This window comes from Pithys albifrons, chromosome 9, assembly GCF_047495875.1.
Source record: "Pithys albifrons albifrons isolate INPA30051 chromosome 9, PitAlb_v1, whole genome shotgun sequence".
NCBI lineage: Eukaryota > Metazoa > Chordata > Aves > Passeriformes > Thamnophilidae > Pithys > Pithys albifrons.
The window spans coordinates 3,142,142-3,264,037 of record NC_092466.1 but is presented as its reverse complement, the minus strand read 5'-3'; the positions used below and the strand labels follow the sequence as shown (position 1 = coordinate 3,264,037).

The window sequence follows — 121,896 nt, the reverse complement described above, 5'->3', positions numbered from 1 at the left end:
TACACAATATACATTTACACAGACATAAAGAATTGATGGGCACAGAGCAGGGACACACTGGGCCAGGTTAAGCCATCTGCCCTGAATTCCTGGCCATCCTGCAGGACAAAGGGCTGATTTCCATGGAAAATACTCTTTTACACCCAACAAAGCAGATTCTGTGTCTCCCACTATGCCAGAGAAGACGTTTTGGAGCTCTGGGTGTCCATCCCTGACCCACGGGGTGTCTTGCTGTGCCCTCCACGGCCACTGAATTCCAGATGTCTTCTCTCCATGCCCAAATGTCTTGCTGTGACTCTAGAATGAGACTACAAGCAGGATTAAAGATATAAAGTAGAGCAGGTTTAAATGTGGATATCACAAAGGTGCAGGAAATGTTCCTGAGGGTACAACTTGAAGAACCAAAGCTGCTTTTCTCTGAAGTCAAGAAACCAGAGACTAATAAACCAAGGGGGTGAAATGCTCAGTTCCTACTGAACTCCAAGGGGATTTGGGCACTGATTCTGTAGGAGATGTCTCTAGTTGTTGCAGTGAGCTGGAACTGGATGGAAGGCTGAAAGAGAACCCTTTGGATTCACTCTGGCAGACCACGGGTGGGTGTGTGCATTTATCCCTCTGTGGTGGAGACCCAGGAGGCCACCAGAGAGAGAAAGACCCTCCTGCTTGAGGCAGGCCAGGTGTTTCTCCTGGAGAGCAGAAAGAGGGATCAAAGAACCCTCAGGAGAAGAGATCTACCACAGAGCTGAGCTGCAAAGCTCAGAGGATGATCCTTCTTGTAGTTCCTTTTACGAGTTCTACTCACTCATCTGTGGTCCAGCCTTGACTCTGGTTTCCAGTACAGCAATACTTGCTTGGTTAAAAAGATCTTTTTTGAGGAAGAACCCCAGCAGCTTCTTCCTCACAGCCATCATCACCTTCCCTTCCATGTCCTCTGCAAATGTGTTGAACTGCTGGATGAGTTTTTGGAGGTATCTATCTGGAATGCAACATATTTCATACAATCATTGAATCATAGAATGGATTGGGTTGGAAAGACCTCCGAGATCATCAAGTCCAACCCTTGGTGCAACTCCAGTCCCTTTACCAGATCATGGCACTCAGTGCCACGGCCAAGCTCAGCTGAAAAACCTCCAGGGATGGGGAATCCACCCCCTCTCTGGGCAGCCCATTCCAATCCCTGAGCACTCTCTCTGCAAAGAATTTCTTTCTGCTCTCCAACTTCAATTTCCCCTGGCAGAGCTTGAGCCCCCCTTGTCCTATTGCTGAGTGCCTGGGAGAAGAGACCAACCCCCACCTGGCCAGAACTTCCCTTCAGGACTTTGTTCAACAGGTCTCTCTGTCTTCTCTGGGAGCAAAAATCCACATTGTTATTCCTGTGTTTAGTGAAACACAAAAAGGCAAAAGAATCCAACAGAGAGCACAAAATATAAGCAGGTCCTTGTGTCCAGCACGGGTCACACAGCTGGAGGGTATCACAGTGGCCAAAGCCCAGCTCACAAACATCCCTCTTCCAAAAATCCTGACCTTCCATCTCAGCCTGGATTAGAAAAATAAAGCATAAATATCAAAGGCCAAATTCCAGCCTCACTCAAACACACTCAATGGGGTGTTGGTGCAACAAAGATTAACACTTGCAATGATTTTTTTTTTACTGTATTTTTTTACCAGAGGATTGGTGGGTACAAAAGCACGACTTCTCCAGCAGTTTCAAGAATTGTGTTATATTTAACAGCACCAAATAACAACAGAGCAGTTGGATCAATATTACCCTCATCCTTTATTCCATAAATAAACTCCACTTGGTTCGTAAGCCGCTTGTTTTTTTACTTCCAAAATGTACAAATAAAGATTTAAATATTTTTGGAGGAAACGTTACAGATGGTTTGAGTTGTGCAGTTTTGATGCAAACACAGTTCTTGGCACCACTTCTTAATATGCCCTTTCTATAAATACTTAATGCTCACAGAAGTGGAGTAAAATATACATTACAATGAAAAACGTGGAAGGAAAAAAAAAAGCCTTATAAACAAATTTTTAAATATTGCTCTTTAATGGGTAATGTTGTTAGGGAGGTTCATTGTAGGAGCAGGAGGAGAGTTCCTCAAAAAGCTGAAATATTGGTCCCTTTTGGTATGTTAAGTATGAAAGTGAAGCTGCTGCTGCTGCTGCCATGGTTCTGTGGCAATGCTGTTTCAACTGCTTTCTAAACATAACAAATCACAACATTCATTTTTCTTTATTACTTCAAGGGTTTAACTCGCAGGAAATCAATTAACAGAATAACTTCAGAGCCAATCAGGTCTCCCCATCTTACAAACCCTCTCCTGGTGCTACAGAGAACACTTTGATAAAGAGATTAACATAAATAACACCGTCGTAATTCAATATTTGCATTAAAAATTCTTGAAATTATTTCCTCTGGGTGAGCTGAGCAATAGGTGATGCTCTGAGACATCTGTGTTGCTTTGTTGGACTGTTTTTCATTACTTGAAAGTTGCCTTAAAATTTCAATTGAAATACAAACGACCTTTCTTGATATAACGAGCCAAAGATAAGAAAAAGACCTCCAGGTAATTGAGATAACAGTTAATTTTATGGCTTATCTACCCGTCAAAGGCATTCAAGATCCAATTAGGATGATGGGCAAGAGGCTCCTTTGTCACTCTGTGTTTCTGTGCAGGAGCTGGTCCAGTAATTGCTGGGAAAAAATCATGCAAGGCAGCCTTAAAATGCTGTTAAAAAACATGAGGTGGTAGAAATCTTCAGGTGAGAAGGGAGTGGCATTCCCAGACTTCAGATCTACTGGTGACATTGCCCAAAACATGAAGGAACCACTGCAAGTTTTTCCATGTTGGTCAGGAAGGGTGTTGGGAGGAGGAGGAGGAAGAGAGCGCTGAGTGAAGGAGAAGGTGGTCCTTGTGTGCAGCGTGGACCAGCATTGCCTGGGAATGCCTCCAATCTGCACCTCCAGAGTTCTACCATAAAAATCACTCATTTTTTTTAAAAAATCAGAAGTCTGAGGTGCCTCTTCCAAGGTGGGGCTTGGAGAGACTTGGTCTGGTGGGAAGTGTCCCTGCCCATGACCAACGAGATGGTCTTTAAGGTCCCTTCCAACCCCAACCATCCCACCATTCTGTGAAGGTTCAGGATGTCAATCCGAGCTGTTAATTCAGGTTTAAAGAATTAAGGACAAGCTTTAAACCCCACCCTTTGCCCTCAGGCTTTGCACAGTCTCTCACAGGGCTGCCAAACTCCCCTTGGCTTTCCCAGTTCATCCTCACCTTCTTGAACATCTCCACTCGCAGCCTGTTGCTCTGGATGATGATCCTTTTCTGCTTCTCTTCTTGTTTCTTTTTAACTTCAGGTAAATTGTCATAAATCCTGCAATGGATTCAGAAAATTAAGTTCATGTGTCATCTGTGAGACTCACAAGTAATTCATTTTTCCTACAGGAAATGTTTGCCCTCCCTGCAATACTTGTCATTAATGGGCACCTCTAAGGACCTGAATTAGATTTAATACACAGAAATCAGAAATTTTTAACAATTGTTTTATATTAAATGTGACTTGCTGAAAATTTCGTTGAAAATTCTAACTTTTGAATTAAAAAAAGATAAAGAAGGAGATGGGATCAGAGTATCTCAGTGCAGCAATGGAACTCTGCAGTAGCTTCTAACGAGCTCAGGGGACTTGGTTTCAATTTATAGCAACATAATTCAAACCAGAATTTGGCCTGCACACTATTTTTTTTTTAAATTTATGTCAAAAGATTAATGCCAAGCAATCATTTTCAAGTATTTTACTAAAATATGAGAAAACCATCATTATAAGACTATGACCTGCTAACATTTCCTCACTGTCATTAGGAACTCTTTTCACCAAGGAATGAAATTTCCATTCTAAAAACAACATGATCTTTCCATTTAAAAAACAACACGAGTTGCCTTTAAAAAAGTGACTTCTGGTCTGACCTTTTCCATTCAAATCAGTGATAACATTCCCAGGAGTCTGGAAGGAAAGCTGGACCTTCCTTCCCACCACTCCTGTTCTTTGCATGCACACAAAGTTCTGCTTTTCCCACACCATATTTTGCAGTTCCAGCTCCTTGAATCAGCCTCTTTGGGCAGGAGATTTTGAAGAAGAGGAATGGGACACATCTTGGGAATTCTGAAACCCAGGAGGAACTGCCCATGGTGGCATTGGCAGCTTCTCTTGCTGCCCACAATGCAATTAGAGATTCCACACCACATTCCTCATAATTTGTTGTAATTCCCATCCTTTGTGCCATGATCAGGGTGAAAAGAAACCCCCAAAGTGACTGCACTGCTTCCATTTTGGAAAGTCCAACATGAGGTACCTGTTGGGGACTTCATTTTCATGCCATGCTGTCTGAAACTGGTAGAAAAGTGGTGCTCAAAGGGCAGGGCTGCCCCAAATCTACCATGGAAGAAAATCATGAGCAAAGTGTAAACCAGAGTGATTTGTACCTTTTAGATCTCATATGCATCTCCTTCTCAGGAATGAACCTTTCCTTTGGTCTGAAGAGGTTATCTAGCAGAAGGAAAATGGAGTTAAGATTGGAGACATCTGATTTAGATGAGGGGATTGAGTCCATCAGCAGCAAATTTGCTGATGACACCAAGTTGGGAGGCAGGAGGGCTCTGCAGAGGGATCTGGAGAGACTGGAGAGATGGGCTGATTGCAATGGGATGGAGTTCAACAAGGCCAAGTGCAGGTCCTGCCCTTTGGCCACCCCAAGCCCTGCAGTGCTCCAGGCTGGGCACAGAGTGGCTGGAGAGCAGCCAGGCAGAGGGACCTGGGGGAACTGAGGGACAGGAAGCTCAACAGGAGCCACCAGTGTGCCCAGGTGGCCAAGAAGGCCAAGGGGATCCTGGCCTGGATCCAAAGTAGCGTGGCCAGCAGGCCCAGGGCAGTGACCCTTCCCCTGGACTCTGCCTTGGGGAGGCCACACCTTGAGTGTTGTGTTCAGTTCTGGGCCCCTCAGTTGAGGCAAGAGATTGAGGGGCTGGAGTGGGGCCAGAGAAGAGCAACGAGGCTGGAGAAGGGACTGGAGCACAAGTGCTGTGGGGAGAGGCTGAGGGAGCTGGGGGTGTTCAGCCTGGAGAAGAGGAGGCTCAGAGGTGACCTCAGCACTGTCTGGAACTGCCTGAAGGGAAGTTCTGGCCAGGTGGGGGTTGGTCTCTTCTCCCAGGCACTCAGCAATAGGACAAGGGGGCACGATGGGCTCAAGCTCTGCCAGGGGAAATTGAAGTTGGAGAGCAGAAAGAAATTCTTTGCAGAGAGAGTGCTCAGGCATTGGAATGGGCTGCCCAGAGAGGGGGTGGATTCCCCATTCCTGGAGGTTTTTCAACTGAGCTTGGCCATGGCACTGAGTGCCATGATCTGGTAAAGGGACTGGAGTTGGACCAAGGGTTGGACTCGATGATCTTGGAGGTCTTTTCCAACCCAATCGATTCTGTGATTCTATGATTCTATGATACTGAGATATTAAATGCCACCTTCCACATGGTCATGATATGCTGCTTCTGGGTGAAGTTCTGAAGGCTTAAGGCTGGATCCAAATCTCCACAGATCAACTGGAAGACATTGAACAGTTTCACCTGGAGCTGGGTTTGACCCTGAAGCTGCTTAGACCCACAGCAACCACCTTTCTTGCTGGGTTTGTGTGTTTTAATGGCACATGGGTTTTGTCATTGTCAGACAGAGCTGTGTCATCCCTGTGCACAGCCCAAGAACCAGCCCTGATTTCTGCTCTATCATAGAATAGAATCATAGAATGGATTGGGTTGGAAAAGACCTCTGAGATCAGCAAGTCCAACCCTTGATCCAACCCCACTGTGATCACCAGCCCAGGGCACTCCATGCCCTGGCCTGGTGATCACAGTAGGGTTGGATCAAGATGTGGTGGATTCTCACTCAGTGCCACATCCATGGAGTGGATTGGGTTGGAAAAAACTTCCGAGATCATCAAGTCCAACCCTTGGGCCAACTCCAGTCCCTTTACCAGATCATGGCACTCAGTGCCACGGCTAAGCTCAGTTGAAAAACCTCCAGGGATGGGGAATCCACCCCCTCTCTGGGCAGCCCATTCCAATCCCTGAGCACTCTCTCTGCAAAGAAGTTTTTTCTGCTCTCCAACTTCAATTTCCTGGCAGAGCTTGAGCCCATCATGCCCCCTTGTCCTATTGCTGAGTGCCTGGGAGAAGAGACCAACCCCCACCTGGCCAGAACTTCCCTTCAGGCAGTTCCAGACAGTGCTGAGGTCACCTCTGAGCCTCCTCTTCTCCAGGCTGAACACCCCCAGCTACCTCAGCCTCTCCCCACAGCACTTGTGCTCCAGTCCCTTCTCCAGCCTCGTTGCTCTTCTTAGTTGGGTTGGAAGAGACCTCTGAGATCATCAAGTCCAACTCATGATCCAACCCCACTGTGATCACCAGCCCAGAGCACTCTGTGTTGGATTCTCTGTCCCTGGAGGTGTTTCAGAGGACACTCAGTGCCACATCCAGTCCCTTCTCCAGCCTCATTGCTCTCTCTGGCCCTGCTCCAGCCCCTCAATCTCTTTCCTGAACTGAGGGGCCCAGGACTATCCAGTGCCCCACCTTCCCCATGCCCACCTGCAGCCAGTTGCCCCCTGGCCATGCCCTCAGCTGGTTTGTGGTGGGAACCTGGCCTGGAACCAGCACTTCTGATACAATTTACACCTGCTTTGCAGGGCTGTGGATAATTACACTGAGCATCAGAGGAGGAAAATTACATTACTCTTTCCTAATCACATATGAAGAGATCTGTGATAATTCCAATCAGCATTTCCCTGGATACAGGAAAATAATTACTGATCTTAGCAGTGAGTGTTTCTCAGGAATTGGTGACTTTAACACCTTCCCTGCAGAAAGGGATTTTGAATGGGAAGGGATGGTGTTTGTACAAGGTGGGAGGTCACAAAATCTCTAAGATCAATGTTGTGAGTTGTGAATGGATGTAAAATTCACAGGATCACAGAATCATGGAATGCTTTGGGTCGGAAGGGATCTTAAAGCCCATCCAGTGCCACCCCTGCCATGGGCAGGGACACCTCCCACCAGCCCAGGCTGCTCCAAGCCCTGTCCAACCTGGCCTGGGACACTCCCAGGGATGGAGCAGCCACAGCTTCTCTGCCCAACCTGTGCCAGGGCCTGCCCACCCTCCCAGCCAGGAATTCCTTCCCAATATCCCACCTATCCCTGCCCTCTGGCAGTGGGAAGCCATTCCCTGTGTCCTGTCCCTCCATGCCTTGTCCCCAGTCCCTCTCCAGCTCTCCTGGAGCCCCTTTAGGCTCTGGAAGGGGCTCTCAGGTGATCCTGGAGCCCCTTTAGGCTCTGGAAGGGGCTCTCAGGTGATCCTGGAGCCCCTTTAGGCACTGGAAGGGGCTCTCAGGTGATCCTGGAGCCCCTTTAGGCTCTGGAAGGGACTCTCAGGTCTCCCTGGAGCCCCTTTAGGCTCTGGAAGGGGCTCTCAGGTCTCCCTGGAGCCCCTTTAGGCTCTGGAAGGGACTCTCAGGTCTCCCTGGAGCCCCTTTAGGCTCTGGAAGGGGCTCTCAGGTCTCCCTGGAGCCTTCTCTTCTCCAGGCTGAACAATCCCATCTCTCAGCCTTTCCTCACAGAGATGTTCTATTGCTCTAATCAAAAATAAAAAGGAGTTTTGCAGCAGTTTCTGCTCTGAACTGGTGCAGTTTTCCAAGCACAGCTTGAGGAAGGAAAGGGGCTGTGAAGCCTCCTCTGCCTCAGGACTAACTTGTCTCCACTCAGCAGTTGTCTACACTTAATCATTCTATTAAACCTTCAGTACACATAAGCAATATGCCCAATTTGCTAAGAAAACATAATTTGTCTTTTATTTATTAGTGCTTTAATGTTGGTTTTAACATTCATTTACACGTTGATCAACTCGAATAAACACTTGGATGCTCCTGCTGTCCAAATAACCCAGAAACCTTCAGGAGCAGATTGCTGTGACCCAGAAGGTGCTGGCAGAGCTCAGGTCAGTGATGTTCTGGGAGCTGTGTGGATGCCAGCAGAGTGCAGAGCAGCCCCAGCCTCCCCTTCTGCTCAAGGTTCACCCCTCATTCTGACTCATCCCTTCCCACCAGGCACATCCTCTGACCCAGAGACTGGCACAGGATGAGGCTGAAAGCACAGAAACCTTCACTGTGGCTTCTCTGCAGTGCAGAGCAAAAACCAAGAGGCTTTTCATGCTGCACAGCAAATTCTGGCATCTTCTTGTCTCTGTGGGAATGTGGCCCCCAGTAGGAGATCCCTGATGTCCCTGCCTGTTCCCTGCATGTTCCCCTGTCCTTGGGCACAGAGGAGCAGCTGAGGGCACTGGAAATAAGAGCCCAGGAGAAAGAAGTGCCACAGGAGGGCAGGGCACAGCTTTGCCAGGGTGTGACACTGTCAGAGAGCAGAGCCTGGGCTTTATGTCACCTCCTGTGCACTCTGAGTGACAGCTGCTTTAGAGGGATGCATTTTGGTCCAGGAATTCTCAGCCAGAGGATTTCTGCAAGAAAAATAATTATTTTAGGGATCCTCCCCTCCTCTTTTTCCTAAATAAAAGCCATTAATCACAGAATCACTGAGTGGTTTGGGTTGGAAAGGACCTTAAAGCTCATCCTGTCCCCTGGGAAGGGACACCAGTCCAGGTTGCTCCAAGCCCCATCCAGCCTGGCCTTGGACACTCCCAGGGATGGGACATGATGACACATTAACATTTCCAGAACTGTGTGTGTAGCCACCAGTACTGGAAAAACCCACACAGGGATCTACAGCTCTGTGATATGTCCCATGTAATAAGGGTTTTTTTTAGCATAACAAGCTGATTTGTATTTCTCCTACAAGTCCCTGAGACAGCCTGGACTCTGTTGGAGTTGTGGGAAGCACCACAAGGCCTGGGAGCTGTGCAGGAACTGCTCCTCCCCAACAACCCTCTCCTGATGGCACAGCAAACATCTTGCAGGGCTTCAGATCCATCAATCCTGCCTGGAACAAGGGATGTGGCTGTGCAGGGCTTTGAGGGGATGGATTAAAAAGAGACTCTGGGAAAATCCTCCAAGAAAATAATAAATCCACCTTGGTTATAAAAATGCCCTTTGTGAAGGAGTGTGGAGTCAAAAGGTTAACGTCGTGGTTCAACATCTCTGCTGTCTCTTGGCTCCTCTCAGGTGTGAGGAAAAACTCCCATGCAAACATCAAGCAGAAATAAGGCTAATCCTTGATGGATTTTTGGATTAGAATTCAAAATTTCAGCGGAAAATAAATAAAAAATCGGTATAAATGGGAAAATAAAAATCACATGTGCATTTAAATGTTGTTAACAGTGAGGAAAAAGTGCATTTGAAGTGGAAGAGCAGCACATTCAGAGCTGTAATAACCTGCCAAGCACATCCTGCAGACCTGAATGAAGGTTCTTTCCTCCCAAGCAAAGATCAGATGGGGCATAAAGTGGGCAAGTCCCCAAGCTGATACTCTCCTAAATTGCATTTCAGAAGTTCCTTAGCAAAGCTCCTTATCAAATTTCATAGCCTTGTATCACTTTTGGAGACAACTGTTGTGACTGAGATAAAAGAAGGGATTTCAAAGCAGATATTCAGCATTTCCAGAGATCCCCCACAGTTAAATAAAGGTGGAGACAGAGAGGGCTGAGACACTTTGTTGGTGTTTTCCTGTGAAACCTCTGAGATTGTGGGGTTTGCACCAGCCCTGTGTGCTCCAGGGGTCTGGCACCTCCACAGGGGGGAAAGAAGCCACTTCCCAAGTTGTAAATGAAACTAAATGGGTCACAATTGGGATATATTTTAATTAATGCTAAACTGCCCCTCCAACAGGATGAGTAAATTCCCTACTTGGGAAATTTGAGACAGAGAACAGATGAAATGAGTGTGTTGGAACCAACCCCTGACTTCCTATTTACCACTAAATCACTGAAACACTTAAAAAAGGAAAACAGTGGCAAAACTTATCCAAATATATGGAATACACATATATTTTCTCCTAACATGAATGCAAATTCTCAAGAGTTTGTTAGGACTTCAAACATGTCTTTGAGGACGTGTTGCCAGTCCCTGGGAAGCAGGGATGGTTCTCTAATTTAACTGCTGTTTTTACTGACCTGAATAAAGAATTCACCAAAAGCCCATTTGCTCAGAGAAGTACTAAGGTGCAAAATATTTTGGAGGGCAAGACTGTCTGGGCTTGTGCTCATCTCAGAGAAATGCTGAAGATCCCAAGAGGTCCTTCCCCCAGGAGGAGCCACAGGAAGGTGGTTGATTCTCTGGATTTCCAGCTGTTCAGGTCCCACTCTGTGGCTGCTGAGACTTCTGACCCTCCTGATTATTTCAATCTTAATGATGGAACACATCATTAGTATCTCTAAAAAAGCCATAAAGTTGAGAGGTTTATGAAAACACTTTCATACTAAACAAATTCTGGGAATGATGCAGGAGATTTCAGTCCCCTCTGTGCAAATGATGCTTAAAAATTCATGCAATTTATCCAGAAAAAAAATTTAAAATCCATGAGAATCTCACCTGGCCTTCCTAAATATTTTTTATTTCATTGGAGCAGATGGTCTTGAAAGGCATAATTTCCCTGTTGTCACTGTGAGCCTCAGGGACTGTCACCCACTGCCACCCCTGCCAGTGCCCTGCAGTGTGTCCAGCTGACCCACAGACACTGCTCTGAGCCATGGGATGAGCAGGAATATCCTAAAACCAGGGCATTCCTCTCCCTAATTCCATTACCTGGCTGCAGCTTGGTGTTTATTCAGAGCTGGCAGCCCAGTGCCCAAAGAACCAGTGGCACAAGTGCTGGCTCTGAGTTTTGATGGGGGAAAGGGACCTGAGAAAGGGCACAACTGAAGGCACACACGGGCTGGTGGCTGCAAACATCTCATCAGCCACCCATGGCATGTGGAAACCACCTTAGAGGCTCCAGGCTGGGCACAGAGTGGCTGGAGAGCAGCCAGGCAGAGGGACCTGGGGGGACTGAGGGACAGGAAGCTCAACAGGAGCCACCAGTGTGCCCAGGTGGCCAAGAAGGCCAAGGGGATCCTGGCCTGGATCCAAAGTAGCATGGCCAGCAGGCCCAGGGCAGTGACCCTTCCCCTGGACTCTGCCTTGGGGAGGCCACACCTGGAGTGTTGTGTTCAGTTCTGGGCCCCTCAGTTGAGGAAAGAGACTGAGGGGCTGGAGCGGGGCCAGAGAAGAGCAACGAGGCTGGAGAAGGGACTGGATGTGGCACTGAGTGTCCTCTGAAACACCTCCAGGGACAGAGAATCCAACATGTCTTGATCCAACCCCACTGTGATCACCAGCCCAGGGCACTCTGTGCCCTGGGCTGGTGATCACAGTGGGGTTGGATCAAGGGTTGGACTTGGTGATCTCAGAGGTCTCTTCCAACCCAAGTGAGAAGAGCAACGAGGCTGGAGAAGGGACTGGAGCACAAGCCCTATGGGGAGAGGCTGGGGGAGCTGGGGGTGTTCAGCCTGGAGAAAAGGAGGCTCAGAGGTGACCTCAGCACTGTCTGGAACTCCCTGAAGGGAAGTTCTGGCCAGGTGGGGGTTGGTCTCTTCTCCCAGGCACTCAGCAACAGGACAAGGGGGCACGATGGGCTCAAGCTCTGCCAGGGAAGGTTTAGGTTGGATATCAGGAAGAAATGGTTTCCAGAGAGAGTGCTCAGGGATTGGAATGGGCTGCCCAGAGAGGGGGTGGATTCTCCATCCCTGGAGGTTCTTAAGATGAGACTGGATGTGGCACTGAGTGCCATGATCTGGTAACCACAGTGGGTTGGACCAAGGGTTGGACTTGATGATCTTGGAGGTCCCTTCCAACCCAGCTCATTGTTTGATTCCATGATTATTCTGAGTGCCACCTTCTCCTCTCTCAGGGGTCCAGACAGAACCTCCCTGGCCCAGAGCTGCCCAAGAAGCCTTGAAAACCCAAACAAACAGCCATGCTCACCCTCCAGGCTTCTGCAGTTTGCTTTCTGGAAAGTTTTAGCAGCACAACCGAGGAGATAGAAACTTGTTTCCAAAATATTCCTAAAGATAGAGGGATTTGGATGCAAACCCAAAGCACAACAGCAGGCACAGTGATAACATTCAACTTCTATTTCCACTTCCAACACACCACCCCCCTCTCAAAGGGCAGCACAACGGAAGGTACAAAAAGCCCCACGTGTGCCTGAGAAATTGTGTTAAACCTCTGAAAGTGGTTGTGTACACCGAGATCACAGGGCTGTTCATTCTGCAGATTTAAAGGCCTATAAACAGCTGGTAGTCCTGTCACTGTGGTAATTACATTACGGGTTTGGAGATTTAAATCCAGTTATTTGAACATTGTTTCTATTCACTTCGTCACAGTGGGATCTCTAATTTGCTCCACATAGTCAACAGCAGAGTAGTCTATCTTGGACTAATTAGCACTCTCCAATTTAGCAGTCCCCATTACCCAGCACAAAGGGTAGTGTGAGAGCTGCAGGTTCTGAGCCTTCAAAGAGCCCCAGTGAGGAGGAAATCTTGGGCAGGATAAACATTTCCATTTATCTGAGATTACTTTGGGCACTTTGGAAAACTCCGCTCGTGGATGACAATTAACAAATGGTAAATGACTTGGGGGTTTGAGGTAAATGGAAAGTGCACAGATCATAGAATCATAGAATGGATTGGGTTGGAAAAGACCTCCAAGATCATCAAGTCCAACCCTTGGTCCAACTCCAGTCCCTTTACCAGATCATGGCACTCAGTGCCACGGCCAAGCTCAGCTGAAAAACCTCCAGGGATGGGGAATCCACCCCCTCTCTGGGCAGCCCATTCCAATCCCTGAGCACTCTCTCTGCAAAGAATTTCTTTCTGCTCTCCAACTTCAATTTCCCCTGGCAGAGCTTGAGCCCATCGTGCCCCCTTGTCCTATTGCTGAGTGCCTGGGAGAAGAGACCAACCCCCACCTGGCCAGAACTTCCCTTCAGGCAGTTCCAGACAGTGCTGAGGTCACCTCTGAGCCTCCTCTTCTCCAGGCTGAACACCCCCAGCTCCCTCAGCCTCTCCCCACAGCACTTGTGCTCCAGTCCCTTCTCCAGCCTCGTTGCTCTTCTCTGGCCCCGCTCCAGCCCCTCAATCTCTTGCCTCAACTGAGGGGCCCAGAACTGAACACAACACTCAAGGTGTGGCCTCCCCAAGGCAGAGTCCAGGGGAAGGGTCACTGCCCTGGGCCTGCTGGCCACGCTAGTTTGGATCCAGGCCAGGATCCCACTGGCCTTCTTGGCCACCTGGGCACACTGTTGGCTTCTGTTGTGCTTCCTGTCCCTCAGTCCCCCCAGGTCCCTCTGCCTGGCTGCTCTCCAGCCACTCTGTGCCCAGCCTGGAGCGCTGCAGGGCTTGGGGTGGCCAAAGGGCAGGACCTGCACTTGGCCTTGTTGAACTCCATCCCATTGCAATCAGCCCATCTCTCCAGTCTCTCCAGATCCCTCTGCAGAGCCCTCCTGCCTTCCAGATGTTGGCATTTATATGGAAATGATGCTGAATGCCAATCATTTCTTTCTCTTACAAGAAACTAAAGTTGTAACAACGTTGTGGAAACATGGGGAAACCATGGCAAGAATGATTCTCCTTAGTTAAATTTACTTTTAATGACCGACCACTGAAAGGGGGAAACAGTCACATAGTTGACTAATTTATTAATATATTTCAATATTATGCTTTTATTAATCATTAAACAAGCATAAAGATTAAACTTGCATTATAATTTAAGGAGATATAGGTTTAACCTTTCATATTTGTTTTATTTTCTTATGTTTCATAAAGCATTTGTAGAGTGGTTTGGGGACTATCAAAGATAAAAAAAGAGGGAGATTGTCACGTAGTTGTCTAATTAATTAATATATTTCAGTATTATGCTTTTATTAATCATTAAACAAGCAGAAAGATTAAACTTGCATTATAATTTAAGGAGATATAGGTTTAACCTTTCATGTTTTTTTTTTGTTTCATAAAGCATTTGTAGAGTGGTTTTGGGGACTATCGAAGATAAAAAAATGAGTGAGATTTTTGCCACTTCTTCCAAGATAAGTGACAAAATCCTGGCCTGTGCCTTGGCCTGCTGAAAGAGCTTGCAGACCTCCCCCCCACTGCACAGCCCTGAGCTGAGGACACCAAATATTCCCTTTCCTGCATCCTCCAGGTGTCCCTCCTTGTTGTTAAATGTTTACACTCGATTTACTTTTCAGTAGCATCTCCAAACAGCCACAGATTTAAAACCAGGCTGTAAAGGAGAATGCCAATCAATCAAATAAATCTTGTTCTTTAGTCAACTCAGTTAATTAACATCCAGATGGCAATTAAAAAAAAAAAAGAAAAAAGAAAGAAAAAGAAAAGCAACTTGTTTAACATCTTGTGCTTTGATAATATTTACAGAGGTGCTACAGGGAGGGAGCAGCTCAGAACTGTTTCACTCTCTGGGTGTTGAGATTGTTCATCTCTGGGGTAATAAAACAACACAATCCATTTGAATTAGGAAGTCCCAGAGTTTGGATGCCTTGATTGAGCAGCCCTGGGCAGACAAGAGTTCCTTCCCAGCTCACTCACTGCCCTGGGCAGACAAGAGTTCCTTCCCAGCCCACTCACTGCCCTGGGCAGACAAGAGTTCCTTCCCAGCTCACTCACTGCCCTGGGCAGACGAGAGTTCCTTCCCAGCCCACTCACTGGGCTTCCTGAGTCAAGTGGCAAGTCCACACCTGAAGCTGCTGAGATCAGCCTGGGGCTCCTACTCCCAAATCCCACCTCTCTCCCCAGAGTGGTCACCCTGTGAGCTGGGAGAGGGATGGAATGCCATTTATTGGGGAACACAACTTGTGACAACAGCAAAAGGTCCCCAAGGAGGTGTCCTCCTGCTGCCCCAGACCATGGAAACTCCTCATTCCCCCTACCCTACCCTGATCCTTCCCGCTGGGAGCAGCTGGACAGCGCTGGAGCAGCGATGGGTGGAACAGGATGGCAGGTCTCCTCTTTGTTCCTCAGGCTCACATGGAAACACCACACATGGTGACATTTCAAAGGCTGCTACAGACCCACTGCTGGACCCAACCCAACTCACCACTGAGAGGGTCAGGGATGGTGTAGTGCCTCTTCCTGCTGGAGGTGGATGTGGAGGAGAGTTTGCGGACGAGCCCTCCTGGGTGGCCTGGAGGAGCTTCACCCTGCTGGGCTTTCCTCAGCTGGACCATCTGCTGCAGCCTCTTCAGCCTTGCCTGGGAGCGAGAGATGAACTGAGGGTTGTGGATTTCTAGGGCTTCCTAAAGGAGACAGAGAAAACACTTGATCTGAATGTAATTCAAAGGAAGAAAAAAGTGAGATAGGCATCAAAATGGGTTCAGTAGATGATTAAAATGATGAAAATGATTCACAGACTGGTTTGGGTTGGAAGGGATCTTAAAGACCACCCAGTGCCACCCCTGCCATGGGCAGGGACACCTCCCACCAGCCCAGGGTGCTCCAAGCCCTGTCCAACCTGGCCTGGGACACTCCCAGGGCTGGGGCAGCCACAGCTTCTCTGGGCACCTGTGCCAGGGCCTGCCCACCCTCCCAGCCAGGAATTCCTTCCCAATATCCCACCTATCCCTGCCCTCTGGCAGTGGGAAGCCATTCCACTTTGCCCTATCAAGTTGATACATTTCTATGTTTTGAATTACATATTTTTAGAAGTTACCCAAACTCCAGTTCTGGATATTTTGCCCATTTCCTTGTCTCACCCCATCACCAAAGCAGCTCGTCACTGACAGTTCACAAACTTCCCTGTTTATTTAGACTGTCATGCAGAGCCACTTAGGGCTGACCCAGAAAGGAAACACTTTCCAGTCAAAGGCTGCTTCAACATCTAGGAATGTCTTAGGACAGAAGACAGGGCACAGACTGGTCTGCAGCATGTGCTGGAGGTAAAGGCAGGAAAGACCTTGTGCTGCTGGTGGAGGGTACCATGTCCACACCCACAGCTCATGCTCATGGTGCTGGACATTTAGGAAAGTAGAAATCTGTAAAATCCCCAGATTTTAAGATGTTCTTCCACAGGAATGGCAGCTGGGACTCAAATCGAGGAGCTTGGACAACCAGCCAGCCAAGCAAGTCTTGGCAGCAGATACAAAGTGCCCAAACTTCACTGGAAAGGAGAGACATCCAGGGAATGAAGGGAATGTGAACTTCCCACCAACTTCTCAGGAAGCAAAAACCATCCATGGGGAGAAAAAAAAAGGGGGGGGAGGAGAGATAAAAAGGAAAAATAAGTGAGAAAGGGGGAAGGAAAGGAACCAAAGTGCTGCCTTACCCTCAGTGTCCGTGGGAATGCTGGAGCCTTCCCTGGCTGGGAGCTGATTCCTGGCCAGGGGAACTCCTGGTGTTCCTCCCAAGGCACCCCTGTGGGCAGTGCCACCCTCCTGGCTTGTGCCCACTCATCCTCTGCCTGCAGCTCCTTCCTTTTGTCACTTGAACCCCAGAATTCATAATCACCTTGGAGAGATTGAAAAGTTCATTAAGAGGGCATGGCTAATTTCTTATTGGGTTCTCCACCTCACTGGACACAGAGGGCAGTTTCTGAGACAAGAATGCCAAGGGGGTATTAATAGGTCTCAATTAGCAGAATAGACCAGATCTAATCCAAGGTGCTGCTCCCTGCCCTGGGACACCCAGAGGATCTTCCACATTCAGCCAGAGCTCACACTGAACTATAACTGCAATTAAACCCTTTGGACACTCAGATCTGTTTGCTGGACTTCCCTTCCCAAAAGCAAGACCCAGTTGCACCATGGAAAGCAAAGGATATTTATAAATCCAACCTGCAGTTTGAGTTCACTCCTTTTTATTGCACAAAATAACAGATTCAAATGGACCTTAATCACATTTATTTCCCTTTGACCACACTGAGGCTTTCAGAAACAAGACTGTGGGTTTTTTTCTTTGCTGATAACACACTTTGCTTTCTGTCATTTCTACACATTCCCAAGCCCATGGACAGACTCCAGGAAAAAAATAATCAACAAAAGGTTAATATGCCTTATGGTGCATTATTATGAAAGCTGTCAAGGAGATCATTTGCCACACTTAGAATTAAATTTTAATGCCCACTGAGTGATACTCCCTGCACAAATTGGGACCAAAAGAGGCTTTGTGCTCCAAACTCAGGGTTGACAAGATGCTCTTTCAGAGGACAGAGTGAATCCAGAGTAACAAAGGAACCTCAGAAAAGCTCCATCTGAACTATGTTGAAGCAGTTCCTCCTTGCCAAACAAATTGATTTCTAGAACTAAATATCTGGGAATAAAGCCCGTTACTGTTTTATTTCAATTCTGGGTTACAATAAACTTCAAATATTTTCCTCTTTATGACATATTGTACATATTATATTGTACTTAAAAAAACATATTAAAATGATCTGTGTTGGGTACATTTGCCTTATAAAACCCTGGGCTCTTCTTAGTAACATTTTGGAATAAAACTTGAAACCTGTGAACATGAAATGAAACTCCTTGATAAGCCACATTTACAGAGGGTTGGATTAACTTGGTCTTTGACAGATCTCAGTGGATCCTTCACTTTTGTGAAACCAAAGTCACTTCCAGTTAGGAAAATTTCCCTTCAGGCTCTGAAAGCAGAATTTGGGCTCCCCTGAGCTAAATGGGTGTTCCATTCAGCAGCTTTAGAGTCAATAATGAAAAGGTTTTGCCCACCTGCCTGCAAACAAATTGTGTTAAGACAAAACACTAAGGAAAAAAAAAACAAAAATAAAGCTGTATGGCCACTGCAGCATTTTAAGGAATAAATTCCTCCCAAACATATAGATATTAAAGCCAAGTTAATCTCAGTTGTCTCCTGCAAAAATACCTTCTGCATGAACACAGCTGGTTGTGTCATCTCCAGTTCAGCTGGGAGAGAAAATGTTGGAAGTGAGACATCCCAGCCACTGCTGAACTGGAGGAAATTCTGTTTGACATGCTGAAACCTCCTTGATAATCACAGTTCAGGCTGTTGTGTCAAAAAAAAAAAAAAAAAACCAAAAAAAGGGAAAGAGAAGTTACAGAGTAAGGCTGTAAAAATAACCTCACTCCTGGTGCTTCTCAACTCTGCAATTTTAATGCTTTTTCAAGATTCTCCTGAAGCTTCCCCACAAAGCAAGACTATCTTGCTCATTTTAATCTTGTTTGCTATTACCCATAGCAATGTATACAGTCAGATGAGCTGATTGATCTCTCCCCAGATGACTCATACTCAGCACTTAAAGCTGGACAAAAATGGCCTGACTTTCCATTATTTCACATTTTTCTTTGAGACTGATCTCATCTCGTTATTGAAACCATATTCCTCCCAACCACAGCAGGATTTGTACCTTACTTTTTAGGAGCTGGTGAAGGTTTTCTTTTGAGAGGCTCCTTGCTGATGCTTTTATATTGCACACACAGTTGGGGACAGGCACTTTTGGTTTCAGCACTCCCTGTGCTTGGATCTCTTTGGGTTTGGAGGTGTCTTTGGAGGGCTCTCTCCTTTTTGGTGAACCAGCAGCAGTGACTCCCTCTCTGGATGCTCCATCTGGAAGGAGGCAGCTCCTCTTTTTGCTTCCCAACAGCTTTTGTGTTCCTGTGAAAACAGAAAAAAACCACCCCAAATTCTCTAACATGGGAATATATTTTTTTTCCACAGCCCTCTGACCCACATGATTTTTATTTCCTGCACAACTGCTTTCAGGTGTGAAGTTTAGAAGTTGTAACTGATTGAGGTTTTATCAGGATTGCTGTGCAGCTGCTCTGCAACAAAGGGTTGTCTACAGAAATAACCACAGAGGGTGTAAATAATCACAGAGGGTGTAAATAATCACAGAGGGTGTAAATAATCACAGAGGACTTAAAAAAATCCCCTGCCCTTCTCAAAAATATATATACACAATCTGATGGGCAGAGGGGAAGAGTCAACACATCTCTGACAAAAAGGTGTGTTGTGTGTCTTTGCTTTGTTTCTTATTCGTTTCGGAGGAGGGACATGGAGCTGTTGGAGAGTCCAGAGGGGGCACCAGGATGGGCAGAGGATGGAGCAGCTCTGCTGGGAGGAAAGGCTGGGAGAGCTGGGATTGTCCATCCTGGAGAGGAGAAGCTTTGGGGGGACCTCAGTGTGACTTTCCAGTGCCTGAAGGGGCTCCAGGAGAGCTGGGATTGTCCAGCCTGGAGAGGAGAACCTTTGGGGGGACCTCAGTGTGACTTTCCAGTGCCTGAAGGGGCTCCAGGAGAGCTGGGATTGTCCAGTCTGGAGAGGAGAAGCTTTGGGGGGACCTCATTGTGACTTTCCAGTGCCTGAAGGGGCTCCAGGAGAGCTGGGATTGTCCAGACTGGAGAGGAGAAGCTTTGGGGGGACCTCAGTGTGACTTTCCAGTGCCTGAAGGGGCTCCAGGAGAGCTGGGATTGTCCAGCCTGGAGAGGAGAACCTTTGGGGGGACCTCAGTGTGACTTTCCAGTGCCTGAAGGAGCTCCAGGAGAGCTGGGATTGTCCAGCCTGGAGAGGAGAAGCTTTGGAGGGACCTCAGTGTGACTTTCCAGTGCCTGAAGGAGCTCCAGGAGAGCTGGGATTGTCCAGCCTGGAGAGGAGAAGCTTTGGGGGGACCTCAGTGTGACTTTCCAGTGCCTGAAGGGGCTCCAGGAGAGCTGGGATTGTCCAGCCTGGAGAGGAGAAGCTTTGGGGGGACCTCAGTGTGGCATCTTCCAGTTTGTGAAGGGAGTCAACCAAAAAGATGGAGAAGGAATCTTTCCAAAAGTCTGGAGGGACAGGACAAGGGGATTGGCTTCAAACTGAGTAGGTTGAGATGGGATATTGGGTAGAAATTCTTCCCTGTGAAAGTGGGCAGGCCCTGGCACAGGTGCCCAGAGAAGCTGCAGCTGCCCCATCCCTGGGAGTGTCCCAGGCCAGGTTGGACAGGGCTTGGAGCACCCTGGGCTGGTGGGAGGTGTCCCTGCCCATGGCAGGGGTGGGATGAGTTGGGCTTTAAGGTCCCTTCCAACTCAACCCATTCCATGATTCCAAATTGGTTAAACCAAGTGTCAGTTTTCCAAGGTGCATTTTAGGCAGAGTTTGGAAAGGAGAAGAGGTAGAGTAGCAAAATAAAAATAAAAATCAGGAAATCATATCCAGTTAATTAGGAACAGCATGGAAAGGGCATCAGGATCAGCAAGGGGGGAAAGGAGGAGCAGGTGGGAACTGCTCAGTGTCCCTGTAAACCCCTGCTGGCAGCAGCCCATGGCCATGCCCACACTGCTCTGCCCCTGCTTTGGGATCCTGGGCAAGAACTGCCCCTTGGCACTTCCACTCACAGCCTGACCTGAGACTTAGAAATTTATGTAAGTGGAAATGATCAACAGCTACTTAAAATCTCTGAAAAAACCCAACTGAGAGACTTGGGATGTACAAGGGGAAAAAAAAAAAAGAAATGGTTTCAGCACTAACCACAAACCCAAACAAAGCAGGCAGGGATTGTCCTGCTCCTGGACATGAGACATTGAATAAATGACTGGTGGGTTATGGCAAACACTTTTTTTAAAACAGAGTTAACATAATTCCTTTCTCTGCTGACTCACTCTCAGCAGCTGCCCCTCTCTAAACACTTCTTTGCCACATCTTGGTTGAGGACAGAGTATAGATTACAAATGTTTTTCTCCTCTGAGCCAATCCATGGAAAAGGGGAAAATGGCACTGGAGGTATCTGAAAAACCTGTAGATGTGGCACTTGGGGAGATGGGTGAGTGGTGGGCTTGGCAGTGCTGGGGGAACAGGTGCACTCCATGATTTCAGGGTCTTGTCCAACCTAAGTGATCCTGTGTTTCTACAAGTCTATGTTAGACACTTCTTTATCTCACAGTCATTCACTAAAATCAGATCTTGCAGTGTGGGAAGTTTTCAGTTCACTCTCCCAATCATCAATCCCCTCACAACAGGTGACAACTATTCCTTGCCACAAACTGATGGTCTCCTGTGCCTTTGAGTGCTCTGAGTGGCTCATGGCTCTTTTTGCCCACCCTGTATTTCTGAGGAAATCAGAGGCATTAAGATGCAGCATTTACTGTTTTTCCCTTACCCTGCAGATCAGAAAGTTTTGGGCAGGGAATCACAGAATTGTTTAGGTTGGCAAAGACCTCTGAGATCATCCACTCCAACCATAACATCTTAAGTTCCTTTCTGCAGCTGCTCATATAGGGAGGAGGAGTCAAGTTCTCAGGGGATCCTCTAGTGAGGGATCCCTCAAGATCAGCAAAGACAGGAAAAAATCCAGCCCTTTTTTCATTGCTGGGAGATGAATCCCATCCCAAACAACTCCACAGCCTTACAGGAAATCTGGGCAAGGCAAGGAGGTGCACACAGAGCTCCCAAATTCAGGGGTAGCACCCAAGCTCTCCCTCTCCTCTCTGATAGAACTTATTTTTCCCCTTGCTTTTCATACATTGCAAATATTTGCCTTATCTTCTGTCAAACCCAAGCTCTCTTCTCTGATGGAAATGGTTTTGCTGCAAATGCTCTCAGCAAACTGGACTCAATTCTGCACAGACATTCAGAGCTCTTGCACATACAGAGACCTGGTCCTTATTCCCAGACCAACCCCACACCTGCAGACACACACTGGGTTTCCACAAATGTCTGATGGCATATGGAGGGGAAAATACACTGGGACAGATTTATGGGGTCCTGGACATCAGAGTGTTTGTGGGAGGAGGTAGGAACAGGCAGAGGAGATGGAGAAAGCAGCAGGTGGCAGCAACTGCAGAGGAGGAAGTCCCTTCACTAAGGCAGCCAAGATGTAGGATGGATAGAGGGAAAAAAAGAGGAGAGCTGAGCCACAGGAAGAACTTGAATGGAAAACAGATAATCTCATTAAATCACCTTTTCATTTAAAAGAGTTTACTGGCCAGCAGGAAACAGAGAAGGAAGAAAGTGGAAAGGAGAAAGGAGTTTCTGCTCATCCACAGCAGCACCACAGCAGGAGGGAATTTGCCTTCATACCAAGAAACTGTGTGTGCAACACGTGTGTGTGTGTTGTGAAGCCAAACAGCCTCTTCACTGGCACTGCCAGACAGCTCAGAGCATGTTGTGTGCCCAGCAGGGGCTGCTTGCTGGGCTTTGGGACCCAAAACTCCAGCAGGAATCCTCAGGGTGGGGGTGTTCAGCCTGGAGAAGAGGAGGCTCAGAGGTGACCTCTGCACTGTCTGGAACTGCCTGAAGGGAAGTTCTGGCCAGGTGGGGGTTGGTCTCTTCTCCCAGGCACTCAGCAATAGGACAAGGGGGCACGATGGGCTCAAGCTCTGCCAGGGGAAATTGAAGTTGGAGAGCAGAAAAAACTTCTTTGCAGAGAGAGTGCTCAGGCATTGGAATGGGCTGTCCAGAGAGGGGGTGGATTCCCCATCCCTGGAGGTTTTTCAGCTGAGCTTGGCCGTGGCACTGAGTGCCATGATCTGGTAAAGGGACTGGAGTTGGACCAAGGGTTGGACTTGATGATCTCGGAGGTCTTTTCCAACCCAATCCATTCAGTGATTCTATGAAAAGGGGCTTTAAGGGAGAAGGATGAAACACTGGAGAGCAAAGGGAGCAAAGCAAAAGGCTCCAGGTCACATCTCTCTTAACTTCTTAGAATATTGATCTGAACAAAAGAAAGAGTATTCACACCCCATTTATTCCTACCTGCCAGCCCAGCTATTTATGGATATTGGCTCCCAAGTGTAAGCACAGGAACCTTCAAGAACCGGAGGAAGCTCCAGGAAAGGTTTTCCATGGAGTGCAAAAGGAGACAACCTTCCTCCTCCCTGCATCCCTGCCCTGCTAAAGAAATGCCACCAGTGGTGTTCCCACACAAGGTCTGGGCCACCCCTTCAAAAACAGGAATTAGAAGAAAAAGAAGAGAAATGCACCAACAAAACCAGGAATGGGGTCTCAAATTAGAAAAGTTGATGGATGCTTCTTAGCACTCTGTGCCAACAAAAGGATGCCTAAGAAAGAATTAAAAAGAGCACAATTCCTCATCAAATTCAGGTATAAAACCACCACAACCCTCCTGCATGAAAAGTGTCTTCCTTAGATCTTGTTCTAATACCACAACTAAATCTTAATCCTTATTACATTCACAGCATGGTGGGAATTTTTTTTTTGGTAATTGTTGTTTTAGTTAATTAAGGTGACAAAAAAGGTGCATCTCATTCTTGTTGAACACTGAAGGCAACCAGAATAATAACAGAGTGGATTTGCTCAATTCCTTCCTCCCAACTCCCTCCTGAATGAACCTTTGCATTCCAAAGGCACAGGCAGGTGCAGTGAACCCCCAGAAAACACAGCAGAGCAAACCAGGCGCCCCAAAGCAACTCCCTCATCCCCAGGGCAGCCCTTAATTATCTTCACTAATGAACACAGATGCAAATGATATTCAGGAAAGAAAAGGAACAAGGCAAAGGTAGTTAAAGGGAAGATCACAGTGTTTCCCTCTGCACATCCTGGACCTGTTTTTAATGGACTGTGGGGGGGATTAGGACTGTTACTCTCATTAAGACTATCTGGAATTGTATATCTAAATCCCAACTTGAAATATATAGGCCCCTCTGAGAATAGCTGGAATTGCAACTGGATGACTAGAAATAAGTGTTTTTTCTATTATCCCAGCTGAAGAAAGACTTGGAAACTAATGAACAAAGACATGCAAGTGTAATGCTCTGGGAGATACAGGAGAGGAAAACTCAAAGAAACAGAAAGCAGAATGACTCCATTAATAAAATTCAGTGAGTGTAGGTCCTGGTTACAATCACAGAATGGATTGGGTTGGAAAAGACCTCCAAGATCATCGAGTCCAACCCTTGGTCCAACTCCAGTCCCTTTACCAGATCATGGCACTCAGTGCCACGGCCAAGCTCAGCTGAAAAACCTCCAGGGATGGGGAATCCACCCCCTCTCTGGGCAGCCCATTCCAATGCCTGAGCACTCTCTCTGCAAAGAATTTCTTTCTGCTCTCCAACTTCAATTTCCCCTGGCAGAGCTTGAGCCCATCGTGCCCCCTTGTCCTATTGCTGAGTGCCTGGGAGAAGAGACCAACCCCCACCTGGCCACAACTTCCCTTCAGGCACTTCCAGACAGTGCTGAGGTCACCTCTGAGCCTCCTCTTCTCCAGGCTGAACACCCCCAGCTCCCTCAGCCTCTCCCCACAGCACTTGTGCTCCAGTCCCTTCTCCAGCCTCGTTGCTCTTCTCAGTTGGGTTGGAAAAGACCTCTGAGATCATCAAGTCCAACCCTTGGGCCAACTCCAGTCCCTTTACCAGATCATGGCACTCAGTGCCACGGCCAAGCTCAGCTGAAAAACCTCCAGGGATGGGGAATCCACCCCTTCTCTGGGCAGCCCATTCCAATGCCTGAGCTCTCTCTCTGCAAATAATTTCTTCCTGATTTCCACCTTAAACCTTCCCTGGCAGAGTTCAAGCCATGCCCTCTTGTCCTACTGCCTGGGAGAAGAGACCAACCCCCACCTGGCCAGAACTTCCCTTCAGGCAGTTCCAGACAGTGCTGAGGTCACCTCTGAGCCTCCTCTTCTCCAGGATAACCACCCCCAGCTCCCTCAGCCTCTCCCCACAGGGCTTGTGCTCCAGGGCTTGTGTAAAGGTTCAGCTGCTCATGGGAGAAAATTTAAGGAACAAAGTCATAATTACATTTGGAGGAAAGTCATTTTTGCCCCGTGCAAGAAGGAAGATGACAACAGCTCCATTTTTAAATAATGACTTAGTGAAAACCACACGATATTGGAGGAGTTAAAAATACCCTGTGAAACCAAGGGTAGGTTTTCAAAAGCTCCCTTAAAAAAAAAAAATCCTTGATCTCTGAATAAAATAAGTATATTGTCTTACTGTAAAGTATCTTTTTACATCCCCCTCCTCTGCCTTCGGGGGGTTTTGCTAACGGGAAGTGACCCTGCATTGCAGCAGGTTGAACTCGCCCTCCCTCCAGACACTCACGGGCCAGGCAAACATCCCCTTTGCCATTGTTTGTTCCTGGCTTTTTTTCTTTGCCCTTTTCACTTTCCACCGGGGATAATGCAGCTTTTCATCCTTGCATATAATGCTTTTCCTGGTGTTTGAGTGGGGATCTGGGACAAAGTGCTGCTTTGGAAGGGGACAGAGTTCGTTTTAGCTGAGGCAGCGCTGCCAATCCTGTGTGGCCACCGAGGATGGGTGGGAAGGAGACACACAGAGTTGGTCCTGCTGTGTCCTGGGTGATATCAGACATCCCCATGTAGGGATGGCCTTCCAGTCCAGACCACCTGCTGAGTTTTTAAATTTTAATTTAATAAAAACCCCATGGTCTGAGCTGCTGAGCGATGCTGGACCTCCGGGATGGGGCTGATGCTGCCAATACCCCAAGCAGAGAGGAGCAGAAAAACACTCCTCAAAGGTAAGAAACTTCCCCTTTCCTCCAGATTTGGACCCAGGAGTGGGATGTGCAGAGCCCACCCGTGCCTGGAGCGATGAGCCCTGATCCAAATCAAGGCTCCAGCCCCCTGATGACAAAGACTGATGACTCAATTCTTATCATGAATCAAGGATTGCCACAGGTAAGCCACAGGATCTCAGCCATGAGTAAACAGCCCCATCATCTCAGCAGCCCAGAAACACAGAGGGATGGAAACACTGGGAGCAATGACAGCATTATTAGTTATTTCAGAGTTTGTCAAGGGATGTGAGGTAGGACGGGTAATTTATTTTTCACTTCGCTGCCGAGGAAAAAGCATCACTTTTAATCAGTCAACAAGCTGCAGTTGGTGAGGAGTGCTGCAAAATTCACATGTTTTCACTCAAATTTCTGCTGACCAGCAACGAGCCCCATGTCCCAAAGTGCCTCCTGATGTTTGTCAAATGAGTCATTGACAGGAGGCAGCGTCAGCTGCTGCTCAGCATTAGCATCCATGGAAACTACCTGGATGCTGGGAATGTGGCTCTGCCCACGCTCCCTGTTCCACACGGGATGCCAAAGCAGGGCTGGATTTACCTTCCCACAAAAACCTGGGGCTGGATGCTGAGGAACAGGGCCATGTCCTCAGCTCCATCCCCAGAGCTGTCACGCTCCAAAGTCAAGGTAACTTTGTGGGTTTGAAGTGAGAAACTCAGACAGCCCATTAGTCCCAGTGAAGGTGCCACTGCACCTGCACTAATTCTTTTGCAAACAGCCCTGCCTGGTGGGGATAAAGCTTCCTTATCTCAGCTGTATCAGTAACACCTCAAGCTGAGAGTCCAGATTAAAAAATTATCTCTAACAAAAAAGGGATGTCTTTTTCCTACCTCTCTCTTTTGGGGTTTGCTTTAAACCATGTTGACAGCTGGGGACACATTTCTCTGAAGGGAAAGGTTTTCTTTTGGCAAAACTTAATATTTAACTGGAGAAAGTTGTAATCATTTAAAGAGAAAGCTTATCAAGTGTACCTGAGAGCTGTGAGGCTTCAAACCTCTAATCAGTCCAAAGCAGGAAGAGCATCTTGATGTCAAGAAACAGCTTGTTTACAGAAGGCTTTTGGCAAGATTAGTGTAGTCCCACACTTGGCTTCAGAGCAAACAATCCCACAACCAGCTCATCAACAGCCCCTCACAATAAGCCTCTCGGTGGTGATGCCCAATTTATTTTCTCTGAACACTTTGCAAATGATTAATTGATCTTCTCTCCTGGTGAATGCCATTTATTTCAGGGGACAAATGTGCTGTCAGGGGGAGGTTTGGTGGGAAGGGTTTGCAGTGGCTGCACCAGCACAGTGGGGCAGTTTAGTGGCCTCAAGTGGCACCAAGGCAGGGGCAGGTTGGACATCAGGGGATGTTTCTTCCCTGATGTCCATTGGTGGTTCAGTGGTAGAATTCTCACCTGCCAATGCACCATTTATCTGTCCTGGGTTGAGCTGGCAAAACACCAACTGTCCAAGACAGAGTGAAAAGGGTTCCTCCTCCCCCCAACCAGCCAAGGGGAAAAGAAGAGGGAGAGGAAAGAAAAACCCTCAAAACCAGGTCTATGCTGGAACTAACTACAAGGAGAAGATTAAGAGGAAACTACAATATAACACACACTTACACAAGTTATGTATAACAAGAAATAATTTCCCACTTCCCAGTAAACACAAATTCTACCATTTTAACTACAAATCATTCTAGAGAAGTCAATTCTTCAGAGACAGACTTAAGCAGAGAGAAAAGCTAAGAACAAACATTTTGCTTCCCTCAGATAACATGATGGTGAGCTGGTGCTCTGGGCTTGGGCCTCCCCATCCCTCCTGGGACAGCAGAGTGTCTTGCTGGGACCACAGCTGTGAAGCAACTGCCCAAGCCAAACCCACACACCAGCTCTTACCCCTTTTGAGATGATGCAAAATGGTATGGAGTACAATATTATTGGCCAGAAGAAGTCAGCTGTTACCTAGTTCAGTCCAGCTCAAGTCAGCTGACAATTCCCAGGCCTGGCTGAACTTTTAAAACCTAAATTTAGGCCCATCTGGCCAAACCCATAACAACTGAAAGACTGGCTGATTAGCAGGCATGGTGGTGTTGGGCCAAAGGTTGGACTTGATGATCTTGGAGGTCATTTCCAACCTTAATGATTCTGTGATCCTCTGAATGGCACCTGCAGGAGTTCATCTCTGACTCTGACAGTGTATTATTGCTGCAGAATATTGTAGTGGTCATCTAATAACCCACCTACACTGTTTGATTTGACTGCTTGCACCAGGGAGCTCCCAACATCCAGCTGGTTCACTACAGTGTCCGTATATTCTGCTCACATTTTCCCCCTTTGCTTCCCATGAGCTGGGACAGAATAAAGGAAAGAGTATTTCCTTTCCATTAAACCTTTCATAATTTGGAGGTTGGTCAAGCAGCTGGTAATTATTTTCTCATTTAGGATAATCAGTTTTAGGTTTTAGATTCGTGCCTTGAATCCTCCCAGTTTTTCTTGTCTCGCTTTTTTGGCCTTGCTGTGCCAGAGTCGTGTCTTTAACAAACTCCCAGGCAACTGGTCCTTCGAGTGAGAGGATGTCTGTTCATACTGTTAAGAACCATGGAAACAGTTATTGAAAAATACTTTGAAATTTGCTGCTGCACTTGTGAGACATTCCCTGTACCAGCCACAAACCGAAAATCCCGGAGTTAGAAATCCACGTTTCCAGGATGTCATGCTAGAAGCTCTCAGGCACTATTGTAGTGACTCAAGGAGTAACCTGATGCAGTGTGACTTTCAAAAAAAAAAAAAAAAGCTGCTCAGGATGATTCAGAACATTTAACTGGTGATTTGCAGGGTAAGAAATGTGTGGAGCACTTGGTATTCTCATCATGTCCAAGGCACCTGGTTGAGCTCTCTGATAATTTCCCTCAGCCAGGCTGAGCCAAGTATTCATTTCACAGACTGCAGAGAGTCCTTCCTGGTTTAAACCAAGTATGAACCAGGGCAAAATGAGGCCCTTTACTCCAGCCATGATGCAGGCTCTGAATCCACACAGCCCAGCTCTTTTAATCATTATTTTAATGATTCCAGTGCTCCATCTGCTGCTGCTTGCCCCGGGTGCTAACGAGGGACTTGCACCCTCCAGAGTCTTTCACTTCAAATTGTCTCACATTTTTACCAACTCTGACAGGTCACGACAGAAATGGCACAAAATCAGAGAATGGTGTAGGGTGGGAAAGATCTTCAGCATCATCAAATCCCAGACTATTCTGAGTTGGAAGGACCCACAAGGATCATTCAGTCCAACTCTTCAGTCAAGGGCTCACACAGGGGATTGAACCCATGACCTTGGTGTCACTACAGCCAAGTTTTAACCAACTGAGCTGATCCTGATGAATTCCCTGACCAAGAATCAAAAAAAAAAAAAAACCAGAAAAATCAAACAGAAGAATCAAACCCTTGCCTTTCACATGAGGAAACATGGAGAGCTGAACATCAACTTGGATCTTCAGATAATATGAAGATCTCTGAGAAAACAGCTCTAATTTATGTGTTTCACTCAGAGAAATGTGTTCCATAACATAATTATCAGGGCAGACATCCCTCTGTCTTCCAGGGAACAATGGCTTTTCTATCAATTTATCTATTTATCTATTTCATTGCTATGTCCCACAACGTAAAACTAAGCTTTTAGTCCCCAAAAGGCACCTCAAGGTGAGAAGATCCTTCAACTCCAGACAAAATATTTTATGATCCCGCCCTTAAACACACAAAGAAATAATAACATCCACAAAAAAAAAATCCCAAACAAAAGAAAACCCAAGAAAACCCAACCACCCCTGGCTGCTCATTGCCTTAAACCACAGAGGAATTGCTGAAGAACAATCAGCTCCATAGGAAAATAATCTCAGCCAGGGTCACTGTCACATCACAGTGACATCACTGAAAAGCAGCTGAAGGGCTCACACCACCTTGAGCATCATCCATCCCATCTGTTGCCTCTTATCCATGAGCCATGGCTCTTATCCAGAGCCATTTATCCATAGGAAATGCAGAAGGCCACACAGTTCTCCTGAGTCCTGTAGTTTAAATAAGTGGAATAATAAATACCCCTCCACACTGATCCCTTACTTTTCTTATACCCAAAGACATCATCACCCCTTCCTTGGTCACACCAGGTGATGGGGAAACTGGTAACTGAAACAAAGAGCAAAGCTCAAGAGCTTGGTACTCCATAAATGTCAAAAGGTGTTCCATAGAAGAAAAGGCATCCTCTTCATTCTAAAAATGAATAAATAACTCCAGAATAAAGAGAGGCAACTGCTGGTGCCCATCACACAGCTTGGGGCCTGTCTCAAAGGCTGGCAGCATCTCCCAGAGTCACAGAATCATAGAATGGATTGGGTTGGAAAAGACCTCCAAGATCATCAAGTCCAACCCTTGATCCAACCCCACTGTGATCACCAGCCCAGGGCACGGAGTGCCCTGGGCTGGTGATCACAGTGGGGTTGGATCAAGATGTGGTGGATTCTCACTCAGTGCCAAATCCATAGAATCACAGAATGGATTGGGTTGGAAAAGCCCTCCCAGATCATCGAGTCCAACCCTTGGGCCAACTCCAGTCCCTTTACCAGATCATGGCACTCAGTGCCACAGCCAAGCTCAGTTGAAAAACCTCCAGGGATGGGGAATCCACCCCCTCTCTGGGCAGCCCATTCCAATGCCTGAGCACTCTCTCTGCAAAGAATCACCCCCAACAGGGCTGCCAATTCCCCACTGCATTTTCGACACCTGGAAGGACCAAATCCTCCATTCCTGAGCAGGGGATGCACTGCAGGAAGGTCCTACTGCAGGAAGGTCCCACTGCAGGAAGGTCCCACTGCAGGAAGGTCCTACTGCAGGAAGGTCCCACTGCAGGAAGGTCACTCTGTGGGAAGGTCCCACTGCAGGAAGGACACTCTGTGGGAAGGTCACTCTGCAGGAAAGTCACTCTGCAGAAGGTCCCACTGCAGGAAGGTCCCTCTGCAGGAAGGTCACTCTGCAGAAGGTCCCACTGCAGGAAGGTCCCACTGCAGAAGGTCCCACTGCAGGAAAGTCACTCTGCAGAAGGTCCCACTGCAGGAAGGTCACTCTGCACTGTGACACAGCCCCAACGACACACAATGTCTAGACTAAGGCAAACTGACAGCCTCCTCCATTTTAAATTTATACCAGATGAAGGGAAACATCAAAGGAGCTCCTTTTAATGGGCTTTTTGGCTTGTGGTCCTTTGTTCTTAACAAGTCAGCACCAGCTGCTGTGTCTGTAGTGCCAAGGCAGTGAGGTCCCTGCCCAGACTCTTGGCTGATGTAAATCAGTGTCACCCCTCTGAAGGCAGAGGGTTGACATCAGCTGAAGGTTTGGCTCCTGGTGCTCAGCAGGTGCAAGCTCCAGTAAAATGTGCTGTGCCATATTTCATATTCCTGCTGTCCTCACCATCCCTGCTGCTGTGCACATTCACAGGCTGCAGAGCTAATTGGCATCAGCTGGAGCTACTCAAGTTTCTATACAATAAATTCCATATTGCAAGGAACAGCTTTCCTCTAATTGTATCTTGTTCATGTACATATATATATATATTTATACACACACACAGATCTTGTGCTCTGGCTTATTGCACTGTGACTTTCCCATCAACAGAAGATGAGGTGAGAACACCAGATAGGCCACATTCTTTCACCATAACACTCCAAATACTATTTAATAATTGAAAGAAAATACTGTTTATGGTCTTCAGATTTCCTAGTTAGCCCATCCTGATTACCAAGAGTATATATTAGTTTAAAGGTGACCTACAATATTTTCATCTCAAGTACCAGGGGCTCTTCAATGTGCACTTAAAGCAGAAATATATTTTTATTTTGCAGGTAACAGCATCTCAAAGTCCCACAGAACCAGCTGTTCTGATTTAACTCCAGTAGAAGTATTTATATACATACCTGAGCATTGCATAAAACAAATTAAATTAGCTCTTGAAACAAATTAAAGGCTAGTTATTTATCCCTTAGAAAACATGCTGCTGAATTCAGCACTTGTTCATAAAACCCTTGGTTGGGAAGGAAACAGAAGCCTGTAATCATCTGGGGCCATTCAACACCCCAAAAGCCCAGATCCCATCTCAGTTTTCCCCACTCACTGACTTGGGTTGTTTTAATTAAGTAAATTATGCTTTCAAGTCACCTGCCATTCTCTTTGGGAAAAGGTTGGAGCAACTACATTACTCTGATCTGTCTTGTTCACTGCTGTAAATGTTTTCTGCCCCCCCTGAGCAGTTCATTCCTGGGCTCTGCAGAAGGAAGAGCCAGTGCAGCTCCCCTGGCCACCCCTGAGCTGGGATGTCTCTCTGTGCCTGCAGCTGCTGCTGCCCAGTGAGCACAACCATCCCCATGTGTGGCACAACCACCCCCATGTCCAGCACATCCACCCCCATGTCCAGCACAACCACCCCCATGTCCAGCACAATTACCCCCATGTCCAGCACAACCACCCCCATGTCCAGCACATCCACCCTCATGTCCAGCACAACCATCTCCATCCAACACATCCATCCCATGTCCAGCACATCCACCCCCATGTCCAGCACATCCACCCCCGTGTCCAGCACATCCATCTCTATGTCCAACACATCCATCTCTATGTCCAGCACATCCAGCACAATCACCCCCATGTCCAGCACATCCACCCCATGTCCATCACCACTCCCATGTCCAGCACATCCACCCCATGTCCAGCACATCCACCCCCATGTCCAGCACATCCATCCCCATGTCCAGCACATCCACTCCCATGTGTGGCACATCCACCCCCATGTCCAGCACAACCATCCCCACAGGATGTCACTCACCTCCCACCCCTGACTCGCTCATGGAATCACAGAATCCTCAATGTTGGAAAAGACCTTTCAGGTCATTGAGTTCAACCATCACCCAGCACAGCCAAGGCCACCACTGACCATGTCCCCAAGTGCCACATCCACAGGGCTTTGAAAGCCCTCCAGGATGGAGGGATGCTCTGGATAGCTGTGCCAGGCCTGGACAATCTTTTTGGTGAAGAAATGTTTCCTAATATCCAACCTAAACCTGCCCCAGCTATTCCCTCTCCTCCTGTCCGAGGAGCAGAGCCCGACCCACCCCAGCTCCCCCCTCCTGGCAGGGATTGCAGAGCCAGAAGGCTCCCCCTGAGCCTCCTTTTCTCCAGGTGAGAGTCCCAGAACTGCCCCCAGGTTCTGAGGTGGGACCTCACCAGTGTCCAGCTCAGCGGGTTGGTCACTGCCCTGGTCCTGCCCCCACAGCAGTGCTGATACACACCTCAGAATCCTGATGTCCCTGCTTTGGGGTGGTTTGCATAGCAGAGCAATTCATGAGATGCCCTTTTGTCATCTCCTCCACCCTCCTTGACCATCTTTTTGCATCTCAGTGCAGAGCTGAGGGAGCCAGCACAGCACCCACCACCCAACCTGGGTTCACTCTGCACCTCGGTGGTTCTTGCTCACGAACTCTGAGCAGCAGTTTTGGGTATGACAACGAAAGAAGAACAGAAGTGTAGCTGTTAGCAGAAAGTATTTTGGTTTAGAAAAGAGCTGAGGTTTGGGAAGGTGCTCAGGCATCAAGATGTTTACACTTATCTAAGCTTAAACAGATAAATTTAGATGTTGGCATTTATAGTCTTCCATAGAAAAGTGATGATACTGTTTAATCAACAGGTCAAAAAGAATTTAAAATTTTCCCATTTCTGTCTCTTTGGCTCTTTTTAATAATTCAGCATAGAGCCCAGTAGGTAATAGATTGTAAAAGATGGATGGAAAACCAGATATTCGTGTGGAATATTATACTGCATGAAATGTAAGTGAGAAATTAGGCTTAAAAATGTTCCTGTCTTCAGCAGAAACAAGACTGATCCTTTCCTTTTTAACTTCCCTCGTATTTATGAGCCATCAGCTGCAGACAGAAAAGGAAATTGCAGCACTCCCTGAAAAGCAGCGTTAGCAGCTTCTGACAGCTCGTTAAAAGCCCTGACCCAAGGCAGGGTGGTGCCCATCCATCACCCCTGACAAGTGACAAGGACCCCGTGGAGCCCGGCAGGGACTCCCCTTGGCCATGGGCTGAGGTGGCTCCTGTGCCCTCCATGGGCCACTTCACACGCCCCTTCAGCCACCCAAGGGGTCCAAATTCTGGTCACTCACTGCAAATAAACACAGCTCTGTGTCCTCCCACAGCTCAGGTCTGACTTCACGTGGATTTTCCTGCCAGATAAAGGAGGTAGAGACCCAAAGCAACGGAGCCAGAAGAAGATAAAGTCCATAGTAGTGACATCATGAGATCATATTCCATCCTTGGGATGCTCTAGCACGAAACATGGCTTTGAACATTAACTGAGTCTGAGAGATTTGGATTTCTAAGTGTAATTATCATCCAGGAGCACAGCCCAAGATGGACATTTCATTAATAATCCCTAAATATCCTTTTCATATGTGGCACATGGTGGAAATACCTAACTCTGGAGATTACCTGGACCAGCCTCCTGCTGAAAGCAGAGCCTTAGATCAGGTTATCCAGGTCCATGCAAAGCCAAGTCCTGAATACTTGGGTTTGAACATGAAACAGTATGAGTAATCCTGTAAGTAGAGTTATCATTGCTTTAGTGAAGTCACACCAAAAATTAGGAAAAAGACACTCCAAAGAGGCCGTGACTCAACTGGCCCTTTAGGAAGAGCAAACCTGGCCCCAGTACCTGCAGAGCAGAGAAGGGTTTGGATGCTCATTCCAATTCTGATCCTAATAAAGCAGCCCATACAACCTGGGAACTACATTTACAGCTTTCATACAGAGAAGTGTAGCCTTGAAAGTAATTTTTCTTCCCTTTTTTTTTTTTTTTAACCATGGTGATGTTATTACCACTTGTATTTCTGCTGGCAGGAAGGGATTGCCTCCAGCTGCAAACCAATATAAACTCCAACTTTCTGGGTCATCAGAAATGTGATGGACAAAGTGCTCTCTGCAGTTCCCTCAGCCAATAAGATAACGGTGTTAAAGCACTAACACGGTGCCAAAAGTTGTTTGCTGCCCCTTCTTTGCCAGGTCTTCTTTCTTTGTAAACATTTCATTTCACAAACATTTCATTTCACAAACATTTCATTGCATAAACACACGGCAGATTAAAGATTAACGTGGATGGATTTGAGTTAGTCAACTCCAGAGGGAAAAGAAGGCTAAGATAATTTGGAATATGCAGTGGTATGAAATTTCTTCCCCAAAAGGGCAGTGGTGGAGTCCCCAATCCCTGGAGAAGGTTAAAAGCCGTGTGGCACTTGGGGACAGGGCTCAGTGGTGGGACTGGCAGTGCTGGGGAACAGCTGGACTTGAAGGCCTTTCCCAACCTTAATGATTCTATGATTAATCTCACAGTAATCACTTCTCTCCCTCATTTCACCCAGAACCAAAGGGGACTCACTTGTTGAAATCCCACCAACTGCCTTTCATCTTGAGCAGTGGGGACATCTCATGCTTTTAACCAGGTTTCTCCTGACTTGTCACATTAAATGGCTGTGCAAGAGCTCGTTACTCAGCGATCCTGGGGAGAAAGGCTCTGCTTGGAAACATTATTCTGGTTGTTTATACAAACTTCACACAGGAAAGTGGTAGGGAGCTGATAAACACCTTCTTATATGTTACAAAGGGTGTGAGCGAGAGAAATGTATATCTTTAAGTCCTACATTATTGCTCACACAAAAGGTGGAAGCAGTTAAAAAGGTAACACTTCCCATGTTTATTTACACCTGTATTCTTGGGTACACAAATGGTGGAAGTCCTTTTTCAGAAACGAGTATTTCGCAGCTTCTTACCTCAGTGATTTCCTCTTTTCCCTAAAACTCGGGAACCACCAGCAGTGTCCCATTTCACTTTCTGATTAGTTCTGGTGAAAGTGATTCTTCCATGGCCACCATGTCATCACCAAGCCCAGGGAAGGCTCAGTGTTATTTTACTCCTCGTTTCTGTGGTGTATCACCTTAGATGGTGCTGAACAAAGCCTTGAATACACAACACTCCCTATGGAACCTTCAGGAGGACATTGTTGACTGAAATTAGGGTGCAAACCATGAAATTTGCTGCTGCCATCCCAACCCTTTAGCATTGGCATCTTCCCTCTCCTGCTCCCTACTGTGCCATGTCCCCTCCAACACAGCCTGGGTTATGCTTAGGAACATAAAGGAGTGTTTTCTCTCAGGTGCTGCTCCTGCCCCTCTACAGGATGAGTCTCATTGGTGTCAGACACAGGAAAGGGAGAGGAGCAGCAACTTCAAGGAGTTTGTACCTCATCCAGCCCTCGAGACAAGAGGCAGCTTCTCATCTTTCTCTTTTTTTCCATCTGCACACTGGGAAGATGAAGGCACAAAGGAATCTTAGGAAGGGGCTTGTGTTCATACACTGACCCTTAGATCAAAAAGACCATGTAAGAAGAGGGTAATTGCAATTAAAGGTAGCCCAAGGTCGCAGGATAAGTTTTAATTATTGTGGGGGGTAAGTTTTAATTACTGTGCTTTTGCTAAAACCCAGATTTGCTCATTGACATTCTCCCCATCCACCTTCCCTTCCTGGAAAGTCAATAAACTCAGCTGTGGTTATCCAAGTGTGCTGGAAAACAGCTGCCCTGTGCAGCAGGAGCTCTGCCACTCTGGGCACCCAGCAATGCCCAGGCCACCTCTCCCTTCCCCAAGAGCAGGATTGCAAAGAAAATGTTCTGCTTGGAAAATGTTGGAGCCAAGTATGTTCATGATTTGCAAACCATTTACCTGGATCCATTAGTTATAAAACCCTGAGCTTGTTACTGTAGCCTCCTAAATAAAAGCTGAAAACAAGACCAGTTTTAATTGCAAGGAGCACAAACCCAAGCTCAGTGCAGTCATCTCCTTAATTTTACACCTTGAAATTCAGCCCCTATTCAAAGAAAGACCTGATTATTTTCAGGGGATAAGCACCTGCATGTTGCTGGGAGGAAAAAAAATAAATTACAGTAATAAATGGTTAAAACTAGAGGGAAAAAAATAAATTACAGTAATAAATGGTTAAAACTAGAGGTTCAGTGCAGCAAACACAGGCAGAGTTTTCCCTGCCAGCTGATGAGCAGCACAGCAAAGATTCATGGCAGTCCTGGAACTGCAAATGGGCTGTGCTCTGACTCACTGTGCCTTTGCAGAAACAAGGATTGCTGTTATCTGCTTCCACAAAACCACTGTGGTGGGTCTGCTCCAGCCTCAACCTCTGCTCCACCAGGCTGAGGTTTATGGGAATTACTTACCTGGAGCATCACTTGAATTAGGAAGTTGGAGGGAAAGCACAGAGTGAGAGCTGCCAGAATGCTCATCATCCTCCTTCTTTGTTGCTACTACGCGATTATGTCCTCTGGGTGTCTCCACAAACGCTGGAAGTTCTGAGATAAGGACACTTTGCAAAGGGTATTTGCTGCCCAAACAGTCTTCCTTTGTTTTGACTCCGTTAATTACCTTGTTTTCTGTGAAGTCTGCGCTCAAGTCTGACCTGAGTGGAGTCTTGTTTGCTCCTCGGAGCTCTGGTGGAGCTGTCTCCTCCATGGGCTCTCCATTAGCTATGCCATCTACTCCATCTGCTGTTAATCTGGACACACTGCACTTCATGCTGAAGGACAACGTGGATCTGTAGGTTTTTTGGCATTTAATTTGGTCAATGCAGACACTGAGCGACTTGTCCACGTAATAGATGTTGTTTGGACACGGCTGAGACACCTGGAGGTGGACACATGAGAGGAATGAAGGGGGTGCTTTCTCCTTCCCACCACTGCTTGGAGGACCCACGCTGGTCTCCTTGATCCCAGGGTCCAAAAGCTGCTTTGGGGGCTCTTTGCCTGATTTTGGGTAAGACTCAGGAGTCTTCACCAGCGAGGTGTGTTGGTGTGCATGGCATGGAGGAGCCCAGCGATGATGGAGGGCAGGAGGGGCCCTGCTGGAGGTGGGGGGCACAACCCTGGGCTCCTGCCCAGCCCCAGGGCCACGGGTTGGGGGCACAGAGCCCACAGCAACCCGTCTGGCTGTCACAGTGATGGAGGCAAAGCCTTGCTGCTGCCTTGGGCGCTGGTTTTCCTCTGGGACGTCAGAGCGGGACGGTGACTTGGTGTCTCCTAAAGATGCCTGAATCTCCAACCTGCTGCTGGGAAGCACCAGAAACGCTCTGCTGACCTTGACTGAGCCATGGTTAGCCAAAGATGCCTTGGTGTGACAAGCACTGGGCTGGGGCATCAAGGACTGCATGGGCAAAGCAGGTTGATGTCCTTTGGATTGATTCCCATCAATCATCTGGGAAACGATAACGGGTGAAATCAAAGTTGTGTTTTGGGAAGACAGAGACTCCTGCAAATGGAAATATTCAAATTACCAACATGCTCCATTATACTCTGTGCAAATAACTGTGTCTCATCTACCATTTATCACAGCAGGCAGTTCTGTTCAAGATCTCTTGTTAACTTTCTATTCGTATTAACTTTTTCGTCACTTAAGAACACACGCTCTCCAAATCAGCTCTGAATTATCCTGGAGGCTTCAACAAAAACCTTATCACTGGTGGCAAAAAATATTAAAATTTGAGCTGTGTGTTCCATAGCATTATTTTCAGTATCTGAGCCACTGCTGCAGTTGGGATTTGTGGCTGTTTAAAAATGTTTGTTGAAAAACAGACGTGTCAAAGGCAGTTGCCAGTTTCAGGCTCTAAACTTCCCTCTTATGATGAGCTGCTGGAATTTAAAATATATTTCAATGTAATAAAAATGCATTTTTAAATATGTTATGGATCATTAGCCTGAAGGTCCCCATGTGACACCACATGCTGCAGAGGACACGTGGGCAACCAGGGTCATGTCAGCTCTACAACCTCACCCATCGTAAGCATGAAAAAACTCCTCCATGATCCCTCCCACAAAAGGGATATAATCACCCATATAAGGGTTCTGGGTGTTATTTTAATTAATTAGTTCCCTCTTGCTAAAGATTGCTTGGTGACACCTACCCATGATGTAAAGGGACATATGTCCAAGACTGATTGACAGTGGCCCAGAGATTGACAGTGGCCCAGATTAATTTTTCCATCCATGACAGTAAAGATCTACCTTGATAGACCATCCATGACTTCCCTCCAGGTGACAAAGGAGATGCCTTTATGTCACAGCTCTCTGACAAAGATCAAACCTGAGATGAAAAGCTCCTGCTGTTATTGTCCACACAGCTGTCACATGCAATAAAGCATCTGGTCTCACCTCAGTGCTGCTGGAAACTGGCTGATTGGATGGCTCCTGCCCTGTTCTCCCAGCCCTCTCCATCCTAGAGAAAACCCCCAAACGTGCCCTGGACTGGCATGCAGGATCTGAGGATGAGCTCCACCCTGAGAGCTCATCCCGTGTTTGGGTGGTGTTGGCTCCTGCTGGGGGTGAGCTCACCCCAGGCCCATCTGGGCACCTCTCACCTGGTAATCAATGCCAGGACCCAACAAGGGGTTCACAAAATGCAGTATTCTTCTTCCTCCAGGAAGACCATGAGGGTGACAGCACTGTGACCTCCCAGGGGCCATCCTCATCCTCCTCATGGTCTTGGTGCCAGAGGTGGGACATTTCACCCAACCCCATGGGGAGATGACCTTTGAGGACCCTTCCAACCCAAAGCATTCTGTGATTCTGAGATCCTGTGAAACCATTCCTGTCTTCCTTTTCTCTGTGCAGGGACAGACCACCAAACTCAGGCTCCTTTGGAATTCTCTGGAAGGAGCTGAGTGGGAATCCAAAAGGGAAGAGGAGGATCAAGCGTTTATTAACGAGGTGAAATGCCAAATAAATTTCATCAACTCTTTAAACCGGCTGCCTGTGGTTTTGACAATTCAATAATTTCACAGCCCCAGGAAAGGCATTTTCTTCCTCCTCTGTTTCTTTCATGGTTTGTAACAACATTTGCCTCCTATTTTCTGCACTTCATTTACTTCGACCTCCAGGTTTCAGACCTTTGCAAGCCTTCCAAAACTCTCGACTTCCCCGAGATTTCTACAGGGCACCAAAGAGGAATGTTCCTTGGGAGACTTTATTTTGGAAGCATCTCTCATGCTCCAATAGTTTATTTGACATTTATTCCTTTTGTTGAGGGCTGCACAGATGGAGACATCCTGCAAGAGTCCAAAGGCATGTCAAAAATGCTGCTGATTGCCTACAAACTCCTGCACCAATATTTTCAATAATTTACTTTTCCTTTTTCTGCTTGACCATATGTATTATTCCCTCCTCCCAATCTCTGGCAAAGAAATGGATCTCTAAGGTTTGAGCAGCTGATCCTTTGCTCCTTGGGAGCTTTCAAGCTTCGCTGCACCCTGTGAGAAAAATCTGCACTTGCACAAAGTAATTGTGGTGAGCTGAAAACCTCAGGCTTTGCCTTGACAACATCTCAGGCAGAGTGTACTGATATTTGGGATGCCACTTGATTGAGTCTCCTGGGGTGTTTTTAACAACTTCTTTCCCCCAACAAAACACGTGATTTCCCCCCATCACCCAGAGCACACAGAATCACAACACTTGGCCATCATTTTATTTGGCTTTTCTGCTGCCTAAGCTAAGCCTGGCTAAACAAAACCAAGTCCAAACACACTGCTCAGTGTTCAGGGCTTGTTTTCTGAGCCCTCATGCATTCTGCTGACTGCTCTGCACAGGGAATTTATTTGTTTTACCTCGGGAGGGCTCGGTGTTGCCCACCCAGTGCTGTCCTGCTGAAGGCCTGGGCATGTCCTGTGACCATCAGTGCCCCAACACTGCTGTGCCAGCCCTGGGGAACAACACAGGACAGGAGCATCACTGTCAGTGTTCTGGAGGAATCACAGAATGGATTGAGTTGGAAAGGACCTCTGAGATCATTGAGTCCAACCCTTGGTCCAACTCCAGTCCCTTTACCAGATCATGGCACTCAGTGCCATGTCCAGTCTCCTCTGAAACATCTCCAGGGATGGGGAATCCACCCCCTCTCTGGGCAGCCCATTCCAATCCCTGAGCACTCTCTCTGCAAAGAAGTTTTTTCTGCTCTCCAACTTCAATTTCCCCTGGCAGAGCTTGAGCCCATCGTGCCCCCTTGTCCTATTGCTGAGTGCCTGGGAGAAGAGACCAACCCCCACCTGGCTGGGGTACCCTTCAGGTAGAGAAGTAGAGAGGAGATGAATTAGAAAATATGCTTTTAAAGGGAGTGCCAGCAGGAGGGAAGGAGCTCCTGGAAAGGATCTGGTTGTCTTGGGGTCTGTTTCTGCCCTTCCCCAAAGAGGCACTGGCAACACCCCATGGATGCTGTTGCAGGGATGTGGGCAGTCTCCTGATGTGCTCAGGGCTGATCCAAAGCCCCAGCAGCTCTGCTTTTGATTTCCAGGGCTTCAGGCACGAGTGTGGAGGGATTGGGAAGGTGGGAAATGCACATTTCCACCACCAGCCCTTCTGTGCTGCCTGCAGAACCCGAGCACAGAGGAGCCCAGGACACCTTGACCTCATTTGCACCAGGTCACCTTCACCTTCAAAGAGCTGCAGGCACTTTGAGCCACAGTCACCAATTCCATCCCATCAGAACATCCCTAGTTCAGGGAACTATTGCACCAGTGCAGCAGCTTCTTTGGTTATGTTGTGTTTCTGTGCAGCTTTTCCATGGAGCTCCTTTCCCTTTCACACAAGGTTGGGCCATTGCAGTGCTGCATCACCTCTGCTGTCAGTCCCTCTGCCAGAAGCTACACTGCTTTCTATGTCATATTAAGCATCCAAAATGAATTTTCAAAAACTCTGCACTTGGACTGAAATCTCAGGATGTTACTTACAGATCTGAATTGCTTTGATTTTTCTGTACCAACAGTTACTGGCTGTTGCTTTACACCAACATGTCACACCACTGGGAAGAGCTTCTGGTTTGTTTTCCTTTCCCCCAGACAGCCTGACACAGAAGGGTTTGTAAAGCACAATTTCAGTTTACATGCAACATTATATTTACAAAGGACTATAAAGGGATCTGGATAGACTTGAGAGATGGGCTGATTGTAATGAGATGAAGTTCAACAAGGCCAAGTGCAGGTCCTGCCCTTTGGCCACCCCAAGCCCTGCAGTGCTCCAGGCTGGGCACAGAGTGGCTGGAGAGCAGCCAGGCAGAGGGACCTGGGGGGACTGAGGGACAGGAAGCTCAACAGGAGCCACCAGTGTGCCCAGGTGGCCAAGAAGGCCAATGGGATCCTGGCCTGGATCCAAAGTAGCGTGGCCAGCAGGCCCAGGGCAGTGACCCTTCCCCTGGACTCTGCCTTGGGGAGGCCACACCTTGAGTGTTGTGTTCAGTTCTGGGCCCCTCAGTTGAGGCAAGAGATTGAGGGGCTGGAGCGGGGCCAGAGAAGAGCAACGAGACTGGAGAAGGGACTGGAGCACAAGTGCTGTGGGGAGAGGCTGAGGGAGCTGGGGGTGTTCAGCCTGGAGAAGAGGAGGCTCAGAGGTGACCTCAGCACTGTCTGGAACTGCCTGAAGGGAAGTTCTGGCCAGGTGGGGGTTGGTCTCTTCTCCCAGGCACTCAGCAATAGGACAAGGGGGCACGATGGGCTCAAGCTCTGCCAGGGGAAATTGAAGTTGGAGAGCAGAAAAAACTTCTTTGCAGAGAGAGTGCTCAGGGATTGGAATGGGCTGCCCAGAGAGGGGGTGGATTCCCCATCCCTGGAGGTTTTTCAGCTGAGCTTGGCCGTGGCACTGAGTGCCATGATCTGGTAAAGGGACTGGAGTTGGACCAAGGGTTGGACTTGATGATCTTGGAGGTCTTTTCCAACCCAATCCATTCTATGATTCTGTGATTCTAAATCAGCTGCACTTTCAGAAGTGTTTATTAAAGCACACCCACCATAACAGCCTCTGTCTCCTTGGCTAAGGGAGAAGAGATCCACAGATCTTCTTCAGCCCCACCACATCTCAAAACACTTACAGGATGTCTGATGAACCCTTTTTTTCAATATACTTGAACATTTTACTGGCTTAACTCCAAGATGCCAATGCCATCATGTATATCCACAGCTGGCAGGAAAAAAGAGGTTGGATTTTGTCACTGAGCAGCAGAAAGTCCTGAGCAAACAGCTTGACTCATTAGCCACAGTATGAAAAAAAAAAGTACCCAGAAAATAGCCAGAGCAGAGGGCCCACTGCATGATTTTTGGCACAGAAATAATGCAGAAACTGCTGGTACCACAGGTGGGTGAGGTGCCCTTGGACCCTGCCCCTCACCTTGTTGTGGGGCACAGAGAGGAGGACAAAACCAGTAAAGGAAAAAAATCCATCAGGATTCACAAGTAGTGGGAGAGGGACAACTGCTGGGGGAGCCTTGTGGGAAGGTTATTTCCCTGGTGGATGACATGGGAATACCTTCATGATGAAGAGCTGTTACATGTGCTGTCTTATAATAACTGAATAGAAAATAACTTGTGGAGAAAGATAAAGAAGAAATTCTTGGATTTAATTACAACAAGACCTTCAAAAAATCTGTAATTTTGATTAAAAAGCCCTATGTAATAAAGCAACAACTTCCACCAAGTCATCAATATTTTCCTCTAACGCTTTACAGTAAGAAAGCCACAGTTGTCTTGGATCAAGCAGGAAACTACAACAGGAGAACATCAACTTGTGAATGTCATCCAGTGCACAGGGAAATCCAGAAGGCTGGCCAGAGATAAATCAGATCCAGACAGGCTTGTTTTACCAGATGGCTTTCCATGAATTGCATTCAAATGCATTTCCAGCACAAAACACTGAGCACGACAGGGCCAAAGAAGAACAAGTTGTCAAAGCCCACCCTGCAGATTACACGTAACAGGTAAATCACTCCTAGCAAAGGAATCTCCTATGATTAGCAATAGAAACCCAATTTCCCCACAGATCCTTTGGAATAGATTGGATAATTCCTGCTGATCTAGCTTGACAAAGTAGCTCTTTCTGGAGCAGGAGAGACAGGAAGAATTAAGGTGGGAAGAAGAAGAAGAGGAGGAAATATTTATTTCCTTTGCTAAATCATCCACAGTGGAGTTTTGCATTGCCTTTTGTACCATATTCTGTGCAATGATATTCTTGTATTACTGTAGGAATCCCACTCAAACTTTTGGCAGGTCATTTGCTGTAGTTGCTGTGACAGATTAAATGGCATTGGTGGCAAAAGCTCCAGCATTTTTCCCTGATATCATTAAATCCATTCCTGGAAACTCCGTGTTTGTTAATTCACGTCCCCAGAACAAGCAAAGCAAAGACCCCAAACCCTTAAAAAGAGCTCGAATCTGTGTCTGAATTGAAGACACTGCAGGAGCACAAGGCTTGTGCTGAGATGTGTCACACAGCAGGTTTTCAAACCCTCCCTGCTGACAAAACACTTTGCTCTGTAACTCTCATTGCACAACCAAACACAAAGCTCAGTTTTTCCCTGGTGCGAAAGCACGAAAGAAACGACATTTCAAGCACTTTCCATCCCTGTGGGGAGCACAAGGAACTTATTTCTATCCAAGCTGGAATCCCAAGGATTTGTTTAACCCTCCCAGACCTGCCCTTCCCACCACCATCCAGGCTTAGGAATGGAAGATGCAATGAGGAACAACTGCTGGGACGTGACCTTCATCCTGTTCCACCTTTGCTCTCTTTCCTTTCCTCCCCTCCCAAACATTTTGTTGGACCAAATGATGCTCTCCTTGGCCAGGCATGTGGACATCCAGCTCCAGCCCAGGGTTCTCCTCATTATGGAGTGCAGCTGGAACCCATCCTCCTCCTGTCTCCAGTGCCTGCATCCTGCCTCGGGCCAACTGGCAGCTGCTCAGCTGATGATTCACAAAAGATGGGCTTGTAAATCAGCTTGCTAAAGCCCAGATCGATTGCAAAGGTGAAGGTGCTGCTGGATGGAAACTGTACTCCCACTATCTGGCACACCCAGGACAGCCCCTCGTGGAGCCAGCTGAGGGTTTGGACAGAACCTGAGCCATGCAGGAAAACTGTCCACGGGAGTGTAATGGTTTGCCCCATGGCTTCCTCAGTAACCATTGTATCTAAGGAAGTTACAAGTATTCCACACGGGTCTTCCACCTAGCAGGGGGGGCGAGTGGTTTTTGCTTTCTTTTTCTCTCGGCCGAGGAGCTGGTGGGAGGTGGTTGCAACCTGATCCCTCCAGTTGTTGGTGGTTCTCCTGTCCTGGGTGAGATTGTTTCATTTTTGCTCCCCTTCCTTGAGGGTTTTAGTTGTGTTTTGTCTGATTCATTTGTTTCTTTTGGTTTGGTTTTGTGTTCTCAATTTTCCAGGGACTCAGTCCCCTATTCCCCTTTTCCCTTTCCCTCTCCCCTGGGGGTGGGATCCTACGTACTGTGTATACAGTGTGATTGTAAATGTTAGAAAATATAATTTATTCTTTTTATTCAGTTCAGTTTCTTTTGAGTGTGTTTCTTTCAGTTTGTTTTTTTTTCCTTTCCTTTGCTGGGAAGGTTCTGGAAGGGGAAAGGGTGGCCAGTCCAGGGTTAGCAACAGCTAAGCCAAACCTGCGACAGGGAGATGTTGTACCAGTGATGAAGGTGTTTTCTTGATGCAGAGGGGATGTTGTTTGATGGCAAAGTGTGTGTGTGTGTGGCTCAGCTTCACGAACGCAGATTTGGGCAGGGCTGTCCCCACGTGGGTGTGCCCTTCCAGCCTGCGCAGTGGATTTTAGGTGAGGCTCAGCGTGCACAGAACTGGCCCCACCGTTTCAGTCCTGAGGTTCATCTGCCACGGCCGAGCGAGCTTGGACAGGGACAGTGAAGTTCCTCAGGACTAGAACCTACAGCATTTCCCAGGAGGTCTCCCATCCAAGTACTAATCCGGGGCTGACCCTGCTGAGCTTCCGAGATCTGACGGGATCGGATGTCAGGGAGGCATTTAACTGCCCTGATGGCAAAGCACCTACTAGAAGAACACTGAGGGGCTGGGCTGTGTCCAGGGCAGGGAATGGAGCTGGGGAAGGGGCTGGAGCAGCAGGAGAGGCTGAGGGAGCTGGGGGGGCTCAGCCTGGAGAAAAGGAGGCTCAGGGGGGACCTTCTGGCTCTGCAATCCCTGCCAGGAGTGGGGAGCCAGGACAGGGTCGGGCTCTGCTCCAGGGAACAGGGACAGGAGCAGAGGACACAGCCTCAGGCTGGGCCAGGGCAGGGGCAGGGTGGATATTGGGAAAATTTCTCCACCAGCAGGAATGTCAAGCATTGGAACAGGCTGCCTGGGGAGTAGGAGTATCACCATCCCTGGAAGTGTCCATAAAAACCTCTGGAGTGACACCTGGGGACATGGGTTAGTGATGGGCTTGGCAATGCTGGGATCAAGGTTGGACACGAACTTAGAAGGCTTTTCCAACCTCAACAATTCTGTGACTGACACCCAGGGTGACACTGGGCAGAGCTGGAATGACTTTAGACTGCTGGCTTTGGCCTCATCTCCAGTTTTTGTCATGAAAGTTGCATATTCCATTCATTTACTATTCATGTGCTGACAAATTTCAAGTGAGTGTCAGCACTTCTGGCCTGCTCTGCTCTGCTCCAAGCCCTGCTTGCTCTGCACTGTTCCTGTCCCCTGTCCCCTCTGAGCCACCAGTGTCACCACCCAGTGAACCCCTCCAGAGTCTCCAGGAACCTCCAGCACTTCCCTCAAAACACCATAAAACAGCAGGGCAGAACATGTACCCTGTATGAAAAGAGAAGAACTTCACCACTTTCCAAAACAATTCCCTTTTTTGTTGCTCCTTAGACCCACCACCTCTACAGCCTCTTAATCAGCACTGGTGAGTATCCAAAATGTTCCCATTCCCCACCTGGAACCTGGGAGTAAAGGACACAGCATGGCTTGGCTGCAGGGGCAGCCACCAGAGCAACCCCTCTGCTAATGCAATGACTGTGCCATCACTTAAACCTTCTTTTTAAAGCCTTTTCCACCTTCTGTGCATCATCCCTACTGGAGGAAGTAATTTCAACTTTGTTCTGTCTAAAACATTAGAGCTGCTTAAATTTTCTGGTGACTTTTTTTAATTCAAATACCTGAGGAAGCCTTGAGGAAAAAAGTGTCATCATTAAAGATTCATCATGTTCCCTTCTCAGAAAGGTCTGGGAGGGATCATCCTTCGCTCCTTCAGATCTGAAGTGAGTCATCCCCAAAAACCATCCATCCATTTCAGATCCATGTGAGATGAAAGCCAAGGCAGAGCGAACACCGGAACCAAACCCGTGTCTTCTGCTCTTCTTCATGTGTCACAGAGAAAGAATATCATAAAACTGCAGAGACTGTTGTCATCTAAGATAAAACTGAACAGTGAAGCTCAGGTTCACAGGCCTGGTATTAAAAGCAGGGACAGATGGATGCTGAAAATTCTACCTCTTGTCAGAATCTTGATGGTATTAAATCAGTTTATAGGGAATCTACTGGTAAATGTTGTTAGTGGAGAGAGTGATGCATCTCCAGAAAGCCTTGAACAAGCATAGGATGGTTTGGGTTGGGAGGGACCTTAAAGATCATCTTGTTCCACCTCCTGCCATGGGCAGGGACACCTTCCACCAGCCCAGGGTGCTCCAAGCCCTGTCCAACCTGGCCTGGGACACTCCCAGGGATGGGGCAGCCACAGCTGCTCTGGGCAACAAGCCTTGTTGTCCTTCAAGGACCTTATCCTGAGCCTTCAGAAGGGATGTTACATTCAAGGAAGATAGGAGGTGTTGCATAAACAACGATTCAAAGGTGGCATTCCAGCCAGGATGGGGCCAGGCAGGGCAGGGAGGGAGTTTATTCCTCACAGTCCCACAAAAACACACCTGATATTCATCTCTGCAGGATTTGACATTTAACAACTTTCCTGTAAGACCAGGCAGCAATTTCCACCAAGATGCTTTAAGGAGCACAGGGTGGCACCCTGAGAGCTCCAACTCTGCTAAAACCCACACAGTCTGTGCTCACCAAGAGAGGGTGACTCGGGGAGAGTCCCCCAGTCCTCTCAAAGCATCTCTGCTGAACTGATAAAAAGCATCCTGCACATCCTTACAATGGGGGTCAAACAGTGCAGGCTCAAAGGAGGAAAAAGCAGCTGCCAAGTCTTTATTTGAAAGCTTTCCTGTCATGAAAAAAAGCCAAACCAATACAAACAAGCACTTTGCCACAAAAGAAAGCACTTGAACACAGTGGCACAAAGATGACAGTGTTTCAGGGCGCCTTTGTTGGGAAGGCTTTCAAATCAGAATAAGCAAAACAGCCTGAAATCATTTCAGTCAGAACGGGATTCATTCTGTAAACAAAACAGAAAAGGGTTTTTCTTTTTTCTTTTTTTTTTTTTTCAGATGTCAGGATGGATCTTCTTCTGTTCCAAGTGGCATCGTGAGATTTGATAAGTGAATTATCTTTCCCTGCTCACACACCTTGGAGCTGGAGCTGCTGCCTGCAGAGATGATTACAGGATCCACCATGGAATGGACAAATGAGTCCTGCTCTGCTATCAAAAAGCCAGAAGTCATAAATCTCTCATTATCTGTGCCATTAGAAGCAAGGTGCTCATCAGGGGGCTGCAAAGAGCACAGGAATTATATCTTCAAACCCATGCACAGGAGGAAAAAAAATGGTGTTTTCATTATGCTTTGCTATTATTCTTTATCTTCAGTTAATAAAATAAAGGCAGGAATCACCCCCAGCATATCCATCACACACACAGAATTAAGAAAAATTCTTTACTTTCTCCCTTTTCTCTTTCTCCTCCTCCAAGTTTTATTTCTTGTTTTTTCCATTCTTTTTTTTTTTTGTAATTTTCAGTGGTGTGGGGAAAAACCCATTCCTACATTTCTCTGGGGAGCATAAGCTCAGCCTAACAAATCTCAGTCCTCAGAAGCAGTGACTAACTCACTGAAACTCCTAAACCTGGGTGGACATAACTCAGCCCAAGGGCTCCAATGGGAAGGCACAGGAGGACTGAAGTGGTTGGGTTGGGTTTCTCCAGTCTGAACAACTCCCTGATGGAGCTCTCTGGGACCTTTGCAAGGTGTGGTAGGAACGGGGAGCTCAGGAACAGGGAGTGGAGGGAGAACATCTGAGGCATCAAGAACTGGGTTGAACCATGAGGGATAATAATGTTCAACAGCCCAATCATCCTCTTTCATAGTTCTTTTTTTCAGTAGTTTCATTGTAGAAATGGAAGAGATGCCATAAATGTCACAGGTTCCTGTGTTGAGGAGTGGAAAACTTAGGGACAAGGAGCAAGCCATGAAGGTCCCCAACAGTGGTGAACAAGAGAGGACTCAAAGCTCCATGGTTCCTACTTTGGTGGGACTGGCTTCCACCCATCTCTCTACCCTGCCAAAAGCATTCCAGTATCATCCATAGTTCCACCAGGATTCTGGGAAAGAGGGACCTTTGTATAATTTGGACACGTTTTCCTAAGAGGATTCAGCAAAGCAGTGAGAGGTTGTGCAGGAACAGCAACAAACCCCAAATCCTCCTCAGAGAAAAGGAGAACTTGGGAAATTCTGGTTCCTGCATGAGGTGCCAAAGCAAGGAGCAGCACAGGGGAGGTGACACCTTTGCTTTCCTGCCAAAGTTCCTCTTTGGGGATCATCTTATTCTTCTGGAAAACTCCTGATACCAAAAGTTTGGTATTTGGCCCCTTCTGTGGGGCCAGGAATCACAGGGAGGGGTTTTGTCCTGGAGGTGACACTTGGGCCCATGTGGGACATGGATGTTGGTCAGAGATGGAGATGAGAAGTTGACCTGCTCTGAAGGTGTCACTGGTGGGACTCAGGAGGCAGGAGAGGAGCAAAACCAAGTGCAAGGCAAACACTGGAGCTCCTTCAAGTAACTTAACTCTTGGGTTGGACAAACTTGAGCAAAACACTTAGATATGAGCACTAGATGTGCCAGAAGTGTGTGCAGAAAAGAAACACCAGCTGGGAGAGAGAGAGAGAGAGAGAGAGAGAGAGAAAGAAAGGAGGTGGGTCCAAACAAAATCCAAATTTAAATTCTCCAGGTTCCAGATTTTCAGGCATTCTGAAGACAATTCCCAGTTCAGAGCCTTGCACTGAGATTCCTCAGGACCTGCTGTTGTTATTTGGCTTATTGAGCTCATGATGTCATTTCAAAAGAAATTTAATTAAATAGTTCATACAGAAAGAGCAGCTGAGAGGGTTCCTCCAACCCTTCCCAACACGTCATGAGACACCCACATTTCAGAGTCCACTTCTGGAGATTCAGGAATGTTTGAGACAGCCAGAAAATTCCTAAGTGAGTGTAAACATGACCAGCACAATAAGCACACAAAGGAAAAGCAGCTCTGCAGCCAGAAAGTGTCTTTATGAAGAGTTATTTGGTGCCATTATGTACATTTATGTAAAGGTCGTAACACGGCGAGAATTCGATGGCACAAATGGGTTCTGTGAATAGAAATTCCACCCCTGTTGCTCAGGACTGGTGGCAATTCCAAAATGCACAAGTTTGTAAGAGCTCAAGGTAATAGTTGGGCCTCCAGCAATTCAATATTTTTCCTACATTTACCTGCTTTGGAGAAGCTCAACTTTCAGACAAGAAACCGTGGAGAGGACAAGGGAAAACCTGAGCACCGTCAGTGCATTTTCTGGCTGGATGCACGTCCTGCTGCAGGGATTTTTTTGGGATGCTTTGGCTTAACAATGGTATTTATTGATGTATTCTTTTTTTTCTTTTTCCTTTTGATGCTCTTAATGCAGTGGTGACTCCAGAAAACCATGTGAGCTGTGGGGACAGAGGCTTTGGTGGAGACATCAAAGTGCTGCTTCCACCACATCTGGATCCCTCCCCTTTGGTTTCCAAGACAAAGCAACGAGATGTTCACACCAGCCAAGTCTGAATGATTTGTACAACAAAACTAAACTCAGGGGAGCACCAGCCACGCCACATTTAATGCAGATTTTTCCCTCTTACTCCTGTACAGTCAAAACAGTCAGTTTTGTGCAATATTTGGGATTATTGTTTCTTCCTGGGAAGTCTTTGCCATTAACTGCTGTGATTACAGACATCAGAAACTGCCTGATAACAGGCTAAAATCAAGGTTAAAAAAACCAACCCAACCTTCACAACAGCTGAGATTTAAATAACTGTGAAGCCTAAAAAGTTCCATTTCTAAGTCACAAGTTCCATTCACAAATAAATGGTTTTATGTTGCATAATTCAAGAATTCTGCACAGCCCTCCTGAATTTATTTCAGTTGCCTCAACTGGAGCACAAGCCCCATGGGGAGAGGCTGAGGGAGCTGGGGGTGTTCAGCCTGGAGAAGAGGAGGCTCAGAGGTGACCTCAGCACTGTCTGGAACTGCCTGAAGGGAAGTTCTGGCCAGGTGGGGGTTGGTCTCTTCTCCCAGGCACTCAGCAATAGGACAAGGGGGCACGATGGGCTCAAGCTCTGCCAGGGGAAATTGAAGTTGGAGAGCAGAAAAAACTTCTTTGCAGAGAGAGTGCTCAGGGATTGGAATGGGCTGCCCAGAGAGGGGGTGGATTCCCCATCCCTGGAGGTTTTTCAGCTGAGCTTGGCCGTGGCACTGAGTGCCATGATCTGGTAAAGGGACTGGAGTTGGACCAAGGGTTGGACTTGATGATCTTGGAGGTCTTTTCCAACCCAATCCATTCTATGATTCTAACTCGGAATCCACCAGCTCTTGACACAGCTCAAGTCACCAATTATTCCACCCCCTAAAACTTTGGGGTTGGTGAGTTATTACCTACATTTGCCTTTTGAAGGGAAAGCAAAAAACAAACCTCTATTCATGACGTGCTTTTGCTGCACATCCATGATTTGTTTGATCTCGGAATTACACCCTTTTGAATCCCCTCACAACAGGTTTAGAAACACAGATTAAACCAGAAATGTTGTCTCATGATCAGAGAGCAGGACATGGTGGATTTGGGAGTTTATCACCAGATTCAGCACCAGATAATTGGCAGTTGCCTCTTGTCTTTCCTTCTTTAATCACTCAGGTTTTCAGCTCAGAAACGGAGGGTGCAGAAAAGCTGGGAATTAATGATCAAATGTTCAAGCCCTCAAACCTTTCCCTTTGGGCATCGTTTAAATAGAGGGAAAGTGGAGTTTGCAGCTGCCTTTGGGCTGGGGGTGTCCCTGGGTGGGAAGGAGCCAGGCTGGCAGCTCTCAGCTCCCACAGCCCCACTTGGGCTTTTCCAAGGAGCCAGAACCTGCTGCCTGGCAACCACCCCAACCTGATTGTTTGTCTATCCCACTGCTTGTGCAAAACTGAAAGCTCAGAGCCCAAACTGTTGCATTCAGCAACGTCAGAGCTGTGACTGATGGAGAAGAAAACCCATTTTCCTGTAGTTGCTGCGAGTTTTCCTCGCTCTCCAGGGCTGCATTTGTAAAATCCACACACCCCCCCACACTTTGATGCAAGACCAACTGGAAGAATATTTCAATATGTGAGTAGTTGTTTTCACAGTATTTGTCTTTTTGGAGCTACTTCTATGAACAAAGTCATTCAAAAACCTTTAGATTTTAATGTGATGTCACTGAGACCAACACAGGAACAAACACAAAGGGCCACATTCTCCTGAGCATGACATAATTATGCCTGCAAAAAAAAAGCTGTCCTTGTGTTTTAGAAGTCCTGATTTTTTCCTAAGTAATATTTACTGCAAAAAATTAAAGAAAAAAACAAGCCCACACAACAAAACATCTGACAAACCTTTTGCACTGTGCTCTCTGCTTGGGTCAGATCTTAACCTGATTTCCAGGAGGAATGTGACTGATGTCCTACCCTTTTTTATGCCCAACCTGGGGCTTTTGAGCCTGTGGCCTCTTTGCAGCAACGTGACAGAAGGGTCGATGGCTGATCTGCAAGGAGCTCAGCAAGAAAATCAATGGCTTTGCAGAAACGAGAGGCTGCCCCTGGGAGGAGTTCCCTGGGTCTCCTGGGATTGATCCATGGGCACTCTCACCAGCTGGGCAGCACATCCCTGGTGGTGGGGCTGCTCCAGGTGGGAGAGGGGATGGGCAAGGAGATGTGGGGAGGAGGGAGGAGCCCCAGGGTGATATTTGTCCCAAAATCACAGTATGTGTCAAGTTGGAAGACACCATCCAGTCCAACCCTCAGCCCTGCCCAGGACCATCCCCAGGAGTCACACCCTGTGCCCCAGAGCATCATCCAAACCCTCCTGGAGCTCTGGCAGCCTTGGGGCTGTGCCCACTGCCCTGGGGAGCCTGGTCAGTGCCCACCACCCTCTGGGGGAAGAGCCTTTCCCTGAGATCCCACCTGACCCTGCCCTGGCACCGCTCCAGCCCTTCCCTGGGTGCTGTCCCTGCCCTGGCACAGCTCCAGCCATTCCCTGGGTGCCGCCCCTGCCCTGGCACAGCTCCAGCCATTCCCTGGGGGCTGTCCCTGCCCTGGCACAGCTCCAGCCATTCCCTGGGTGCTGTCCCTGCCCTGGCACAGCTCCAGCCATTCCCTGGGTGCTGTCCCTGCCCTGGCACAGCTCCTGCCATTCCCTGGGTGCTGACCCTGCCCTGGCACAGCTCCAGCCATTCCCTGGGTGCTGTCCCTGCCCTGGCACAGCTCCTGCCATTCCCTGGCTGCTGACCCTGCCCTGGCACCGCTCCAGCCCTTCCCTGGGTGCTGTCCCTGTCCTGGCACAGCTCCAGCCATTCCCTGGGTGCTCTCCCTGCCCTGGCACAGCTCCAGCCACTCCATGGGTGCTGTCCCTGCCCTGGCACAGCTTCAGCCATTCCCTGGGTGCTGTCCCTGCCCTGGCACAGCTTCAGCCATTCCCTGGGTGCTGTCCCTGCCCTGGCACAGCTCCAATCCCTGAGCACTCTCTCTGCAAAGAACTTTTTTCTGCTCTCCAACTTCAGTTTCCCCTGGCAGAGCTTGAGCCCATCGTGCCTCCTTGTCCTGTTGCTGAGTGTCGACTTCCTTGCAACGAGACAAGGAAAAGTTCCCCCACCTCCAAACCTTTTTCTTCCCAAACTTCTCCTTTTCTAACAAAGCTTCCACTTAGTGGTTATTTTACTGGGCAGAGCCAGATTAAGACCTTGTATAAACTAAATTCAAATTATTCACACTCAGATTCCTGGGATAAACTCCTCCTTTTGGGAGCCAACCCCAAGACCAGGCTGGGTCCAAACCAGCAGAGGAAGAAGCAGAGAGGAGAGGTTATGTGGTGTGCAGTGGTGCTGCAATAAAACTAAACTAAAAAATCAAAATAACCCATTTCCCTGCCTGAGGAGTTTCCATCCCTGTGCCTACAGCAGGTTATGATAACAGCCTGTGCTTTGTGGGAACAAATAAACAGCTTTATGTTCCTGACCTCAAGCACATGTAGCCATGAAATCAGAGTGCAATTGTAGTTATTTGCTGCTTTTATATATTCATTTCTCTTCCCTGGTGCTTAAAAGGGCTGGGTGAAGGCAGCTTGGACTAGATCAGGCTCCCAACACCTTCCTGCATTCCGGACTCCAAAGGCATTTTCCCTTCACAGAAGGTGAAAGTGTTGAGTCATTTCTTTTAAAGACATGATGGGGGTTATTGCTCCTCAGATGAAGGAGCTCCTCAAAGGCAGAGCTGTGGGAAAGCTGCAGCTTCCACATCCCCCAGGGTTTGGGGACTCTGCTCCCCCTTCCCTGCCTCCAACCAGGCAGCCCCAGCTGAGCCAAGATCAGAGAGTGGATTAACGAGGGCTCAGAGGGAGCACTGTGGGCAAGGAACAAGGAGAGATGGGATTGTCCACCTGGAGAAGCTCCAGGGAGACCTGAGAGCCTCTTCCAGTGCCCAAAGGGGTTTCAGGGAGACCTGACAGCCTCTTCCAGTGCCCAAAGGGGTTCCAGGGAGACCTGAGAGCCCCTTCCAGTGCCTAAAGGGGTTCCAGGGAGACCTGAGAGCCCCTTCCAGTGCCCAAAGGGGCTCCAGAGAGACCTGAGAGCCCCTTCCAGTGCCTAAAGGGGCTTTAGGGAGACCTGAGAGCCCCTTCCAGTGCCTAAAGGGGCTCCAGGGAAACCTGAGAGCCTCTTCCAGTGCCCAAAGGGGTTCCAGGGAGACCTGAGAGCCCCTTCCAGTGCCTAAAGGGGTTCCAGGGAGACCTGAGAGCCCCTTCCAGTGCCTAAAGGGGCTCCAGAGAGACCTGAGAGCCCCTTCCAGTGCCTAAAGGGGCTCCAGAGAGACCTGAGAGCCCCTTCCAGTGCCTAAACGGGCTCCAGGGAGACCTGAGAGCCCCTTCCAGTGCCTAAAGGGGCTTTAGGGAGACCTGAGAGCCCCTTCCAGTGCCTAAAGGGGCTCCAGGGAAACCTGAGAGCCTCTTCCAGTGCCCAAAGGGGTTCCAGGGAGACCTGAGAGCCACTTCCAGTGCCTAAAGGGGCTCCAGGGAAACCTGAGAACCTCTTCCAGTGCCCAAAGGGGTTCCAGGGAGACCTGAGAGCCACTTCCAGTGCCTAAAGGGGCTCCAGGAGAGCTGGAGAGGGACTGGGGTCAAGACATGGAGGGACAGGACACAGGGAATGGCTTCCCACTGCCAGAGGGCAGGGATAGGTGGGATATTGGGAAGGAATTGCTGGCTGGGAGGGTGGGCAGGCCCTGGCACAGGTTGGGCAGAGAAGCTGTGGCTGCCCCATCCCTGGGAGTGTCCCAGGCCAGGTTGGACAGGGCTTGGAGCAACCTGGGCTGGTGGGAGGTGTCCCTGCCCATGGCAGGGGGTGGGATGGGATGATCTTCAAGGCACAAATTGCACATCTGGGAGGGAGAAAACACTTTATTGTTTCCTTTAAACACTTGTATTTTGCATGATGGACTTTTTGCTGGTGCTCTTGGCTCCTGTTTGTGTTGTGGTTCATTCAGTGCTGCTTCCAGCTCTGGGGTCCTCAGAACAAGGACATGGAGCTGTTGGAGCAAGTCCAGAGGAGGCACAAAGATGATCACGAGGATAGAACATCTCTCCTATGAGGAAAGGAGGGTTCAAATCAACAGCCTGGCTGGGAGGGATTGGCATGTTGGGCAATCCATGGAATGGGGGAATAACCCTCATGGTACAGGAGGGGATGGATTGGCAGTTACAGCCTCAGAGACAAAGTACAACCTCATCAATGTGTGAGATTAGGACTAATTAGCCCCTATATGGGAAAGTCATCGCTTGGAAACTCAGCTCCATCTGGGGACCTTCTGTGATGATGCCTCAGGGAGAAGCGAGATGGGACCTCTGACTTACATCATTTGGAAGGGACTGGGACTTAATTAAATCTGCCAAGATGCAGTAACTGCATTAAAAGGGATTTTTAAATATGAAACATCTTCCCTTTGACTAAACAAAGTAGGTGTTTTACACCCTGGAACAGGCAGAGGATTAATGGAAAGACAGAGAGCCAAGTGCTGCTGTGCTGCTGCCAAAGGGAAGATGATCCAGGATTAGAGAGCACTGAAGAACATTTCATAAGAATTGGAGAATATTTGTAAGAATTGGAGAATATTTGTACAAAATGAAGAATATTTAATGGGGGATTTTTAAGGATAATATTTGATTTAATTGTGGTGAAAACCAAGCACATTGTGCCCATTTTAAATCCAAGAGAATCTGTTTGGGGTTTTTCCTACATCTCTTTCTCCAAAGGCATAACTTATAATAAACACTGATTGCTTCATGTAAATAAAAGCTAATTCTCTTGCAAAAATAATATGCAATTTACTTTCTCACTCATTACAAATAAAAACCAATCCAGACTTGCAGTGTCTCAAAGAGACACACAGAGCTATTATATTTCTGCTCCTGAGTTCCACAAAGCTCTTCCCATCTTCCATTTCCATAAAAAGTTTGGCTCTTTGCACTGGAGAAATGAAATATTTTAAGGGAGTTTCTCAGCAATGACTTCCTCATTTACATGATCTATCAACTCCCAAGGGAAAAAAAAAACCCTGGATGATATTAACATTTTCCTGCCATAACTCAATACTTTGCACTGTGTCAATGCAGAGCTGGATCATTAAAGCCTGGGAGTTAAATGGGAAAGTATTTTAAGGGCATGAACTAAGAGAGGACCAACAGAAATACACTGATGGCAAAGAGAGAAGAGTGCCTGGCACATGTAAGATCACCCACTTCATGATGCTGCTTAAAAAGGAATAATTCAAATGGCATCAAACCCATGACTAGGCAGAAAGAATTTGCCATCTACCCAAAAACTTCAATATCTTTTCTTCTAAAGTCTCAGAAGCAATTTGATCCTTGCATGTCTGATGGTGGTGGGGCTATATTTTTAATTTATTTGTTTCAATAAAAGAACAACTTTCAGCCTTTCCTGAGTCAACTCAGTGTTATTTATATTGAAATTATCCACTGTAGAACTGGGAACTCGATAATCTGATTTCAGCCAAACTTGGTGAAAGGATCAGACCAAACCTGTGACTGCATTGACCATAAAACACATCCCCAGGCAGGTACACAACTAAACCCACGTTATTAACATGATCACCAAGGCAATTCACTCAACAAAAAGGACCTCAGACAACCCAGACCCCACCACACCACCCCACTGGGGATGTGGGTTTGAGCTGATCATACAGAGACTGTTCAGTCACAGAATGGTCTGGATTGGGAGGGACCTCAAAGCCCACCCAGTGCCACCCCTTCCATGGGCAGCGACACCTCCCACCAGCCCAGGTGGCTCCAAGCCCTGTCCAACCTGGCCTGGGACACTCCCAGGGATGGGGCAGCCACAGCTTCTCTGGGCACCTGTGCCAGGGCCTGCCCACCCTCCCGGGCAGGAATTCCTTCCCAAAATCTGTTATAAATCAGCACATGGAATCCTGGAATGGTCTGGGTGGGAAGGGACCTCAAAGCCCACCCAGTGCCACCCCTTCCATGGGCAGGGAGACCTCCCACCAGCCCAGGCTGCTCCAAGCCCTGTCCAGCCTGGCTTGGGACACTCCCAGGGATGGGGCAGCCACAGCTTCTCTGCCCACCCTGTGCCAGGGCCTGCCCACCCTTATGTACAACACTCTCTCCATATTAATACTGGCCATGTATTTTTTCAGTGCAGCTTCAGTTTTTAAGTACAAGACCAATGATGAGACCAACCAAGGGGCAAAGCTTTGCTGGGGAGGGTGGTTAATAAATACAAATGTAATCACAGAATCAGAGAATGGTTTGGGTTGGAATGGACCTCAAAACCCACCTCATTCCAACCCCCTGCCATGGGCAGGGACACCTCCCACCAGCCCAGGCTGCTCCAAGCCCTGTCCAGCCTGGCCTGGGACACTCCCAGGGATGGGGCAGCCACAGCTTCTCTGGGCACCTGTGCCAGGGCCTGCCCACCCTCCCAGCCAGCAATTCCTTCCCAAAATCCAATATAAACCAGCACATGGAATCCTGGAATTGTTTGGGTTGGAAGGAACCTCAAACCCATTCATTGCCACCCCTGCCATGGGCAGGGACACCTCCCACCAGCCCAGGGTGCTCCAAGCCCTGTCCAACCTGGCCTGGGACACTCCCAGGGATGAGGCAGCCACAGCTTCTCTGGACTGTGTGTAGAGTCACTCAAACACCCCCATGGGCTGTGAGAATGTATCCCCATCACAGGCATTGATAAATTAGTATTTTCCTTAATTACACTTAAATATTTTCCTTTAATTACACCACAGAAATGGTTTCTCCTGTACATCGCTCGGTCTGATCCACGTGTCAGTCCTGTGGAAATCCATCCATGTATAATTCAGTTCCCCCAGCAGCAACATGGAAAAATTCTTTGCAAGACAAGAAAATATAACCAGTTACCCAGTTTTTAGTAGGAGAGCACAAAGAGCTTGATGGCCAGTCAATCACTGGGAGAAAAATCAACAGCAATCTAAAGGCTCCCAGTATTTCAAGCCTTCCAGTGACCTTTCCAGAGGATTTCAGCTTGAAAATACAATATGAGGAAAAGCTACGATTGCACAATTCATCTTCTATCCAAAGCCTTTGCTAAATGTCTCTCACTAGGACTGTAAAATAAACAGCAGTGGGGATCAAAGGGAGCGGGAAAAAAGGATGAAGGGAAAGGTGGGCTGGTGCTCAGCTGGGGGTCTGGGTCAAGCAACACGAGGGAGAACTCTCTGTCTCCAATTGTGGGTGCTGGAAATGCCCCTCAGCCTTCAGGGGGAGAGCAACCTCTCCTCAGGCAGCCACACAAACTGGGAAGGCAAGGAGGGTACAGGGGAAAACAAGCACTGGACTCTGCCTTGGGGAGGCCACACCTTGAGTGTTGTGTTCAGTTCTGGGCCCCTCAGTTGAGGCAAGAGATTGAGGGGCTGGAGCGGGGCCAGAGAAGAGCAACAAGGCTGGAGAAGGGACTGGATGTGGCTCTGAGTGTCCTCTTAAACACCTCCAGGGACAGAGAATCCACCATGTCTTGATCCAACCCTACTGTGATCACCAGCCCAGGGCACTCTGTGCACTCTGTGCCCTGGGCTGGTGATCACAGTGGGGTTGGATCAAGGGTTGGACTTGATGATCTCAGAGGTCTCTTCCAACCCAAGTGAGAAGAGCAACGAGGCTGGAGAAGGGACTGGAGCACAAGTGCTGTGGGGAGAGGCTGAGGGAGCTGGGGGTGTTCAGCCTGGAGAAGAGGAGGCTCAGAGGTGACCTCAGCACTGTCTGGAACTGCCTGAAGGGAAGTTCTGGCCAGGTGGGGGTTGGTCTCTTCTCCCAGGCACTCAGCAATAGGACAAGGGGGCAGGATGGGCTCAAGCTCTGCCAGGGAAAATTGAAGTTGGAGAGCAGAAAAAAATTCTTTACAGAGAGAGTGCTCAGGGATTGGAATGGGCTGCCCAGAGAGGGGGTGGATTCCCCATCCCTGGAGGTTTTTCAGCTGAGCTTGGCCGTGGCACTGAGTGCCATGATCTGGTAAAGGGACTGGAGTTGGACCAAGGGTTGGACTCGATGATCTTGGAGGTCTTTTCCAACCCAATCCATTCTGTGATTCTATGATAATAAAACACTCCCACTCTAATAGCAGAGGTGCTGTGCAGGAAAATGCAGTGGAGAGAAGGAAAATAGAGAATTTTCCTGGGAAAGCCCAGGGGGCTGCAAAGAAATCCTCCATCTCCATCTGGCTCCATCTACACCAGAATAGAACAGCACAGGCAATGCTTTTAAAGTGGACAGAGTTCCCTGGGATGGTTTTTTTCCTTGGGCTTTTATGGTCCCCCCCCCCCCCCCCCAACTAAAAGCTGAAGTTGGTTATAAAAGCCTCTGTATTTTTGGACAGAGGGGAGAGACTCAGGGTGAAAAGAAAATAACTGCAAAGAACAGGGAAAAGAAGGAAAGGTGCATTTGTACCTGGAGCATAAAAATAGCAACCAAAACAACAGTGTGTGAGTTCAAATAAAACTACAGGGCACAGAAGTGCTGAGTAACCCAGAATGGCTGTTAATTTGGAAAAAGGGATACTGATATCACAGGAATCTCAAAACTATGATGGGATTGAGACACACCAGTGGACACCAGGAAAAAAATAAACCCAGCATAGATTATGTGGAAATGACAGAAGAGCAAGTTGACAAAGCAGCAGAGCCAAGAACCAAGGAAAATACACAGTCAGCTGGGTAAAGAAAGAAAATACAGCCTCCAAATCTCCTTAAACTCCATTTCCATCCCAAACCAGCAGAAGTGTATTAAGAACCCAAATTTCCCCAGAAAGGGTCAAATATTGGCACTAAAGAAGCTGAGAGTTGTCAGCAAAAGTCAAAAGAGAGGTCACAGGGTAGGGATGGGCAAGAATAACAAACAGCTTCATATGATGCTTAGGAAGAGATGAGGGAATGCTGCAAGATAATTTTTCTGCCCAGCATGTCATGAAATTGTGAACCTGAATGACCAGAATGAGGATAAGGAGGAAACTGGACCCTTGCTCTGGCCCAGTGCTGTTATTATGCTCCCATCCCTATATAAAAAACATTGTGGGCATCCTTTAGAAATATTTAGGAAAATAAAACCTTAAGAAATAATGTAAAAGTGGATTTGGATGAGGTTGGTTTGTTGCCTTGGGAATTTGAGGTGGGATTTTTTTTTTGTTGTCGTTGTTGTTGTGTTTTGTTTGGGTTTTTAATTTGCTTTGTACAGATCAGATTTTTTACCTGATATTCAAAGTCAATGATGGTCAATCCCATACACAACTAAATGGGGTGTTGCAAGAATTTATGAGCAACTGCAGAGATCAAAAAACAGAATGACAGGATGGATTGGAAGGGACCTTAAAGCCCATCCAATTCCTACCATGGGCAGAGACACCTTCCACTATCCCAGGCTGCTCCAAGCCCTGTCCAGCCTGGCCTTGCACAACCCCCTTTTCACATATTGATAATTTTGATGAAAATTCTACCCTTCCCAAGGAGCAAATTGATCCAATAACTCTGTTACACAATTATTTCACTCTGTATAAATCATAGAAACCACAACAAGAGCAGTTCAGAGCTGCAGTTCTCTTTGATTTACATTTACGGAGGAATTGTATAAATTAACAAAACAGAAACAAGTTTGGAGGTTGCCCCTCACCCTTATTGATGCCAAACCAACTTGCACTGGGCTGAAGGAGAAACCTGTGCTGCAGAATAAAAGCTGAGCTGTTTATTGGAACACAAAGAAGCCCATCCAAGGCTTTGGCCCATCCCATATTACCAGATTTTTTTTTGCTGATATTCAAAGTCAATGATGGTCAATCCTGTACACAACTAAATGGGGTATTGCAAGAATTTATGAGTGACTGAAGAGATCAGAAACAGAATGACAGGTTGGGTTGGGTTGGAAGGGACATTAAAGCCCATACAATTCCTACAGAGGAATTGTATAAATTAATAAAACAGAAACAGGTTTGGAGGTTCCCCCTCACCCTTATTGATGCCAAACCAACTTGCACTGGGCTGAAGGAGAAACCTGTGCTGTAAAATAAAAGCTGAGCTGTTTATTGGAACACAAAGCAGCCCATCCAAGGCTTTGGCCCATCCCATATTACCAGATATTTTTTTTGCTGATATTCAAAGTCAATGATGGTAAATCCTGTACACAACTAAATGGGGTGTTGCAAGAATTTATGAGTGACTGAAGAGATCAAAAAACAGAATGACAGGTTGGGTTGGAAGGGACCTTAAAGCCCATCCAATTCCTGCCATGGGCAGAGACACCTTCCACTATCCCAGGCTGCTCCAAGCCCTGTCCAGCCTGGCCTTGCACAACCCCCTTTTCACATATTGACAATTTTGATGAAAATTCTACCCTTCCCAAGGAGCAAATTGATCCAATAACTCTGTTACACAATTATTTCACTCTGTATAAATCATAGAAACCACAACAAGAGGAGTTCAGAGCTGCAGTTCTCTTTGATTTACATTTATGGAGGAATTGTATAAATTAACAAAACAGAAACAAGTTTGGAGGTTCCCCCTCACCCTTATTGATGCCAAACCAACTTGCACTGGGCTGAAGGAGAAACCTGTGCTGTAGAATAAAAGCTGAGCTGTTTTTTGGAACACAAAGAAGCCCATCCAAGGCTTTGGCCCATCCCATATTACCAGATATTTTTTTTGCTGATATTCAAAGTCAATGATGGTCAATCCCATACACAACTAAATGGGGTGTTGCAAGAATTTATGAGTGACAAGAGATCAGAAACAGAATCACAGGTTGGGTTGGGTTGGAAGGGACATTAAAGCCCATCCAATTCCTACAGAGGAATTGTATAAATTAATAAAACAGAAACAAGTGTAGAGGTTCCCCCTCACCCTTATTGATGCCAAACCAACTTGCACTGGGCTGAAGGAGAAACCTGTGCTGCAGAATAAAAGCTGAGCTGTCTATTGGAACACAAAGCAGCCCATCCAAGGCTTTGGCCCATCCCATATTACCAGATATTTTTTTTGCTGATATTCAAAGTCAATGATGGTAAATCCTGTACACAACTAAATGGGGTGTTGCAAGAATTTATGAGTGACTGAAGAGATCAAAAAACAGAATGACAGGTTGGGTTGGAAGGGACCTTAAAGCCCATCCAAATCCTGCCATGGGCAGAGACACCTTCCACTATCCCAGGCTGCTCCAAGCCCTGTCCAGCCTGGCCTTGCACAACCCCCTTTTCACATATTGACAATTTTGATGAAAATTCTACCCTTCCCAAGGAGCAAATTGATCCAATAAGTCTGTTACACAATTATTTCACTCTGTATAAATCACAGAAACCACAACAAGAGCAGTTCAGAGCTGCAGTTCTCGTTCATTTATATTTTTGGAGGAATTGTGTAAATTAATAAAACAGAAACAAGTTTGGAGGTTCCCCCTCACCCTTATTGATGCCAAACCAACTTGCACTGGGCTGAAGGAGAAACCTGTGCTGTAAAATAAAAGCTGAGCTGTTTATAGGAACACAAAGCAGCCCATTCAAGGCTTTGGCCCATCCCATATTACCAGATTTTTTTTTGATGATATTCAAAGTCATAATGATGGTAAATCCTGTACACAACTAAATGGGGTATTGCAAGAATTTATGAGTGACAAGAGATCAGAAACAGAATCACAGGTTGGGTTGGATTAGAAGGGACATTAAAGCCCATCCAATTCCTACAGAGGAATTCTAGAAATTAACAAAACAGAAACAGGTTTGGAGGTTCCCCCTCACCCTTATTGATGCCAAACCAACTTGCACTGGGCTGAAGGAGAAACCTGTGCTGTAAAATAAAAGCTGAGCTGTTTTTTGGAACACAAAGAAGCCCATCCAAGGCTTTGACCCATCCCATATTACCAGATTTTTTTTTGCTGATATTCAAAGTCATAATGATGGTAAATCCTGTACACAACTAAATGGGGTATTGCAAGAATTTATGAGTGACTGAAGAGATCAGAAACAGAATCACAGGTTGGGTTGGGTTGGAAGGGTCATTAAAGCCCATCCAATTCCTACAGAGGAATTGTATAAATTAATAAAACAGAAACAAGTGTAGAGGTTCCCCCTCACCCTTATTGATGCCAAACCAACTTGCACTGGGCTGAAGGAGAAACCTGTGCTGTAAAATAAAAGCTGAGCTGTCTATTGGAACACAAAGAAGCCCATCCAAGGCTTTGGCCCATCCCATATTACCAGATTTTTTTTTGCTGATATTCAAAGTCATAATGATGGTAAATCCTGTACACAACTAAATGGGGTATTGCAAGAATTTATGAGTGACTGAAGAGATCAGAAACAGAATCACAGGTTGGGTTGGGTTGGAAGGGTCATTAAAGCCCATCCAATTCCTACAGAGGAATTGTATAAATTAATAAAACAGAAACAAGTGTAGAGGTTCCCCCTCACCCTTATTGATGCCAAACCAACTTGCACTGGGCTGAAGGAGAAACCTGTGCTGTAAAATAAAAGCTGAGCTGTTTATTGGAACACAAAGCAGCCCATCCAAGGCTTTGGCCCATCCCATATTACGGGATGAGGGTCTGGAGAGCAGGGTCAGAAGTTTAATATTCCCTCTTGATGTCAGGAAGCAATGACAGATTTATTGCCCAGATCTGTCAGCACCAGCAGTGAGGTCACAGTGCCCCAACACAGGGAAAATGTTCACCTGCCTCTAACCCCATTAGAGCTGCAGGATAAACACTCCCCTGCCCAGCCCTCTGCCTGCAGAAAACATGTATTTACCTTATCAAGCTGTAATTCTGCATCAACCTCCAGCTAATTGGAGGCTTCCTGTCATTAATTTAGATAATACCCATGCATCTCACACAAACAGCTCCCAGCAGCTTCTTTCATTTGACCTTGCTTTTGGCCTCCCTTTTTCCCTGTCACACAACCAGTAATTCAGAGCTCACAAACGACCTCCTGTGCCACACGGTCATGCCAGAACAATCAGTGGTTGGATTTCATCAAACAGATGGAATTCTATACCTCTGGCTCTGATGAATCAGGAGAGTTGGTGCCTCTGAGTTGCTCCAAGTTAAGCTTTGATTTGGAGCTGGAAAGAGTAAACTGGGGACACACTGAATTTTTGGGATGTATTTTTGTTACTTGAGTGGCTGAAATGAAAATAGAGCCACAGCATCCTTGGCAGAAAAACTGACTTATAAAGATTTTTGCCTCTTATCTTAATATTTAGAATCATGGAATGGATTGGGTTGGAAAAGACCTTCAAGATCATCGAGTCCAACCCTTGGTCCAACTCCAGCCCCTTTACCAGATCATGGCACTCAGTGCCACGGCCAAGCTCAGTTGAAAAACCTCCAGGGATGGGGAATCCACCCCCTCTCTGGGCAGCCCATTCCAATGCCTGAGCACTCTCTCTGCAAAGAATTTCTTTCTGCTCTCCAACTTCAATTTCCCCTGGCAGAGCTTGAGCCCATCGTGCCCCCTTGTCCTATTGCTGAGTGCCTGGGAGAAGAGACCAACCCCCACCTGGCCAGAACTTCCCTTCAGGCAGTTCCAGACAGTGCTGAGGTCACCTCTGAGCCTCCTCTTCTCCAGGCTGAACACCCCCAGCTCCCTCAGCCTCTCCCCACAGCACTTGTGCTCCAGTCCCTTCTCCAGCCTCGTTGCTCTTCTCTGGCCCCGCTCCAGCCCCTCAATCTCTTTCCTCAACTGAGGGGCCCAGAACTGAACACAACACTCAAGGTGTGGCCTCCCCAAGGCAGAGTCCAGGGGAAGGGTCACTGCCCTGGGCCTGCTGGCCACGCTAGTTTGGATCCAGGCCAGGATCCCATTGGCCTTCTTGGCCACCTGGGCACACTGGTGGCTCCTGTTGAGCTTCCTGTCCCTCAGTCCCCCCAGGTCCCTCTGCCTGGCTGCTCTCCAGCCACTCTGTGCCCAGCCTGGAGCGCTGCAGGGCTTGGGGTGGCCAAAGGGCAGGACCTGCACTTGGCCTTGTTGAACTCCATCCCATTGCAATCAGCCCATCTCTCCAGTCTCTCCAGATCCCTCTGCAGAGCCCTCCTGCCTTCCAGCAGGTCGACACTCCCTCCCAGCTTGGTGTCATCAGCAAATTTGCTGATGAGGGACTCAATCCCCTCATCTAAATCATCAATAAAGATGTTAAACAAGACTGGACCCAATACCCATGACAGAGTAATTCTGTATAAATTTTGAGATTACGACATTATATTATAATGATTATATTTTCTACCTGGTGTCACAGCAGATCAGAACGAGGCAGAGCTCAGGATAATGTTCCCACAAAGCTTTAAAGGTGGCAAATGATCCCAAAGTGAAAAATTAGCTCCATCACAGCAAATCACATGTTTTGTTCAACACTAAATTATTATTCACCATTTAAATTAAGCATTGCAAGGGAATGTCGTTCTGAACCTTTCCCATTTTCCTCATATTCACAATTTGGCTAATGAACCAAGAAACCAATTAGTGAAACATCTCAATTTATAGCAGGTTGAGGTGATCTTTAGCCAGGGCACAGTTAAAAATCCTGCACTGTGGAAAGAAGACTTTTCATCTTCTGAAACAGCACTGGGGAGTTAATGAGCCCTCTTGAAACAGCACCAATGATGCCATTTGGGGCTGCCCCATCCCTGGGAGTGTCCCAGGCCAGGTTGGACAGGGCTTGGAGCACCCTGGGCTGGTGGGAGGTGTCCCTGCCCAGGGCAGGGGTGGCACTGGGTGGGCTTTGAGGTTCCTTCCCACCCAAACCATTCCAGGATTCCATGTGCTGGTTTATAACAGATTTTGGGAAGGAATTCCTGGCTGGGAGGGTGGACAGGCCCTGGCACAGGTGCCCAGAGAAGCTGTGGCTGCCCCATCCCTGGGAGTGTCCCAGGCCAGGCTGGACAGGGCTTGGATGGAGCACCCTGGGCTGGTGGGAGGTGTCCCTGCCCAGGGCAGGGGTGGCACTGGGTGGGCTTTGAGGTTCCTTCCCACCCAAACCATTCCAGGATTCCATGTGCTGGTTTATAACAGATTTTGGGAAGGAATTCCTGGCTGGGAGGGTGGACAGGCCCTGGCACAGGTGCCCAGAGAAGCTGTGGCTGCCCCATCCCTGGGAGTGTCCCAGGCCAGGTTGGACAGAGCACCCTGGGCTGGTGGGAGGTGTCCCTGCCCATGGCAGGGTGTGGGATGAGATGATCTTGAAGGTCCCTTCCAACCCAAACCATTCCCTGTTTCCATCATTATTCACTGTTATGCTCAAACCCACTCCTTCATTAAAACTGTCTCAGTTAGCTCCTCTAATTATACATAAACGGCTTATTAAAGGGATAAAGAAACAGGAGAGGGACTCCAGACCTGAGATTTGGGTGTGGATTTTCCCAGTTCCCAGAACAATCCCATCAGCCAGGTGGGAATGTGGGGCACAGAAAACAGCAGAAGGTGAAAGTGTTGAGTCATTTCTTTTAAAGACCTGATGAGGGTTCATGGGATGCAGGAAAGCACAGAAAGGAAGAGGGAAGGCAATAAACTGCTCAAAGGAATTCTGTCCTCAAGGAGCTACTCGTGCATTTTGGATGACAAAGGTACTTAAATAAAGCACATTAAAACATAAGGGCCAGGAAGTGCAGCCCAGACATTCCCTCTGCTGTTGGCAGAGCAGAGAAGGGAACGAGCCTTGTTTGCTAACCCACATTCCTGCCATGGTTTCCATGCCACTGCCCCCTGTTTGTTGGCACTGTGTTACCAGCCTTGGTTAAACTGATTAAACAGGTTGTTTTGTCCTGGGGAGGATTTATGCAGAAGTCAAACACAGACATCAACTGCCTCTTGCTCTGTTTCACTCTGCCAGATCCTGACACCCCTGCCCAGGCCCCCAAACATCTCCTACCTCCCAACCTGCCCACACATCTCAAGCCTCGCTACCACCTTGGACATCCAGAAGTCCAATCCATTCCCACCAGCCCAAATGCCTTTCAGCCAACTGGGGTGTCCCAGAGCTGGGAGAGGAGCAGAGTTGTAGGAGCATGGAAAGAATCTCCACAAGATATGGAATTTTTTGAGGTGTTTCTCTCAGGGAAGCACTTCCACCCACCCAACATTCCAGTGGCTCTGTGGTGTGCACTTCACACTTCCCCAGGTTTAGAGGGACTCCATTCCAACAGGGGAGCACTTCCAGGGATGATCCTCTGCTGATGCCCTTTCTGTGCAATCCCAGTGGGAAGAGGAGAGAGGCAAGACAAGGGAAGCACTTCCATGGGAATGCCTGGCACATTTAATGAGAGCCAGGGTTGGACACGAGTCAGGAGTTGTGTACAGACACACATCACCACAAACAAGAAGTGCAAGAAATAATTGGAGCTACCCAGACATTATTGAGCTGCAATCAACTAATCACTTAGGAAGGAAACCGGGAGTCACCAACAGCTCAGTGTAAACATCTTTTTCAGCACATGAGAACAGGCACAAAGAAAACAAGGATTAGGCTGCAGAGGGAACAGAATCCATTATGGAAAGTACAGGAGCAATAACATTATCTCGTGGTATCCTAAAGGATTGTGTCTAGCACTGATTCATTCTATAAAGTTCTAAGAGCACCTAAGCTGATTGGGTGTATTTGTTATTTTTAGCCTTTACATTATAGGAACTCCTATAGCAACGATGTGGGAATGGGCAATAAACATGGGAAGCTTGTTTTTTAAATTCAGTGCACCAATAACAGCAATTTTGCTGAAAAAAAATTATTTAATTCAAATTCAACCTCTGAGACTTGGGCTCAATTCGATGCTGGGTGGGAGAAATCAAACCTTTCCCTTAGGATAGTAAAGAAAAAGGAGAAGGAGCTTGACTTTATTTACAGCAACAATAATCTTATGAGAAGCACGAGACAGTAATTGAGGCAGGAGTAGAAGTGGAAGTTTCCTGTGACAGGCTGTAATTGTCAGAGCTCCAGTTAAATGCAGCAGACACGGATTCAAGTCCTGTTTTGAATTTTGGACAGTACCTGGATCCAACCTGGTTCCTGGTCCTTCCACTTCAACACACAAACCATCAGCCACCAAACTCTATGGGCATTTCTCCACTTTATGCTGACAATATTTCATAGAGAAGTGCATAAAAAATTCCATCCCCTTGGCAACTGAGAAATTCCTGCTTGAAGGAAAGATGGTGCTCTGGGAATGTCAGAGGCAAACAAGGATTCTGTGGGTGTGAAATCGTGGCCAATTATGTTTGATTGCTGGTTGCACATGTTTTTGCTGAATGTGTTCAGTTTGCTGTGGAAATTGGCCTGAAGTCTTGCAGAATTCTGGAAACCCTGATTAAAATAAACTGTGTTCAAGGCACTTGCAGTGCAGAGACACTCTGGAGTCCAGGGACGAGCAGGACATGTCAGACACCAGAAGAACAAATTAAAGAAAGCAACTGGCTCAGGAAATATTATTGCTGGTTTCTGAAAACAAGGGAAAATGCAGTTGCTACCTGAGGAGCACAAAGGGGAGGAGAAAGATCAGGAGAACTAATAAAGGAGAATTTGGCTGTAAGAGGCAGAGCAGCTCACTGAAGGTCTGGACAGCAAAGGGACACAGGTGACTAAGGGTAAATCATTCCACAGTGACCTGCTGTGACGTCTGGGCTGGGAGGGTTGGAAAAACAGAGCCAGCAGGAGAGAAACAGCCCTTTCTCACCCTTCCTCAGCTGCTCCTCCAGAGCCAGGGCAGGACTTCATTTCCCAGCCTGGGAAACCCAGACAGCAGCACAGCTTGCCTTGGCAGCTCTCTCTGAGCTCATCCTCAGGGTTCTCCCTGCTGGCTCTTTCTGACCTTTCTACTTCCCAAGCTCCTGTAAGGAGCCACTGAGATGGTTCTTTGACTTCCCCCAAGCCCCTCGATCCTGCATTCAGCCCTTTTATCTTGGGGGCTTCCACAACCCTCCCAGTGCATCCCATTCAATCAGGAAGAGGTTTGCTGGGAATGATGAAGTTTTGGAATCAGACTTGCCCCCAACAGGCACTACAGAAATCACAGAATCCCAGAATGGGCTGGGAGGGACCTCAAAGCTCATCCAGTTGCCCCCCCCTGCCCTGGGCAGGGACAGCTCCCACTGTCCCAGTGCTCCAGGAGTTGTGGCCCTGCCCTGCTGATCCCTCACTCCCTTTTCCAGCCTCCCAGAGGGAGAGCAGCATTGACAGGGGGCCCTTCTCACAGCCCCCCATGAGCCCTGAGCAAGAAAACACCCCCTGGCTTTATGGAGAGGGCTCAGAAATTCCTTTCCAAGCCCTTTTATCTTTCCACCTGCGAGAGAAAAGGGACCTGCAGTGGTGTTTGGCTCCCTCCCCAGCATCCTCCTCCCACGGACCACAACCGAGCCAGCCCACATTTCCCACAGGAGAGGAGCACAGGAAAGCTGTTTCCAGGAACTCAGCTGCTGGTGGAAGGCTTTGTGTGCTGCTGAGGGAGGTTTTGGCTGTGGGCAGGATGGCAGCCCAGGAATCATCATCAACCACTCAAAGAGGAGGCGAGAGAGCGATGCAAACTCGGTCTGCTGCTCCACAGAGGATGCCAAAGAAGATGAAACCTTCCTTAACGATCTCCTGGTGCCTCGGGGAATGCAGGGAGCAAGGAGGCAGAATTGTGCTTCTATCAGGGATGACTCCCCAGGCCACAGCTGAGTGTTGTGTTTAAGGCAAAGCTTGAGCCCTTTGGATGAAGAACAGGTCATTTTCCCAGACATAAAAGTGTTTCTCCTTCGAGCAGAGCAGCATCTTTCTGCTACCTCACCCATAAACCTTTAGATTAAGCTGCTGCTCTAAAATGGTTATAGGTAATGTCATGGCAGTTTCCTTTAAAGAGTTCTATCTCACAGCTAAATGCTGGTTTGTATTTCAGAACCTCAGCTAAAAGATTCTACAGATTTTGGAGGGTGTTCAGGATTATTGTGCTGAATTTCTGCCTTTTTTCCTATCTGCATTTTTTTCACTCATAGAATCACAGAATGGATTGGGTTGGAAAAGACCTCCAAGATCATCAAGTCCAACCCTTGGTCCAACTCCAGTCCCTTTACCAGATCATGGCACTCAGGGCCACGGCCAAGCTCAGTTGAAAAACCTCCAGGGATGGGGAATCCACCCCCTCTCTGGGCAGCCCATTCCAATCCCTGAGCACTCTCTCTGCAAAGAATTTTTTTCTGCTCTCCAACTTCAATGTCCCCTGGCAGAGCTTGAGCCCATCGTGCCCCCTTGTCCTATTGCTGAGTGCCTGGGAGAAGAGACCAACCCCCACCTGGCCACAACTTCCCTTCAGGCAGTTCCAGACAGTGCTGAGGTCACCTCTGAGCCTCCTCTTCTCCAGGCTGAACACCCCCAGCTCCCTCAGCCTCTCCCCACAGCACTTGTGCTCCAGTCCCTTCTCCAGCCTCGTTGCTCTTCTCTTCTCAGTTGGGTTGGAAGAGACCTCTGAGATCATCAAGTCCAATCCTTGATCCAACCCCACTGTGATCACCAGCCCAGGGCACTCCATGCCAAGGGCTGGTGATCACAGTGGGCTTGGATCAAGACATGTTGGATTCTCTGTCCCTGGAGGTGTTTGAGGACACTCAGAGCCACATCCACTCCCTTCTCCAGCCTCGTTGCTCTTCTCTGGCCCCACTCCAGCCCCTCAATCTCTTTCCTCAACTGAGGGGCCCAGAACTGAACACAACACTCAAGGTGTGGCCTCTCCAACAAGGTGACTGCCCTTCCTGCCCGCTGTATCTCTGGCAGAATAAGCATTTCAGTTCACTAATTAAATATTGTACATCAAATATCAGTGATAATCCCAGGCAGTAACGTTATGGCTGCTGTGAGAACAGGTTGCAATCACATCAGACCTGCCATACATCACTGGGATAATGAGCTGGTACATCTGTGCTGCTAAATCCTTCCTTGGCAGTGATGAGCAGCAACAGAGCCTGGCAGGTATTCATGGCAAAGGGGGCACTGCAAAGGGGAAGGCAGGGAGCCCCTTCCATGTGCTGCCCTTCCCTGGACTTCCCTTCCCACCTGATTGAAATCCAATGTATCCCAGAATTTCAAGACCTAAACCAGTTTATGTTTTTATATATGCCTTTTTTTACCCCCCTCCCAAAGGATTCCAGAGCCCTTCACAAGCTACAATCATAGACTGAGTAAAATTAAAGCCTTTCTTCAGTTTATCTTTAATTCTGGTAGAACTAATTTAATTAAGAGACATCAATAATTTGCCTTCACTACCCACTGCAGTGGAGCTAAAGAGGGAAATCTTAGCTAAGCAAAATAGCAAAGTATCCACTGAGAGAGGAATCTGTGAGCTGCTCAGAATGCTGAACATGTAGCCAGAGTTCCTCCTCAAGTGCAGAGGAGTAAATAAAGAGATATTTTGTGAACCAGGTTCACCAACCCCTCTCAGGGCACGTTAAACCCAAGCCCCTGTTCATCGGGCTGTCATCTCCACCAGATGGGCAACACCTGCACTTCTCAATCACCCACCTGTCTTCTGAAGTCCATCATTCCCAAAAATAGTCATGAGAAGAAGCAAAAACTCTCGAGCATAATTACAAAAATGTAAGTATAATAGTAAATATAAAAAAAAAAATAGAGACAGACTCCATGAAGTTCCAGTGCCCATGGGCAGGTTCCCTCTGGCACTGCAGGGATGCAAACCCCAGGCTCACACCCATCTCCAGCTCAACATGAGTCAACAATGAGCCACCAGTGTGCCCAGGTGGCCAAGAAGGCCAATGGGATCCTGGCCTGGATCCAAAGTAGCGTGGCCAGCAGGCCCAGGGCAGTGACCCTTCCCCTGGACTCTGCCTTGGGGAGGCCACACCTTGAGTGTTGTGTTCAGTTCTGGGCCCCTCAGTTGAGGCAAGAGATTGAGGGGCTGGAGCGGGGCCAGAGAAGAGCAACGAGGCTGGAGAAGGGACTGGAGCACAAGTGCTGTGGGGAGAGGCTGAGGGAGCTGGGGGTGTTCAGCCTGGAGAAGAGGAGGCTCAGAGGTGACCTCAGCACTGTCTGGAACTGCCTGAAGGGAAGTTCTGGCCAGGTGGGGGTTGGTCTCTTCTCCCAGGCACTCAGCAATAGGACAAGGGAGCACGATGGGCTCAAGCTCTGCCAGGGGAAATTGAAGTTGGAGAGCAGAAAAAAATTCTTTGCAGAGAAAGTGCTCAGGGATTGGAATGGGCTGCCCAGAGAGGGGGTGGATTCCCCATCCCTGGAGGTTTTTCAACTGAGCTTGGCCGTGGCACTGAGTGCCATGATCTGGTAAAGGGACTGGAGTTGGACCAAGGGTTGGACTCGATGATCTTGGAGGTCTTTTCCAACCCAATCCATTCTATGATTCTATGATTCCAGTCACACTTTTAACCAAAGGTTAAAGAACAGTAAAACAAACCAAGCTGTCAGAGAAAATACATATTAGCATTTAGATTAACAGTTATCTCCATTTCCCATCGCCACACAACAGTGAAAATGGGTTTAAATATTTTTTTTCAGAAAGGTTAAGGGGTCCCTGAATTTAAAGAGCTGGGAAACATTGACCTGTGAGATAAATGGCACTGGCCCTGGCATGGGCTGTGGATCCTCAATACATCTGGACTCCAGCTGGAATTAAAATTCATATTTCAGCTGCAATTAAAAGACAGAAGTAGGTCATGAGCTGTTGTTCAAGGCAATATGCAGAGGGAAAAAAAGACTGAAAGAGGGGAAAAAAAAAAAAAGAGAAAAAACCTGAAGCAGGCAGCATTTACCTTAAAAAAATCCAGCCTGGATAAATTCTGAAATATAAGCTAAAAAACTGAGGATAAAATAGGGAAATAAGCGTTTGGGTTATTTAGCAAAGGTTGTCACCACATCATGATTGTAAGATGCCATCAACTCTTTTATTCTCCATGGGAAGAGCAGCCCCCAGAGCCCTCTCTGGTGTGACACACCGAGTGCCACAATGCACTTTGTACACCCACACCCAACTCCAGACACAGAAAGGGAGAAGGAAACCACATTCCTTCTCTAAAACTGGAGATCTTTCAGGCAGTTACCTGTGGTCTTTATTCAGTCACATGAGCAAAGAGAAGGTCAAACAAAACGTTAGCAAAGGGAGAGCCAGCCACAGAGTGTTGATTAAATCTTGTTTTCAGTGTAATCCACCCCTTAAGGTGGCCTGTTAACAACATCAGATTCCTCCAGGTTAACTACACACAACAAGACACTGCAGAGGAACTTTGCCTGTTGAAGCTTGATATTACTAGGGAAAAAAACTTAAAAATCATTTTAAATGCTGCTCCTCAGCACCCAAAAAAGCATCAGTTGGTTTCAGAAGACACAGCAGGCAGAAGAGTGTGGAGCTCCTCTCTGTGTGTGGCCATGGGCTGTGCCTTTTCCCATGGGAACTTCCCAGCCAAGCCATGCCAGGTATCTCCCCAACCCTCCCAGATATTTGTACTCAACCTGCAACTTTGGTTTAAGTGTTTGCAGCTCTAAGAGGCACCAGAAGTCCACATCAGTAGAGGCAGAAAGATAAATGCCACCCATGAAATTCCAACAGACTGGAAACACAATCCCAGAGGTGTTTTAGAGCACCCACAAGGACCCCCAAGATCACAGAGTCCAATCTTTGACCAAACACCACCAACCCTAACCCTGATAAAGAGAATTGAAAATGTCATGTCAGTGATCACAGAAAACACCTTTCACACGTGCTGTTTGTAGCACAAAAATACCCAGCCCAGGCTTTTCTACCCCACTGCACACAGGGGGTTTGATACCAGAGGAGATGAACCCTCCTGGAGCATGTTCTGGTCAAGTTTTAAGGACTTCTCCATACATTTGCATGAAGATATTATGCAGCCAGTGCCACCTTCTGCTGCTAAAAACACTTCTCTTTTTCCATCCTGGGCTAAACTACAGACACAAGGGAAATTGTATCCATGTTGTATTGACTCAATCCTTTGTCTTGCAAAGGATGGAAAAAATAACTGGCAATAGCGAATTTCCTCACTGTTTGTTCTGCACCATAATGTCCTCTGTCCCCTATAAATTCTGCTCTGATGGTCTTTAATCACCAGGAGAGGTTTGTATGAAGGCAGCAAAGCTGTATTTTCAGTGGTCTGTGGTACCTCCCTATCCAGGACCCAAAGTATTAATGACAACACACCATCAACAAGATCCAACACAACAGGAGCTGTTCATACCCTGCAGAGAGTGGAGGAAAGACAATCCATGAGGGGTCCCAAATAATCCCAAATAATTTACCTGCATCTCCCAGGTGCTCTCAGTGACTGTCAGGTGTGTGCCTGACGTGTTGCACCATCACAGGACTGTGATTCATGTGTGCTGCACATCACCCATGGAAACCTGAGCATGTCTGAGCCTGGGACCACACACAGAGAGGGTTGAGTGTGACTGTCCTCTGCTCACATCTCCTCCTCCAGAGACACAGAGGCAGAAATGGCTTGTGAAACAAGAGCAATGTTGTAGGAGAGAAAAACATTCTTGAAACACACCCTGGGGGGAGATCAGTGTGGGCTTGGGCTGATCACACACAGGGTGGCTGTTACTGACTCTGCTCCTCCAGGCCTGGCTGCTCTCAGGCTGGGACTTACAGCAAAGGAACATCTGAAGAACAAGTAAAACCCCTTGTTTTAGGAATGTACATGGCAGTTCTATCCGTGCTGTTGTCATACATTAAGTAGGACAGATATAGTCACACCAGCTCAGCTTTTCCACTCAGAATCACAGAATCCTTTAGGCTGGAAAAGACCTCCAAGATCAAGTCCAACCTGTGCTGGATCCCCACCTTGTTGCCCCAGCACTGAGTGGCACATCCAGTCCTTCCTTGGGCACCTCCAGGGATAGGGACTCCAAACCTCCCTGGGCAGCCCTACTGGCAGAAACCACCAGAAAGCAGCTAAAAAGCCTGTACCTAAGGTAGTTATGTTGGTTTAGTATTTTGTTAACTTTAAAGACCAAACTGTGTCATCCATGGTGTCTGGTGACACCTTCCCCTCTGACTGCTCCCTGGTCACACCCATGGCCCTACATGCAGCAAACGTGGCCATTCCCATCTCAAGGACATGCTGGACCATGGGGCACACCTTCTCCAGAGCCACTGTCCACATCATGCTGTGTTAGATGAAGTTTGCCACGTGGCTATGACCTGGGGGACCAGTCAAAGTCAGTGGTTGATGTTCAGCCTTGGCTTTGCCAAAGCCACACTCCCAGATCTTGCACCCTGGCTTTGCCAGTCCTGCTTTCTCTGCCACAGTTTCTCAGCTGCAAAACAACAGCCAGAATATTTTCTCTACCTGGTCTTAAAAACTTGCCTTTTATTTTGTGCAGTATTTGGGTTTAGATCTGAATGGTGGTATCGTTGCAAATCAAAGAATCATAAAATCAGTTCGATTGGAAGAGACCTCCGAGATCAGCAAGTCCAACCCTTGGTCCAACTCCAGTCCCTTTATCAGATCATGGCACTCAGTGCCACGGCCAAGCTCAGCTGAAAAACCTCCAGGGATGGGGAATCCACCCCCTCTCTGGGCAGCCCATTCCAATGCCTGAGCACTCTCTCTGCAAAGAATTTCTTCCTGATATCCAACCTAAACCTCCCGTGGCAGAGCTTGAGCTGTGCCCTCTTGTCCTACTGTTGGTTGCCTGAGAGAAGTTCCACCTGACACAATTAATGCACCTTTTGCAATGGAAGCACAAAGTAGGAGATCTGAACACGTGTCCACGTTGATGCAGCCAAGACCATCGACCACAGCAACACCCACAGCCAGGCAGAACCTCCACAGGGCAGTGCCAGTGTGTCACCAATCCCCAAAGCAGCAAAACACACCTCACATTCCTTTGGGAATGCTGCCAGCCCATGACAAAGCTGCCCTCACCATCCCTTGGAACCTGCACACCCAGAGCTTTGCTGTCCCCGAGATTCTAACACGTCCCCCACCTTGGGAAGGGAGACACGAGCATCTCCTGATCCTGGAATCACTAAGGTTGGAAAAGACCTTCAAGATCAGCAAGTCCAACCTTCAAACAAATGTCATGAACCCTTACAAAGAGAGGCATGAGAATGTCACAGCAGTGATCACAGAAAACACCCCTCACACACAGAACCCAGCCCAGGCTGCTCTACATCACTGCACATGTGATGTCTGAGACAATGAGCACATTTGGGCCATGTTTTAAAGACTTCTCCATAAATTGGCATGAGCAGCCACCTCTAAAGTTCACAAAAGGTTGTAAAATTTAAAATGGGCACTTGACCTCTGCCCATCCAGAGGGAATCTTTAAACAAAAATAGCTGCAGGTGGGAGTTTTTATATAACTCAACAAAGGAGAATGAATAGATTAAAAGGTCTCCAAATGGTGGTTGCAAAGCTCAAGTTGTGCAACCAATGCTTGGGGTTCTCCAAGGATTGGGAGTTGGGAATCATGCTGGAATCCTGCATGGAGCAAGAAAAAGGAAGTACAACCAAGGGCCCTCCAGTCTGTCCCTGGGGGCAGCTGCCAGTCTGCTCCTCCAGCCTCGTGGCACTGGGGTCACTTTATTGCCTCCTGTGCTCTGCTGTCCCTGTAGCCTCAGCACTAAACTGCTCCTGCATCCCATCCCTGTGCAAGCAGATCCTGAGAATCTTCTACACCTCATTTTCAAACAGAAACCACCAGAATCTTTGCCAGGTGACAAAGCTGAGGAAAGAAAATCAGCTCACTCTTGATACCTCAGTGCAACCAACAAAATGTACTTAATACAGACTTCACTTAAGTTTTTAGTACCATCTGGAACTGTATTTTTACTTCTATTTTGGTCCCTTTAGTGTGCACAGAGAGGGTGTTTCTACACAGGAAGCATCTTAACACAGTGAGGGTAACGTTGATATCAGCACAAACACAGCCCCAGAGCACCACGAGCAGTTCATGACTATTTATACTTCTCAACCCCACTGCACTGAAAGCTTTTAAGTAATTAGTTTCCCTCATTAACAGATGCACTGCCTGGGGAAGGGCACCCAGGTGCCCCCCAGCCCCATCCTGGGTTACAGGGCAGCAGGACCCGGGTTGGGAGGGCACAGGATGGAAAGGGCAAAACAAGCACCACATTTAAACAGAAATGGGTCACTCCCCCAGCAGAACCACAGGGATTATTTTGGCAACACCACAGACCATTACAGCAATAAAAACACCTCAGGGCATTGCCACAAACCCAATCTATTTAAATCATATGAACAATATTTATCAGCACCACTTTTAGAGAGACCAAAATACACTTTAAGAGATGGGTGTCACAGCAATTTTTTTGCTAAAGTTACAAAAATTGCCAAAAAATAGTGAAAGATTATATAGAACCTGGACTACAAAGTGATTGCAAAAACAGTCAACAGGGTGAGCAGTGCTGTCCCAAACAAACAAACCTGGGGGGTTGCACCTTCTCCCTGACACATCTCATACACTATTCCATCTTTCATACTTTCAGAGGCAAAACAGGCATTTGGTAAAGTTTAATTTAATATTATCCCTAATGCATTGAAACAGGTGACTGAAAGCTGCGTGGCTGGAACTGCCCTGCAGACAAAACCAGGTAAAACTGTGTTGTATGTATGTATGGCCAAACTTCGCTAACGCAGATTTGGGCAGGGCTGTCCCCACGTGGGTGTGCCCTTCCAGCCTGTGCAGTGGATTTTAGGTGAGGCTCAGCGTGCACAGAACTGGCCCCACCGTTTCAGTCCTGAGGTTCATCTGCCACGGCCGAGCGAGCTTGGACAGGGACAGTGAAGTTCCTCCGGACTAGAACCTACAGCATTTCCCAGGAGGTCTCCCATCCAAGTACTAATCCGGGGCTGACCCTGCTGAGCTTCCGAGATCTGACGGGATCGGATGTCAGGGAGGCATTTAACTGCCCGGTAGAAACCAGTACATAAAGCTGTTATATTTGCACATATCTATCTATCACTCTATCTATCACTCTATACATCTATACATCTATCCATCTATACATCTATCTAGTGGATCTAGGTGTGTGTGTGGCTCAGCTTCGCGAACGCAGATTTGGGCAGGGCTGTCCCCACGTGGGTGTGCCCTTCCAGCCTGCGCAGTGGATTTTAGGTGAGGCTCAGCGTGCACAGAACTGGCCCCACCGTTTCAGTCCTGAGGTTCATCTGCCACGGCCGAGCGAGCTTGGACAGGGACAGTGAAGTTCCTCCGGACTAGAACCTACAGCCCCCGGCATTGCCCAGGAGGTCTCCCATCCAAGTACTAACCCGGGGCTGACCCTGCTGAGCTTCCGAGATCTGACGGGATCGGATGTCAGGGAGGCATTTAACTGCCCAAAACTGTGTTGCCTCCCTGGAAAAGCTGGGCCTGGGGCTGCAGCACCCACTGATGGGAGGCTGTTAAAGCAACAGGAGCCCTTCCCTTAGTAAGGATCCCTCCCATGATTAAGGAGTGCAGGATTACACCCATTGTTTGCATATCTGTTGTTTATTTTCACCTCTCCCCTTTTTTTTTCACTAAAACACAGGGCATTTAATTGCTGTCAGCACCAGATATCATCATGCTGTACTTTTACCCCTTCGAAATTCTGGCTTGTTTTTGGATGCCAAATAAAATGCTTTTGTGAGCGAAACAAAAGGAAAAAAAAAAGCAGAAGCAGTAGAATCTGGACTGTGCAATTAAAAAGAAATAGAAAGAGATGGAGCTTGTTATCCACAATCAAGACTTATTCATGATTCAGTTCACGTTCATGCTCCTACCCGTGGCCTCTGCTCTGGGGAGCTGATTGTTTTGATATCAATTTTTAACTGGGCTGAGTTACCTGAGAGCTCTCAGGCACTGCTGGCAAATAACACAACTCAGACAACTGCAAGAAATATCATAGCTAAGTTTGCTTATAAAGATTAATAAAGCAAAAGGCTTTCAAGATTTCTGCCTTATAAAGAAGTGGTGAAACTTCCCTGAGTTCATCACACGCTTTACATACAAAATACATCTCCTTCCTACCCTTAGGAAAACCAAATTACCAAAACCTTCCCCCTATTTTATAACACAACACAACATTTAATTCATGGTAAGGATTTAATGCAGGTCTCACAACCCAGCCAGAAATGTGTTTAACTAAACAAAGAGCAATAATAAAAGTTACATTTCCAACTAACATTTTTTAAAAGAAAATAAAACTCTTTTTAGATTCTTGCATTTGACACTGAATAACATTAGTCTCAGTTTGGGAAAAGTCAGACTTGGGACATGAATATATTTTGGTTTAGTCCAGGATAATTTAAGAAGGCTCGATCAGAACTTAAGCGTCAGTTCTGTGGGTCGTTTACATATTTTCTAGAGCTAAAAATAAACGCATTTCCTGCCTATTTTTTAGGCTTCCCAGGTCACTTTAAAACCCGAAAGAACGCGGACTGTATTTAGAAACTCATGCGTGAAAAAAAAAGAGTTTCAGACACATGAGAAGTCGCCCCAAACGCACCGAAACCCGAGAAGTCGCCCAAACTCACCGAAACACGAGACGTCGCCCCAAACTCACCGAAACACGAGACGTCGCCCCAAACTCACCGAAACACGAGACGTCGCCCCAAACTCACCGAAACACGAGAAGTCGCCCCAAACTCACCGAAACACGAGAAGTCGCCCAAACTCACCGAAACACGAGAAGTCGCCCCAAACGCACCGAAACAGGAGACGTCGCCCCAAACGCACCGAAACACGAGAAGTCGCCCCAAACTCACCGAAACGCTCCGTTTTTCCTCCCGGAGGCGAAGCTGCTGCTCAGGTCGATGCGGGTGCGGCAGGAGCGGGGTCGGAACGGGCACCGCGGGGCATCCCCCGGGGGTGGCACAGCCACCACTTGTTGCGGTCGTGACAGCGACAGCCAGGACGTGCCAGCCGAGGCTGAGAGGGCATGAATAATTCACCCAATGGAGCGATTCATTCCTGGGGGAAAAAAAAAAAAAAAGAACAACCAACAACCAACTGGCTGAATGAACGAGGGCTCTCTGCGACGAGAAAGCTGCGCCTGATGAATTATTTGGGATGATCAGGGGGATTTGTGCCCCTAAAGGCAGGGAGATAAACTCAAGTGTGTCTCCTCCACCTGTTTGGCTGCAGCAACAGGAAGTATTCAGGCTGATCGGGGGGGGGATTTGTATCCCTAAAGAGTTATTTAGGCTCACTGGGGGGGATTTGTGTCCTAAAGGCAGGGGCAGGGTCGGGAGGATAAACTCAGGTGTGTCTCCTCCACCTCTTTGGCTGCAGCAACAGAAGTTATTTATGCTGATCTGGGGGGGGATTTGTGTCCCTAAAGGCAGGGGTAGGGTCGGGAAATAATTTCAAGTGTGTCTCCTCTTGTTTTGCTGCAGCCACAGGAGTTATTCAGGCTCATTGGGGGGATCTGTGTCCCTAAAGGCAGGGGTAGGGTCGGGAAATAATTTCAAGTGTGTCTCCTTCTCTTGTTTGGCTGCAGCAACAGGAGTTATTCAGGCTCATTGAGGGGATCTGTGTCCCTAAAGGCAGGGGTAGGTCGATAAATAAACCCAGGTGTGTCTCCTGCACCTGTCTGGATGCAGCAACAGGAGTTATTCAGGCTCATTGGCTGGGATTTGTGTCCTACAGGCAGGGTTAGGGTCAGGAAATAATTTCAAGTGTGTCTCCTTCTCTTGTTTGGCTGCAGCAACAGGAGTTATTCAGGCTGATTGGGGGGATCTGTGTCCCTTAAGACCGGGTTACGTTCGATAACTAAACCCAGGTGTGTCTCCTCCACCTGTTTGGATACAGCAACAGGAGTTATTTGGGGTGATGGGGGAATTTGTGTCCCTAAAGGCAGGGGTAGGGTCGGGAGGATAAATCCAGGTGTGCCTCCTGCACTTGTTTGGATGCAGAAACAGGAGTTATTCAGGCTCACTGGGGGGATTTGTGTCCCTTAAGACCGGGTTAGGTTCGATAAATAGATCCAGGTGTGCCTCCTGCACCTGTTTGGATACAGCAACAGGAGTTATTCAGGGTGGCCGGGGGGATTTGTGTCTGTAAGGGCAGGGTTAGAGTCAGGAGATAAATCCAAGTGTGTCTCCTCCACCCCTTTGGCTGCAGCAACAGAATTTATTTAGGCTGACTGAGGGGGGGATCTGTGTCCCTCAAGAGTTATTTGGGCTGATCAGGGGTATGTGTGTCCTAAAGGCAGAGGTAGGGTTGGGAAGATAAATTCAGGTGTGTCTCCTCCACCAGTTTGGCTGCAGCAACAGGAGTTATTCAGGCTCATTGCGGGGATTTGTGTCCCTTAAGACGGGGTTAGGATCGATAAATAAATCCAGGTGTGTTTCCTCAGCTGTCTGGATGCAGCAACAGGAGTTATTCAGGCTCCTTGGCTGGGATTTGTGTCCTAAAGGCAGGGTTAGGGTCGGGAAATAATTTCAAGTGTGCTTCCTTCTCTTGTTTGGCTGCAGCCACAGGAGTTCTTTAGGGTGATGGGGGGATTTGTGTCCCTAAAGGCAGGGGTAGGGTCAGGAGGATGAATCCAGGTGTGCTTCCTGCACCTGTTTGGATGCAGGAACAGGAGTTATTCAGGCTCACTGGGGGGATTTGTGTCCCTAAAGGCAGGGATAGGGTCAGGAGGATAAATTCAGGTGTGCCTCCTGCACCTGTTTGGATACAGGAACAGGAGTTATTTAGACTGACTGGGAGGTGTTTTTGTCCCTAAAGACAAGGTTGGGGTCGAGAGATAAATCCAGGTGTGCCTCCTGCACCTCTTTGGCTGCAGCCATAGGAGTTATTCAGGCTCATTGGGGGGATCTGTGTCCCTTAAGACAGGGGGCAGGGTCAGGAGAATAAATCCAGGTGTGCCTCCTGCACCTGTTTGGCTGCAGCAACAGGAGTTATTCAGACTCACTGGGGGAATTTGTGTCCTAAAGGCAGGGATAGGGTCAGGAGGATAAATTCAGGTGTGCCTCCTGCAGGAACAGGAGTTTTTTAGACTGACTGGGAGGTGTTTTTGTCCCTAAAGGCAAGGTTGAGGTCAGGAGATAAATCCAGGTGTGCCTCCTGCACCTGTTTGGCTGCAGCAACAGGAGTTATTCAGGCTCCTTGGGGGGGATTTGTATCCCTAAGGAGTTATTTAGGCTGACTGGGGGGATTTGTGTCCCTAAAGGGTTTGGGGTCAATAAATAAATCCAGGTGTGCCTCCTGCACCTGTTTGGATTCAGTAACATCCTGTGAATGTTGCATTTCTTGCCTTAAATATTCCCTGTGTCCAAGCACTGCCTGAGCCAAGTTAGGAGGAATCTCCCAAGTACACACAGACTCCTCTAATGACCTCTTGGACTTTTAAACAGCCCACACTTGACTTCCAAAATGTTCCTCTTCTAAGTGCAAGAAAAAAAAAAAACTGCAATGAAAGCCAGCAAATTTATAATTTACTTAAAAAAAAATCAGAAAATATATTCAGTGTTATTTATAAGTGTGTTTGAAGGTGATTTTTTTCAATGTGATATTTTAATTTTTATTGCACAAAAGACATTCAGGGTTATTTTTAAGTGGTTTTGAGGGTGATTTTTTTCTATGTGAGATTTTAATTTTTATTGTTTTTTTTTTAATACTCAGCACTATTGTTTTCCTGGTTTATCTGCAATAACTGAAAATAATGACAATAAAATAATCTTCCTTCTTGTTAGTTGATCACAAAACTAAGAGCTGAACAAGAGGTAGGATTTTTAATCAATTACCTGTGTAGGTATATATTATTGGGGTATATAAACAAAGTATAAATAAAATAGAAATAAATATAAATAAATATATATTTATATATAAATATAAATAAAATATAAATAAATAAAATATAAATAAGTATAAATAAAATATAAATAAAATATAAATAAATATATATTTTATAAAAATATAAATAAAATACAAATAAATATAAATAAATATAAATAAAATAGAAATAAGTATAAATAAAATATAAATAAAATATAAATAAATATATATTTATATAAAATATAAATAAAATATAAATAAATATGAATAAAATAGAAATAAGTATAAATAAAATACAAATAAAATAGAAATAAATATATATTTATATAAAAATATAAATAAAATATAAATAAATATGAATAAAATAGAAATAAGTATAAATAAAATAGAAATAAAATAGAAATAAATATATATTTATATAAAAATATAAATAAAATACAAATAAATATAAATAAAATATAAATAAATATAAATAAATATAAATAAAATATAAATAAAATAGAAATAAATATAAAAAATATAAATAAATAAAATATAAATAAGTATAAATAAAATATAAATAAAATATATAAATATAAATAAATATATATTTATATATAAATATAAAAAATATAAATAAATAAAATATAAATAAGTATAAATAAAATATAAATAAAATATACAAATATAAATAAATATATATTTATATATAAATATAAATAAAATATAAATAAATATAAACAAATATAAATAAAATATAAATAAAATATAAATAAATATAAATAAAATATACATAAATATTGGCATTATTGGGGTATATAAACAAAGACCTGCATCAGTTCCTCTGATCCTGCTAAAGGCAGCACTGGAATATTGTTTTAGTTTTGGTCTCCACATTCTAAACAGAATTGTAGAAAAACACTTCTCTGAAGTTATCTGAACTCAGTAAAGGGAAAAAAGTCTTCAAACATGTGATTCAAGCTGGTTTGCTGTCAGAAAGGATATTGAGAGTTAACTTGATTACAGAGCACCAAGGGCTTTGCAAGGAGAAAATACCTCAGATAAAAGGGCTTTTGAGGTACATTTTTCTTTTTTTAACATTGATTACCTGCTCCAAAAATGGCCTGAGTGCATCAGTGACCTCTACATTTCTGAGATACCTTTCTAGAAAATATGCTCCTGCCAAACAAACAGCAAAAATATTCCTGGAGTCAGAACCCAAACTGTAGAGAGCATAAGAATAAACTCCTTTAAATCCCTTTAGCATCGTATTGTGCTGATGGAGTCCATTGAAGTCTCCAGGTGTTCCCTCCTATCAGCTGCATGGAGTGATTTTAGTAATCTCTAAATCAAAAAAACCCTTGCAGTGATTCAAGATTTCACCCAGAGAACCAGGACATTGTGATGCAAAGGAGGCTGATGAATGTTTCATGGCAAACTGGAAAGGGTTTGCTGCTGAGCCCTTCTAGAACGACCCACTGGATGCATTTTCCTCCCACCTTTTCCTCATTATTCCAGTTAAGACAAGAAAGAAAAACAACTTGGGCGACAAGGACAGGAAATAATTTGATTTTGCCTGAGAACTTATAAGTAAAGCTTATTTCTGCCTCTGATATTCCGAGTCTAAACTGGTTTAGAGTGAGAAAAACCCAACTTTATTCGGTGTGTGATGTAGATGGGAGTGAATGACTTTCAAGGCTTTCATCACCAGTTTAAAGCTGCAGCAGGGCCAGGAGGGTCTGTGATTATCTCCCAGATTTTGGCACAAACCAGAATGTGCTGCTTCCTCCAGATTGCAGGTGCAGGAGGGTTTCGAGGTGCTGATTACAGAGATCAGTGCTGAGGTCACCCCCTCCTACGGTGGACTTGTAGCAACGGCCAAGAAAGATGTTTTCACCTGTGCTAAATGTGGGCAATGTCCTTTAGGAGAGGAGCAGCATTAAAGGAAAGGTTATGCTGAAAAGGAGGAGATATCCAGACAGATCTTGGCCAGCTCAGCCCTTGGAAGCGTTTCCCCGGCAGGATGTGCTGGGCTGGAATTTGCTCCTGGCTGTCCATACAATGCTATCTCTGGCTGCAGCTGGGCAAGGGGATTATGCAGGTCGATACAAGCAGAGCAGCTCCAGCAGGGCAGGGGGCACGTCCTGCAGTTCCTCCACAGCTCTCCAGGTGGATGGAGAACAGGGGTGAGCAGGAGGTACAGCAAGGACAGGGATGAGCTGCCTGGCGATGCTCTGCTGGTTTTGCCTGGAAAAAAAAAATTGATTGACAGAGTTGTAGCTCCGAGTCCCTGCTCAGACAATGTCACTTATGCAAGTCAGTGACAAATTATGCTTGACTGTGCTTGAAAGCTACAGAAATGTTGAGTAGCACAGGCAGGAAGATGGGGCTCCTATCCATTGCCATCAAAATATCATCTTTTAGTGCTGTTGACAGTTTAATAGCTACTTCTGTGTGTCAGGGAGCATCATGAAGTGCTGCCACTGTATTATTAACCCGGGCTGGAGCTTTGCTGCAAATGCAGAGTGAAAAAGCCACACAAAGGGAGCTTCTGGAACAGTTTTGAGATTAAAGGTGTGCTGTTCACAGCCTGAGTAGGATCTCTCTAATTTCATTTCAGGAGGACCAACAACACCTTAACCCCTGATTATGTTATCATCTCTTTTCTGGGATCATGGAGTTGTTATGGGTGGAAAAGAGCCCTAAAACCACTGAGTCCCACCACTAACCCAGCACTGCCAGTTCCACCACTAAACCATGTCCCCCAAGCACCACATCTACACTGAACCTTCCAAGGGCAAATTGATTCTATTCCATTTTAAACATCCAGATGATGAAATTCCTTTCAAATCAAGCATTTTTATCCTCTAAGCAGCTGAGATGGGATGTGGACGTGGGGCAGCTCCGTGGCCTCCCACTGACCTGTAGCACTCTCAGAGCTCCATCCTTTAGTAAATCTCCACTGCTCATAAAAAATGCCTTTGTGCAGAGTTGCATCCATGTATGTAATTGCTTGAAATCCTTCCTGGGACATCCTAAGCTGTTCCACACCTTAGAAATGGTTTGCATGGCCCCAGTCTGTCACAGTTCAAAGCAGATGTGTGTAATACCCCAGAGTTTTAGCGTATCATGGAGCTGGGGAGGGCCAGGGGGAGTGTGTGACTATGGAAAAGATTTGGGAATCAGGAGACTGAAGTGTGACTGTCTATTGGTACCCTGAAATGAGCTCTCATTGTAGTATCTGGTTTCTGTCAAGGTGCTGCAGAAATCAGTGAGATGAATCTCGGGGGGTTTGGGAGTCGCTCCTCTGCTCTGCCCAGGCTGACCCTCCCCTGGTGGCTCTTTCAGCATCTCCCAACACTTGGCTTTTCCTTCTGGTTGTTCCTTGGCACCACTGACAGGCCTTGTGTTCCCTGCTGAGAGACCTGTGTACAGTTACACCTGCCCCAGGTGGCTGAGCTGGTTTTGGGGTGAGTCTCTCCCCAGTGTGAGGCTGCACCTTCAGTCCTGGAGCAGAAGGACATTGAGGGGCTGGAGCATGTCCAGAGAAGGGAACAGAACTGGGGAAGGGGCTGGAGCAGCAGGAGGGAGCTGGGGGGGACTTGGCCTGGAGAAAAGGAGGCTCAGGGAGGACCTTCTACCACTCTACAACTCCCTGCCAGGAGAGTGGATTCAGGTAGGGGTTGGTCTGTTCTCCCAGGCAACAAGCAACAGGACAAGAGGAGACAGCCTCAGGCTGTGTCAGGGGATGTTCAGGTTGGATGTCAAGAAGAGTTTCTTCATGGAAAGTGTTGTCAGGCTTTGGAAGGAGCTGCAGTCACCTCCCTGGAGGTGTCCAAAGAAGGACTGGATGTGGCACTCAGGGCTGGGGGACAAGCTGGGCATTGGGCACAGGGTGGGCTCCATGATCTTGGAGGTCTCTTCCAACCTTAATGATTCTGTGATTCTGAGGCACCAATTGTGCCTCTTGTGGCACATGGCACCAGGAGGGCCAATACCTCAGGAGGACCAAGAAGAACACCACCAACCAACCCTGAGAGCTGTGGCAATGGGGTGGCAGAATTGCCCAAACCAGAGTTCTGCTGCCACATTATTCCCCATCTGGAGTTTTTTGAAGCACCAGAAAAACAAAGCATTATAAAAACCTCAAGCTGTGAAAAGAAAATCACAAGCCAGGAAATTCCAAGTTAATGCTGACTCCTTAACTCACCCCATTAACTGGGAGCTGTGCCCAAAGTCTGGGCAGCAGCCTGAGCTGAGCTCTTGCTGGTGTGTGTCCCTGGCTGAGGATCTGCACAGCTGAGGGGGCACAGACATGGGCACAGGAGGGGAAAAGGGCTGAATGAAGAGCCTGGAATGAGGAAAAAGAGGGGACAATCCAGAGACAGATCTCCTGAGAAATTCGTTGGAGAAAGGGAGGTGAAAGAAGAGATAAACTCATCCCAAAGAAAAAAAAAAGGAAAAATTAAGGACACTGACACAAATGAGGGACCCAAGAGAGATGACAGGAGTTAAAAGGTGGGCAGGGAAAGACAGACACCTACACAGGAAGTGTAGGGAATAACTGTGACCAAATAAAAACAGGGAGTGAGAGAAGAGTGACTTGGGCAGGGATGTGGGATCGATGTGGCACAAAGATCACCAAAAACTTCTTTGCAGAGAGAGTGCTCAGGGATTGGAATGGGCTGCCCAGAGAGGGGGTGGATTCCCCATCCCTGGAGGTTTTTCAACTGAGCTTGGCCGTGGCACTGAGTGCCATGATCTGGTAAAGGGACTGGAGTTGGACCAAGGGTTGGACTTGATGATCTCGGAGGTCTTTTCCAACCCAATCCATTCTGTGATTCTGTGATTCCATGAACTGTGAACAAGAAAAAGCAGGGAGTGAGAGGAGAGTGACTTGGGGGGGGGATGTGGGATCGATCTGGCACAAAGATGGGACTGCAGTGGGCATGGAAGGAGAACAGTGGTCTCTCAGAGAGGAAAAAATTCAGTTGAGTCTGTGAGAGACTGAGGAAGAAAAATGAAGAGGAAAAAAGCTCCTGTGTGGTGGCAGTGGGCAGAAGAGTCAGGGCACACCAGACTTGCTCCTCTTTTGCAGGCAGAGCAGGATTCCAGTCTCTGCTCCTCTCCTGCCCAAGGCACGCTGTGTATTGATCCTGCTGGCTGAGCCCTGGCCTTAATTCCTGCTTATTATTTCAGAAATTCAAATTACACACACCAGAAAGAGAGACTAAAACAATCATTAAGGCTGCAAATGGAATACCCCAGAGTAAGAAAGCTGAGGAGAGGAGGTTTTTGCTAACCTTGTAATACACACACTCACATATCTATATATATATATTGCTCTTCTGCTCAAGATCTTGGAGCATTTTGGCTCTTTGAAAAGACACACAGCTGGATGCTTACATTTAATTAAATAGTTTTTAGGATAATGACTCCAGCAGCTTCAGCATAATTCACAGTTAAAAGCAATCAAACCCCAAATTCAACACTGCTCTTACTCAAATCTCTGCCATCAGGAACAGCCTCTGTAGTTTTCCATGAAATGGGAGCCATAAAACTACATTCCAGAGTTTACAGTTGCAATAAGTGCAGATTTATGGGCAATAAGAAGTGTCTGTATGGACCTTCTTGTGGCTCTCCTTCAGCTCAGACATCCCCCAAAACGTCTTTAATTAGTTCAAGCACTTAATTTAACAAAACAAGCAGTTTAAACAAATATAAACTGCCATTCTCCAGCCACCACGTGCAAGAAACAACTCTTATTTTTGCAAGATTAATAAAGTCACAGGTGATTTTATAACAACCTAATTAAGGCCTGATTTAAACCTAAGAAAAAGGGTGGGTTTCTTGCCTCAGCAATGAATCAAGGGAAAGAAAATATTATGGTAATAAAGACCATAGACCTGGGTTTGCATCATTCCTCTGTTTGTAATATGTATGAAGACACTTTGCCTATAAAGACATGCAATAAAAACACTTGAGTAATTTTTCCCTTGACTAAACAAGAACATATTTTCTCTTCTGTCATGTAATCCATGAATTAAGGAGGAACAGTGCAATGAGGAGAGAATAATTGAACTTAGAAAGTAAGGGAAAAGTCCTGAGAAGGGGACTGAGGGGTCAGTTTGCTGGGGAACATTCCAGATGTGTTACATGAAATTACCAAATATTTATGTGGAGTTTAATTAACTTTGCCCCCCTAGAGTAAAACAGGACTGGATTAATTGTAAAAGGAGAGGGGAATGGCAGTGCAATCTTGCAAAATCACCAGGAAAATGTGGGTACCAAATGTCTCCCTGATACACATTCCCACAGCACCAGAACTGGCCATCATTTGACCTTCACAACGTTGCAGCAATTTTTGCCACAATGGTTTCTTCTCATCATTATTCACCAAGTTCCTTCTCTAAACTTCCTTTAGATATCATTCTGGGCAAACCATTATTTTAAGAATATAAATAGTAATTGGTAACTAATTCCTTTTGCACAGATTTTACAATTCTAAGCATTGGTGAAGTGTTTACTGCAGTTAAGTTCCTTTCCCAAAGGTCTTCTACAACACAGGTGGAATCTCAGCTCTTTGAGAGGCAATGGGAGACCCACCTACACCTTTGTGGGTGGCCAGACCACCAGGAGCCTTCCTTGTCCCTTTTAATGCCACTCATTCACTACTCAGATATGAGGGATGTCCCTCAGACCTCCACAATGTCCATCCCTATGGCCCTCATTCATTTTTTAATATTTACTGAATAAATCATTAAACATAGAGTGGTTTGGGTTGGAAGGGACCTCAAAGCCCACCCAGTGCCACCCCTGCCATGGGCAGGGACACCTCCCACCAGCCCAGGCTGCTCCAAGCCCTGTCCAACCTGGCCTGGGACACTCCCAGGGCTGGGGCAGTCACAGCTTCTCTGGGCACCTGTGCCAGGGCCTGCCCACCCTCCCAGCCAGGAATTCCTTCCCAAAATCTGATATAAACCAGCACATGGAATCCTGGAATGGTTTGGGTGGGAAGGAACCTCAGAGCTCATCCCATCCCACCCCCTGCCATGGGCAGGGACACCTCCCACCAGCCCAGGCTGCTCCAAGCCCTGTCCAACCTGGCCTGGGACACTCCCAGGGATGGGACAACCTGTGCCAGGGCCTGCCCACCCTCCCAGCCAGGAATTCCTTCCCAAAATCTGATATAAACCAGCACATGGAATCCTGGAATGGTTTGGGTGGGAAGGAACCTCAGAGCTCATCCCATCCCACCCCCTGCCATGGGCAGGGACACCTCCCACCAGCCCAGGCTGCTCCAAGCCCTGTCCAACCACCACCTCAGCAAAAGGGACTTCAAGGCTGGTGGTGGGTAAGAGGCAGGAGAAGCTGCAGTTGCTTCAGCTGCAGAAGTAGGACCTGGAGAGGAACACACCTAATTCCTTATCTGAGATCCACCACAGAGCCCCAGATGGCCAAGGGAGTCCCAGAGGAACCGCTGGTGTGGGACAAGGAATAAGGGAGAGGTTTATTGTAAACTGTGCTAAAGGACAATATCATAGTCAAGATAAGAGAGAGGAGCAAGAGAATTTGTTTCCTAAGAAAAGGATTTTGGTTTTTTGACTCATTTTTCTTTCTCACAATAAAGAGATTAATAAATTGATGTGCCAAGTATCTAAACTGAGGAAGGGCCTGTAATAGCCTTTTGCTTCAAATATTTATCTCCCAAGCATTTTTAATATTTAAAGCTGAGCTATTTAATTGCTAACAGACCATTTGCTATTAATTGGGCTCAAGCAGTAAAATAGAAGTGCATTGTGTAACTGGCTGTGCTGCCTGTGGGTCCTGATTAGCAGCACTGCTGGACTGGGATTGTATCTTCAGTCTTGTGTCACCAACAGTTTATCCTAAATAATTTAATGGGAATAAAGAGAAGGAGATGAAACTACGATCTCTTACATAGATTCAACCATTTAATATTGCCTTTGCTTCCCAAAAGTGATATTATCCAGGTTTATCACAGAATCCCAGAATGGTTTGGGTTGGAAGGGACTTTATCTAATTCCAGCCCCCAAAGCAGAGAGAGGTCCTACGATCAATTTATTATGTCATTTGATGTAAGCTCTGCTGGAGTTAAAGTCGAATTCTGTGCTGTTTCCTGCACCACATTTCTAAGCTCTTTCTTAGACAACGAACACACAAGTTTTGGTTTTTCACTGCACGTTGCAAAGTGCTCACACTGGTCTTGATTAACCTCTGTCGTGGGCTGTTAGAAATGTCTCTCTGACCCTGACAAATCCCAGAGCTCCTCACTCACAGCCATCCTTCTTCACAGCTCCTCTTTCCGGCTCGTTGCTCCAGGGGAATGAATTCCCAGCTGGCTGCTCTTCCCTTCTCCCTCCAACTCAGCCCATCCCATGCCAGGGAGGCTGAGCCTGCCCCTGGCACAGCCCTGCCTGCTGCTGGCTCAGCCCTCTCTGCCTGGAGCTGCATTCCATGCCAGGCTTAATGGAGCGAAACAATTCCCCTCTCAGGATCTAAAGGGAGACCTGATTTTCCATTTTGGAGCCTCCTCTCAGAGGTCACCTCTGCTGTCACTGCTGTGGAGAATAAAACACCCAACACCTCAATGATGGCCACAGAAGTGAAGTCCTGGCACAGCCCTTGTGATCCTCATGGTGACCTTGTGTTTCTCCCAGGTTTTGTGAGAGTCACCCATGTTTTCCCAGCTTTTCCTTGGACAGTAAATCCTCTGGCACTGCGACATTTCAGTGTCAGTTCAGTGCCCACCCTGATGAGCTGGGATGCCTGGCCAGTTCTGCAAGACAGATGGGACTGGGACTGCCAGCTTGGCAGCCACACCACAATAAATAGATCATTTCAGACAGGAGCAACTTGATGTCTTCCCTTTCCTGTTTTCAGGGGCTCATTCAGGACACTCAGAGGTCAGCAGGAAAAAAAATAGCAGTACCCATTAATTAGTAGCAAGCCTTGATAATATAATATCTGTAAAATGTCTGAGCTGTGTTTAGTACAATGTCATCTCCACACAGCTCACAGGACCCCAAGATATCCCCAGTGGGAAGGGAGTTGAGAGGGCTGAGCTGCCAGCCTTGCCCTGGGTCCAGGGCCAGACCTGGCTGCTCAGGGCTCTCCCCCAGCAAAGCCCCAAGGGTGGGGATGGCACAGCCCCCTGGGCAGCTCATCCTGCAGCTCCTGTGCCCTTGATCCTGGTACATCCACAGGTCCAGCAGGTTTGCTCAGAAACTCCCAGCCCAAGAGGCTGCTCTGATCTCTAACACAAACCTACACCACTGAAAATTAAAAAATAAGAGGAAAACCACTCTGTCTGCACACTAGAGCTTTGGAATTGCCTAGATAATGGACTAGCAGCACATCACAACCTCACAATTACCTGTGCTCTTCAGTTCTCCCATTACAGCTCAAACTCAGAGCTGGTTCTTTTCTCCAGTGGGATCAGGAAACCGTCTGTGCTGCCACAGCACCAGGGTGAGCTCAGCACCTGCCCCCTCCCCTGTGGGCACCACTGCCTCCTGCTCAACCACCTCTTTGGCTCTGTGTCACACAGGACCTCTTCAAAGCCATCCTGGGGGAAACCCTGGGGAGCAGAGGGACAGTCTCCCACTGCTGCTGAAGATACAAACCCCAAACCATCTCTGCTTTGCCCTGGGACTTGCTGAGCTCCCAAAGTGTGCAGGGTTTGATTATTTTGTCATCTGCAGCAACTGGGTCTTCTGCAAAAGGAATTTACAGCCACAGTCACCTGCTTGGCCTGCAGCAACAAGCAGCAATTTCACAGAATCATAGAATGGATTGGGTTGGAAAAGATCTCCAAGATCATCGAGTCCAACCCTTGGTCCAACTCCAGTCCCTTTACCAGATCATGGCACTCAGTGCCACGGCCAAGCTCAGCTGAAAAACCTCCAGGGATGGGGAATCCACCCCCTCTCTGGGCAGCCCATTCCAATGCCTGAGCACTCTCTCTGCAAAGAATTTCTTTCTGCTCTCCAACTTCAATTTCCCCTGGCAGAGCTTGAGCCCATCGTGCCCCCTTGTCCTATTGCTGAGTGCCTGGGAGAAGAGACCAACCCCCACCTGGCCAGAACTTCCCTTCAGGCAGTTCCAGACAGTGCTGAGGTCACCTCTGAGCCTCCTCTTCTCCAGGCTGAACACCCCCAGCTCCCTCAGCCTCTCCCCACAGCACTTGTGCTCCAGTCCCTTCTCCAGCCTCGTTGCTCTTCTCTTCTCACTGTGCAGTGGGTGGGGTTGCACATCTTCCCTTTGGCCACTTCCCAATTCAGGGAAGTAAATTAATTCCCAGGTACAGACTCACAAAGGGCTCTCTTCACTTCCCAGTGTCTCCTTGCCTGATTTGCTGAGAATTTCATGACCTTCATAAATAATTCCAAAGGGAGGAGGGAGGTGGGAGATGCCAGGAGTTTATCTGACTGCAGAGGTGGCTGGGAAGGGGGTTCTTTCTGCAGAGGCCACTTTAGGGGCAGGTCTCCAGAAAATCCAAACTTCAGCAGGTCAATGAGGTTGATGGTTATGGTTCTGTGCTGGAACATGGGAAAAAAACCAGCCCTGATAAGGAAAACACAAATGCTGTTCCCCTCTTGAAGCTGGAGGTGACTGCATTTTAATTTTTGTCTCAGAATAAAGCACATGAAAGTGTCTTCTGCAGAAATTATAAGCAGAGGGATCCATTAACTGAAGAAACTACACTGTGATTTCATCTACAGATTCTGCTGCACTTAAAAGAAAATGATTCAATGACAGGCAAGGAAGGAATTCCTATTTCACAGGAGTGAGTCCACAGGTTGTGTCCACTCAGACCAACATGGGGAGACTCTTTTGGTCCAGGGGCCTGACAGCAGCTCATCCTCACAGGTATGGACATTTTTAATGGGCATTTTCAGTGGACATTTCCTTTGGGACAAAGTTCCTGCCAGGTTGTCACATGAAAGGCTGAGTGAAATAACTATTAGAGGGCTAAATGTGAGATATTTGTATATAAATATATATTAAATAATTATATAAATATATGTTATATAATTATATAAATATATAAAGGGTATATATAAATATATATAAATATAAATAAATATATATAAATATATAAATATAAATAACATGCAAGTTCTGAAAGCTTCAGGTCAAGTAAATATTTTTATTTAATTACAGATCAGCAAAATAACAGCAGCTCATCCTCACACGTATGGACATTTTTAATGGGCATTTTCAGTGGACATTTCCTTTGGGACAAAGTTTATGCCAGGTTGTCACATGAAAGGCTGAGTGAAATAACTATTAGAGGGCTAAATGTGAGATATTTGTGTATAAATATATATTAAATAATTATATAAATATATATTATATAATTATATAAATATATAAAGGGTATATAAAAATATATATAAATATAAATAAATATATATAAATATATATAAATATAAATAAATATATATAAATATATATAAATATAAATAACATGCAAGTTCTGAAAGCTTCAGGTCAAGTAAATATTTTTATTTAATTACAGATCAGCAAAATAACTTGGGGAAAGACAGCTGCAAACATCTGTCTGTGGGATGTGAACCTGCTGTGTGTGGGGCTGGAAAGCTGAAGGGGGACCAGATCTGGGACTTACTTTAGGGAACATCTTCCATCAGACCATGCAGATAAACATATGAATGGAAAGAACATCTCTTTAGGAGTCCATCTCAGTTGGTCCCAGGAACAGCCCAGGCTTCAGCACTGTCTGCTCTTGCAGCAGGGCTGTAATTAAGTGCTTCTCCTCAGCACTGCTGGTGGTGTTGAGCAGGTCCCTCCAAGAGGAGCAATGCCAGGCTCTGAGATGGGTTCACTCAGCTGTGCCACTCCTCAGCTGATTTAAGCAGTCTGTCAAAATGGGGTGAAATTAATTAATTCACTGGAGAGCTTTGCCTTCTCCCAACTCAAGTAAAAAGGAATGCAAACTAGCAGTAATCAGATCCACATTTTTCTCAGGCAAAGGGATCTAGATCATTTTAACAACGCCAAAACATGTTCTGGCTCTGCAGAAACCCAGAGAAGGACAATCTCAGTGCTATCAGCCTGCCCTACATTTTCTCCTCAGTGGCAGCTTCTGCATTTGGGGGGTTTGGCTGCCCCTGCAGACCCCACTTAACAGCCCAGACTGTTGGAGGGCTGGGAAGAGCAGTGAAAGCACAGAATAAAAGGCAATTGTAGCTGGATGGTGTCCATGGCCAACCAGCAGAGATGCTGAAGCAGACCATTGTCTTCTGGTCCTTACCAAGGTTTTTTCAGGCTTGAAGTGCTCCATGGTGGCTTGGTACACAATTAGAGGTGGATTACAGACTGTGGTAATAGGGTATTCTTGGTTTAATCTGCTCTCAAATGTTAATTAATTACAGGAGTTCTTCCTTTTCATTACACAATAAACAGGAGCCACATCTTAAAAATGAGCATTTTCTCTTCCTGGTGACCCAGTGCTGCTTATTTTCTACAATTTCTTTTCCTCTTTTTTTTTTTTAATTTTATTTTGAGAATGATGCCAAACACCAGGAGGCCTGTGAGGACAGGAGACAACCACAGTAGGAACAAGGCACACATTCCAGCCAGGAGAAGATGACCTTGTAGTTGACTTCATCATGTTCAGAACTGGCTGCAACCCCCCTGTCCTCGAGTTTGTTTTGCTTTAATATCATTCTCAAGCCCTACCACAAAAAAGGAGCAAAAAAACCTCCAAAGTAATCAAGCCATTTTAGCCAAAAACCAGGGAAAAAGGAAAGGCAGGATTATTGTCCCACCTGAACACCTGAGGAAGTTCCTGCTATCCCTGCTAAAGCCCAAATCCCAGTCCAGAGTGGCCCTGTGGCCACATCAGCCTGGATTTGGTGGTGAGATACGACCAGCTGGCTGTTCTCTTTACAGCCTTTCAACATCTCACTGCACAGCCACAAATCTTCAGCTTTTTGCATTATTTTAAAGAGCCCCTTGCTGTGAATTATGAGGGTTTGCCACAAGAGCATTGCTCTGGTGGATGGTTTCATAGACAAGTTGCAACCTTTTACTGCAAAGCAGACATTGAGTTGACATTTATTACCTACTCAGCCATGATTTACAAGAGGGATTTTCCACCTTGCTCCAGGAAGATCCCACAACAGGAACTGTCTGGCAGAAGACATTTCTTTTTGGCTACTCAGGCTGAATCTATAAATAAATACATTTATAAATAAATAAATTATTTCCTCCCTGGACAAGGGGGAATGGCTTTAAACTTAAAAATGGTAGGTTGAGATGGGAATATGGGAAGGAATTCCTGGCTGGGAGGGTGGGCAGGCCCTGGCACAGGTGCCCAGAGAAGCTGTGGCTGCCCCAGCCCTGGGAGTGTCCCAGGCCAGGTTGGACAGGGCTTGGAGCAGCCTGGGCTGGTGGGAGGTGTCCCTGCCCATGGCAGGGGGTTGGAATGAGGTGGGTTTTGAGGTCCCTTCCAACCCAAACCATTCTGTGATTACATTTGTATTTATTAATCACACTCCCCAGCAAAGCTTTGCCCCTTGGTTGGTCTCATCATTGGTCTTGTACTTAAAAACTGAAGCTGCACTGAAAAAATACATGGCCAGTATTAATATGGAGAGAGTGTTGTACATAAGGGTGGGCAGGCCCTGGCACAGGTGCCCAGAGAAGCTGTGGCTGCCCCATCCCTGGGAGTGTCCAAGGCCAGGTTGGACAGGGCTTGGAGCACCCTGGGCTGGTGGGAGGTGTCCCTGCCCATGGCAGGGGGTGGGACGGGATGAGCTCTGAGGTTCCTTCCCACCCAAACCATTCCAGGATTCCATGTGCTGGTTTATGTCAGATTTTGGGAAGGAATTCCTGGCTGGGAGGATGGGCAGGCCCTGGCACAGGTTGGGCAGAGACACTGTGGCTGCCCCATCCCTGAGAGTGTCCCAGGCCAGGTTGGACAGGGCTTGGAGCAGCCTGGGCTGGTGGGAGGTGTCCCTGCCTATGGCAGATGAGCTTTAAGGTCCCTCCCAACCCAAACCATTCTGTGATTCCATGAAATTAAAGGAATAAGCAATAAAACCCCCCCACATCCCCCCCACTATCATTAGTATCATATCTGTAACAACATGCAATGATCAGGCATCACATCAGAGAGATTATTCCTGTCAGTTGGATTAACTCTGGTTAATTTAACTCTCTAGTTGAAAAAAAAGCACTTAATCTTTTAGCAAAACAATGAGCACAATCAGCTCTCCCAGTAATTCATGACCAGCAGCCTCCATGCAAACCACCACTGTGTGCCCAGCACACACAGGGCAAAGACCTGAGGCTACTTTGGGAGGAAAGGAAGGACAAAAATGGAGAAACAGCAAGAAAAGGCAGCAAGGAAACATCACCCAGGCCCACAGAGAAGGTGAAGAGAAGCAAAGAGTGCTGCCACTGACCACTGGGTTGAGTCTCTTGCAGCTCCAGCCCTGCTGGACATGGGAAACAGGAGTGGGAACGTGCCCTGGGAACACAGGGGCTCATCAGAGCCCCACACAGCTCCACCCTCACTGTCCCTTCCTGATGGAAACACCCTGCAGGACACCAGGTATTGCCCCAGTGCTGGGAACAGAAGGTTGTCAGGCACAGCCATGCCTTTGACTCATAGACTGCACTCCCTGGGCTTCCCAGACAGTAATTTTTTGGGTTCTGCTGCCCCGGGTAGGGGAGGAGAAATGAATGCAGTTACAGATGAGAACATAGCTGGGGTCACCATGAACATGAAAAAAAGAAAAGGAAGGAAATGCACCACAGGCAAAATAATAAGCAATAAATGAACCAAAGGCTGAAGTGGTAGGGCAGAGGTACCAAAGTACGGTTTGTAGTAGTGTAATTTGTATTTATGAAATTATACCTTTGTTACAGAGTCAATCTACCGATATACAAATATATAAAGCAACAAAAACAGTCTTGCAGAGACCTTCACAAACAGCTCGGATTTGGGTTCCCAAATGGGGAAAAGCAGAAGTGTGAGCCCTTCACAACAAATCAGAACAAACCCACGACATCTCTGTCCTCAAACCGCTTCCAAACCCCATTTTTCAGAGGAAAGCTGTAAATCCAGGAGCTTGTGGTGTTCTGTGGGCTGAGCATCCCCCTGTGCGGAGCTGTGGAAGGCACCACGAGCAGCAGCAGCAGCTCCGCGCGGGGCTCGCCTGGGCTGTCCCAGCAGCGGGGCCGCAGCTCCTGTTCGCCCTTATCTCGGGCTGCGTTTCAAGCTCCTGATAACAGTATCTCAAGGACTCGGACTATTACGGTTATCTCACAGCGATAATCGCTTTCTCTGCAGGGAGTCCGCGATACTCTCCCCCTCCTTCTCTCCTCCAGTCTCCTCTTGGTTGATGCCTCTCCATCCATCTCTGCAGTTCTGTGCCAGCTCTGCCTCCAATAACCCCTCTGTCTGTGCACGGTAATTTTTCAAGGCACCTCTCTCTGTCCATTCCTTCACCTCCATCTGCAGCGTTCTCTCCTTTCACCGTAGGGTTGCCAGAAAATCATCTCCTAACGCCTGTTCGCTGGCCAGACCCCCGCTGGGTTCCCATCCCTGCCAATCTGCATTTCGTGCTTTGTCTCATTCCCTCCTTCCTCTGCTTCCTCCACTGACACTTCTTCCCTAATTATTTTATTTACCCTTTTTCACTCAGTGCTCCCATCTTTGCAAATCCCTGTCACGGATTCACTTTCACTTCAAGCTTCACTTTAAACACGTGTGAGATCTCGAATCTTTGCCTGTTTGTGCTGTAAGATCTCGAATCTTTGCCTGTTTGTGCTGTAAGATCTCGAATCTTTGCCTGTTTGTGGGTGTAGATCCCGAATCTTTGCCTGTTTGTGCTGTAAGATCTCGAATCTTTGCCTGTTTGTGGGTGTAAATAAGGTGCCAGGGTGTGCCACCCACCTGGTGTAGACAGGAGCCTTTTCAATCTATTCTCACTAAGTGAGAACCAACTGCTGCATTCGCAATTAAATCCAAAATTAAATGAGATCAATTTGTCAGTTTGGAAGGGAAATTTGAGAGCTCAAATTATGCAGAATTCCTTTGATGTGCGAGGGTGCTGTAGGGGTCACTGAGAAGTCTCCAGGCTCACACTGGACACCTTTGAACACAATTTTGTTTGTTGGCACCTCTCTGCTCCAACAACACAGCATGAAACTGCTCTGAACCAGCCAAAACACCAAATTATCCCCAATTCTCAGGGAAAATAAAATCTGATAAAGCACACATAAAAAAACTCAACCTTCTTTCTTCTTCTAGTTCGTGGCTCCACATCCTGTCCCTTTTGGTCCAGGGAAAGCTGAGATCGTCCCCAAATCTGTGGGTGCTGGTGCAGCATCTCCTCTGGAACATGGGCATGGATGGAGAGGCAACAATTCCCTGAGTCCCCCTTCACGTGCAGCCTCCTGTGAAGGCCTTGATAAGCCATTTCCACAGGAAGGAGGAGGAAATGGATTTCAGCTGGTGCCAAGGCTGCTGCTTCCAGGTGTGCCACCTGTGCCAGGCACTGGTGAGTGGCACCCAGCAGAACATGCCCTTGCTGTAAGACAGTGCCACTGGACTCCTCAAATGTATCCTCAAAGCTGAGGAAAGGGATGAATTTCCAGCCTGGATTTGTCTGTCCCCCATCTCTCCTTTGCAACCCAATGGGAGCAAGAGAAGATCTGGTTTCTTCTATACTTCTTGAGTGCCAGTTGGGCAGCCTAAAGTTCCCTAAGCTCTGTCCCAGACAAAAATCCTCTTTGGGTTCTCCAGGACCATTTCTGAGTTCCCTCAGGAGGAGGTTGGCTGTGAGGGGCAGTGTGAGCCTAAGGACAAGATGTGTTCCTCAGAGGCAAGAAAGCTACAGCAGGTGAACTTAGGAGCTTCAGCTTCCTTGGAAGAGGAGTTCTTGGGACTAAGGGATGGAGGAAACCCGAATTAGGTGGGAGGAATCACCATGAACAGTCTCAAGTGAATTCTCTTGATATAGAATAGAATCATAGAATCGATTGAGTTGGAAAAGACCTCCAAGATCATCGAGTCCAACCCTTGGGCCAACTCCAGTCCCTTTACCAGATCATGGCACTCAGTGCCACGGCCAATCTGTGTTTAAAAATCTCTAAGGATGGGGAATCCACCCCTGTCTGGGCAGCCCATTCCAATCCCTGAGCACTCTCTCTGCAAAGAAGTTTTTTCTGATCTCCAACTTCAATTTCCCCTGGCAGAGCTTGAGCCCATCGTGCCCCCTTGTCCTATTGCTGAGTGCCTGGGAGAAGAAACCAACCCCCACCTGGCCAGAACTTCCCTTCAGGCAGTTCCAGACAGTGCTGAGGTCACCTCTGAGCCTCCTCTTCTCCAGGCTGAACACCCCCAGCTCCCTCAGCCTCTCCCCACAGCACTTGTGCTCCAGTCCCTTCTCCAGCCTCATTGCTCTTCTCTGGCCCCACTCCAGCACCTCAATATCCTTTCTGAACTGAGGGGCCCAGAACTGAAGAAATCCCCATTCTCCCCATTCTCCCTCCAGCTCTCTTCATGGCTCCCATATGTGCTCCCTCCATAGGATATCTGCCAGGAAACCCTCAGGAATTCTGGAACTGCCTTCCACTTGGAACATGAAAACCTTAATATCCTGCATAGCTAAAGGCAGAGGTGACAAACCCCAAAGCAGCCCACAGAGCAATCCTGCATTGTGACAAGCTGCTGGGAAGCTTTTTGTTTGTTTTTTTATTTCCTTCTCCCAAGGAATTATTTCTCATTTGTTGAACATGCTGGTGGATGGAAGGAAAGAGAGACTTTTTTTTTTTTTAAAAGAGAGAGAAGACACAGCTAAAGTTCAGCTGAGCTCAGCCCTCACATGCCTGGTAACATGTCTGCACTCTGGGCTGCTCCTGGATGTCAAAATAAAGACTCTGAGTCTGGGCTTAATAATTTCCCTGGAGCACCATTGTCCTGCTGAGACACTTTGCCTCTCAGTTCTGCACTGCTGCCAAGGGAGAGGTGAGGGAAGTGAAGCACTTTATTTATTGAGCTGCTGGTTGTAACAGTTTGAAGTGAGCTCAGCATCACTGGCTGCAGCTCTCGGGTCGGCTCCTGGAATTAGAAGCTTGTCCTTTAGATCTGCATAGCAGAGTCTCTCTGCTTTTATAGCACAGCTTTGTGCCAGCTTCAAATACATCATCTGACCTGAGAAAGGATTACTCCAGCTTTGATACCCCAATTAAAGAGGCTCAGGAGGGGGAAGGAGCCATTGATCCCTCAGCCGTGGTGCTGATGTGCTGAAAGTGCTGACTGATGCCCACGAGCACAAACAGTGAATCACAGGGATCAATAAGCAGAGCTGGAGCAGTGCAAGTGCTGCAGGCTGCACTTGGACTTGTACTGGCAATTACAGGCTCTGGGCTGCCTTTACAACTGCCTCAACAAATGCCCTGTAACCCTGAGCCTTCCCATGCAAAAAAAAAAAAAAAGAAAAAAAAAGAAAAAAAAATCTTATCTGTCCTTTGAATTGCCAAAACGGGACATCATGTGCTGCTCTCAGGCAAAAAAAAAAATACCCCAATTGCTCAGCAAGTGCCTACAGCTCTGTGTTATAAACACTTTATTGTAAACTTACAGGTGTTAAGACAGTTGTTCTTAAATCTACAGAGCTGGATGTGCTGCGTAGAGAAGGTTTCTCAGAGAATCAATGATTCATCATCTCTCTCTCTGGTGCTGCAGGCAGGCAATTAAAGGGGGCTGAACGTGAGAGTTCAGCAGTTTGGAAGTTCTTAATATAAAAGATCACAACTACAAAATACTTCTGAATTATAAATGAGGCCAAGGGACAGATCACTATGGATTTTATGACTCTAATGGCTCTTTAAGAAAATGCCTACAGGAGACAATAGTGTGGTTTTCTTAGCAGGGACCTCACTGAAAAGGACAAGGAGAGGAGGATGTGTGGTACATTTGGGGTGTGTTGGTGGAGAGTGAACACATCCTTAGGCTTCTTTAATCCACATTTCCCCCCTGGAAAACCAGAGGACTAGAGGATGAAAGGGGTGATTGTGATGTTTGTTGACTGCAAGACAAAGACAAAGTATCCTCTTTATCCTTAGATCAGCTTTGCAGGTCAATATTTACATCCCTTTGCAAGAGTCAACACCAAATATTTGGGATTAGTATTTCATGGGTAAATATCAATAGCAAATATTTGGTTAGAACATCCCAACAATTTGGGGACAAGCCAATCCTACTGCCTGCAGCTCAGAGTGTAGATATTTAATGTTTTAAAAATCAGCTTTAATTTTTCATGGGTTATTCCGGCATGAAAAAACAAGGGAGTTGTTGCTGCTTTTTCTGATTGAACCCCCAAATTTTCAACCCATTCCAGCTTTTCCAAAACTGAATTAATTCCTTAAATCAGATGTTCACCCAATAAGCCACATCATCTCTTCCTTTGTGGAGGAGTTTTATCTGTTGGCTTTAGAATACAAGGAAAACTGAATATGAGATCAGAGTCCATCAAATCCCTGAGGAGAAATTCTTCATCTCAGAACCCTCCCCTGATTTGTTCTTTCCATGGTTTTTTTCATCCTTTTTTTCATCTTTCAAATAATTTCCATTCATTTACCCAAAAATATTGCCATGAAAGATTCCCCCCCTAAACCTGAGAGTTTGAAGAGCTGGATAATTTACCCTATAAATTCCACTCCTCTCAGCTCTTGTGTTTGGTTGATTTTTCCCACAACAGGAGGTTACCCTGAGATGAACCCAGTTGGTTCAAACTTGGTTGTAATAACACCAAGGTCATGGGTTCAATCCCCTGTGTGGGCCATTGACTGAAGAGTTGGACTCGATGGTCCTGTGGGTCCCTTCCAGCTCAGAGTCTGTGTGAAATGTTATGTGGTTTTAATGGAATATTAGTAGAATGGCTACATTAAATGCCATTTAAAACCTCCTTCAAATTGGTATTGACTGTGCTGAAATGGGCCTGTGTAGATGTGGGAAATAGGTATGAATATTGTATTTTCATCCCAGACTTTTCAAAGAGAAAACCCTGGAAAACATTATCCTGTTTTTCTGAGCGGGGTTGCTTTTCTCTACAAACAAGCTAAAAATAGACTAGTTGATATATTAACACCACCAAAATAAAATATTCCAAGTAATTATCAACTATCAGCACGTGTTGAAACACCATTTTGTTCCATGGCTGCTCCAATCAATACACTATTTATTTTCAAATAACCACTCACTAAGGATCACTTGGACACAGAGCCCATAAATACACATTACCTCATTATCGACCCTTCCTGGCCACTGCTGCATTATTAACATTGCACTAAAAGAATCATAGAATAGAACCATAGAATGGATTGGGTTGGAAAAGACCTCCAAGATCATCCAGTCCAACCCTTGGTCCAACTCCAGTCCCTTTACCAGATCATGGCACTCAGTGCCACGGCCAAGCTCAGCTGAAAAACCTCCAGGGATGGGGAATCCACCCCCTCTCTGGGCAGCCCATTCCAATGCCTGAGCACTCTCTCTGCAAAGAAGTTTTTTCTGCTCTCCAACTTCAATTTCCCCTGGCAGAGCTTGAGCCCATCGTGCCCCCTTGTCCTATTGCTGAGTGCCTGGGAGAAGAGACCAACCCCCACCTGGCCAGAACTTCCCTTCAGGCAGTTCCAGACAGTGCTGAGGTCACCTCTGAGCCTCCTCTTCTCCAGGCTGAACACCCCCAGCTCCCTCAGCCTCTCCCCACAGCACTTGTGCTCCAGTCCCTTCTCCAGCCTCGTTGCTCTTCTCTGGCCCCGCTCCAGCCCCTCAATCTCTTGCCTCAACTGAGGGGCCCAGAACTGAACACAACACTCAAGGTGTGGCCTCCCCAAGGCAGAGTCCAGGGGAAGGGTCACTGCCCTGGGCCTGCTGGCCACGCTACTTTGGATCCAGGCCAGGATCCCATTGGCCTTCTTGGCCACCTGGGCACACTGGTGGCTCCTGTTGAGCTTCCTGTCCCTCAGTCCCCCCAGGTCCCTCTGCCTGGCTGCTCTCCAGCCACTCTGTGCCCAGCCTGGAGCGCTGCAGGGCTTGGAGTGGCCAAAGGGCAGGACCTGCACTTGGCCTTGTTGAACTCCATCCCATTGGAATCAGCCCATCTCTCCAGTCTCTCCAGATCCCTCTGCAGAGCCCTCCTGCCTTCCAGCAGGTCGACACTCCCTCCCAGCTTGGTGTCATCAGCAAATTTGCTGCTGATGGACTCAATCCCCTCATCTAAATTATCACTAAAGATGTTAAACAGGACTGGACCCAACACAGACCCCTGGGGACACCACTGGTGACCAGCTGGATGCAGCTCCATTCACCAGCACTCTCTGGGCCCGAGCAGTGAACAGCAGGAATTTCCAGAAACTCTTGCACAGTCATTCTGCCCCCAAAAACCTTTGTAGGGATGAGCAGTTATCTCAGTTGGTTAAAACTTGGTTGTAATAATTCCAAGGTCATGGGTTCAATCCCCTCTATGGGTCACTGACTTAAGAGTTGGACTTGATGATCCTTGTGGGTCCCTCCCAACTCAGAATAGTCTGGGAAATCTGTGTTCACCTGGGATTTTCTCCCCAGGAATTGTTTTTCTCCGTGACATTCTTTACAGAGAACGAAATGTGACCAGCAAGGCAGTGAAATGGGCAGAAATACAATATTTGCAAAAAGGGAATTTACACAGGGTGGTTAAATTGTGGGGTTTTACCCAAGGATTATCACTGGCACATACATGAGAACGCTGAATTTCAGTTCCAAAAGAATCCCTATGGTGTTAATCCTGGAAATCCAATTTCTTCAGTTGCTCAGTAGGCTGGAAAAGAAGCCAAGCAAAGCCTGGGAGCAGAATGGTTTCCTCTCCTTGCAGTGGGTGCCACAGCAATGGGCAGTGCCATCTTAGCTCGGTTTGTTAAAACTTGGCTGTAACAACACCAAGGTCATGGGTTCAATCCCCTGTGTGGGGCATTGACTGAAGAGTTGGGCTCGATGATCCTTGTGGGTCCCTCCCAACTCAGAATAATCTGGGATTCTGTGATTCTTCAATCTCTCTGTGGCTCATGCAGGGCAAGGATCCTTCTCCATGGCATGGCATGGCATGACTGGATCCTCCTCCATGGCATGACATGATTGGATCCTCCTCCATGGCACGACTGGATTCTCCTCCATGGCCTGACATGACTGGATCCACCTCCATGGCCTGACATGACTGGATCCTCCTCCGTGGCATGACTGGATTCTCCTCCATGACATGACTGGATCCTCTTCCATGGCCTGACATGACTGGATCCACCTCCATGGCATGACATGATTGGATTCTCCGCCATGGCCTGACATGACTGGATCCTCCTCCATGGCATGACTGGATTCTCCTCCATGGCATGACTGGATCCTCCTCCATGGCATGGCATGACTGGATCCCCCTCCATGGTGTGACATCACTGTCACACCACCTAAAGCCCCATCTCCCCCGGGCTGCAGGGCTGCACCTCATTTGCATGTCCATTTGCATCAATTTTAAAGCCACCAAGGAGTGCAGGGGTGGGGCTGGAATGTTTCTTGGTGGGTTTAGCAGAGTGTTGTGATGGCCAGGAGTAACAACCTGGATGTGTGTGGTGGTTTTGGGTTTAGTTTCAGCCAGGCCTCAGTTCAGCAGGCCCAGAGGATGTGACAGAGATTAGAAGGTACAAACGTCCCCTGACTTAAGCAACCCAAGAGGTATTTCATATCATCTGACATCATCAAGAAGTGTCAAGAAGTATAAAAAGAGAACAAAGTGGAGCTTCTGCCCTTTTGCTCTTTGCCCCTGAGGCTGCCCTGCCCTGCCCTGCCCTGCCCTGCCCTGCCCTGCCCTGCCCAGCCCTGCCCAGGTCAGGCCTTGCCGCCATCCCCGCTGGGTTATCCAGGGAGGGCAACATTTTCCTGTTATTTTTTCTCCTCTCTTGCTGGAAGTTTTCTCTGGAAGAGTTGTTGGGATGTTTTGTGGGGTTTGGGTGGTTGGAATCTGCATTATTTGGTTGGGTGACTCTGCAGCGATTGTTAGTTTGGTTTTTACCTCACCTTTGTATATATATATATATATATATATGTATTATATCATATTCTATTTTTAATTGTCTTACTTTTGTCTAATATAAGAAGCTTCCTACTTTGGATTTTGGTTTGATTTTTTCCCCTCTCTCTCCCCTTGGTTGTGAGGAGGAATCCTTCCTCTCTGTGTTGGGCAGGTGGCACTTTGCCAGCTCAGCCTGACACAGTGTGACAGCTCTGTCACCTCCCCATGCCCTGAAACCCTCTGACCTCAGTGCAGGGTGCTCAGCAACCCCCAGGGCCAGCCTGAGCTGCCATCCCTGCTCCCAAACCTGCCCCTCAATGCTGTTTAACATCCTTTCTCCATCCCATCACTAAGGGCAGGTGCCATGTCCGTTGCAGACCTGGCGAGTTCCATGCCCAAATCCTGCCCCTCGAGGGAAGCCAAACCTAAACCAGCCTCACTGGTACCAAATAATAAAAGTATTGGGTGGGGAGGCTGCATTAATGTGCTGAGTTTGCAAAATACACCCCCATGCATATGATCTGCAGTAGGGAAGAAAATCATGAGCATATGGAAGAGATGGGATATTGGGAAGGAATTCCTGGCTGGGAGGGTGGGCAGGCTCTGGCACAGGTTGGGCAGAGAAGCTGTGGCTGCCCCATCCCTGGGAGTGTCCCAGGCCAGGTTGGACAGGGCTTGGAGCAGCCTGGGCTGGTGGGAGGTGTCCCTGCCCATGGCAGGGGTGGCACTGGGTGGGCTTTAAGGTCTCTGTCCATGGCAGGGGTTGGACTGGATGGGCTTTAAGGTCTCTGTCCATGGCAGGGGTTGGACTGGATGGCCTTTAAGGTCTCTGTCCATGGCAGGGGTTGGACTGGATGGCCTTTAAGGTCTCTGTCCATGGCAGGGGTTGGACTGGATGGCCTTTAAGGTCTCTGTCCATGGCAGGGGTTGGACTGGATGGCCTTTAAGGTCTCTGTCCATGGCAGGGGTTGGAATGTGAGGAGCTTTAAGGTCCCTTCCAACCCAACCCAGTCTGTGTTATTCCATTATATCTCTGCATTCCTGCATCCCGTTCCCTGGCACAGGGATGCAGCTCTCAAGGATTAAGTCCATTTTCCTTGAAGCCAATAAGACTTGCAACAAGTGAGGGCAGAGGATGTATGTGGGAGCAAAGTGGAAAATTCCAGAGGCAGGGAAAAGCAGCTTGGGAGGACAGAGGCAGGTCCCTGTGCCAGCTGCTCTGCAGAGGGAGAAATGGGAAGGATGAGTTCCAATCTTTGGATTTCAGCTTTGGACTGAGGATGGGGATAATGCAGAAGCTTCCAGGCAGAGTGGGCATCTGAGCACAGGAGCTGCAGTCAAGGGGATCTTCTGAGTGGTTGCTGTGCCCCCTTCATTTCCAGACCTTGCCTTCCTGCTCCTTCAGTCAATAAAATCCCTGCTTGAATGGAGAGGCTGAAGCGCCGGATCTCATTAAGCCTGAGAATTCAATCCTCTGCTTCAAGCTCTGTGCTCCTCTGTTACTTTATATCATTAAGACATATGGCCCAGGCTGATCCCCTAAATCCTTGTATTAGCCAGTACAATTAAAGCTAATACAGAGGGAAAAAAGGGGAGCTGGTGGGACTTCTCCGTGGTGTGAATTCCAGGGATGTCCCTGTGTGTGTAATTGAAAAGTGCACAAGCAACAGGTTGGAAAGGAAGATACTTATAAGCCCTAAGTCATTCTATTTTGAATTGCTTAAGAAAATGCTCAGAGTTTCTCAAGCTGAGGGGTGGAATACCTTGAAGTGAGACCACAAATCCCAGTGCTGTCACTGTTTTTCTCCCAGGAGTTATTAAATGAAGCATCCAAGAATACAAAGTCAGGCTGCTGAGCTTCTGGGGTTTGATTTCCCTGTCACACCTAAACGTGGTGACTTCTGAGTTTTCAAACAACCTCCTAAACATGCTGTCCATTAGCAGTGATACTTGGTGAGATTCTCAGATAACCCCTTTGCAGAATATGTAGTGATTAAGTCAATTTAAATGATTCATCTCCACTGCAGCCTGTGAGACTTGTACATGAGAGCCATTTGCATAGCAATAAAAATCTCCATCCATCCACCCAGGACAGGTTTATAAGGATATTTCCAACCTTAATCATGTCTGTATTTTGTTGTGGGAGGTTTTCCCGACTGCTTTTTTTTTTTTTTTTGCCAGGTGTTTATCCTGACAGAGGGCAAAGTGCCACAAACGAGGCCCTTTCCAACAGGATGCCCAGCCTGGATGGGGTGAATTTTACTGCTGTGCCATCCCTGCAGTGGGTCCTCTCCAGGGAATTCCCATCAGCACTGCCCTTTCCCATATCCATGCACACATCCATGCCCGGAGGAGCCCGGGAAGCGCCGCCGAGCGTGGTGCCCACGCTGTGCCAGTCCATGTTAACCTGGCTCTGCAGCTCCTGCCCCTGGGAGGGAACAACTCAACTTGCTCCATCTTCAAAAGGTGCTGAAGGCAGGAGGGCTCTGCAGAGGGATCTGGAGAGACTGGAGAGATGGGCTGATTGCAATGGGATGGAGTTCAACAAGGCCAAGTGCAGGTCCTGCCCTTTGGCCACCCCAACCCCCTGCAGCGCTCCAGGCTGGGCACAGAGTGGCTGGAGAGCAGCCAGGCAGAGGGACCTGGGGGGACTGAGGGACAGGAAGCTCAACAGGAGCCACCAGTGTGCCCAGGTGGCCAAGAAGGCCAAGGGGATCCTGGCCTGGATCCAAAGTAGCGTGGCCAGCAGGCCCAGGGCAGTGACCCTTCCCCTGGACTCTGCCTTGGGGAGGCCACACCTTGAGTGTTGTGTTCAGTTCTGGGCCCCTCAGTTGAGGCAAGAGATTGAGGGGCTGGAGCGGGGCCAGAGAAGAGCAACGAGGCTGGAGAAGGGACTGGATGTGGCACTGAGTGTCCTCTGAAACACCTCCAGGGACAGAGAATCCAACATGTCTTGATCCAACCCCACTGTGATCACCAGCCCAGGGCACTCTGTGCACTCTGTGCCCTGGGCTGGTGATCACAGTGGGGTTGGATCAAGGGTTGGACTTGATGATCTCAGAGGTCTCTTCCAACCCAAGTGAGAAGAGCAACGAGGCTGGAGAAGGGACTGGAGCACAAGTGCTGTGGGGAGAGGCTGAGGGAGCTGGGGGTGTTTAGCCTGGAGAAGAGGAGGCTCAGAGGTGACCTCAGCACTGTCTGGAACTGCCTGAAGGGAAGTTCTGGCCAGGTGGGGGTTGGTCTCTTCTCCTAGGCAGGAGGACAAGAGGGTACAGCTTGAGCTCTGCCAGTGGAGCTTTAGGTTGGATATCAGGAGGAAATTCTTTCCATAGAGGGTGCTCAGGCATTGGAATGGGCTGCCCAGAGAGGGGGTGGATTCTCCATCCCTGGAGGTGTTTAAGACCAAACTGGATGTGGCACTGAGTGCCATGATCTGGGGATCAAAGTGTGGTCGGGTGAAGGGTTGGACTTGATCTCAGAGGTCTCTTCCAACTCAGCTGATTCTGTGATTCTATGAAGAGCAGATCCTTCCATGAGAAATGAATCAAAGGGAAAGGCTGTGCCAAGCAAAGAGCTGCCAAGGGGTGAGTTTTCGGGCAGATCTCATTCCCTGGGCACGGAGGGGTTGTGGACCAGCCCTGTTCCCCCAGCCCAGACAATTAGTGGCTAATTGAAATTGCTTCTCCCCAGCTGACCCAGAGACACGTGGATTAGAGCAGATTCCTGCATGCTAATTACACAACATCATTTTCCCAATTATTCTTCAAATTGGATTATGGAGCAGGAGATGGGATGTTTGAAGGCACCACTAATGAGCAATTCAGGCATCAAAACTATCTTTGTTATGTCGGTGGTTGAACAAAATAAGGTTGCAGGCCTGAAGTTGTGTCCAAATAAACATGAGAAATGGCAGAGATTGCAGGAGTGGCACCAAGCTGGGATTTAGGGAGCTCCAAAAGCCATGGCAAAGCCAGAGAATGGGTTTTTCTTCCTTTTTCTCTGATTTTGCAGCACTGGCTGAGGCTGTTCCTGGGTTGTTGGGGCTTTCAGGGTATTTTCCCAAGGAATGGCTGTGTTACCTTAGTGACCAAATTCCTTATAATCCGTTTTCAAAAGTTGATGAGGAGCTTAAGACCATAAATCTGATTATCAGAGACGCCACTATTTCATTTTTCTAAGTGTTTGCCCCATTTTCCTGCTCTAACCAAGAGTCACGTAGCACTTTAATTGCTGCAAACCCTCCATGTATTGCAGGGGCCAAAATCTTTGGATTCCTTCACAAATATTATAAAATCCAGTTCTGGTTCCCTTGTACATTTTTGGCTGAATAGTTTTGCTGTGATTGCAGAGGAGTTCAGGAGAATATTCCAACTGGGTTTCCAACCCCTGAATAAATCTGTGTATCTGTCTGTCAATCCACCTGTCTGTCTGTCTGTCTACCAACCTTCCAGTGGCCCTCACACTGCATGAAGAGATTCATTGCTAATTTGCCCCCAGTATTCTTTTAATTCAGTTTCAGTGCTTTATTTTTTTTTCCCTCATGGAATTAAGACATTTACTTCTAAAAAAAAAAATCCCCACCAGAAACCAAGCCACGTGTGCAGAATATAAAAAATGAAGTTTCTGGGTGCTTAGTCCAAAGCTTCAGATTTAAGTCTATAAAGGGGAAGACTCACTTCTCATCAATGCAAAATGTTTAAATCAAAATGGGCTTTCAATCTCATTTCCTGAGTGTCATTCCTAACAGAGAATTCTGAGCTCTTTACATCATTTAAAATAACCTTTTTTTTTTTTCTCTTCAAAGGACATAAATTTATAAAAAAAGGCTTTTAAAATCTCAGGATATTTTTTACTCCCTGAATTGATAAAACCAGTGAGATGTGCCCCATTCTTTCCTCATTCACAAGTCTCCTGACCATTTCCAAGGTCTCTATTGCCCACAATTTTTTATAAAATCTTGTATAATTTCTGAGATAATTTTTTTAAAATCTAAACATTCTGTTATAACTTTGAAACTTACATTGCCAGTCTAATAGGATATTAAAAAAATCTATGTGTAGCATGGAAAGAATGAAATGATGATGCACTTTGTGGAAACAATCAATATCTTGGAGTCAATCTCCCATTTACATTTTTTAAACTCTTTTCCCTGCTAAGCCCTAAGACTTCCATAGCAACAGAGACAAGGACTGGCTCACATTGCAAGGAATGCCAACAAAATTGCAAGGAGAAAAGAACAGTGGTGGGTTATTTATTTTGAAGTTATTTGAATGAGGCACCGTTAACCTCAATGGGGAAAAAAAACCCAACGTTTTTCTTCAGCCCAGCCATCAATCAAAGCCCAAATTACATAGTCTGTTAATTGCTCTATTCTCACAGTTTCAGTGGAATGCAGTGGCAGAGAGCAATTCTTGTGGGGTTTGGGGGCTTTTAAAACTGAGAGAGGAAGTTGAGTTTCCTCCTGATTAAATCCTGATCCACTGAAACAGCAGAAGGAAAGTCAAAGGGGTTTTCATCACCTCCTGGAACATGCATTTGTTCCATCACCTCCTGCAAGATGCATTTGGTTCATCACCTCCTGCAAGATGCATTTGTTCCATCACCTCCTGCAAGATGCATTTGTTCCATCAGCTCCTGCAAGATGCATTTGGTTCATCACCTCCTGGAAGATGCATTTGTTCCATCACCTCCTGCAAGATGCATTTGTTCCATCACCTCCTGCAAGATGCATTTGTTCCATCACCTCCTGGAACATGCATTTGGTTCATCACCTCCTGCAAGATACATTTGTTCCATCACCTCCTGGAACATGCATTTGTTCCATCACCTCCTGCAAGATGCATTTGTTCCATCACCTCCTGCAAGATGCATTTGTTCCATCACCTCCTGGAAGATGCATTTGGTTCATCACCTCCTGGAAGATGCATTTGGTTCATCACCACCTGCAAGATGCATTTGTTCCATCACCTCCTGCAAGATGCATTTGGTTCCATCACCTCCTGCAAGATGCATTTGGTTCATCACCTCCTGCAAGATGCATTTGGTTCATCACCTCCTGGAAGATGCATTTGTTCCATCACCTCCTGCAAGATGCATTTGTTCCATCACCTCCTGGAACATGCATTTGTTCCATCACCTCCTGCAAGATACATTTGTTCCATCACCTCCTGGAACATGCATTTGTTCCATCACCTCCTGCAAGATGCATTTGGTTCATCACCTCCTGCAAGATGCATTTGGTTCATCACCTCCCATGGTACCACCCATGGGCTCTGGTACCCAGAGAACCAGGTGAGTGCCCAGGAATGGATCCAGGAAGCAGCAGCACCTGCCCAGGTTCCATCCTGGATGTATTAAGGGAAGTGAATTGGCAGCAGGAGCGTGAAGGACTGTGGTGACCCACGCTGGGCAAAGCCTTGGCACTTCAGAGGTGGCATCTCCAAGCACATTCCTGCCCTGCTGCAGCCAGGGCAGCTCCAGGGGCCTCCAGTGGGGCTGAAGTCCCAACAGGATGTTCTCTGATCTTAACACTGTTCTGGAGGTTCAGCAGCAGATCCAGGTATGGAGTTACTAGCAGCAACTAACAGACCATGAGCAGCCTGGGCTGGTGGGACAAGCTGAGCTTTCAAGTCCCTTCCATCCCAAACAACTCTGGGATTCTGTGGTGACATTTCTCTGGCTCACTGGGTGGGACTGGCCCTGCTGGTTGCCTTTGACAGTGAGGTTTGGAGAAGAGCAAATCAGTGCCAGCAATTAAACACCTCTAATAAAATGTTTCAAGGGGGTCTTTTCCCTCATTGACCATTTCAGCTTGCACAGTTTCAGGTTCAATGACTGGAAGGTCTTTGGGGATCTCAAAGGTGCTGTAGGAGTGTGCAAGAAGTGCCTGAACTGTCTCAGCTCCTTCCCTGGGTTCACATTCAGATGATCAGCTGAGAAACCAGACATCACTTCCTGCTTGAGAACATCCTTTCAGTTCAGGGTTTGGATGTTGGGTTTTTTCCCTTCTGAGTTACAAAGTTCTCTGTTCACATGAACTGTGGGTGAGTGTGGGCAAAAAGGGGACACTAAATAAACTCTGAGCTTTTCCTTGCTTGGATCTGCCTAAATCCACAGACACAGAGTCACCTCTGAGCTTTGTTAAAGGGATGATGCCCAGAGGTTCCAGAGTTAAAATCTGACCCATCATGGCCAGCATTGGGTGGTCTTTGGACCATCAATGTGAGCACTGTCAGATCTCCCCCACCTTCGTGTTCTCCCACAGGATTTAGTTTTTCCTGTGGTGACTTTCATGGAGCTCATTCTTGAGTATTTCATTGAGACATGAGAAGAAGAAGGTGGCACAGCATTAGTGTCAGTGCCATCATTTTGCATCCACTGAGAGGACAGTCTCCATCCTGGTGATTTTTTCTCCTTCCTTCACTCCAGTATTCCTCTCCTTTGTTTCTTGTTCACTTTTAAAATTATATGCTAAATAATTGCATATGAAAACCCTAATAATTATTTTTTTTCCTTTACATTTTACCTCCTAAGCTAAAACAACATTCCTTTTCTTACCTTTCTGGTAGAACTTAAAAAAATCCCCTCGTTTGAGGCATTCACAGTTCCTGAGACTCTTACAAAGGAAAAAAACCCAGAAGAGCTGTTGCTGCCTGCAGTTCCTTCCCTGCATGTGACTCCTCTGGCCCTGACCTGCTCCTTCTTGTACCAATTGAACCAGAACTTGGCCAAATCAGGCTGAGCAGACCTGGAGGAGGGAGAGCAAAGGCCCTTCCAAAGCACAACCTCCCCAGTGAGCAGCAGGGGAGAGACTGTTGTTGGAACAAGAAGTTGCATAACTCTCCTCTGCTGTGAGTGTTTTTCCGTGGTCCTTGGAGGCTTAGTCAGGGCACGGTGAGGGGCATGGCAGGCTGAGAGCAGCAGAGATTAGTTTGGGAGTGAACAAGGGCTGCCTGCAAAACAACCTCTGCATCCCAGCAGAGAAGTCACTGCCTGGCAGAGAAAATACAGAATAGTTTGGGTGGGAATGGACTTTCAAGACCTTCTGATTCAACCCCTGCCATGGGCAGGGACACCTCCCACCAGCCCAGGATGCTCCAAGCCCTGTCCAGCCTGGCCTGGGACACTCCCAGGGATGGGGCAGCCACAGCTTCTCTGGGCACCTGTGCCAGGGCCTGCCCACCCTCCCAGCCAGCAATTTCTTCCCAATATCCCACCTATCCCTGCCCTCTGGCAGTGGGAAGCCATTCCCTGTGTCCTGTCCCTCCATCCCTTGTCCCCAGTCCCTCTCCAGCTCTCCTGGAGCCCCTTTAGGCACTGGAAGGGGCTCTCAGGTCTCCCTGGAGCCTTCTCTCCTCCAGGTAAGCCCTCAGCTCTCCCAGCCTGTCCCAGAGCAGAGAGGTCCAGCCCTTGGAGAACCTCCATGGAAGGCCATTGTCATTTGAACCCATTGAAAAGATCTCAGGTGCTCAGCAGTTTGAGACAAAAGCTCCATGCAAAGAACACAAGTCCTGGCTCTGGATCTCATTCACCATCTGCCTCTGCTTTGGAACTTTCTTAACCAGAACAGCAAAGTGTGACCAAGCCCTGGGGGCTGTGCCCCACAGGGATGGGCTGTGCCCCACAGGGATGGCACTGCTCACTCCCAAGGAGCCAAGGGGACTTGCAGATGATTCCTGGCACAATGAAGGGCTATCCCTGGCCATACAACTCTCACTTGTGCCACTCTGTAACACTGATCATGGAATCATAGAATGGATTGGGTTGGAAAAGACCTCCAAGATCATCAAGTCCAACCCTTGATCCAACCCCACTGTGATCACCAGCCCAGGGCACTGATCTGGGGTTGGATCAAGACATGGTGGATTCTCACTCAGTGCCACATCCATGGAATCATAGAATGGATTGGGTTGGAAAAGACTTCTGAGATCATCAAGTCCAACCCTTGGTCCAACTCCAGTCCCTTTACCAGATCATGGCACTCAGTGCCACGGCCAAGCTCAGCTGAAAAACCTCCAGGGATGGGGAATCCACCCCCTCTCTGGGCAGCCCATTCCAATCCCTGAGCACTCTCTCTGCAAAGAAGTTTTTCTGCTCTCCAACTTCAATTTCCCCTGGCAGAGCTTGAGCCCATCGTGCCCCCTTGTCCTATTCCTGAGTGCCTGATACCACTGTGCTGCTACTGCTATTCTTTTTAAGTGGTTTGTAAGAAAAGATTGTCATCAATATTTAAAATTAATTTTTTTTTCATGAAAATTTCATTGTGTGCTACGGTGATTTTAATCTAATCCAGTCAAGGATCATCTGATAGTCCCAAAAGTCAGCAACAGCCTCCCAAGTGACCAATTTTTCCTTGCATTTTCTCTGTTTGTAGGTGTTTTATCACTTAAAAATGTTTTGTTTAGAAACCCAGACATACCTTGTGCCTGTCATTGCCCTTCCATTATGCTCCTTATGTCTAAACAGAGAGGACTTCAAAGAGCACATATCATTATTAATAGTTAATAGGAGAAATGGAAAGAAAAGCTCCACAAGCTGGCCTGGGAGCTGGGAAGAAATTCCCTGAATTTGGTGGGAAAGGCTTTCCTTTCTGTTCTATGTCTTTCCCAGATGAGATGACTCTCCTGCAGGGACATAAAAACAAGCCCCTATTATTGCACTTACTGGATATATCATCTTCAGATGGTGAGTATCAGGATGAAAACAAGTCGAGGGAACATCCTGGAGCATTTTCCCTTGTCTTGCCAAGGACAGCAGTTTGCCTGATGGAGGGTTAGAGGCTCAGAGCCCCATAAGCAGTGGAATTGAATCCATGATCCACTCCTCCTCCTCTCCCCTGAGCCAACTCTGCCTCAAAATGAAGCTGGCATATTGATGACTTCAAAGGAACTGCAAAAATGAAGTAACAAATCACGATCACCCAACACTCTTAAACACTCTGTGACAGAAACATCTTCAGAGGGGAAAGGTTTGGAGTCCAAGGAGTAATGAAGCTTCAGGAATATCAGAGCTGACCTGTGAGGTAGGAATCACAGAATCACAGACTATTCTGAGTTGGAAGGGACCCACAAGGATTGAGTCCAGCTCAAGTCAATGGCCCACACAGGGGATTGAACCCATGACCTTGGTGTTATTACAACCAAGTTTTAACCAACTGAGCTCATCTCACAGGGTCCTGTGCCCACTGGGCACAAAGCAGCAGCCTGGGAGAGGCAAACCCTGTGCATTTCCCTCTCTGTGAGTAGTTATGAGCTCAGCAGGAGATGCTGGGGTGGATTCACCCTCCAGCCCCCTGGGGGGGTGGCACAGACAAGTGAGGGGAGTGAACTCTTGACTCAACCAGCCCCATGAGCCACAGCCTTGTGTGGTTCTCACATAGGGCAGCAGCTCCTCGAGCTACCCCTGGGAAGGGGTGTCCTGGTGCTGGGCAGTGCCCAAACCTGGGTATAAATGCCATCTGTGAGGGTGCCTTCTCCAGTGCCCTGCCATGCAGTGAGCACAGCCAGGCACGAGCTGCCTGCTGTCTGCTCGGGGCTCCAGCAGAAGTCCTTGATCAAAGGACAAATACCTTTATATTTAGTGATTCCTTAATCATCCTCCTGAAGAGCTTTAGCCCCAGCATCTGTCTTTGGTGATGGGATGTTTATTTAGCTGTCTATATTGCTCTCTTCACATTAATGACATGCTAGTTTTCCTTCTACTTAATTAAGACTATCTTCAAAGAGACCCTTTTATAAACAAATTAGGGCTCTCTGACTCAGGATTTTAAAAGCTGCACTGTTTGATCAATACAATTGATTGCAGAGATCTAAACCCATCTCTGGGATACTCTGTTTGTGTCTTGGAAGTTTTGCAATGCCTTGCTCAAGCAGAGGTTGAAGGGCAGGATGGGCTCAGGGCCTCCTACCCCAGGAGTTGGGCATTTTAGATGAAAGGGAATAGCACTGGAAAACCTTCCAATGGAGCCACTGTCTCTAAAGAGCACTGTGTGAAGGAGAGGGGACAAAGCTACCAAGATCTTAGAAAGATTAGAGGTCATGGAGAAAATGATGCTGATGACAAGACAAACACTGGTGTATTTTTAGCTTCCATAGGATGCTGTTTGGCAGCTAAAAAGGAAATCACAGATCCATCCATCCATCCATCCATCCATCCATCCATCCATCCATCCATCCATCCATCCACCCATCCACCCATCCACCCATCCATCCATCCATCCATCCATCCATCCATCCATCCATCCATCCATCCATCCATCCATCCATCCATCCATCCCATCCATCCCTCCCTCCATCCATCCCTCCATCCATCCATCCCTCCCTCGCTCCCTCCATCCACCCACCCATCCACTCATCCATCCATCCACCCATCCACCCATCCATCCATCCATCCATCCATGGGTGGGTGGGTGAGTGGATGGATGGGTGAGTGGATGGATGGGTGAGTGGATGGATGGGTGGATAGATAGATAGATAGATAGATAGATAGATAGATAGATAGATAGATAGATATAATTAAATCAATGAATTCAGAGAAATTGTAACTATCTCCTCCAGAACAACTTCTCACTTGGTGAAACCTGACCACGTTATCTGTAGATGGGAACTTCCTAAGAAGGGAATCTCCATTTCTATATTTTCTTATGTTCCTTTCCTACAAACTTATCAAAAAGGGTAATTTCACTGCAAACCATGAGCAGAGTCAGCCTAGAGAAGGAGCAGAAAAAAGGAGCAAAAATCAAGTACCTGAAGAGTTACCAGAGACATGGAAATGACATCTTTGTCTCACTAATTCAGCACGGCCACCAAATAACTGACAGGAACCAACAATTTCATGACCTTGTCCACAGCACAGCAGTAAATTCCATATTCTGGAACAAAAGTCCTGCTCCCTCCTGAGCAGGCTTAAAAAATACTTACCATGTCTGGACATTTCTAGTCTCTTGTTTTTCTTTGCTAAAGGAAAATTGGAGTTTCTGGATATACTTCCTGCCTTCCCAACATCTGGATATAACAGATTCTGGTTCAGGCTGCCCTGGGATCCATTTCCACCCCATGACAGCAATCATTGCAATATGCTATTGATAACCCACGGCTTTGGACAATTAATTCAGTCCAGATTTATCTGGGCCAAGATATCAAGCTGATAATCGATCTCCAGCTTTGTTCTGCAGCATTAATTAAGTTTTAGAAGAGCTCACAGATCAATTTCTTTGAGTTAATGCAAATCTGCCCCTCCAACAACACGACTCAGATATTTATCGCTCTGCTCCGCTTCCCTTTTCACGCTCCAGCGGTTCAGGTTTACGTCTGGTTCAAGTTCTTCTAATCTAAAATAAAGCAGCATGAAAAAGCATTTGATTTCTCATTTAGATTCTCGATAGCCTTTTATTACAAAGATAATACCCCTTGTCTGATTTTAAATGGGGGAATTGTCAGGTCAAAAATAACGAATAAAAACGTTGTCACTCCGGAGTTTTTGCGAGTAACCCAAATTTTAATTGTCTTTAAAAGAAGGAAAAGCAAATTGGGTTTTTTTTTTCCCACAGAGAAGGTAGTGGAACATTATTTAAATAGCATAGACTTGCATGTGGTTTCAGCTTTGACTTAAAACTGGAATATTAAAGGGTTTTTAATGGATTTTAAACTAAAAACATTATTTAGAAAGACTCTGTTGTTGCTGCTGCTGCCCTGGCATGAATTGCTTTCCACAAGCTGCTTTTCAGGTGCTGTACCCACCCCATGCCTGTTCCTCACCTCAGATTGACACAACAAACTCTTTTCAGGTGGATAAGAGACTTCCCAGCAATAAACTGGCAGCTGCCAGGGCAAATTTCCTCTCCTGTACCCTCCTTGTGCCTGGATCTGCATCAGGGTTCCAAGAGGGGACCTGCTGGTTTCAGCCAGCTGGGCAATGATCAGGATCAGTGTCTTGGCTCTAAAAGTATTGACTTCAAAGGCATTTAAAACCTGATGGGAAAAACCCCTCACCCTCAGGATCTGAGTTGACTTTGCTCTTGCAAAGCCCTTCAGGTGTGGGCAGAGATGAAACCAGCTTGGGCTGAATCAAATCAGCTACAGCAGCCTCAGGTTTGTAAGTTTGTTTTAAGATGCCAAATAAGGCTGTTTTCAGGTGGCTTTATCACAGAATCACAGAAGGGTTTAGGTTGGAAGGGACTTCAAAGCCCATCCAGTGCCACCCCTGCCATGGGCAGGGACACCTCCCACCAGCCCAGGGTGCTCCAAGCCCTGTCCAACCTGGCCTGGGACACTCCCAGGGATGGGGCAGCCACAGCTTCTCTGCCCAACCTGTGCCAGGGCCTGCCCACCCTCCCAGCCCGGAATTCCTTCCCAATATCCCACCTATCCCTGCCCTCTGGCAGTGGGAAGTCATTCCCTGTGTCCTGTCCCTCCATCCCTTGTCCCCAGTCCCTCTCCAGCTCCCCTGGAGCCCCTTTAGGCACTGGAAGGGGCTCTCAGGTCTCCCTGGAGCCTTCTCTTCTCCAGGTGAACAGCTCAATCTCTCAGCCTGTCCTTGTAAGGGGATGTAGATCCTGCACATGAATCTCTGCCTTCCTGAGGCCTTTTTGTTACATTTCTGTGTTCAAACAAAGCTTTAATCAGGTGCTAAAAAAGATACAACTCCAAAACACCCCTCGATTTTCCCTTTGCACAGTCACTGCTTTATCAATTTTCTTTCAGAGCTTTTAAACACATTTAAAGCTGAGCTGGTCACAATGACCTTTCAGCTCAGCAGGCAAAAATCCCCAGTCCAGGCTTTTCCCTGCAGTCCCCGTTTTCAGCCAGCCTTGCACTTTTCCCAGGTGCTCAGTTCAATACTTTGCAGTGTTTCTCTGACAACAAATCTGAAGGAAAGGTTTGCCCATCTCCGAATTTTTTGCTGGAGGCAGCTCAGATTTCCCTCCGTTGGATATGGAGAGTTACAAAAGGGAGGATAAAAAGGGTTGTAAAACATGAGCTCTCTCCCTGTTTGTCATTAGAGGGCTTTATGTACATTGTGTTATGCCAAGGAGGTGTGATTTTTCACATAATGAACAAGGCAAGATAGTACTAATTAATCACATGAGATACAAGGCAGTGGATCCCCCTTTATCAGGAGCAGAGGTAATGGCTGTAAAAATGTTCCCAAAGGATCAGACTCTGGGGTTGGCATCGTGTGAGATGCCCCTGCCAAGCAGTGGCTGTGGAACTGCAGCCAGAGCCAGCACTGCCATCCCTGAAGGGAAGAGTTAAAAAGGAAGGAATTTTTCCTGAAGAAATTGGTGAGGTTTTGCCTTTCCATTTCTCTCCTTGACCTTTTCTGAGTGTTGCAGTGGGGGTTATTTTTACAGCTCACTCACCCAAACCCCCACGAAGCTTCTGCACTCTATTGATTTCGGTCATTGTGCAAACTGCTGACTGAAGGAACAGAATAAATCTCCACTCCCCTCATCTTTCCACAGCTGCCATTGGTTCAGGAAGGTCAGAGGAGATGCCACAGCCCACCCTCCAAAGCAGTGGTTGCTTGGGAACTGCAGACTCATTTCCAGGTTGTTACATCCATCATGAGCTGCTGTTCAAACAGCTCCTGGCTCTGTAGAAAGACCAGCAAATTCAGGGGTTGCTCATGGATTTGGGGGTTTGGCTGTTGGTTCTGATTTGGGTCTGGATGTTGGGAAGTAACTCAAGGGAGCCTCTTCACTTCTCTGTGCAGATCAATTATTGTGGAATCCCAGAATGGTTTGGGCTGGAAAGGACCTTAAAGACCATCTCATTCCCACCCTTGCCATGGGCAGGGACACCTCCCACCAGCCCAGGGTGCTCCAACCTGGCCTTGAACACTTCCAGGAATGGGGCAGCCACAGCTTCTCTGGGCACCTGTGCCAGGAATTCCTTCCCAATATCCCACCTATCCTTGCCTCTGGCAGTAGAAACCATTCCCTGTGTTCTGTCCTTCCACGCCCTTGTCCAAAGTCTCTCTCCAGCTCTTTTTTAGCTCCTTCAGATCCTGGAAGGCCACAAGGAGGTCACTCCAAACCTTCTGTTCTCCAGGCTGAACAATTCCAGCTATCCCAGCCTTTCCTCCCAGCAGAGCTGCTCCATCCCACTGATCACCCTCATGGTCCCTCCTTTGGGCTCCCACCAGCAGATCCATGTCCTTCCTGTGCTGAGCCCAGAGCTGGAGGCACCATCCACAGAAGATCAATCCCAGAACATGACACTGGCCTGCAAAGCTCCATAATTAACAATTCCACCTTTACCATTCAGTCTGGGAGTGGGTGGGAAAACAGGTACATTTTACAGCACTTTAATCTGCATCAATTAAGCTCCAATTTGTGTATCCTACCTGGAATTTGGCTTGGATTCCCCCCCCCCCTAAATTAGCTTGGCCACAGTGAGGGCACAGATTCCCATTTCTGTATTTTATGGAGATTTTTAATATGCAGCTTTAAACCTGGGAATAAGGAGGTAAAAGCAAATAAAGAAATCCCTCTAACTTCCTCTGGCTGCAATATCTAAGGGGAAGGACCATCTCTGAGGCAATAAAGTGTTTCAGAATAAGAGAAAGGCCTGATGTGCTGAGGGAGAAGGTGCAGAACATCCTCTGCTCCTCCTCAGCTGCTCCCAAACTCAGGGA

At 47.2% G+C, this 121,896-nt stretch overlaps 1 protein-coding gene across 1 annotated transcript; it reads right to left on the bottom strand.

Moving 5' to 3' along the window:
* Positions 1 to 1,688: 1,688 nt before the first annotated feature.
* Positions 1,689 to 80,242, bottom strand: C9H10orf90 (chromosome 9 C10orf90 homolog). Its single transcript, XM_071563616.1, has 8 exons — positions 80,167 to 80,242; positions 36,838 to 37,921; positions 18,424 to 18,666; positions 16,364 to 16,545; positions 15,140 to 15,338; positions 4,488 to 4,551; positions 3,282 to 3,381; positions 1,689 to 2,698 (listed from the first exon to the last, which is right to left on the bottom strand). The coding sequence occupies exons 2-8, from the start codon at positions 37,865 to 37,867 to the stop codon at positions 2,660 to 2,662; spliced, it is 1,857 nt and encodes a 618-aa protein (XP_071419717.1). The 5' UTR covers positions 37,868 to 37,921; positions 80,167 to 80,242; the 3' UTR covers positions 1,689 to 2,659.
* Between the last annotated feature and the right edge of the window lie 41,654 nt (positions 80,243 to 121,896).

What these genes read in the sequence shown, in the direction of transcription:
- C9H10orf90 (XM_071563616.1), bottom strand. Translation starts at nt 37,867, where the DNA reads ATGATTGATGGGAATCAATCCAAAGGACATCAACCTGCTTTGCCCATG. An exon ending in CCTTCACCAGCTCCTAAAAA is followed by an intron (nt 16,546 to 18,423) that starts GTAAGGTACAAA and finishes AATCTCTCCAAG; the next exon opens with GTGATTATGAATTCTGGGGT. An exon ending in GAGTGGAGATGTTCAAGAAG is followed by an intron (nt 2,699 to 3,281) that starts GTGAGGATGAAC and finishes ATTTTTTCCCAG; the next exon opens with CAATTACTGGACCAGCTCCT.